At 42.6% G+C, this 144,179-nt stretch overlaps 1 protein-coding gene and 1 non-coding gene across 2 annotated transcripts; both read right to left on the reverse strand.

The window, feature by feature from the left end:
• Positions 1-7,468: 7,468 nt before the first annotated feature.
• Positions 7,469-7,612, reverse strand: LOC134343157 (U4 spliceosomal RNA). The gene has a single exon (XR_010017197.1). It is a non-coding gene; the product is annotated as a U4 spliceosomal RNA (small nuclear RNA).
• A 38,491-nt stretch (positions 7,613-46,103) lies between these two features.
• Positions 46,104-93,930, reverse strand: aldh8a1 (aldehyde dehydrogenase 8 family, member A1). Its single transcript, XM_063040427.1, has 7 exons — positions 93,689-93,930; positions 64,259-64,406; positions 58,327-58,482; positions 55,170-55,319; positions 54,460-54,716; positions 51,539-51,700; positions 46,104-47,100 (listed from the first exon to the last, which is right to left on the reverse strand). Exons 1-7 carry the CDS (start codon positions 93,833-93,835, stop codon positions 46,648-46,650), a joined length of 1,473 nt encoding a protein of 490 aa, XP_062896497.1. The 5' UTR covers positions 93,836-93,930; the 3' UTR covers positions 46,104-46,647.
• Between the last annotated feature and the right edge of the window lie 50,249 nt (positions 93,931-144,179).

Consider the following 144,179-nt stretch of genomic DNA (forward strand, 5'->3'; position numbering starts at 1 on the left):
TCTTCAGAGCAGTCAGGTTATAGTAAGCTTGTGGAATGTTGTCATCAGAAGCTCCCAATTGATCCAACTCGATCCTACCCTTGCCTTCCCTCTGCCTTCACCGTGATGGAAAACTGGCACATGGCTTTCACTCCCAGGGTAGGAACCCTCTCTCATTCTTCGTCCCTGTCCAACCCTTCAGGCGCACGTCGAGACAAAGCATCAGTATCGATGTTCCTACTTCCCAGCCAGAACTTCAGGCTGAAATTATAGGCAGACAATGTCACCAACCACCTGTGGCATCCAATTTCACTGAGGCCAGGATATAAGTTAGCGGATTGTCGTCCTCACATCAGACTTGACACCATAGAGGTAGGCACTCAACTTATCCACCACAGCCCACGGGATCAATGGTCAGGGCAATCCCACACCATCCAACAAAATCGATCCTAGACGAGCCCTATCATTGAAACATTCTGGTTCTGTCGGCTGCATAAGCCTAGGGAAGACAATATTTGGCCCTGCCAAACGCGTGAGATTGAGGTGCAAGCCCACTCTGAAACCCCCTGTCTGTGTGGATGCTGTGTGATTCATTACCCTGTTATAAGTCAGTACCACAAAATAACAAACAATACACCACATACAATTAAATGATTTAGCTTTATAATTCTTTATTTGAATAAAGGGTTAGTGAAGAAAAAAGCCAAAAAAGGAAAGGGCCCATTTTAATGAAACAGTCTGCTTTCCCTCTCTAGGATCAGAGGGCATCCACGGTGGCCAAAGTGTTATGGGAGAAGTATTTCATTTATTATGGCCTTCCCAGGCAGATACATAGTGATCAGGGACAGGATTTTGAGAGTAGGCTCATACATGAGTTGCTGAGCATGCTTGGAGTCGACAAGTTGAGGACTACACCTTACCACCCATAGGGTGATTCCCAGCCCAAGAGGTTTAATCAGACCTTGCTAGACATGCTCGGAACCTTGGAAATCAGCAAGCAGAACAACTGGAGTCGACATATTGGACATCTGGTCCACTGCTACAGCGGTACATGAAATGAAGCTACCGGGTTCTTGCCATATTATCTGATGTTTGGGCATGTGGCAAGGTTACCCATCAACCATTGATTTGGGACTGGCAAGGAAGACCTACCCCCGAAGACTTATCTGAAGTATATGTCTGATTTGAGAAGGGAGCTGAAAAAGGCTTATGAATTATCTGAGGTCACGGCTGCCAAGCAGAATCAAGAAAATAAGAGGAGGTATGATCAAAAGGTTAAGTTCTCCCAACTCCTGCCGGGAGACCAAGTCCTCATAAGGAATTTGGGGCTACCTGGGAAACACAAGTTGGCTGACCGCTGGGTGGCTACGCCCTATGTGGTGGAGAGTCAGATGCCAAATGATTGAGTTTTCTGGGTGAAACCTGAGGATAGGAATGGGCCTGTCGAGATTCTCCATCAGAACCACCTTCTGCCTCTGGAACAAGAGGTGCGGGTTGACCCAGACCCAACCTGGAGCCTACACCTAGTAAGAGGACTCTGCGGTGATGTGGAACGACTGAAGGATCAACAGCAAGAGAGATTAGACCAGCCCCCACCCCTGAATGGGATACTGATTTGGAGGATGAGGAAAAGGGGGTGTGGTATATGCTGCCTTTTGCTAACTCCCCACTGACTGAAGAAGAGATTCCCAACCCTTCTCACACTGAGTCCGCTGAAATTGGGGGGATGATCTGTGGACAGAATGGGTTTCTGCAGGACCATGAAAGGGATGAAGCCAAGTGTTGGGGGGTCTGAGTTGCAGGAGGGCACAAGTGATAGACCGAGGGAGGCCTCGCCGTGTAGACCAGAAGTATCCCAAGGAGTGTCTGAACCTGAAGAAGTAGCTGATGAGGTAAGGAGGTCTCAAAGAATCAGAAGACCACCAGATAGGCTGGCCTATGTAGCACCAGGGGAACAGAGTGTGACACCTATCATCTTGGTGAGCTATGTCACTGCCCCTTACACCTGGGTTGGACTTCATGCTTTGTATGAAGGGATGGTAAATTATCTCAATGTCATGAGGACATGACTAATTTTGGTCGGGGAGAGTGTAGCACCCTGGGAAAGGTTTCACTGATAACAACGTTTTTTCTGTAGAAGCAGTGTTTGGGTTGTGTTTAGAGATAACGGGTGCTTTGGAATGTGAGCTGTCCAATGAAAGGAGTGATTTTTCATGTTGTGTGCCTGGCACCAGTGTGAGCCGGGTCTTTTGTTCAGCAGGAGAGGAAGGGAGGAGACGCCGGAGAGAAGAGGTGGTGGGACTCAACCCAGAGCGGGGCCATGATTCGATGAAGCCCGGAGATACTGAAGGAGGATCGGTGAAGGGGAAACCGTGAGCTCTGACTTGTGCACATTAGACTGTTTTATTAAAATGGACCCTTTTCTTTTTGCTTTTTTTTTTCTAACCCTAAAGTCAAATTAAGAATTATAAAGCTCAATCATTTAGTTGCATGTGGTGTGCTGTCTGTTATTTCGTGGTACTGATTTGTAACGGGGTAACGAATCACGCAGCATCCACACAAACCGGAGATTTTAGGGTGGACTTGCACCTCAATCTCACATGTTTGGCAGGGTCAGAGATTGTCTTCCCGAGACTTACACAGTCACAGTGACCAGACTGTTTCATTTACTGCACTTCCAATTACTGTACTGGCTATGCACGGCTTTGAGCTGTTGGTAGGATGCTAAAACTACCTTGTAAATACTGTGACTGGGACTAAGGCAAGGAACAGCAATCTTAATGAAATATCTTACATTTGCCCTACCTACAAATGTCTGATCCTGGCATTAATAATTTAAAAGCATTCAGTTTTGTATCATAATTTTGAAAAAGATATGCTGGAATTTCTTCCTCAGGCATCCCCTTCTACCAATCTGTGTTAACAGAAGGCAGGCATGTCCTGTCGACTTCCAGCATTAAAGTTGTGGGATGCTGTAGATTGAATTAGACCCACTGGGCAACATCACAGTGTGCAAGTTGGGCACAATTAGAGGAGCAGATTGGCTCTATCTATTATCAATCTGCCGACAGCAGCGCTCCAAAGCTAGCTGCTTCTGTTGGAAATATATGTCTGTACTGGCTGTTATTACTCAAGACGACTGCTAAAAATGAAAAGGAGACCTTACACAATATTTCAGCATTTGCTAAAGGTTTTGTAAACGACAATGCAGCAGGAATCTGAAGGAATAAATGAACGTGTCAAGTTGATAACAGGAAATCTGCTTCAATGACTTGCCTGTAATAGCAGCTGAGCCATTTGCATTATTCTTTGCAAACGCATTGGATTTGTACAGTAGGATATCACATCACCCCCCATTCAACTTTCCAACTGCGCCTTGGTAACCAAAACATTTCTTAATTAATTCAAGATGAACAGTTTATTGTTAAAGTCCATATTTTTACAACTTTCCTCAGAACTGACCATCAGATTTTAAGCTAAACTTCAAAACACTTTGAACCTTTTGCAGGGAAATGTGATATTCATTCATCATAGTTGAATAGTACTTTCCATTCCATTAGAGCCAACTTTTCAATAGTGTGCAAGGAAGTATAGTGCTCAAGTAGATCAGGCAGATTAATCAATAATGCTTTGCAGCCAGCAATCAAAATCTGAATCAGGTTTATTATCACTGACTTACTTCATGAAATCTGTTGTTTTGTAGCAGCACAACAGTGCAATACAAAGAAAATTAGAATCAGAATCAGGTTTTACATCATTGGCATATGTTGTGAAATTTGTTTAGTGTAGCATATATTTCTATAATTAAATTTAAACAGCAGTGTAAAAACAGCAAGAAAGGAGGGGAAAAAGTGAGGTAGTGTACATGGATTTATTGCCCATTCAGAAATCTGATGGTGGAGAGGAAGAAGCTGTTTATGAAAAGTTGAATGTGTATCTTCAGGCTTCTGTACCTCCTCCTTGATGATAGCAATGAGAAGAGGACATGCCCTGGGTGATGGGGACTCTTAATGATAGATGCCACCTTTTTGAGCCATCATCTTTTGAAGGTGTCTTTGATGCTGGAGAGGCTAGTACCCATGATGCAGCTAGCTGAGTTTATACCTTCCAGCTTTTTCCGATCCTGTGCAGTGGCCCCTCCATACCAGACAGAGATGCAACCATTCAGAATGCTCTCCATGGTACATCTGTAGAAATTTGTGAGACTCTTTGGTGACATACCAAATGGTCACATTCCTAATGAAATATAGCCACTGTTGTGCCTCATTTGTAATTGCATCAATATGTTGGGCCTAGGATATTTCTTCAGAAACGTTGACACTCAGGAACTGGAAACAGTTCGCCCTTTCCACTGCTGATTCCTCAATGAGGACTGATGTGTATTCCTTTGACTTACCCTTCCTGAAGTCCACAATCACTTCCTTGGTCTTACTAACATTGCGTGCAAGGTGGTTGAAGTGACACCACTCAACCAGCTGATCTGTCTCACTCCTGTACATCTCCTCGTCACCATCTGAAATTCTGCCAAAAATAGTGTAATCAGCAGATTTACAGATGGCATTTGAGCTGTGCCTAGCCACACAGTCTTGGGTGTAGAGACAGTAGAGCAGTGGGCTAAGCACATATTCTTGAGGTGTGCCAGTGTGCATTGTCAATGAGGAGGAGATGTTACTGCTGAGACGGACTGGCTGTGGTCTCCCGGTGAATAAGTCAAGGATCCATTTACAGAGGGAGGTACCGAGGCCCAGGTTTTGAAACTTGTTGATTGGAACTGATGGTATGATGGTATTGAATGCTGAGCTGTAATCAATAAACAGCAGCCTGGATAGGCATTCCTATTGTCCAGCTGATCCAAGGCCGATGGTCTCACTGGTCCAGGTACTTGCTTGGGCAGGAGGTGATTCTGGTCAAGGCACTTCATCACAGTAGATGTGAGTGCAAACTGGGCAATAGTCTTTGAGGCAGCTCACCCTGCTTTTCTTAGTCACTTGTCACCCTTTTGAAGCAGGTGGGCACCTCTGACTGCAACAGTGAGAGAATGAAGATGTCCTTGAACACTTCCACCAGTTCCTCCAACTCCCTTGTGTGTTGCTGCAAAGACTGAGAAGAGAAGCAATTTCTTCACTCAGCGTTCGGTGAATCTTTCAAACTCTGCACCCTGAAAGGCTGCAAAGTTATAGTCATTAATTGCATTCAAAACAGATACTATAAGGTTATTAGATATTAAAGAAATAATGAGGTAACATTTCAGTCATTGTTTAACAAGAGACTGCAGATGTTGGAATCTGGAATGACAATCAAAGGAAATCCGTGGGTCAAGCAGCAGCTGTGAGGAGTAAGGAATTGCTAATGTTTCCCCTCATTTTCAGACAATCAACCTGTAGAGAAGCTGGAGAAATTTAACACAGAAATTGCAGTGTTAGGAGAATGAGTAGAAGCAAACTAGAGCCCCTGTTCTAAACGTGGTACCAGATCAAAGAATTCTAGGATATATTAGGGGGAAAAAGCATATTCTGTGGTGGCAGAGCAAGTTGAGAAAATGGTTAGCAACCGTACAAGATCCTGTACTTTATAATTAGAGGCATAAAGCAAAAGAGCAAAGAAGACACAAACCTTTATAAAATGCTGATTCAGCCAATACCAGAACATCGTGTCTAGTCGGGTTTACAGACAATGTAGAAAGTGGAGAGGAAATCTGATAGCCATATTTAGAACTACGAAGACTAAAGGCACAGAGAGAAACTATCCCTTTTGGTGGAGTGATTCAAGAATGAGGCAAGACAGGATTATGGCAATTAGCAAAAGAACCACAGGTGACACTATGAAGGATTTTTGTATGCAGTGAATATTTAGGGTCTGTATTGCACTCCCAAGGGATAGTAGCAAAGGCAAATTCAATTGTGGCAATCTAAAGGGACATGGATAAGTACTGTACATGAATGGGAAAAGGACAGGAGAAGTTGGCAGAAGAACAGAACCAGCTAGATTACAGTTGCAAAAAAATAGCACAGAATCTGTGAGCCACGTAGCCACCAATCTGCCCTAAACTATTCTATGATTCACTGACAGAAAATAATGACATAGGAGGTACTGGAAATGACAGCAGTTCCACATGTTTACTCGAGGAAATTCCAGTCACTGGCAAAGCAGCAGAAGAATCTGTCAACACAACTTGTATTAGGACCCTGTATGAAGTGCAGAGGTGGAGCATAAAATTGTTGGAATTCTCTATCATTATGCTGGGACAGAATCAGAATCAGGTTTAATATCACTGGCAGATGCTATGAAATTCGTTGTCTTTGTGGCAGCAGTACACTGCAATACACAGTAACAAAAAAAAGCATGAATTACAGTAAATGTATATATAAAATAGTTAAATTAAATAAGTACTGCAAAAACAGAAATAAAAAAGTAGTGAGGTAGTGTTCATGGGTTTAATGTCTGTTGAGAAATCAGATGGTAGAGAGGAAGAAGCTGTTCTTGAATCGCTGAGTTTGTGCCTTCAGGCTTCTGTACTTCCTTCCCGATGGTAACAATGGGATGAGGACATGTCTTGGGTGTGAGGTTTCTTAATGATGGATACTGCCTTTTTGAGACATCACTCCTTGAAGATGTTGTGGATACTACAGAGGATAGTGCGGTGATGGAGCTGACTAATTTTACAGTTCTCTGCAGCTTATTTCGATCCTGTGAAGTGGCCCCCTCCCCCCCATACCAGATGGTGTTGCAGCCAGTCAGAATGCTCTCTACGGTACACCTGTAGAAATTTGCAAGCATCTTAGGTGACATACCAGAATCATGATCGTGAAAATGAAAGCCAAAAATAAAAATGCATGTTCAAAAATATTTAAAGTATTTAAAATATTTAAAGGCATTCTAAGTGTTTGCAGGTGATTTATTTTTTGTTGTTTAAAAGTGTAATCAATGTTAACTACTGATTTATTTTTAATAGTTTTTGGAAATTCAGAAGGACTTAATATTGCCTGCACCTCTGTTATGAGATGCAGAAAACCTTAACAGCGGCTATGTCACCCAGTCCAACATCTGCCCAGCATCTGTGGAAAGAGAAACACTATTAATGTTTCAGCTCTAAAATGGAGGGTCTTTGACCCAAAATATTAACTCTGTTTATCTTTCTATAGATCCTGCTGACTTGTTGAGACTTTACAAAATTTTGCTTCAGATTTGCAGTATCTGAAGCTTTCTAATATGCATCTTCATTGTAAATTGCAGCCTCAACTCCCAGCACCTGGCATTCTGCACAAACCTGCTAACTGTATTCGGCAGGCTGACTAGATGGTATCCTTCGTGCCTTCCCCATTCATCAGATTGTGGGCAAGTCACATGACTGGCCTTTAGGCATGCTGATAATGTCAGCCAAAAAGCTACATAGCCCTCTCTCATCAAATCAACTACAATTTATTATGAAGCCTGCATGTAAGGATTATCATAGACATGTTCCAACAGCAAGTATGAGTGGGATCCATTCAAAATAATTCATTTCTTCTTTTTTTTTGCCAATGTCGACTATATTTCAAGTCATCATAGCGGGGTACTGGGAAAAGTTTTCAATAAGCAATAATCGCGCCTCGGGTAAACCTCATCGGCTACAATACTGCCACTGCGCAAAAATAATTCATATTAACTCTCTTCAAAATATATATAATAAATATATCTGAAGAAAGCACTAAATCAGCCGTACCTATTCATTTAAATATTTGTTTAAGCCATTGCTTCAACAATTAACAATGTCCTGGGGTATTTGTCATGAGAAGTGGAAAATATTTTATATTGGAAGCATGTGATCATCTTTTGGCCTATATCTCAACTTTCTCTAACTAATTTCAATTTAGAGGATAATTAATGATTCAATGAGCTATTTTGATCCAAATTTGAATATACCACTTAGAACTAACATAATCGCTTGTGTATGTGACTTGAAATTAACAACCCAACCCATAAAAACGCAAGTAAAATATGAATTTAATGCCCAGAAACTTAAATAAGCAATTTGCAACACCATTATCACTGACTTTGTCTCATTTTCTGCATTCCAATGTCCGTCCACACTGAAACGGCATTTTCCTCTCCCGAAAACGGAGCTTTTCTAAAACGCTATCCAGAGTGTGTAAATCTGAAAACACCGGTTGGGCGGCGTAGTGTGTACGGGGTAACCGGAGCTTTTTAAAAACGCTATCGTGACGTGCCAGAACAGATGGTGGCGGTAGCGCGGCATTTCATTGTTTTCTTGAACGCATATAGCGTTCCTTATAGCGGTTGAGGATGTCGTTGTATTTGGTTTGGCACGACTCCCAGTCCACATTCTGCACTGCTTTGCTGACTTTGTAGTCGTTTGTAACTCGCAGAAGCAGCTCAACTTCATTGTCTGTCCAAACAAAGAAAGTCCGGTCTGATTTTTCCAGCGGAGGTTTTCTTTGTATTTCTCGAAGACATTGTTGAAAACTTTCTTTCGTTGTTGTTGTAGGTACTGTAGTTTTTGACCAATGGAAAAAGCGCAACGCCACCACGGAAACGGAAATACAGTAGTATACCGTTTCCTCTTCGCTTCTTTTCTGTAGGTGTGTCCTGGGCATGCCCAGTAGGAGAAGATTTGCCCAAATACTCATTTTAATGTGGACGGAGGTATTTTCAAAAATGCCTGGAGTGGACGCCTATCATTTTTATATGAAACTGGCGTTTTGAAAATTATCCGGTCTAGTGTGGGCGTAGCCTCAGTCCGAAGTCCCTCAACCTAGCATTTCTGGTGCCCCAAGTACTCTTGTGAAACTTAGACTGTTGGAAGGGAACGCCTCTGTGATGTAGACAGGAGATACACCTTTCAGACGCATAGCACTGAAGCATTAAGAGACACTTCACACAGCCAAGTAGACAGCCATTGTTACAGCAGTTAAATGATCACCAATCAACTCCACCCTCCCTTCCTTACACATTAAGTACTGCTTGGGTCAGCTGATCTAAAATCTTTACTTCAGGAGTACAATTCCCAAGTGGGTGTAGTCATAGAGAGTAGTGGACATGTAGGAGTACAAACAAACAATTGTGGCATGGTGCTCGGAGAAGTCATTAAAATGTTAATGAACTCCTGTGCTTTATAAAAAAAGGGTATGGGGTAGAAAGTCAAAAAGACTGTGTTGAACTCCTGTGAAACACGAGTAAGACAGCAACTAACAGGAATTCTGCAGATGCTGGAAATTCAAGCAACACACATCAAAGTTGCTGGTGAACACAGCAGGCCAGGCAGCATCTCTAGGAAGAGGTACAGTCGACGTTTCAAGCCCAGACCCTTCGTCAGGACTAACTGAAGGAAGAGCTAGTAAGAGATTTGAAAGTGGGAGGGGGAGGGGGAGATCCAAAATGATAGGAGACGACAGGAGGGGGAGGGATGGAGCCAAGAGCAGGACAGGTGATTGGCAAAAGGCATACCAGAGGATCATGGGACAGGAGGTCCGGGAAGAAAGACAAGGGGAGGGGGAACCCAGAGGATGGGCAAGGGGTATATTCAGAGGGACAGAGGGAGAAAAAGGAGAGTGAGAGAAAGAATGTGTGTATAAAAATAAGTAACAAATGGGGTACGAGGGGGAGGAGGGGCATTAGCGGAAGTTAGAGAAGTCAGTGTTCATGCCATCAGGTTGGAGGCTACCCAGACGGAATATAAGGTGTTGTTCCTCCAACCTGAGTGTGCCTTCATCTTTACAGTAGAGGAGGCCGTGGATAGACATGTCAGAATGGGAATGGGATGTGGAATTAAAATGTGTGGCCACTGGGAGATCCTGCTTTCTCTGGTGGACAGAGCGTAGGTGTTCAGCAAAGCGGTCTCCCAGTCTGCGTCAGGTCTCGCCAATATATAAAAGGCCACATCGGGAGCACTGGACACAGTATATCACCCCAGTCGACTCACAGGTGAACTGTCGCCTCACCTGGAAGGACTGTTTGGGGCCCTGAATGGTGCTAAGGGAGGAAGTGTAAGGGCATGTGTAGCACTTATTCCGCTTACACGGGTAAGTGCCAGGAGGGAGATCAGTGGGGAGGGATAAAAACATAGAAACATAGAAAATAGGTGCAGGAGTAGGCCATTCGGCCCTTCGAGCCTGCACCGCCATTTATTATGATCATGGCTGATCATCCAACTCAGAACCCCGCCCCAGCCTTCCCTCCATACCCCCTGACCCCCGTAGCCACAAGGGCCATATCTAACTCCCTCTTAAACATAGCCAATGAACTGGCCTCAACAGTTTCCTGTGGCAGAGAATTCCACAGATTCACCACTCTCTGTGTGAAGAAGTTTTTCCTAATCTCGGTCCTAAAAGGCTTCCCCTCTATCCTCAAACTGTGGCCCCTCGTTCTGGACTTCCCCAACATCGGGAACAATCTTTCTGCATCTAGCCTGTCCAATCCCTTTAGGATCTTATACGTTTCAATCAGATCCCCCCTCAATCTTCTAAATTCCAACGAGTACAAGCCCAGTTCATCCAGTCTTTCTTCATATGAAAGTTCTGCCATCCCAGGAATCAATCTGGTGAACCTTCTTTGTACTCCCTCTATGGCAAAGATGTCTTTCCTCAGATTAGGGGACCAAAACTGCACACAATACTCCAGGTGTGGTCTCACCAAGGCCTTGTACAACTGCAGTAGTACCTCCCTGCTCCTGTACTCGAATCCTCTTGCTATAAATGCCAGCATACCATTCACCTTTTTCACCGCCTGCTGTACCTGCATGCCCACTTTCAATGACTGGTGTATAATGACACCCAGGTCTCGTTGCACCTCCCCTTTTCCTAATCGGCCACCATTCAGATAATAATCTGTTTTCCTATTTTTGCCACCAAAGTGGATAACTTCACATTTATCCACATTAAATTGCATCTGCCATGAATTTGCCCACTCACCCAACCTATCCAAGTCACCCTGCATCCTCTTAGCATCCTCCTCACTGCTAACACTGCCACCCAGCTTCGTGTCATCCGCAAACTTGGCGATGCTGCATTTAATTCCCTCATCCAAGTCATTAATATATATTGTAAACAACTGGGGTCCCAGCACTGAGCCTTGCGGTACCCCACTAGTCACCGCCTGCCATTCTGAAAAGGTCCCGTTTATTCCCACTCTTTGCTTCCTGTCTGCTAACCAATTCTCCACCCACACCAATACCTTACCCCCAATACCATGTGCTTTAAGTTTGCACACTAATCTCCTGTGTGGGACCTTGTCAAAAGCCTTTTGAAAATCCAAATATACCACATCCACTGGTTCTCCCCTATCCACTCTACTAGTTACATCCTCAAAAAATTCTATGAGATTCGTCAGACATGATTTTCCTTTCACAAATCCATGCTGACTTTGTCCGATCATTTCACCGCTTTCCAAATGTGCTGTTATCACATCCTTGATAACTGACTCCAGCAGTTTCCCCATCACCGACGTTAGGCTAACCGGTCTATAATTCCCCGGTTTCTCTCTCCCTCCTTTTTTAAAAAGTGGGGTTACATTAGCCACCCTCCAATCCTCAGGAACTAGTCCAGAATCTAACGAGTTTTGAAAAATTAACACTAATGCATCCACTATTTCTTGGGCTACTTCCTTAAGCACTCTAGGATGCAGACCATCTGGCCCTGGGGACTTATCTGCCTTCAATCCCTTCAATTTACCTAACACCACTTCCCTACTAACATGTATTTCACTCAGTTCCTCCATCTCACTGGACCCTATGTCCCTTACTATTTCTGGAAGATTATTTATGTCCTCCTTAGTGAAGACAGAACCAAAGTAATTATTCAATTGGTCTGCCATGTCCTTGCTCCCCATAATCAATTCACCTGTTTCTGTCTGCAGGGGACCTACATTTGTCTTTACCAGTCTTTTCCTTTTTACATATTTATAAAAGCTTTTACAGTCCGTTTTTATGTTCCCCGCCAGTTTTCTCTCATAATCTTTTTTCCCCTTCCTAATTAAGCCCTTTGTCCTCCTCTGCTGAACTCTGAATTTCTCCCAGTCCTCAGGTGAGCCACTTTCTCTGGCTAATTTGTATGGGGGGGACGAATGGACAAGGGAGTCGCGTAGAGAGCGATCCCTGCGGAAAGCAGAGGGGTGGGGAGGGAAAGATGTGCTTAGTGGTGGGATCCCGTTGGAGGTGGTGGAAGTTAAGGAGAATAATATGTTGGACCCGGAGGCTGGTGGGGTGGTAGGTGAGGACCAGGGGAACCCTATTCCTAGTGGGGTGGCGGGAGGATGGAGTGAGAGCAGATGTACGTGAAATGGGGGAGATGCGTTTAAGAGCAGAGTTGATAGTGGAGGAAGGGAAGCCCCTTTCTTTAAAAAAGGAGGACATCTCCCTCATCCTAGAATGAAAAGCCTCATCCTGAGAGCAGATGCGGCGGAGACGGAGGGATTGCGAGAAGGGGATGGCGTTTTTGCAAGAGACAGGGTGAGAAGAGGAATAGTCCAGATAGCTGTGAGAGTCAGTAGGCTTATAGTAGACATCAGTGGATAAGCTGTCTCCAGAGACAGAGACAGAAAGATCTAGAAAGGGGAGGGAGGTGTCGGAAATGGACCAGGTAAACTTGAGGGCAGGGTGAAAGTTGGAGGCAAAGTTAATAAAGTCAACGAGTTCTGCATGCGTGCAGGAAGCAGCGCCAATGCAGTCGTCGATGTAGCGAAGGAAAAGTGGGGGACAGATACCAGAATAGGCACAGAACATAGATTGTTCCACAAAGCCAACAAAACACCGCGCTCTGGTCTTCTGCCTGCTCTGGATCTCTTTATCACTAACTGCCGATGGGACATCAACCATCTCGACTTCACCGCACCTTGACCCCATTCCAACCTCACTCCTTCGGAACGCTCTGCTCTCCACTCCCTCTGCATTAATCCTAACCTTATTATTATACCCGCTGATAAGGGGGTGCTGTTGTAGTCTGGCGTACTGACCTCTACCTTGCCGAGGCACAGCGACAACTTGCGGATACCTCCTCTTATTTACCCCTCGATCGTGACCCCACTAAGGAGCACCAGGCCATTGTCTCCCACACCATCACCGACTTTATCCGCTCAGGGGATCTCCCATCCACTGCTACAAACTTTATAGTTCCCACACCTCGCACTTCCCGTTTCTACCTCCTACCCAAGATCCACAAACCTGCCTGTCCTGGCCGACCTATTGTCTCAGCTTGCTCCTGCCCCACCGAACTCGTTTCTGCATACCTTGACACGGTATTATCCCCCATTGTTCAATCCCTTCCTACCTATGTTCGTGACACTTTTCACGCTCTTAAACTTTTCGATGATTTTAAGTTCCCTGGCCCCCACCGCTTTATTTTCACCATGGATGTCCAGTCCTTATATACTTCCATCCCCCATCAGGAAGGTCTCAAAGCTCTACGCTTCTTTTTGGATTCCAGACCTAATCAGTTCCCCTCTACCACCACTCTGCTCCGTCTAGCGGAATTAGTCCTTACTCTTAATAATTTCTCCTTTGGCTGCTTCCACTTCCTCCAAACTAAAGGTGTAGCAATGGGCATCCATATGGGTCCTAGCTATGCCTGCCTTTTTGTTGGCTTTGTGGAACAATCTATGTTCCATGCCTATTCTGGTATCTGTCCCCCACTTTTCCTTCGCTACATCGACAACTGCATTGGCGCTGCTTCCTGCACACATGCAGAGCTCATTGACTTTATTAACTTTGCCTCCAACTTTCACCCTGCCCTCAAGTTTACCTGGTCCATTTCCGACACCTCCCTCCCCTTTCTAGATCTTTCTGTCTCTGTCTCTGGAGACAGCTTATCCACTGATGTCTACCATAAGCCTACTGACTCTCACAGCTATCTGGACTATTCCTCTTCTCACCCTGTCTCTTGCAAAAACGCCATCCCCTTCTCGCAATTCCTCCGTCTCTGCCGCATCTGCTCTCAGGATGAGGCTTTTCATTCTAGGATGAGGGAGATGTCCTCCTTTTTTAAAGAGAAGGGCTTCCCTTCCTCCACTATCAACTCTGCTCTTAAACACATCTCCCCCATTTCACATACATCTGCTCTCACTCCATCCTCCTGCCACCCCACTAGGAATAGGGTTCCCCTGGTCCTCACCTACCACCCCACCAGCCTCCGGGCCCAACATATTATTCTCCTTAACTTCCGCCACCTCCAACGGGATCCCACCACTAAGCACATCTTTCCCTCCCCCCCCCTCTGCTTTCCGCAGGGATCGCTCCCTACGCGACTCCCTTGTCCATTCGTCCCCCCCATCCCTCCCCACTGATCTCCCTCCTGGCACTTATCCTTGTAAGCAGAACAAGTGCTACACATGCCCTTACACTTCCTCCCTCACCACCATTCAGGGCCCCAAACAGTCCTTCCAGGTGAGGTGACACTTCACCTGTGAGTCGGCTGGGGTGATATACTGCGTCCGGTGCTCCTGATGTGGCCTTTTATATATTGGTGAGACCCGATGCAGACTGGGAGACCGTTTTGCTGAACGCCTACGCTCTGTCCACCAGAGAAAGCAGGATCTCCCAGTGGCCACATATTTTAATTCCACATCCCATTCCCATTCTGACATGTCTATCCACGGCCTCCTCTACTGTAAAGATGAAGCCTCACTCAGGTTGGAGGAACAACACCTTATATTCCATCTGGGTAACCTCCAACCTGATGGCATGAACATCGACTTCTCTAACTTCTGCTAATGCCCCACCTCCCCCTCGTACCCCATCTGTTACTTATTTTTATACACACATTCTTTCTCTCTCTCTCTCTCCTTTTTCTCCCTCTGTTCGTCTCACTATACCCCTTACCCCTTGCCCATCCTCTGGGTCCCCCCCCCTTTTCTTTCTTCGCAGACCTCCTGTCCCATGATCCTCTCGTATCCCTTTTGCCAATTGCCTGTCCAGCTCTTGGCTCCATCCCTCCCCCTCCTGTCCTCTCCTATCATTTTGGATCTCCCTCTCCCCCTCCCACTTTCAAATCTCTTACTAACTCTTCCTTCAGTTAGTCATGACGAAGGGTCTCGGCCTGAAACGTCGACTGTACCTCTTCCTAGAGATGCTGCCTGGCCTGCTGCGTTCACCAGCAACTTTGATGTGTGTTGCTAGGACAGCAACTAGAAGGTGTACCTCATCTTTTCTCTCTGTCTCTCTCTGCTGTGAGAGGGAAAATAGCAGCAGAAGAGTTGGGAATAGAATGGACAGATGGTGTGCAGTCAATGTGTTCAGTGTTTGAGCAATTCCATGATACTCTGTAAAAAGTGGAAGTGCCCAATGAGGAACAGGGAGAGGAGGGGATGAGAATTCATAGGGAGGAAAGAAGCAACAGAAAAGGTGGGGGAGGACAGAGAGACTGGGTAATAGATGGGAGAATGAGATTAACAGGGATTTGGTGAGAGGTAATAAAGAGATGAAATGATAAAGCTTGTCATGGTGCACGCTCAATATTATTTTTCTACTGGAAGACAAACTACGTCTCCCTATGACATCTGTCTGCCAACAATCACCGGTAGTCCATCATCTCTGTTGAAGGATGAACAGCTGTCTTGTGATATGAGCTTCAGTTATTTATTTTGCCTATCCTAATAGTGAGGAGAAATCCCAGTTCCTATATATCTACCCATCACATTTCACAGCACAGAATTTCCCCAATAGAGTTGTAGTTCCCAGCACGTGTTTCCAACTTTAGGATCAAATTGGAGATCAGGTTAATAATTATAATCCTTCACAAGAAAAATCCACTTCCTAAGGTCACTAATCTTGCTTCAATGTAACTATTATTCATAAAAACTGCATATATAATTCTGTTAAAGATATTAGGCTTGTAGCAAACTGGTGTGTTAACTACTTTATGAGCTACAAAAGATGTGGACACATCATTCATTCTGAAGTCCATCAGGAAACGGCTTGTCACTTCCACACTGACACAATATGTGTTTGCCTCCTTAACACCCTTTGAATCAGCCCTCGGCACCAGAAATGAGCAGCAATCAAGAGTCAATAAAAGGTTTCAGTAAATAAACATAAGTGCACAATAATAATTATATTTGACACTAAAGTATATTTAAAATAGTATTCTGTATAAGAAAGGGTAAGAAGCATGTATCACTTCACTGGAATTGAGGACTACTTCGAGAGATTATAAACTTAAAGAAAGAAAATGTAAATCTTGGAACAATTCTTTGAAGGTCTCCAAAGTACTGCGGAGGATTGCAAGATTAGGATGGCTATTAAGAAGTAGTTAGTTTTACAGAACACAATCAACAGTTGCAATTAACTTCCAGAAAATGCGGCTGGGACACTAGATTGGTATAAAATACAGCCAGATGGTTTGATGTGAAGATAGGGTGAAGTGTTCTCTAATCTAGAGCAGGGGTCCCCAACCTTTTTTGCACCACAGACCAGTTTAATATTGACAATATTCTTGCAGACCGGCCGACCGGTGGGGGGGGGGGGGGAGGGCGGTGTTCAAGTAGGGTTAAACTCACCTCAACATGTCTTTTACAGTTAGGGTTGCCAACTTTCTCACTCCCAAATAAGAGACAAAAGTAGCAGTCAAATCCCAGGACACTTTACCCCAGGAAAGACTACCAGGACCATGAAGCCTTGCGCAGGCACCTGTGTGCATGTGATGTGCGCATGTGCGTACGTGCCGATTTTTTTTCCCACAAATCAGTTTTGCCTTCATCTTCCCAACTATACTGTACATACATTATTTCTACTTTATATAGGCTGTGTATTTATCATATCATTCCTGCTTTTACTATATTTTAGTGTCAGTCATTTTTGGTTTTATGTGTTATTTGATATGATTTGTTAGGTTATTTTTTGGATCTGGGAACGCTCAAAAATTTATCCCATATAAATTAATGGTAATTGCTTCTTCACTTCATGCCATTTCGGCACAAAAGATATCATAGGAACGCTCTACCTTAGCGGGGGAAATATGGGACAAACCAATTTAGCCCAATACACGGGATATCCCAGCAAATACAGGACAGTTGGCAAGTTCAACAGTGTGTGACAGGGAATGAGGAAAGGTGCAGCTGACTCATATTGTTTCCTCACGGCCCAGTAGCATATGCTTTGCGGCCCGGTGGTTGGGGACCGCTGATCTAGAGGGATATTGATCCTCAGTAGTAGATGTTTGGAAAGAGGATTAAGGCTAAACAGATAATGCAGGAAGGCATCCACTCGGAGTTGGAGGGTCAGTCATGATCTTAATAAATGGTAACCTGTGATCAAAGGCCAAATAATCGGCAACTCTTATGTTCTCTAGCAATTAAAGACAAAATTTGCCAGTTTCCTTTGTAAGTGGAACTATTGTGGGTATGTGAGAGCCCATTGCTTTTAATCTGGATTTATGTAGTTAAAAACATGTATTTCACATTTTTATGAAGCTATTAAAGTAAATAATCTATCAATTGCTCTTAATCTTTGACCATAAAAGCTTTCTGATTTTTATAAGAATCTGCTGAGCATGATAAAATAAATAGGACTTAATTTGTTGCCAATGTGAATTTCTAATCTCACTAGATACCTTCTCTCTGCATTTATTAAAATGCTACTGGCAACTATCTATCTTTGCATGATTGGAACTATCTCAAAGAATTAGGGTAGCTATTTTCTTCTAATGTTAGTATCAAAAAGTTGTCATTTGGTTGATTCTTAACTAGTTCCCATTGCCTTTACTACATAAATGGTAATGGTTCATTGAGCTTATTAGTACCTTCTGACGCAAATGGGGCTTACGATGGTCACATGATTTGGCCATCCTATATCAGTGCAAGCCAGAAACAGCTGAATGCTTATTTCATTTGGCCCAGTAATTCTTCACCATCTGCACCATGCAACATTTAAAAGGAAGAACTGACCTTCTAAAGTTTTTGCTTGGACCTAAAGGGTCAATTATACAAGAAAATGATGCATAAACTAATGAAAGATTTGCATGTATACTGCAATCTACACTACTTCAGATGCGCCCAAGGCCTTTACAGCCAATTAACCTTTTTTTTAAAATGTGGTGCAGTGTAAGAAATTCTGCAGCAAATTTGCTCAAATTTATTTGATAATGACCAAATAATCTGAGTTAACGTGTTGATTGACTCATGTATACAAGCCTGGACACTGGCCTGGAACCCAAATTCCTCTTTCAAATCCCAGTACACCTTGAAATCTTAATATTCCAGAAGTCTGAAATGACGAAGCAGATTTTGGTTTAATGTTTTATCTGAAAGATGGCCCCAGTGACAACACTTCCTCACGGCTGAACCAGCAGTTTAGTTTTATGTGCTTCATTTATTGGAGTGGAAATTGAACCTAAACCTTCTGACGCAGGGCCCTGAGACGCAGCCAATACAGTAGTGTAGTAATGCTGGAGAAGTTACGTTAAAATACAAACTTGAAATCACCTTGAAATTAATGAGAACTGAGTTGAAAATTACACCTCAACTTCATTTAAAATGGTTTAGTCACAACACTGAAGTAATACAGGAAGCAGGGCGAGTGCAGATTAATCGTGTAACATCTCTTAGTATCAATTATAACATTTCAAGGCCATATTTCATTTCAAAGACAACACATGATTATTACACTGTGCCAAGAAACTTCTGTATTTATCAGCCAGACCCATAGTATCTGGGATGGCGTGGAATAGTTGGTCTGGGCCCTCTGCTCCTCATCTTAACATTTAACTGAAGATAAGTAAAGGGGAAATTTAATTTTGCCATTCATGTCATCATCATTTATTTAAGAAATTAATTTTTTGAGTGAGATGGGGTCAACTTGATTTGTTAGTCGTTGGTCATATGAGCCTTAAAATGTAAATATCAAGTAAATCAAGGCCACGTCTTTCTATCCAGGTGAATGGAAAAGATCACTGACTTATCTTCAAAGAAGGAAAAGGGATATCTAGGCTGAAAGTAATCCTTTAACCAACAACATTTTAGTAGATTTTATAACCATTTTCTCAAGCTACTTGTGTGAGATCTAGCTGGATGCAAAAACTTGTTCTTAGTTTCACATCAGTGGCTAGCTTCTTAAAATACTTATGAAAATGTGATTGCTCATTACTTCAGCCTCCACAAAGATTAACCTGCTGAGAACTCCCAAACTTTTCTTTTCTCATTCCAAATTCCTACCAGTAGTAGTAGTACTGTACTTCTAGTTCTTAACTTTGAAGTGCTATCAGCTGTCCCATGATCAAGAAAGTTCTTTCTTTCAAACTTTTGATCAGCTTGCCCTCTTTGCATTCTGTTGGCCAGCAGACACGTGGTTTGCTAAACTCTGAGCCATTGCCTGATCAGGGATGTATCACATCCCTGCTTTGCCCCTACGAGGAGGTTAACTCATGGCTCTTACCTACTCAACCAATTCCTCTTTGGCAATAGATTATGAAACAATAGTTTTAGCACTGGTCATGTAACTGGGCTGACTTTTTCCATACAGGTAGAAGAGGAGATAATTACCAATCTGCAGAACTCAATCATTTTCAAACCTGGTTTGTGTAATACACATGAGAGCACAGTGGAATGCCTCGTTTAGATTCTGAATTGAGAAAGACCTATTTGTGAGCTGACCAACGAAGTGGCTCTCCACGGAGTGCCAGGACTGTGACAGGCTCATTGATGGAAATTACTAAGGCACAGTGGAAATTTACGGCAGCTAGAGCAAAGTCCCTTTCAGAATCCATGAGGCATCATGCAATGACTGAAATGTCCATCAAAAGATAAATACTTCACAAACTCACAATCTTTCCATCTCAAGCAGTAACTCAAAGGGGTTAATTTGGAAGCAATTACAGTCTCACCTATTTGCCCTCTACTAAACTTACTATGATGCATTCCCGAAATTCCAAATGTTCAAGGGTTGCTTTCTATTTGTATGCAGAGCCTGTAGCCACTGGATACATGCAAACATGTTACTGTATCTCTCAGCATAATTTCCAAGAAGTCCCTAACACAAAATGAAGAGTCATCATTAGTCACATTTGCTCACAGACAGTAAAACTCCGTTAATCCCACATGCTCAGGTCTTTGATAGGCTGGCCTTACATTTTCCACAGCGTTAGTTATTTTCCTATCCATATCCCAACATCACTTGTTTTAAATTTATATAATAAGTTTTTTAGTGAACCTATTGAGTTTCAGGGGAGTGTTGCAAACGGGCTCCAGTGAAAAAGAATGTGAGGAATGTGGGCCCGGGAACAGGGGTAACAGGGCCCTGATTTGTTTAAGGAAAACAGACTGTTCACTTTAATCAGAGAACGGGAAATAGGGTCTTAGTTAGATTTTAAAAAGCACATAAAAGAGCCCTGTTTAGTTTAAAGGGAGCATGAGAAATAGATAGAAATTCAGAAAAATCAGACAACAGGTTATCAGAATTCTGCTGCAGCTAAAAGGAGTCAGTGAGAGAAATATGAACTGGCAATTAGCTATCAGTCCAAAAAAGTCGCTGAATTCCCATTTGTCAAAATTAAATGGATTTATTACTTTGATGTAAAATATGGTGCAGAACTGGGCATCCAGGCCACTGTTCTCTATTAGGGCGCTCAGTGGAGCCTAGCAGTGCTACCATCACACTTGATCCTCTTTTGCCAGAGTCTGGTGCTCTCAGTGACCAAGCAGAAGAAGGTGGTCTTCTGGTACAGACTGAAGGGGGTTCAGGTGTGTTCAGAGTCTGGCTGAAAAGCTCAACTGTGTCAATCACCAAATGCAATGGTTAGAAATTTGAAAATATATGACTTAGAACGAAAATATTGATGGTTTAGATAGTGTAGAAAGTTATAACAGGACATTGACAGGATGCAGAGCCAGGCTAAGAAGTGGCAGTTAAAGTTCTACCTCATTTCCATTCATTTAAATAATAACTTGTTTTATCATTCCTCTTTCCAAAGTGGAAATCCTTACATTTTAAACCCCATCTACCAACTGGCTTAACCTATTTATATATCTTTGCAGGTTTTTCATGTCCTCCTCAAAACTTGCTAATTCACCTATCCATATATTAACAAGAGAAATCCTTCAGATGCTGGAAATCCAGAGCAACATACACAAAATACTGGAGGAAATCAGCAGGTCAGGCAACATTCATGGAAGTGAACAAACAGTCAACATTTCGGGCCGAGACCCTTCTTCAGGACTGGAGAAGCAGGGGGAAAGATGCCAGAATAAAAAGGTGGGGGAGGAGCAGAAAATATCTATGAGGTGATAGGAGAACACAGGTGGGTGGGAAAGGTAAAGGGCTGGAGATGAAGGAATCTGCTAGGAGAGGAGAGTGAACAATAGGAGAAAGGGAAGGAGAAGGGGCACCAGTTCCTTTAAGACCTTAGAATGAAATCCTTCAGAACCAATGGACATGTGGCCTTTAATCCCACTGGTTTTCCTAGTATTTCTTCTCTAGGCTAGGGATCGTTTGAGGATGTCTCCTCTTTATGGCCTCTCGATTATCTATTACTATTGAATGTTTTTCAGTGTTTTCGACTGCAAAAACCGAACTAATATCATTGCACTCAGTAGCAGCATTATTAGGTACATCTCCTCAGAAATCCAAATATCTTACCTGCCGATCACGTGGCAGCAATTCAATGCATAAAAGAATGCAGACATGGTCAAGAGATTTGTTTATTATTCAGACTAAACATCAAAATGGGGAGCAATACCTTCACCACAACTACTCTAAACACTGGTGCTCCACAAGGTTGTGACTTCAGTCCCCTATTCTGCTCCATATACACTCATGCACAGTAATTATGGGAAATATTGAAGGGCAGAAAGCAAGAGGAAGGCAAGGACAAATATGATGGAAACAGCAGCCAGAGAACTGGAAATGAATACCAATGAATTGATCCATTTGACCCAAAACAGGGGTGTGTGGGCCATGGCAGTCAAAGCTCAATCTGGGCACGGCAGCTGATGATGATGATGATACACTCAAGACTGCGTGGCCAGATTCTACACTGATTCCATATACAAATTTGCAGATGATACTGTGGTAGGCTGTTTCTCAAATAATAATGAGTCAAAGTACAGGAGGGAGATAGAGAGAGCCCAGTGACATAGTAGCATGACAACAACCTTTCCCTCAATGTCAACAAAACAAAAGAGCTGGCCATTGACTTCAGGAATGGAGGCTATACACACGCTTTTGTCTACATCAGTGGTGTTGAGGTTGAAAGGGTTGAGATTTTCAAGTTGTCAGGGTGAGCATCACCAGTTGTATATCCTAGCCTAACCACGTAAACCTCCTGACCAAGAAAGCTCACTAATACCTCTACTTCCTCTGGAGGCTAAAGATATCTGGCAGGTTCCTGCCAACCCTTACGAATTCTATCAATGCACCATAGAAAACATCACATCTAGATGTATAATGGCTTGGTATGGCAAATGGCCATGAGAAACTGCAGAGAGTTCTGGACACAGCTCAGCATATAATGGAAACCATACTCCTCTCTATGGACTCTGTCTATACTTTTCGTAGTCTCAGTAAAGCATCCCGCATAATCAAAGACCCCAGCCACATCAAACATTTTCTTTTCTCCCCTCTCCCATTGGGCAGTAGATAAAAAGGCTGAAAGCATGTACTACCAGGCTCAAGGTCACCTTCTACACTGCTGTCATAATCTTAGTACAGTAACTTGACCCCACAATCTACACTCGTTATGATCTTGCACCTTTTTGTTTACCTGCACTGCACTTTCTCAGAACCTTTTACACTTTATTCTGCAAACTGTTATGGTTTTACCTTACACAACCTCAATGTACTGTGTAATGACTTGATCTGTATGAACAGTGCACAAGACAAGCTTTTGACAGCATCTCGGTACATGAGGCAGTAATAAACCAATTCCGATGGACCAGAAAGTGTAACGTTAGACAAGGTGTAGCATAGCAGCTGGTCCACAAGGTTGAGGCACATGGGATTCAATGCGAGCTGGTTAATTAGATCCAAAACTGGCTTGGTGATAGTGGGCAAAGGGTGGTGGCAGAAGAGGAATAATGCTTTTCTCTGTAAATCTGTGACTGGTGGTTTACAAAGGGATCAGTGCTTGGATGCTTGGAGTTTGTGATATCCATGAATGATACAGATGTGAATGTGAATAATAATTTTTCAGGTGACACAAAAATTGGTGAAGTTCAATGGTGAAGAAGGTTGTCTAAGGCTACAGCAAGCAATGGATCAGATGTAAAGTCGGTCTGAGAGATGGCAGATGGAATTTAATCCTAATAAAATGGTACTTAATCCTAATAAGTGCAATGCGATGGACTAAAAGCTTTTTCAAGTATATAAAGAGTAAACGACAGGTGACAGTAGATAAAGGACCGATAGAAAATGATGCTGGAGAAATTGTAATGGGAGATAAGGAGATGGCAGAGGAACTGAACGAGTATTTTGCATCAGTCTTCACTGAGGAAGACAGCAGGATACCGGATACTCAAGGGTGACAGGGAAGAGAAGTGTGCGCAGTCACAATTACGACAGAGAAAGTACTCAGGAAGCTGAATAGGCTAAAGGTAGATAAGTCTCCTGGACCAGATGGAATGCACCCTCGTGTTCTGAAGGAAGTAGCTGTGGAGGTTGCAGAGGCATTAGCGATGATCTTTCAAAAGCCGATAGATTCTGGCATGGTTCCGGAAGACTGGAAGATTGCAAATGTCACTCCGCTATTTAAGAAGGGGGCAAGGAAGCAAAAAGGAAATTATAGACCTGTTAGCTTGACATCGGTGGTTGGGAAGTTGTTGGAGTCGATAGTCGAGGATGAGGTTACAGAGTACCTGGAGGCATATGACAAGATAGGCAGAACTCAGCATGGATTCCTTAAAGGAAAATCCTGCCTGACAAACCTATTACAATTTTTTTTGAGGAAATTACCAGTAGGCTAGACAAGGAAGATGCAGTGGATGTTGTATATTTGGATTTTCAGAAGGCCTTTGACAAGGTGCCACACATGAGGCTACTTAACAAGATAAGAGCCCATGGAATTACAGGAAAGTTACATACGTGGATAGAGCGTTGGCTGATTGGCAGGAAACAGAGAGTGGGAATAAAGGGATCCTATTCTGGTTGGCTGCCAGTTACCAGTGGCGTTCCACAGGGGTCCGTCTTGGGGCCGCTTCTTTTTACATTGTACATCAACGATTTGGATTATGGAATAGATGGCTTTGTGGCTAAGTTTGCTGACGATACGAAGATAGGTGGAGGGGCCGGTAGTGCTGAGGAAATGGAGAGTCTGCAGAGAGACTTGGATAGATTGGAAGAATGGCAGAGAAGTGGCAAATGAAGTACAATGTTGGAAAGTGTATGGTTATGCACTTTGGCAGAAAAAATAAACGGGCAGACTATTACTTAAATGGGGAAAGAATTCAAAGTTCTGAGATGCAACGGGACTTGGGAGTCCTCGTACAGGATACCCTTAAAGTTAATCTCCAGGTTGAGTCAGTAGTGAAGAAGGTGAATGCAATGTTGGCATTCATTTCTAGAGGAATAGAGTATAGGAGCAGGGATGCGATGTTGAGGCTCTATAAGGCGCTGGTGAGACTTCACTTGGAGTACTGTGGGCAGTTTTGGTCTCCTTATTTAAGAAAGGATGTGCTGACATTGGAGAGGGTACAGAGAAGATTCACTAGAATGATTCTGGGAATGAGAGGGTTAACATATGAGGAACGTTTGTCCGCTCTTGGACTGTATTCCTTGGAGTTTAGAAGAATGAGGGGAGACCTCATAGAAACATTTCGAATGTTAAAAGGCATGGACAGAGTGGATGTGGCAAAGTTGTTTCCCACGATGGGGGAGTCTAGTACGAGAGGGCATGACTTAAGGATTGAAGGGCGCCCATTCAGAACAGAAATGCGAAGAAATTTTTTTAGTCAGAGGGTGGTGAATCTATGGAATTTGTTGCCACGGGCAGCAGTGGAGGCCAAGTCATTGGGTGTATTTAAGTCTGAGTAGCCAGGGCATCAAAGGTTATGGTCTGCTCCTTTGTCTTATGGTCTTATGGTCTTATGGACTTTGTAATTCAAATAGGGGTAGGACATTTACAGTAAATGGTAGGATGTAAAGAAATGGTGATGAATAGAGGGACCTAGGGGTTCGATCCCATAGTTTCCTGAAAGTGACAACATGGGTAGATGGGGTAACGAATAAGGCATTTGATATGCTTGTCTTCAGAGGTTGGAACATGTAGTACAAAGTTGGGGCACCATGTTACAACTTTTCTAAAACGCTGGTTAGACCAAATGAGTATTATGTGAAGGAATTTAGTTACGGGGCGAGACTGGAAAGGCTGGGCTGTTCTCCTTGGAGCGAAGGAAGCCAAGAAGTAAACTGATACAGAGATATAGAATTATAAGAGGCACAGTCTGGATCGATAGTCAGGTCTTTCTCCCATAGCTGAAGTAGCAAAAATGTGATAGCGGAGGTTTAGGGTAACAAGAAGAAAATTTTAAAGGGATTTGAGAGGAATGTTTTTTCACACAGAGTGGTTTATATCTGATAGTCACTGCCAGAGGAGGTAATGGATCATATCAGTCGCACTTAGACAGACACTTTATGCAGGCAAAGCATAGCAGAATATGAACTGAAGGCAAATTGGATTAGAGTAGATGGACAAGGTGGTGGCACGGATGTTGTAGGCTTTGGGGTCTGTTTTCTGTGCTGGCTGTCTATGTGCAGGGTTTTACCAAAACTGTGGGTGACTAAGTGGGTAATTGATGATCTGGGTGACCTCAGAAGGCTGAAGGGCCTGTTCCATGTTGTATCTTTCTACGTCTCTGTGACTCCACCTCATCCATATCCAGACATGCTAGTCAATAATGAAGCAATAGAGAATTCAACATCACCTTCTTTGCCCAGACTGACTTCAAATTGTAAAACTTACCAGTCAAAAATTGGTTGAAACAATTACTATAGCTACGTATGTTCAAGGCAAAGTCAGATAACTAGACAAGGAAGAAAGCAACAGAAAGAAATGTGAATATGTAAAGACAGATAGACATGTGAAGATGTTTGTGTGAAGTACAAACACCAACATGGATTTGCCAAAAGGAACAGTTTTGTTTTTGCACTGTAAATTGTTTGCAATATACAGCTTCTTGCTGCACGTCAGTTGGCCATATTTTTTCACAACTTGTGGAATAGAAGTTTTATTTGTCAGGAGTAAACATTCATTTCTATGACAGTTATATTTTAGTATTTCTCCCTTCTCGATCTAATACATAAATACGCGAAATATGGAGAACACAAAAGTAATGCCACCACTGGTTTGGAAGAAAACAATGCTACATAAATGTTAGTCCCTTGGCACAGTCGGTCTGGAGTTATAATTGTACGGTGGCTGTGGTACTGGAGCAATGTTTCCTAAGGTATGAGTTCAAAATGGATACGGTACCATTGTGGCTATGTTACTGGCCAAGTAAAAGAAATCTTCCTGCCTTCCTTTTTCTGACCAGTATAGGACTCCATACCTGTAGCAATCGGCTGTGAACTAATTCAAGGGCAATTAATGGTGTGTGATAAATACTCTGATTGGGAAGAAGTTGTGCCATCTAAGTTGCTAGTGATACACATATCATATTGAGGAGATTTTTAAAAATCTCTCTTTTAAAAAGAAATTTGTTCTTTGGATTCTCTGGACACACTTTGCAATTCAAAATATATATTTTATATATATTAGGCAACATCCACTGATTTTCTTCAGCATAAGCATGCTCTGTAGTTTAAACACCATACTTATCTCCATCCTGCAATTAACTTTATCTTTTTAAATGTTGCTGCCTCATAGAGTATCCAAACCCAGTGTTTTGGATAACACACTAAATACAGCAAGTGACATAGTTATAACTTTTAATGTCTGCTTTTCATCAATGAATTGTAAATGTCACAATGCCTCCTTTAAAATGCATACAAGCAGGAAAATGAAAAGCTGCAATCTAGCCACGCTGAATCAACAGCTCCTCCCTGTGGCCAGCCAATACTTCGCAGATACATTAGGTGTCCACTTTATTAGGTACACCTGTACACCTATTTGTTAATACAAATATACAATTAGCCAATCATATGGCAGGCACTCAGTAAAATAAAAGCATGCTGACATGGTCAAGAGGTTCAGCCATTGTTCAGACCAAATATCAGAATTGCAGAGTTGCATACTTCAATAATAAATTAACCTTTGATATCAGAATGGGGAAGAAACATGTTTGAAGTGACTTTGACCATGGAAAGGTTGTTGGTGCCAAAGGGGGTGGTTATAGTATCTCAGAAACTGCTGATCTCCTGGGATTTTCATGCACAATAGTCTCTATAGTTTTTACAGAGAATGGTGCAAGAAACAAAAACATCCAGTAAGCAGCAGTTCTGTGGGCGAAAATGCCTTGATAATGAAAGAGGTCAGAGGAGAATGGCCAGACAGGTTCAAGCTGACAGGAAGGCAACAGTAACCCAAATAACCACACATTACAACAATGGTGTGTGGAAGGGCATCTGTGAATGTACTGTAGAACATGTCATGCCTTGAAGTGGACAGGCTACAGCAGCAGAAGACTACGAACATACAGAAATACACTCAGTACCCACTTCATTATGTGCCTCCTGTACCCAGTGAAGTGGCTCCTGGGTGTATATTAATACACCACAACAGTAGGGACACTTTATTGACTCTAAACCAAGCTAAATATTTTGAAAGGGTCATTTCATAAATTCAAGTCTCTCTTTCTTTAAGGAAGAAGTACTTACTAAACATTCCCAATAAATATTTTAAAAGGCAGACCTAAGCAGTACCTGGTATGTTGTCAGCTATGGTCTATTCCAAGCTTTCTCAGTCTGTGCTACCTCCTCTATAAATCCACTCTGTAAATGGACTGGCTGGGGGGAGGTCTTACTGACACCATCAGCAACTGTTTGAAAGTGTAAACTAATGGACGGACTGCCAAGCTGTCAGCAATAAATCCAATGTCTGAACAAATTGGCTGACTTCCTAGTCAACAGCTTACACAAGAGGGGAGCATGTGGCAGACTTTGTCATCGGAAGTGGAATCCCTCATGGGAAGTACAATGGGAAGGATAGAATGCATGATAGAGGAAGATGTGGCATAGTTGACCATACAGGTTCATCAAAAATAGATTGACAAGGCCTATAAGGAAAGCTGGACAAGCAGCCTCGGCAGGAACACCACTGGAAATCTCTCTGTCTAGCCTATTCCATAGGAGCATGCTAGGTCCGTCCTCCCCAACCTTGCTATCAGCTCCATGTTTAGTCTGAATACAATTACTTCGCCAATCTACCATTATCAGGTCATCTGCGGTTACTTAGAGTTAGAATGAATATTGTTTATTTCTCTGACTCTTTCCCCAGAATGTAAGTGTAGGGTCTACAATGTCTATTTTGAATGACATTCTTCGTCTAAATATCAATTTGGTGGCAAAAACTACCGTGCGTTTCTAAACATGATGGTGGAAAATGCGGTTTCTGTTCAAATAAGATAAACCTGACTCTGCTCACCAGCAGACGAATTGCTCATCCATGTTGTCCCCTGTAGCAAATGCTAAAATGAAATACAAAGAACTCCGATAATCCACCATTGGATTGTCAGAATCTCTTGTGGCTAGGCATCTTGTTCTCAGATGCTGTTAACACGCCAGTGTCCTGGTTCCAGCGCTCTTTCTAACATCAAGTTCCTGTTCCACATTCCTTTTAGTTCAGGGGTCCCCAACCTTTTTTATGCCATGGACCAATACCATTAAGCAAGGGGTCCACGAACCCAGGTTGGGAACCCCTGCTATAGATTCATTGGAGTCCCAGTTCACACATGTAGCTCACCTGGTTCTGTTTTTCAACACACCTTGAAACTTATTAGGATCGCTAGAAAGCTTATGATGTTACTGTGTGTGAAGTGAAGTGAATGAACCGTGCATTTGGAGTATTAATTGAAATAACGCTCAATAATCCAGAAAAACTGCCAAAATATCACCATTTACCCGCGATCTGCTGGAGGGACTCGTTGGATTGAGCAGCATCCACGGGAGGCAAGCAATTGTTGGTGCTTGGAGTTAAAACTCTACATTAGCACTGACTCAGGGTTTCAGCCTAAAATGTCAATGATTGCTTTCCTTCCATAGACGTTGCTCAACCTGTGGGCTCCTCCACAGTCACACTTAGATCACAACCCTCACTCAGACTACCCCCACCCACCAATCTGCAACCAACTTCACAAGCCAGCCCCACAAAAGCACCTGCTGGTGACAGAACCCCATTATGACAGATCCATATTCCTCAAATGACAACAGCTCCATCCACCTACCATCTCACATTCCAAACTGCTAAGGATTCCACTGAATACTGATCCACATTTCCTAACTGGTAATCTCACTCCCTAGAGATACCAATCACAATCCCTGACTATCAACCACCACTTTTCCAATGACTATTTATCCCCTAACACCACCATACTCAAAAAGCCTACACTCATCTCAGCCATTCCCCATCTACTCTCCTTTCACCACCCCTGCATCTGGATCTGGGTTTATCTCACATCTTTGCACTGCCAAGTCTGACAAAGAAAATACTGTGCCTTATCTAGTAGAAGTCTGATTAAGTAGTGCCCACAGCATTGGGCCTCTTGTGTCTAAGTGCCTTAGTGACAAGTGATCCCTTGATCAGTGTGGTCAGACCCCACCACAAAGTGACTTCCTAACATGCCTTTTTCAGATGCCATCCAAATCTAAAATCTAAGCCTTGTGTTTCGGTGGTCTTCAGGGATCCTTTTATCTAAAGCAGCGAGATCGTAAGTCAGCACTGGACACAGTCTTTGAAAGATGATATAAACCATTTCATTACTAATATAACTGTTTCATACACTTCTTTGATGTAATTTTCTTCTGCTACTCTAGTTGTTCCTGTCTTTAAGAACTGCAAATATTTATTTCAGCTTAAAGGCTGCAACGTGCAGCCATGCAACACTTTGGCAACAGACCGCCATTTTATGTGGAGCAGCACACACAAAATGTTGGAGGAACTGAGCAGGTCAGGCAGCATCTATGGAAATGAATAAACTGTCGACGTTTTGTGCCAAGATGCCTCATCAGAACTGGAAAGGAAGGGGAAACAATCCAAAATAAGAAGATGGGGTTAGGGCAAGGAGTGCAAGCCAAATGGTTTTAGGCAAAGCCAGATGAGTAGGAAGGGAGGGGGAAATGAAGTAAGAAGTTGGTAGGTGAAAGGTGGAAGAGGTAAAGGGCCAAAGAAGAAGGAATCATAGGAGAGGAGAGTAGGAGAAAGAGAAGGAGGAGGGGCACCAGGGAGAGGTGATAGGCAGGTGAGGAAAAGAGTAGAGATAAAAGGGGAGCCAGACTGGGGAATGGAAGAAGAGGGAAGGGGGAGGGGAAAAGGGACATTTTATTCCACATCACTTGAGCAAAACCATGTTGATAAACTTAAATGAAATCTTGTCTCCTTGGTTTTTCATTTTGGAAGCAGACTATTTTTATAAATGTATCACAACTCACTTTTGATTTCATCAGAGTACAGTTATCCTTTGAAACCTTGCAACATCGCTTCTCCAAACATTTTGTAAGGGGTTTCTTCTTTTATGTTACTGCAAAGGCTAACAAAATGGCTTCTTTGTTATGTTATAATTAAAATAGCTTTTCTGTAATAATAACTGCGAAGTTCTCTCTCTCTCTCTCTAGCAGCTTGTTTGGGTTATAAAGAGGATTGCATTCATTTGCTAACCAATTGGGATAGATGTTATTTTTTCTTGTGTGTCTGTAAGCTATTGTTCGCGGGCTTTGAGGCAGAAGGCGCGATGGGGACAGAAAGAGGAGATGCGATGCTGTAAGCTGGCCGACGGGACGGACGCCGAGCAGGAGTCCGAGGCCCAGGGTCTTCGGCGAGGAGAGGAGACGAGGATAGACTCGTGTGGAGTGTCTGGTCGAGCACCACGGTTGGTCCCAGGCAGTCGGAGGGGATCGAATGGTGGAAAGAAGACTCCATTAATTGAGCTTCAACTGTTGTGCATGAAGTGGTTGAACTTTCATAAGTTTGGCGCCTTTTATTTTCCTTTTATATTTTATCTCTATTAATTACATAGTTCCGGTAAGATCTATAAAGTGTAATCATTTAATCGCATATGGCGTATTGGCTGTTATTTGGCGTGGTGGGGTACATCACACAGCATCCACACAGACTTGATTACCCAGTTTGGCGGGGCTGAAGGCTGCTCCCCCTAGACAAAAGTGAGCTGAGCGAGCCTGAGGCTTACCAGGGGGCACCGGGGAGAGGTGATAGGCAGGTGAGGAAAAGAGAAGAGATAAAAGGGGAGCCAGACTGCAGAATGGAAGAGAGGGAAGGGGGAGGGGAAAAGAGACATTTTATTCCACATCACTTGAGCAAAGCTACGTCGATAAACTTAAATGAAATCTTGTCTCCTTGGTTTATTTATTTTGGAAGCTGACTATTTTTATAAATATATCACAATGCACCTTTGATTTTATCAGAGTACAGTTATTCTTTGAAACAGAGTACAGTTATCCTTCTCCAAACATCTTCTATGTACGTAGTTCTTTATCATAATGCAAAGTTGCCTATCACTAATCAAATTGGATCCAATTAAGTTCAAAATTCAAAATTAACTTTATTATCAAATTATGAAAAGTGTCACCATATACTACCGAAGATTCAGTTTCTTGCAGATATTCGGAATAAATACAAATAAACTCAATAAAATCATTGAAAAACTAAACATAAACAAGGGTGATCAAACATCCAATGTGCAAAAGAAGACAAACTGTGTAAATACAAATAAAAATAATAATAATAAATAATATTGAGAACAGAAGTTGTAGGATCCTTGAAACTGAGTCCATAGGTTGTGGAAACCGTTCAGAGTTGAGGTGAGTGAAACTATCCACACTGTTTCAGGAGCCGGTTGGCTGAAGGATAATAATTGTAACACCCTTAATGCCAACCACTACAATCTCATTTCAATGAGCTACAGACAAGCATTGGTTGTGGTTAAATTTAGAAAGATCTGTTCAGCAATTACTTCTGACAGGGATCAGATGAGCATTAATTACTTAACAAGAGACTTTCGTGTTTTGTTTTAATTGATGATAACCTGAAGGATTCTGTTCAATGGTAACTTCCCGTCACTGATTATCTCCACTTTATTATCTGTCACTTCCATTTATCTAAACAAGAACCAGAATGTCCTTCACATAACTTACTTAGAAAGTTGTCTACAATAACTGATTGAATTGCTTGGTCTGCCTTAATGTGATTATACATGGACATTGATCAGCTTTATTTACATGTTTCTATGCTCATCAGCACCATTCGCACTCCTCCATCAGACGTTGCATCAGTCTACACCAGGAGAGCACTGTCCTTCCACGGCAAACAGTAATTCCATTCAGTGTGCCTCACCGTTTTAATCTAGTTTTTTTTTGTTGCAAACGATTGCCTGTTTTCAGTCTAGCAGCAATATTGTTTCAACCCATTTTACACAGAAGCTTCAGGTTAGCTCAGTACCATACGATAGGCTCCCTTCTGATTTTTGCATGAGTAAGTATTCAAGTAACACTCATAACACGCTGGAGGAACTCAGCAGGTCGGGCAGCATCCGTAGAAAACGATCAGTCTATGTTTCAGGCCAGAACCCTTCGTCAGGACTGAAGAGGGAAGGGGCAGAGGCCCTATAAAGAAGGTGGGGGGAGGGTGGGAAGGAGAAGGCTGGTTCCGCCAGAAACGTAGACTGATTGTTTCCACGGATGTTGCCCGACCTGCTGAGTTCCTCCAGCATGTTGTGAGTGTTGCTTTGACACCAGCATCTGCAGATTATTTTGTGTTTAAGTATTCAAGTATCTTTCCAAATCTTCATTTGTAGATTAAATAGTCCATTTCTCACATTAGTTCTTGCATGGTCTTCTAGAGGCTCAGCAAATCGTTGTGTAATGCCATGGTTTGCATTTTTACTGTTACGTTGTATGTATTTCATTTTGGTTGTTCAGCTTTCAGCCTGTTTGCTTTATTGTTGAAGATAAGGGATGATGTGGAATGTGTGCCATCCAATTAGCGGGAAGTTTTCTTGGTCAGGGACAATAAGGTTGATCTTGGGCTTTTGTTTGTCGGGAGATGAAGAAAGGAGATGCTGGGGAGAACCAGTCGTAACATACGATCCAGTGGGAAACCCGTTTGTTCGAGATGGATTGCAAGCTATGCTCGGAAGGTGGTGTGGGCGTTCACGTTGACCGAGGACCCAGGGCACGAGTGACAGAGAAGTTCAAGATGAGCTCTAACTTTTGCACATTTGACTGTTTAATTAGAATGGGCCCTTTTCTGTGTGTTATTCTTTACTAACCCTTTAGCTAAGTTAAGGTTCATAAATATAATTCCTTTAATGGTATGCTGTGTACTGTCTGTTATTTTGCAGCACTAATTTGTAACAGGGTAGCAAGCGACGCAGCACCAACACACCCCGGGGTTTGGGGTGGGATCGAGCTGTCTCAATCTCACGAGTTTGGTGGGGCTTGATCGTGTCTTCCCTAGATTTACGCAGCCAAGGAAACCAGAGTGTTTCAGTTGGTTAACCCAAGGAGATTTCAGGAGATTTTAACTGTGGCAATGAATGGAGGATATTAATCACATGTTTGTTACCAAATGAACTAATACCCTATTGCTTCAGACAAATAGCTTCTAGGAGAAATAATTAGAATTTGCGATGGAGCCCCTTGCAACAATTACACAGTAAATATAAGAGCAGAAAGCAAGACAGGGCATATAATACTTCCAGTGGCAAGCAGATGACTGAACTATGAAACACTTCACATGAAGGAAATACGTTACTTGACATTGTTTTCCAACTAATTAAACCTTCTCACTTCACCTGACTGCGCAGGATTGCAAAGCAAGCATCTTAGTTCCTTATAATCTCTTAAGAAACAAATACGCAGGACTAAGGGGCAAGCTTCTGATTTCCTCCACAGCAGTACATCCACCCAGCATTACACAGGTCATCCACCCAACACCTCTAATGGCACTGCATTCTGTTGACCCCCACCCCCCGCCCCCCATAACGTGCTGCTCTGCAATATTACAAGGTGTACCAAATTCTCTCAAACTACTTAAGTGCTTCTTTGCAGTTCAGGGTCAAATGTGCTTTCTAAATGCATGATTATTAATCAGTAATTATTATGCTTATACAATAAACTGGTACAACCTGGCTTCCTGCAAACCCAAGTTAACCAAGCTTGGCTTCAGATGATGTTTGAATTCTGACTCATTTGCAGTCTCCTTGCCCCAGAACCTCTTCACAGTTCTAAAGAATTCTTATTCATCTCTCCCGATCATGTTTAAAACTTTCTCCTTTGATGTTAAACTATACGATATGATGTTTAGTTAAATTAACACCTTCCACCAAGACTGTGGTAGAATGGTCACTTCACAGTTACAAAGGAATGGGAGACAGCTTGTCCACACAGCCATTACCCAAACTGTGATGTACAAAATCAATTTTAAACTGCCAAGGTCTTGGTTATTCAACGACTTTAAGTTGAAAAGTTAAAGCTGAGAATGTTCTGGCTGGAAAATAAAAGTATATGAAATAGTTCTCCATGGAATGGCTGGTGATCAGTAAGTACTGTTCAGCTCACTGTTATCAAAGCTTCAATTGAGCCTTGGTGGAACATTACACAAGGTCAGAACTGGAGCTAAAGTAAAGTAGCAGGGATTCCTAACCTTTTTTATGCCATGGAGCCTTTCCATTAATTGAGGGGTCCATGGACCCCGGGCTGGGAATCCCTGATATCAAGTGATGTGGATTGTATTTGCAGTCAGAATGGAGATGTCTAGCAGTTACGATATCTAAGCTCAGCTTTTTCTTCTTAATAGAATAGCTTATACAATAACTTTGTCAATATAATATAATATAATGATATCTGTTTCCATGTGATATAAAAGGAGGCCATTTGGCCCATTAAGTCTATGCTCTAAATTTCCGACAAACTCCTTCCCACCTCCCCCTGTTTCTACCATTCACTGACACAATAGGATCAATTTACAGAGGCCATTTATCCTACTGACACATGGGATTTTGGCATGTTGGAGAATTTTCTGTACTTGGAAGAAACCCACACAGTCACAGGGAGAAAGGGTAACCTCCAAACAGCCAGCGTCAAAGTTTGTAAATGAGCCTAGAAGGCTGGAACTGCACTTCTGTGCAGCACAGGTAGTGTATTAGATTAGAGTGAAATGCAGCTTGCATCCAGTGTAATGGGATGAAGGACAATTGGAAGCTAGAAAAATGGAACAGTCTTGGTTGCTAAGAGAATTGTGGGGTGTTTCTCCCAGAAATTGGAAAAGTTGGGGGAAGAGAAGCATTCAATCCCACCAGGTAAATGCAGGAGCTGGTGAGATGGAAGCCAAAGATAGGCAGAGGTCTTTAAAGGAAGCAGAAAGAAAGGTATTAGAGTCAAGTCAAGTCAAGTTTATTGTTATTTCAACCATAAACTGCTGGTACAGTACGCAGTAAAAACGAAACAATGTTCCTCCAGGACCCTGGTGCTACATGAAACAACACAAAACTACAATAGACTATGTGACTATGTGAGACAGCACAAGGCTATACTAGACTACATAAAACAACATAAAAACTGCACTAGACCACAGACCTGCACAAGACTACATAAAGTGCACAAAACAGTGCAGGGCAGTACAATAATTTATAAACAAGACAACAGGCACAGTAGTGGACAAATTACAATATAATAATAAATGATGTAGATGTCAGTCTAGACTCTGAGTATTGAGGAGTCCGATGTCTTGGGGGAAGAAACTGTTGCACAGTCTGGTCGTGTGATCCCGAATGTTTTGGTGCCTTTTGCCAGATGGCAGGAGGGAGAAGAGTTTGTCTGAGGGGTGCGTGGGGTCCTTCACAATACTGTTAGCTTTGCAGGTGCAGTGTGTGGTGTAAATGTCTGTAATAGCAGGAAGAGAGACCCCAGTGATCTTCTCAGATGACCTCACTATCCTCTGCAGGGTCTTGCGATCTGAGATGTGCAATTCCCAAACAAAGCAATGATGCAGCTGCTCAGGATGCTCTTGATACATCCTCTGTAGAATGTGGTGAGGATGGGGGCTGGGAGATGGAGTTTTCTCAGCCTTCACAGAAAGTAGAGACACTGCTGGGCATTCTTGGCTATGGAGCTGGTGTTGAGGGACCAGGTGAGATTCTCCGCCGGTTGAACACCAAGGTCAGGTCAGTACTGGCTGAGAGATCTCTGACTGCGGGGTAAGGAAATCTTCAGAAGGATGAAGAAGGCAACTTTTGTGAAGCTCTCATGCAGAAGTATTACCAGGACAGATGAAATGGAAAGGGAGAAAATGGAAGTCCAATCCTTTAGAACAATCTTGTTTTGGGACTCTGGTGTTGAAACCCTACATGGTTTCAAAAATCTATGATTATGCACAAATGCCTCTTTCAGCCCACAGTTCGCCAGAGAACAAACTGTTTTTATTTTTATATCATGAGGAAAATACCTTTATACTGAACTGTTTTCCTGTGACTAAGTTGTCTTTGTTAAGTGTGAATTTTACCCTTAGTTTTAATTTGTGCATGCCTCAGTTTTAGTTATTCATCTTTGCTTCACGGAAGTAAAGTGTTTATGACCACAGACAAGTTTAGATTCACTGGGGTAATTTTGACAAAATGATAGTGAGAATTGGTCAATCAGTGACTTGGAAATTGGAAGAAGTATGTACAGGTATGTAGTGAGTGGTCTATTCCTTTCAGCTTTATATTACTTGTGCTGACTTTCAGGTGCCAAGGCATGAACATTCATCACAGTGGTGGAGGTAAGGCTCCCACAAACTACTGTGAATATTTTTTTCTTAAATTGTAATATGCATCTTAAGCTGGAGATTTTAGACGTGGTACAATTTAAGCATATTATGTTTTCCTTAACTGAGTTTCAAAGCAAGTGGCAGAATTATTTTGTGTTCTTCCTACTGTCCTGGGAGAAGAGAGAAAGGTGCTAAGTAAACTGAAATGTCCTGTGTGATATTTCATAATGTCCAATTTGCATGAAAGTTTTTAAAATGCTCTTTATGTTGGAAATAAAAAACAAAACTGGAAACACTGTAGAGAGAGAAACCAAAATAACTTTTCGGGTTGAAGACTCTTTGTCAAAACTGGGAAGAGGGGAGGAAGCTTGTAAAGCTGCAGGGAGTGTGGGGAGGGAGAATGTCACTGACAGGTAAAACCCTGTAAACAAGGATCTGGTTAATGAGTGAATGGGAGTAGTTGGAGAGTGACTGACAGAGGCAGAGAAATCAAGATACTTGAAATTGTAGATTTCAACATTGAGTCCAAAGGGGCAGCATGCCCAGATCTAAGAAGAGGTATCTCAAACTATCAAGATTGATAGTTCAGAGTTAGGGGGGTGGGGTGGAGAATTAAAGTGATGGGCAATCGGAAACTCAGGGTCTCCACTGAGGACTGAACACAGATGCTGTATAAAGTAGTCAGATGATCTGGTTTCTCCAGTACAGAGGGAACCACACCAGGAACTTCAAATTCAGTACAGAAGAAATGCAAGTGATTGCTGGAAACAGTGCTTGTGTCCCTGGATGATGAGAAGGGAAGAAGCAAAAGGTCTAGTGTCACATAGTCAGTGGTTACAAGTGAAAGTGTTATTAAAACGGGGAAAACAGAGAATGTGGTGGTGGTGTTTGGTGGGATCAGAACAGTGGATCAAGGAATCACAAAGGGAATGATCCCTGCAAAACATTGAAAGGGGGTGGAGGGGGGAAGATGTGTCTGGCATTAGAATTCTTTGTAGCTGACAGAAATTGTGGAATCTCTGCTGTTGAATGTGAAGGATGCTGTGGAACATGAGGACCAGATGAATAGGTTTTGTCCTGGAGGAATGGGTTTCGAACAGAAGCTTGAGAAATGGTTGGGATGTGGTCAGGGGCTTTGTTAACGAGGGTAGAAGAGAGGCCGGAGTCAAGAAGGGAGTCTCATCATTAGATCAAATACAATGGAGATGGAGGAACTGGAAGAATGGAATAGAGTCTGTATTGGAGGCAGAGTGGGAAAAAAAGAGTACTTGAGATATCCTAGGAGTCAATAGACTTATCATCCATGTCAGTGGCTAGCTTATCTCCTGACATGGAAACAGGAGTGATCCAGAAAGAGAAGAGAAAGGTCAGAGATTAACCATGTGAAGGTGAGAGCAGGGTGGAAATGGTAGCTAAAGTAATGAACATTGAGCTCTGCATGAGTACAGGTGCTGCCTGAGGCTTCGATTCCCTCAAACATTAATCTCAGTTGTGAGGCTGGAATCGGAAAATTTATCCAAACAATTCTCATAGAAATGAGTTAAAAAATAAAGAAGCAACGTGCTTCTCTTGCTAGGTTTCCAATAATGTCCACACTGCAAATTTGTATCAGATAAAAGCAGTGAAAACTGAAAAGTGTGCAGCTTTTCTTGCTCCATTGTTTGTAGCTCAGTGGGCACAACATCTGCACAAGACACATTCCTTACATAGTTCATCTGCTTCAACTCCACTACAGAAAACACAGCCAGTATCATCTCTGAAGTTAAAAATATAATTCAATTTGATATGAAATAGGCATCTCTGCTAACTCACCTTTCACCCTTCAATGGTAACATACAGTTATACAGCACAGAAACAAGCCCTTCAGCCCACAGTCCATACTAACCATTAAGCACCCATTTACACTTATCTTATTTAGCCTATTTTATTCTCCCAACATTCCCATCGGCTCCTCCAGACTCTTGCACTCAGCTACACACCAGTGACTATTCTTAGTGGCCAATAAGGTACAATTGGTCTGCATGTGCTTGGGATGGGGGCAGAACCAAGATGTCCCAGAGGAGATCCCCACAGTCATAGGGAGGACAGAGATGGTGAAAGGGGATTAAGGAAGGTCAATCACTTGCTTGGTTGCTAAAAGGGGAAGATTTCGGGGCCTTATCTATTTCTTTGGTTAACTTCTTCCTGTTGTTGCATTTTATTGCTACAATTAATAGCATTACTGCCAATCATTTGGTTGAATGCTTTAGGTAAGTTGAAGATAAGAGGCTACTGAGAAGAGCAGTGAAATAGGCAAACCTGGAAATAATAAAGGCAATGGTGAGGTTTAGCTGGGCAGGAGCGGGTGTGGTTAATATGTAGAGCATGAAATGTGGGCAAAACTCTCTTACATGTCAACAAAATCTAAAGGTTGTGAACAGCCAGGATCAGCTTCCAACCATGGGAAAACTGACCAGAAAATTGGCCTTCTAGAAAGACCAAAAAGAGTCAACTAGAAGTTTGGAAACCTGCAAAAACGTACAGTCAGTGTTCACATTATTAGGTACTTCTTGTACTTAATAAAGTGCCCATGAGTATATGTTCATGGTCTTCTGCTGCTGTAGCCCGTCTGCTTCAAGGTTCAATGTGCTGTGTGTTCAGAGATGCTCTTCTGCACCCTACTGTTGTAATGTGTGGTTATTTGAGCTACTGGAGCCTTCCTGTCAGCTTGAACCAGTCTGACCATTCTATTTTGACCTCTCTCATTAACAAGATGTTTTCACTCACAGAACTGCCACTAACAGGGTTTTTTTTTGTTTTATGCACCATTCTCTGTAAACTCCAAACTTCTTTGCATGAAAGCCCCAGGAAATCAGCAATTTATGAGATACTCAAAACACCCTGCCAGGCACCAACAATCATTCCATGATCAAAGTCACTTAGATCACATTTTTACCCCATTCTGAAGTTTGGTCTGGACACAACAGTATTTCTTGACCATGTCTATATGCTATTATGCATTGAGTTGCTGCCACATGATTGGCTGATTACATATTTGTATTAACGTGCAGGTGTACCTAATAAAATGGCAACTGAGTGTATGTGAAATTGGTATTTTGGGAGGGAGAGTCACGCAAATTTGTCCTGACTTTGCTGGTGCAGGAAGCACCAGATTCCCTTATGTGAGCATATGAGCATGGTGTACCTGGCCAACATTAGTCAGCCATCTCGGAGGTCCACCCCCACTGGGTGATATCTCTTTCTTGCTGCTTTCCAGGTTCTGCATTGTTCCCCCCAGAGTCTCAGTGTCAGATCCAGGCCTCCTGGTGGCTATCTCTGACACGGGTTGCTACCTTACCTGTGAAGTTTGCGTTGCACACACCAAAGATCTCTTTGTATTTGAATGGTATGTACCACAGAGAATGGGAGCTCACACTGACATATGATTATTTTCTCCACAGCTCGGGTACTTCAGTGGCTCTTGCTGTCTCTTTGTTGGCTTGAAGAGCAGCAGAGGCTGATGGGAGATCTGATAGGCAATTATTAGATTACGAGAGGCACAGAGTGGGTAGGCAATATCTTTTTTTCAAGGATTGAAATGTCTAATACCAGAGGGCATGTATTTAAGGTAAGAGGGGGTAATTTCAAAGGAGATATGAGGTGCAAGTTCTTTTACACAGAGAGTAGTGCATGTATGGAATGTGCTGCTTGGGGTGGTGATAGAGTTAGAAGCATTAGAAACTTTTAAGAGACATTTACATGGGCACATGAATGTGAAGAAAATGGAAGGATACTGACATGGTGTAGGCAGAGGAGATTAGTTCAGTTACTCATTTGATTGGCTGTGCACACCATTATGGGCTGAAGGGCCTGTCCAGGTGCTGTACTGTTGTATGTTCTATTGGTGAGGGACATGGTAGGCGCCATTTCCATTGTCTACTCAATGTGCATTCTTGAATAGCTTCTGTGGCAGCAATGATGTTAAGGAACTTATGACATGATATGGAGCAGCCACTCAAATTCTGTCATGGTTGTGAAAATTTTCTTGTATTTTCTTGTAAAAGTTATGTATAATTTATCTTTTTTCTTGTTAAGGATGCTTATCTGATGCTATGTGCCTATGATGCCACTGCAGTGAAGTTTTTCATGACACCTGTCCATACACCATATTACTGCATGTGACAATAAACTTGACTCTGACAAGATTAATGGTGAACAAACCCCATGAGATACATCTCAGTCTATGCACAATAACCTGGAGAGTGTACACTCATTGTGATTCAGTCATTGTCTGACCAAGTCTGTCAGATGGTTGTTGTTGAATAGCTGAGCCAATGAGACAATTTGTACCAAAGGTTTGCTATTTCTTTGGTTACTTTATATAAAAAAGCTGTTTTCAGTGGAAATCTTGACCAGCCTTCTGCACTGTGCATGTGCAGAGCCAGTTTAGGTGCAGAAGAACCTTGGCATGATCCTTCCATGGATTTTAGATCTGGAATACATTGTACCAATACAGAAGAAGCACACACAATGTGTTGCATTCATGAAAAGTTCGACCATAGACTACTATAGCTTTCATCCAGGGATATGCTGACACCAAAGGCCTAAAGAATAATGATATCCTATCTCTACATTCTACTCAGAGCCAGACTTAAACCAGTTCATCCCCGTTTATGTCATAAGCCTTTGAAGCAACCTTCACGAGGTTCAGAATGGATTTGGTTCCTTGGGACAACATTGGGAAGGGTAATAAACACAAGAACATAAGAAATAGGAGCAGGAGTAGGCCATCCGGCCCATCCAGCCTGCCCCGCCATTCAATAAGATCATGGCTGATCTGTCCGTAAACTCAGCTCCATCTACCTGCCTTTTCCCTATAACCCTTAACTCCCTTACTATGTAAAAACCTATCTAACTGTATCTTAAATATATTTAGTGAGGAAGCCTCAACTGCTTCCCTGGGCAGAGAATTCCACAGATTCACCACTCTCTGGGAAAAACAGTTTCTCCTCCTCTCCGTCCTAAATCTTCTCCCCTGAATCTTGAGGCAATGTCCCCTAGTTCTAGTCTCATCTAGGAATGGAAACAGCTTTCCTACTTCTATCTTATCTAACCCTTTCAAAATTTTGCGTTTCCCTCTCATTCTTCTGAACTCCAGAGAGTATAGTCCCAGGTGACTCAATCTCTCCTCACAGGTTAACCCCTTCATTTCTGTAATCAACCTAGTGAACCTCCTCTGCACTGCCTCTAAAGCCAGTATATTCTTCCTCAAGTATGGAGACCAGAACTGCACACAGTACTCCAGGTGCAGCCTCACCAGTACCCTGTATAGTTGCAGCATGACCTCCCTGCTCTTGAATTCAATCCCTCTAGCAATGAAGGCCAACATTCTGTTTGCCTTAATAACCTGTTGTACCTGCAAGCCAACTTTTTATGATACATGAACAAGCACTCCCAAGTCCCTCTGCACAACAGCATGCTGCAATCTTTCACCATTTAAATAATAATCTGCTCTTCTATTACTCCTTCCAAAGTGGATGATCTCTCATTTACCAACGTTGTATTCCATCTGCCAGACCTTGGCCCACTCACTTAACCTATCTATATCCCTCTGCAGACTCTCCACATCCTCTACAATCTGCTTTTCCACTCAGTTTAGTGTCATCAGCAAATTTTGCTATGCTACACTCAGTCCCCTCTTCCAAATCATCAATGTAATTATAAACAGCTGCGGGCCCAGCACCGACCCCTGCGGCACCCCACTCACCACTGACTGCCAACCGGAGAAACACCCATTTATACCAACTCTCTGCCTGCTATCAGTTAACCAATCCACTATCCATGCGAATACACTTCCTCCGACTCCATGCACTCTTATCTTATTTATAAGCCTCTTGTGCGGGGATTTTAACCTCCACATAGATTGGGTGAATCAGGTTGTGTTTGTTGTGTTTATTTTATAATTAAAAGATTAATAATAAAATAAAACGACAGCCTCAAATCTCACAGCTCAGCTCCTGAACAAAACTGTAATGGTACTTATAAAGTGTGTGATCGACAAAACCATTTAACCATACTTGGTTGATGTATTTGCTAAGAGTCTCGTCAAGAGGTTCCCACAGCTGCACCACAAAATATCACCAGTCACCCACAGAGCTCCACACTTAAAGCCCAGACTTCCGCCAAATCTTACACGTAGGCACCGACATAGGTTCCTGCTTACCACAGCATAAACTAAACACAAATAACAAGTCAGAAATTCACCAGCTTACTCAATTAATATAACTCCTCCACACAAAATGAATATCAAAAAGATTCTTTATGCAGATTATTTCACATTTAGGTTAATTTTTCACTCCAGTGCACAATTTCTAACTGCCTTGACTCAACTGAATTGTTCACATTAAATATGGCTTTCTCCATATTCCCAGCTCCAAGATGCTACCCATCACCTGTTCTGTGAAATCACTTTCTCTCATCACAGCACTCAACACCATAGAAATGCTGGAGACAAGCTGGTGCGGTGGAAATTGTCCCAGCTTAATCATCAAACTGTCAAAGACAACAAACAGCATTTGATAAAATTAAGAACACTTCAGAAGTCCTGAAGAAAATTTATAACGTAAGTTATAGATATACATCCCTTCAACAGAAGTCCTTCAAGTACCTGATTAATGAGGAAGATATATCCAGTACAAGCTGAAACTGTGAGGAGTAAACTTCTAAGAGAGTAGACAGAATAATCTGCCAGAGGAGGTGGTGAAGGAACAAGATTTCAGAAACTTCTGGACAGGTACTTGAATGCACAAGGAATAGAATGGTATGGAATTAATGTGGGCAAGTTATTATAGGCATCTGTTAGTCTTGTGAAACCATGGATTTGCACCTTGGAAGGTTTCCAAGGCACAGGCCTGGGTAAGGTTGTATGGAAGACCAGCAGTTGCCTATGCTGCAAGTCTTCCCTCTCCACGCCACTCATGTTGTCCAAGGGAAGGGCACTAGGGCCAATACAGCTTGGCACCGGTGTCGTCGCAGAGCAATGTGTGGTTAAGTGCCTTGCTCAAGGACACAACACGTCGCTTCAGCTGAGGCTTGAACTAGCGACCTTCAGATCACTAGACCGACGCCTTAACCACTTGGCCACGCGCCAACACAGTAGGATTAGTGTCAGTAAGCATAATGGCTGGCGCAGATACAGTGGGCCGAAGGGCCTGTTGCTATGGTGTACAACTCTATAGCTCTGTAAATAGTTCTTATAAAGTTCATAATTTACAGTTCAGAAGGAGCCTATTCTACACTGACAGGGTGAGAGAAGGTTAGGAATGCAGTGTGTTGGTGGAAATGTTTGTTTGCTTTGCACTGACTGGCTGCTGGTGTTTGTGGTGGCTAGATGTTAACAGAGAGTCTGAGGCCTAGTGCCTGGGGCCTGAATGTCTACCATTCCCTGCCCAATGTAACACCAAATTCTGAACTGGGTTTTTCACCCACGAGGATAAAAATTGTTTTGCAGCAGATGGCAACAGGAGCAATTCAAAAGCAAACTACTGGATCTCTGGAAATTTGGAATGAAAACAGAGATGCAAGAAATGCTCAGCAGTTTAGATAGCAAACATGGAAAAGGACTTGACCTTTTTCTGCCTTTATCGATTTTGTTTTTATTTTAGGAATTGAAGACGTTTGTTTATCTCCTCAGTCCTGTGAAATCATGGTGAGCATGTGACCCAACTCCAACTGAACTCTTTGATATCACTTATCTCCTTTGATCAAGAATAATCCACCTATCTCAGATTTGGACAATTGACATCAATTGTCATCTGCAAACTGTTATGCCCCTGCACCAAGAAATATTCCCTAACTCCTGGACGGCCTCCTGTCAATTATAGGTCAAGCTTTCTAATCATGGACTCCCCCAGCATGGAATGTTTTCCACCATTTTTGTCTGCTTAGCCTTTAGTAAACCTGCCAGGTTCCCCCTCAGCCTCCTCTGTTCCAGGGAAGAGAAACCCAGCCTATGCAGTCTCTCCTTATATCTGTAATGCACCAAACCAGGTAACATCCTGGTGAATCTCTGCATTCTATCCAATGCCACCACAGTCTTCCTCATGGCAACCAGAACTGCAGACGGTACTCCAGGTGCAGCCTAACTGAAGTTTATTAATTTAGAGACACAGGCTCTTCCAGCCCAATGAGTTGCAAGGCCCAGCAACCCACCTACTTAACCCTAGCCCAATCACAGGACAATTTACAAAGACCAATTAGGCTACCAACCAATACCAACCAGTCTTTGAACTGTGGGTGGAACCCAGAACAAGTAGAGGAAATCCATGCGATCACAGGGAGAATGTACAAACTTCGTACAAATGACATCAGAATTGAACTCTGAACTCCAACGCCCAAGCTGTAATACTTGCACAATGCCAGGCTTCAGGTTAGTGTACCAGTCCATCTGTTGGCATCCAGAAACTCAGGATGACGGCACAGGCTAAAGAACAGCAGGATGCAATTGCTCATAATCAAGCCCTCATGTAAATAGAATGAGATCTTTGCAACGTGAACAATCTGCTTCAAAAGTAACAAACTCCTCTGGGAGTTTAGGAAATACTGAACAATCAATGGCATTGATGCTTTTAAGAATTTGTTTTCTAACTTCATACACATGGGAGCAATGTTGCACAGCATTCACAGTTGTTCTGACCTTCCCACTATATACAGCCTTCAATCTGCCATGGAAACCTATCCACATCAGCAAGAGTGTATTTCATAGGAGATATCCATCGGCCAATGAAATTGATCTGTACTGAATTTGATGCGGGCTAACCTTTCTGAAAACCCCCCTTTACCTGACATGTGGTGCAGCTGGGAAGCATTTACTAAAAGTAATTACTACAACTGCTTAGAGACTCTGGGCGTCTCCTTCCTCTGCGCCTATACCGTTGGAACATAAGCCGGCAGAATAGCACAGCATCATAGATCGCAATCTTTTGATGCAATTTCTGCTGAAGGGAAAATAGAGCACCGTGGACTTCAATGACATCGTCACCGTGTGAGTGACAAAATGCTGGAATAACTGCACTCAGAGGTATGTCAATCCAGATTCTTGAAGAGGGGGACTTCATCAGAAAATGGACACCAAGATTTCAAAACATGTGCAGAACAAATTCAGTGCACAGCAGACATAAAGAAATAAGTACAAATAGTCTAATTTGTTGATGTAGAGTTTAACAATCTCAATTCTCATTGGATAAAGGAAGGGGCTGCTTGCTGACCCACTGCTGCATGATAGTCTTTTCACAGATAACCAAAATAAATTAAACTGAAATACTATAATTCATAATTCACTTTATTTTTCAAAATTACTCTTAACATTTTCAACTTATTTTGATACTAGTAGGTTCAGCTGATAAAGTATATAACATACTGTATGGTTAAGGCTTTTCTCTCATATAATTGTATGATGCAGTACCATACTGCTACATCATGTGTAAGGCTATACTTGCTTTTGAAGAATTACTGAACAACACTCCAACAAAACAATACTACTGATTACAAATTATTGTTTAAAAACAACTCTGCTGCTGATCCTTGTCATTTGCTCTGTCAGGATGGCCACAACAAGAAAGAATCATCTTATCCTCTGATAAAGAATAACACATGCAAGTGAATGAGCCTCAGCAGTTACCACCGGCTGAGGACTGCTTTCATACCTCATATTCCCAGGTGAGGTACTCCTTCGCTTCCAAGCATCACAAATGAAGCTCCATTACAAACAATTACAAGTGATGGATAACATTTTGAATTATTTCTACAATGGTTTTTCACTTTTGATTTAATTACTGCAGGTTAACAAATCACTCATTGAGGGGAGGAGTCAATGTTTTATAGTAATAGTTTTAACCTCTGTGAAAAACTCAAATGAGTCTTTGGCCCCTTCTCTGCCAACTCCAGAGGCCTTCATGCCACCAAATGGCAAATTCAGATCGCGAATGAGCCAGCAATTGGTCCATACCATACCAGTATGAAGCTTCTTGGCAACCCGATGTATCCGGCCGACATCTCGTGACCATACAGTGGCAGCCAACCCATACTTCACATTGTTTGCACGCTGGATAACCTCTTCCTCACTTTCAAAAGGTACAACACAGGTCACTGGGCCAAAGATCTCCTCTTGCATACAGCGTGAGCTATCCATTACTTCTGTGATCACTGTTGGCAACAGAAAGTAGCCAGTTTTGTTCTTATCAGGAACATCCAAGGAATCAATTCCTTCACCACAAAGAATCTTAGCTCCTTCATTTTTGGCTAGATCAATATAACTCTTTACCTGTTTGGGAAACAAAGATAATGCTGTTAGCAAGAAGACTGATTCCATTACTCACACAAAACAAGCAATCAAGCCTACTGCTGATTAATGTTATCAAGTAATATACTAACATTTGTAAATTCAAAATAATTTACAAACATTTTACAAAATCGGATACTGGGTAATAATTAAGGATACAGTGTCATGACAAAGAACAAAGATATTTCACAGGCTTTCTGAAGGTTGGCAGAAATAGCAATGTGGAAGGGTAAAGACAAGTAAAGCAGTATGTAAGGGCAAAACAACTTATGGCTATATTGTGCAGATGAAGGACTGAAGAGACAGAAGTAAGAATAACACTGACAGAGCCCGAACAGACATGGTGCCGAAAAGGTAAGGCATTTGTAAAAAAAGTCTGCATATTATGGATTTCAAAAGTAGGCAATAGAGCTAGTAATTATTGAATGGATAGGAGGAAAGAGACTTCATGCATGTGAAAATGTGAATGGTGGAATTCTGGATCAGGTAACAGTATACATTCATAAGGTCATAGAACAATACAGCACAGATACAGGCCCTTCAGCCCAAATGATCCAAGCTGACCATAATGCCCACCCACCTAGCTCCAATTTCCTGCATTTGGCCTATGTCTCTCTAAGCACATCCCTCCACGCACCTGTCCAGGTGCTTCTTAAATGATATTGTTCTACCTGCCACAACCACTTCTTCTGGAAGCTCATTCCATATACTCATCACCCCCTATATGTCCTCAGGTTCCTTTTAAATCCTTCCCTTCTCACCCTAAATCTAAACCCACACTTTTGGACTCCCCTAGCTCGGGGAAAAGACTGTTATCTATGCCTCTTATAATTTTGAATATTTTTATAAATAAAGGCCTAGCTTGGCCAACCTCTCCCTATAACTCAGACACTGAAGTCCTGCCAAAATCCTCACTTTTTTTCTGCACTCTTTTCAGTTTAACCACATTTTCCCTTTAAGAGAGAGAGAGTCCAATATTTTACATCATACTCCAAACGTGGTCTCACCAATGACTTACACAACTGCAACATATTCTCCCAACTCCTACAGTGCATTGCCATGACTGACGAAGGCTACCATGCTAAACCCCTTTATTCACCACCCTGTCTACTGCTATGAAGGAACTAAGCACTTGTATGTCTAAATCCCTCTATTCCATTACACTCCCTGATGCTCTATCATTCATAGTACAAGTCCTATACTGGTTTGACTTTCCAACATGCATCACCTCACATTTGACTGTATTGAAAATCATTTGCCACTCCAGGGACCAGTTCCTTAAATGATCAGCATCCCTGTGTAATCTACAACAACACCTCCTAACTTTGTCACCTGCAAGCTTATGACCAAGCCTTGTACATTCACATCCAACCTATTTATATGCAAAATGAATAACAAGGGTCTCAACACCAATTATTGTGGCACACCACTAGTCATCAGTCTCCATTCTGAGAAATGACCTTCAACCACCACCCTCTGCTTCCTACCTCTGAGCCAATTTTGAAGCCACCTAACTTGCTTTCCCTGGATTCCATGGGACCTAACTTTCCAGACCAGCCTACCACATGGGACCTTGTCAAAGGCCTCGCTAAAGTCCAAATAAACTACATCTACTGCCCTGCTCTCATCTACCTTTTTAGTTACCTCTTCAAAAATTCTAAATTTTTTGTCAAAAATGACTTTACATGCACAAAACCATTTGACTGCTCCTAATCAGACTCTGTCTATCTCAATGCTGGTAGATCCTGTCCCTCGGAATTCTCTCCAGCAACCTCACCACAAATGATGTCAGGTTGACTGGCCTGTAGTTCCCTGGCTTGTCCTTGCTACACTTGTAAAATAATGGAACAATAGTAACCACCTTCACGTCTTCACGAGCTTCACCAGTGGCTGACGATGAAGCAACTTTCTTTGTTAAGGCCTCTGCAATTTCTCCTCTACTCTCCCAAAGTCTGAGGATGCTCAGTTTGCTCTGGGATTCATCCACCTTAATGTCCTGTAAGGCTGCAAATACCTCCTCCCTAGTAATAGAAATATTCTCCAAAATACACCCACTTATGTCTTGAAGAACCATGATTTTCTCTTCAGTAAACACCAAATTAAATACCTCTCTTACTCCCTGTGGCTCAAGACAATCTCTAGGGGAACATACTTTATTCTTAACCACTCTCCTACTCATAATGCTATAAAATCTCTCAGAGTTTTCCCTATCTTACCTGTCAGCTCCATTTCAAACCTTCTCTTTGCACTCCTAATTTCCTTTTAAAGATCATCTATTTATAGTCATCAAGGGATTTGCTTAATCCCAACCTCCAAAAATGAATATATCTTTCCATCTTTTTGTTGAACTGAGCCTCAATATCTCTCATTAGTCAATATTCCCTAGACTTGCCAGGTTTACCCTTCATATTAACAGGGTGCTCCTGATCTCCTGTTATCACACTCTTAAAATTCTCCCACTTACTGTTCATTGTTTTTCTTTCAAACAGGCTCATTTCATCGACCTCTGCTAGATCCTGCCTAATTCCTCCAAAGTTAGCCCTGCCGTAGTGTAGTACCCTTATCTGTGAACCTGCCCATTCTTTTCTATCGCTTATCTTAAAACTAGTAGAACTGTGGTCAGTAGAGCAATGTTTCACTCTGACTGCCACATCAATTAACACACACAAAATGAGGGAGGAACTCAGCAGGTCAAGCTGCATCTATGGAGTGAAATAGATAGTCAACATTTCGAGCTGAGACCCTTCATCAGGACTAGAAAGAAAGATGTCAGAAGTCAGAATAAAGGGGTTGGGGGAGGAGCACAAGATATCAGCTGATAGGTTAATCCAGGTGAGGCGGGGAGGACAGGTCACTGTCGGATCAATGTACTTAGCAGGAATTAAAATATAAGATTTGCATGACCCCCATATTTACATATAAATATAGGTAGAAGGGCAACCTGGAGAACTTTGAAACAGTCAAGTTGCGAGACAACAGACATAAGTGTTTCAACATGGTTGAGGTTGGCACAAGTTAAGTGAAGTTAGGAGGAATTGGCTGATGTAATGCAGGTGTAAATAGGGAATTTTAGTTGATGACATGATTATATGGTACAAGGGTCATCCGTAATTTAGAATTGTCAATAATCTAATTAAATCTCATCAAATTGTTTCCAATCAATTTCACATGTGTACACTTTCCAGCGTGAGCTAATTGGCAACAGATACCAGAACTGAAATTTTCCTCATCCCCAACCTACACACGAGACAGCTTACTTCCTACCGCATGAGGTTAGACCTATGAGCACAGAGAAGGGACCAATCTAAAGCTCTGCTGTTCTCGGCTCAGTTTCTCAAAAACCGTATTAACTGTCTCTAGGTGCCCTCATCAGCCAAGGCATTAAAAAGACAAGTTGGGATGACATGTTTCAGATGTGGTGAGACAATGCTTAGAGTATTGTGCGGATCTGGTCACCACACTACTAGAATGATGTGATTAAGCTAGAGAGTGTGGAATAGGCTTACAAGGATGTTGCCTGATGGCAGGGCTTGAGTTATCAGGAAGATTGGATGGACTGGATCTGTTTTTCCCAAAAGGAGGCTAAGAGGTGAGACATAGATAGGGTAGATAGCCAGTGTCTGTTTCACATAGAAAGGGTTGTCTAGAACTAGAGAGGAGAGGTTTGTGAGAGGAAAGAGGTTTAAAAGTTCTGAGGAGTAAATTTTTCACAGCAAGAGTAGGTGGTATTTTGAATGTGTGGTCAGAGGATGTGATAGAGGTAGGAGCAGTAACAAGGTATAAGAGGCACCTGGTCAGCAGTAGACCATCAAAATGGTAGGCCAAATGGGCCTGTTTCTATGCTGTACAATTCTATTCATCTCTTGTTATCAAGATATGAGGCTTCTCAGACTCATTTACCCAATGAAGAAGCCTCCTTCTCACTGAGATTCACATAATATGCAAGTAAGTAGCTCCATTTAACATTTTATTTCAGAATCTAGGCCATTTCCCTGTAGATAACTAATGTGTTTTGTTCACTGGTCCTATCGACCTTCATCTTGCTAAATGCCACAGACATGCAGGCAATGAGAACTCCTAGTGTAAGGAATGCCCTCTGTTTCCTCCACTAGTGGAGCAGTCACGTTTGGGCCAGATACAGGTTTCACCCTCGAAACGGCAAAGCTGAGCTTTCTGAACAAAAGCTCAGGATCCAGGTACTGGACAATTTCAAGATGCTCACCAGTGGATCAGAAGGCACACACAAATTTAGGACATGCAAGTTATAGACAAAAGCATTCATTTACATTCATTTTTTTAAAAAGCACAATATTTTAATTAATGCTTTCAAAAAAAGCCTGAAATGAAAATTTAAAGTGTATTTTTGTTTTATAAATTGCACTTCTATTTGAAACGCCAGCATGCGAGGATGGATACAAACCTTTTCCATATGCTCTCTACTGATGAGGGCTCCCATATTGGCAGTTGGGTCTGAAGGAATGCCAACCTTCCACTTTCTGGCACCCTCCACAAACTTCTCCAAAAATTCACGGTAAATATTCTTTTGCACAAAAATTCTGCTTGTGCACAGACAGACTTCACCCTGGAAAAAGAGAAAAGGAGTTCCTGAACTGAAGTCTGTTTTAAGTAATAGAAGTTTCGCTGAGGGGGGTGGTGGATAAGGAGATGGAGGGAGGAAGAAAGAGAAAGAAAGACACTCAACACACACAAAATGCTAGAGGAACTCAGCAGATCAGGCAGCACCTATGGAGGCAAATGGACACTTGATGTTTTGGACTGAGACACTTCAGCAGGAGTTACTTTAATGGTCTGAAAATGTAACGTTAAATTCAGCTTTGCTTTAATTACAGCCATTTCAAAAAGCCCTCACAAAACCCTGCTCTCTCATAGAATCTCAAGTTGATCCTTAATATCTAATGAGGATATTCTTTTCTAATGGGCATCAAAATTCAACCCCTTATTTCTTAATCTTTAAGGCTTTGCTTGGAGCCAACAAGTTTACTCTAACCCTTTCAGAAACCCATGATTTATTTGGCACAGTAGCTGTGGGTCCTGCAATATCTGTCATCATGGAGCCCCATCACCCCAGCCATGCCCCTTGCTCTCTCCTCATTGTTGCCTTCAGGAAGGAAGTACAGGAGCCCAAAAATTCAGACATCAAGATTCAACCATAGCTTCATCATCACTGCCTTCAGGTTCTGAAACTGACTCAAAAAGCCATAATTTCCCTCAACCTGCACTAATGTTGTTATGATATTTTTGTTTATTTTGTCATGTAAGATGTGTACTTTTATGTTAATTTAAGTTTATATAATTCATGATTGTCATATTTGTAATACACTATGCTGCTAACTTTCATGGCCTCTATATCCCAGGTTTATATGCCCACGACAATAAACTTAATCTTGCACACATAAATTGGCCACTTCCCTTCTGGCAGCCAAGTTCCCAATGAGAACTTACTGTGCAGTAGAAATAATAGGTGAGTTTACATTTCCCACCCACCTGGCTTCACCTGTCCCCTTCCAGCTAGTTTTCTTTCCCTTCCCCCTGTCGTTTTTATTCTGGCATCTTCTCCCTTCCTTTCCAGACATGAAGAAGGGTCTGGACCTGAAATATCAACTTTTTATTTATTTCCGCAGACGCTGTCTGACCTGCTGCACTCTCCAATTAGTCTACCTATAACTACCAACTACTCTACCTTCTTTAGATCAGTTTTTTTAAAGCAACCTCATTGAGCAGGATTTTTTTTTAATCTTTCCTGGTATCTCCTAATGCGGCTTGAAGTCAACTTTGGTCTGATATCACTCTGTTGAAGGGCTTTGGAATATTTATACGGTTAAAGTTGCCACATAAATGCTAATTATTGTTATTACCCAGGCATCTTGTTTCAACTACCTAGTATATTATACAATTGCTGCTTTATCTCACTATCATGTTGTTCTTGTGACTTTCTCCCCAGTTCTCATACAGGGCCATTGACGATTTTAACTTGCTATGCCTATTGAATATTTTCTCTACTAGGATGCTATAAGGTTTATGTTCAAATTTAATAGGGATGCTTGAATACATTTTTTTTACTTTCATCACCTGTTGTCTCAGATGGAGAGAAAGAAGCAGTTTATTTAACAGGTAGCCAGTCCAACATCACACACTTTACACAATTATACAAAGCTAAGACTATTCTCAAATGTCTTCAATTAATTTGGAACTTCCAAACTGTAGCAATATGCTCCATTGATTCTGGTGCCAATTACCTTTCAAAAAGTCAAATGAGAGTTACATTTGACTAGAGAATTCAGTGGAAATTGAGCAAGGAATTTTGAATGACTTTCTGAAACAGCGTCAGATAAATTCTGCTAGATGTGGAAAAGTTTTGTGGGGATCTCCTTCCTTGCCATCATAGTTCAAAAAACATCAAAACTATTGTGTTATCTTACTTCAGGCGAAATCTGATTTTGTATTTGTATGTCTGTCAATATAGAACTGTGAACAGTGTGTGTTTTTTTAACATCCTCTGAAAGCAGCAAATAACAGCAACTCACCCAGTCCTCATCTTGTATCTACTGGCTATAATACTCTGGTTTCTAGGGATTATTTCCAATATAAACCAGTCATATCCAGCCTTCTTGCCTCCCCTGATCACTGATCCCTGGCAGTCATGGTAGAACCCTGAAGACACTGATTATTTTGTTGGGAATTGCCTGTGTTTTTTTTTGAGGAGGGATTTGTTTTCTTATTACTGTAGTTTCTGCACTGAGTACCTTTATCACTCACCATGCGGAAGTTACAACTGAACTCCTATTTGTAATACCTTGGTATGATCTGATCATTAAGAGTTACCATCAAAAAAAAAATTGTTTTAAGAATCTAAATTAACCATTAACGTTGTGCAGGTAAGGCAAGACATTTATTATCAACAATTCCTTTCAAGTTCACTTTTCCTTTCTATATTATCAAGCACTGCACTGATTTGCTGCTGCAAAGGTAACAAATTTCCCAACATCTCACGGTGATATTAAACATGATTCTGATTTCTCCCACAGACTCCGATCGTCCAAAAGACTGTTGCAACACATTCATCCTATCTGAATTGTAAATGAGTTCTGTCTGGGGATGACATATCAATGCCCTTTAAATGTCTCACACAAGACACTCTGGTGTCAGGATAAGCAATAAATTTTGTAATAACACATCCTAAGTAGTATGTAAAATGATACAATAAAAATGGACATTTCCTTTAATAGAGGGGAATTATAAGCTTATTCAAAACTAGGATGGTTCATATGTTTTATTCTTTAATCCTTAACAGGGAGAGTCAGTGTCTGGTTAATGTCCTACCTGGTTAGTAAAGCTGGATCGTACAGTGGTTGGGATGCATTCATCAAGGTCTGCATCATCAAAGATAAGGGCTGGGTTCTTCCCCCCTAACTCCAGGGAGAGTTTCTTGCAGTATGGAGCACTCTTCTCTCTAATGTGCTGCGCAGTGAGTGTGCTCCCAGTGAAGGAGATCAGTGGCACATCGGGATGAGAAACAATTGCCTCCCCAGCTTTTGGGCCAGACCCAAATACTATGTTCACTACACCAGGTGGAATGCCTAAGACAAGAAAGAAAATTATGGTCAAATAGCAAAGAGGAATAGGATACCGTAAGTATTTGACATTGGATGTGATGCAGTAGAAGTTCAAGTCACATTGACCTTTCCATGAAAGCAAACCTATGAATTAGCTTCAGCGAAACATTGACTCCCAAAAACATATTAGCCCCAATTCAAAACAATACAACAAGCTCTTTACAGTAGGATCAATGATTCCGACCACAACAAAGAGTGTCATAGAAAAATAAAATTTGCAGATGCTGGAAAGCTAAAATAAATGCAGGAAAATCTGGAAATAGTCAATTAGTCATGCAGCATCTGTGGTGAAAGAAACAAATGTAAAATTCCTGGTCAATCACTTTTCATCAGAATTGGGCCGATAATGAGGGATCTCTGCTGTGGTAGCAGGAAACAACAGAGATATTCGGTATCTGTTAGTTACCATCACTCTACCTGCTTCATCCAAGAGCTTGCACATCATCCAAGCAGTAACTGACGTCATTTCACTAGGTTTCGCAACAACAGTGTTGCCAGTGGCAATGGCTGGAGCTATCTTCCAAGTCAAGAGGTAAAGTGGTAAATTCCAGGGGCTAATAAGGCCCGCTGAAGAAACAGAGAAGGAATTAGGATTAGCTACATAGCAACGTGTGTAATTATAACCATTAATAATACAAAAGGTCCAGCCGATAACTGATTTACTGACAAAATATTTTCAACGTTAACCGCTTTGCGCTGATACTTTCAGACCAGCAGAAAATAAGCCAAGTAATTTCCTTGCAATCCAAGGACACCCCTCATTTCAGGCTTTGTTTGAATTACTGAGGCATTGGCACCAAACAATATTAGCGATTTTTGGTGTCAATTTAGGACATGGCACATTCTGAGAGTGAATGTGGATGGATATAGAAAGTGGATATAGGTTCAGGGCAGAAAGGTGTGTGTGTGAAAGTGAGAGTGAGAAAGAAAGACAATGATGTCTCCAAAATGTTAAGAATTCATATGTGACAAGGTCTAGCAGATATGACAAAAATTTCTATAGGAGTTTTATTTCAAATTTAGTTTTAATTAACTGCTGAGACCAAGTTTTTCAGACTACAGCAGCTTAAATGTTATGAGAAAGATTTCCAAAAAAGTCCTCTACAGAACTGCTCATGAGTTAGGAGTAACTGCACTGCAATCTTCCCAATTTACCAAGTCTTTCTGCCCATGCTGCACTCTCCTTCGGTGTATCTAAGTCACACATCCTCTCTCTTCATCCCCTAACTCCTGCCACTCCCAGGCACGTTAGTGATCTAATCCCCATTTGCTATACAGTACAATGAACATCTGTCAAACTAGGCAATTGATGGACAGAGTACCTCCACTTCTAATAAACTCTTCAGGGATGAAGATGGTAGAGTTTGTCATTGAAACATCAGTTAAAATCAATACCTGTGCTCAAATGGAAGTCTGAGAAGAGTTAAGTCATCATACACACTGGGAAAACCCAAGACCCTTCTTCACTCCACTTCTACTTTCGAATGTTCCATTCACATTTCCCCTCATCTACCCTTCACCCCCACATCCATCTATTAACACCAGTATAATTAATGGAGCAGAATTAGAGATCCAGTTCCTCCCTGACTCCATGTAGAAAGCCTGCATATGCTGTTAATAGCACCACCTGCCATCAGCTCTCTCAGGAATTGAATTGAATTGACTTTACTTCTTACATCCTTCACATACATGAGGAGTAAAAATCTTTACGTTATGTCTCCGTCTAAATGTGCAATGTGCAATCATAACAATTATCTATTTATTATAATAATTTATAATAAATAGAACAGTCAATGTAACATAGAAATACACTCAAATCAGCGTGAGTTAATCAGTCTGATTGCCTGGTGGAAGAAGCTGTCCCGGAGCCTGTTGGTCCTGATTTTTATGCTGCAGTACCATTTCCAGGATGGTAGCAACTGAAATAGATTGTGGTTGGGGTGACTCGGGTCCCCAATGATCCTTCAGGCCCTTTTTTCACACCTGTCTTTGTAACTGTCCTGAATCATGGGAAGTTCACAACTACAGATGCGCTGGGCTGTCCACACCACTCTCTGCACAGCCCTGCAATTAAGGGAGAGACAGTTCCCATACCAGGCAGTGATGCAACCAGTCAGGATGCTCTCAATTGTGCCCCTGTAGAAAGTTCCTTAGGGTTTGGGGGCCCATACCAAACTTCCTCAACTGTCTGAGGTGAAAGAGGCGCTGCTGTGCCTTTTACACCACACAGCTGGTGTGTACGGACCACGTGAGATCCTTGGTGATGTGGATGCCGATTGAGGGTACAGAAAAATTTATTTTTTTTGGAATGGAAAACCAGATTATGTAACTGGGTTTCACAAAGAGGGATAATCAATACAAACTGAGATGTTAAAAGATAAAAGCATTGGTTGGTCATGGTTAAAGCATTGCATGAAGTTCAGGGAAGCCTGTCATAGGAAGGATTTCAGTGCAACACCAAGGCTTCATTAATACCAGGAACAAGATGTTATGATAATACAGGGAGCCTGAAAAATTGGGCTTGTCACTTTAGAACAGAGGGCATTAAAGGCGGACTTAATTAAGTTTTTCCACAGTTATCAAATGTTTTAGAAATAAGTGAAAAAGGTTTGTTTCTACTGATTAACTAGATGACAATACAGAGTTATGTACTCAAGATTATTTTAAAATTGAGGGGCGAAAAGGTAGGGCTGAGCTTTGCTTCCATGACTGGACACTGAGCATCCATCTGCCAGCAACAATTGGATTCAGGTTACTTTCAGTTCTCCAGCAGCCTAAAGGTACTGAAAACTATCAGTTGTTTTGTCTTCAGTCAGTATCAGCTTAGACTAGGAATCATAATTGCAAAACAACGTGCCAAAACATAATCAGTTGGAAATCCACATGGTTACTACAAATGTCCTCTAACTACAGTCAGCTCAAGAAAACACCATCATGTGACCATTTTCCCCAAATTGATCATGGCGAGACCATTCTACATGTAATCTGATCAATTCATAAACTGGCTGGAGAAGCAATTTTTTTTTTTACAAAAACAGCATAGGTTACAATAGCAGATCTTGCAATATCTATGGGGACAAATCAAGCTATCTTCTGGTGAATATTTCTCTCACCATAGATACTGCCTGTTCTGCTGAATATTTCCACTTTCCTTTTTTTTGGTTCTGAGCTTTAAGAGGGTTTTGTATTTGTGTAATTTTTTAACCCCTGTTCCCAAATAATAGTAACACAATACGGATAAATGTGAAAAACTGTAAATATGATGAGCAAGGATTAGTTCTGGTAACACTGAGTGATGAACTGCCCTAGACAGAGTAGTTCATTCCTCCTGCTGAATTTGCAGGCTAGTCTTTCTTCTAATAGCTTTTATAATTTGGGCTGTGGGATAAAGGAGTCTTCTCTCCAGGACCTCAAATTCTACAAAAATACTATTGGCTCGGTTTTATTACAGGTGAAAGCTTGGTGACCTCAACAAAACATGCAAATAGATATTCACACAAAAGAATTAAAAATTTACATGTACTAGTTAAGAATATTAGTTTAGAGGTTATCTGTTTATTCTCTACTACCTCACCTACTCCCACTGGTGTCCGTGTGGTGAAGAGAGTACAGCCCATATGATCCATCTCTGAACAGTCAGTGGTGTTGTGGAGGATCGTTGAGGCAAAGAAACGGAAATTATAAACTGCACGAGGTATTTCCATGTTTCTTGCTGCAGTAACAGTTTTCCCTAAAATTTGCAAAGGGAAAAATTAATATTTATGAAATGAAATAATTGGCTGATTTCATGAAATTATGCTGCCAGTGTGGAGTTTTGGTATGAGAACACACACTCGACAGAGAACCCACTTGAGAACAATGAAGACATTATTAAAGTAAATGAAGTGTTTTGACATTTTTTTTGAAAGATGTGAATTGACAAAATTTAAATACAAGTTCCTTTTTTAATATACATCCTTAACAGGCTGTACATAAGCAAGCTAATAAAATTAGTGCATCTCCACCTGGTGGAACCATTTGTAGAGTAAAGTCAGATTTTTTTTGGGGGGACCTCATTATCTCCCAAACCTGGCTATGAAAAATTGGACCAGAATAATTTACCCAGCAGACTTGCTTTAATCTGATGTCTGAATATTTGCAGTAGTTTCAACTGACTTGCTAATCTAGTTCTTTTATGCAAAGGTCTTCAAACTGTAATCCTTTACCAAGCCAGGAAGCCAGGTCATCAGATTTCAATCCTGCTGACATCAGATTTTGAAAAAATCACTGTGCTAGTTAAGTGGCTGGCATATTAGTATCATTGTGCTTTGGTGAAGGAAGCTTTATACCAAGACATTACAATCAACACAGATTTTATCAAGAAGCTAGAGAACTTCCAAGAGAATATTTCAGCATGTGCATAGATCAGGTGTCCCCAAACTTGTTTGCACCGCGGACCTGTTTAATATTGACAATATTTTTGCGGACCGGGCAACGGGGGCGGGGCGGGGGGGGGGTGTTCAAGTAGGGTTAAACTCACCTCAACATGTCTTTTACAGTTAGGGTTGCCAACTTTCTCACTCTTTAATAAGGGACAAAAGTAGCAATCAATTACAGGACAGTGTTTACCCCAAGAAAGACTACCATGACCATGAAGCCTTGCGCGGGCACCTGTGTGCGCATGTGTGACGTGCGCATGCGCGTATGTGCCAATTTTTTTCCACAGATCGGTTTTGACTTAATCTTCCTGACTACACTGTACAGACATTATTTCTACTTTATATAGGCTGTGCATTTATCATATTATTCCTGCTTTTACTATATGTTAATGTTATTTTAGGTTTTATGTGTTATTTGGAATGATTTGGTAGGTTATCTTCTGGGTCTAGGAACGCTCAAAAATTTTTCCCATATAAATTAATGGTATTTGCTTCTTTGCTTTACGCCATTTCGGCACAAAAGGTTTCATAGGAATGCTCTATCTTAGTGGGGGAAATATGGGACAAGAGCAGTCCCATATGGGACAAACCAATTTAGCCCAATATACAGGACGTCCCGGCAAATACGGGACAGTTGGCAACCCTATGTTCAAGTTCAACAGTGCGTGACAGGGAATGAGGAAAGGTGCAGCTGACTCATATCGTTTCCTCGCGGCCCGGTAGCACATGCTTTGCGGCCCAGTACCAGTCTGCGGCCCGGTGGTTGGGGACCACTGGCATAGATCATAAGACCATAACATATAGGAGCAGAATTAGGCCATTTGGCCCATCAAGTCTACTCCACCATTTCATCATTGCTGGTCTATTCCCCTCTCAGCCCCAATCTCCCGCCCTCTCCCCATATCCCTTCATACCCTGACTAATCTAGAATCTATCAACGTCTGCCTTAAATACAGGTGTCCCCCGCTTTTCGAACATTCGCTTTACGAAACCTCACTGTTACGAAAGACCTACATTAGTACCCTGTTTTCACTTTCAGAAGGTGTTTTCACTGTTACGGAAAAAAAGCAGCGTGCCATAAAAAATCAGCGCAGGAAGAAATCAGCGCGCGATAGAAGGCAGTGTGCACCTCGAGCAGCCGCTCTCCCCGGATTCGGAATGGTATTCTAGCCAGCATTGCTTAAACACATGCCTGTAAGCAGGCGTTTGCAAGATAAGTTCTATGGTATCGGAAAAGCCTAAAAGAGCTCATAAGGGTGTTACACTTAGCGTGAAACTAGACATAATTAAGCGTTTCGATCATGGTGAACGAAGTAAGGACTAAGTGAGTTTGGCTTGTGGAAGCTGACGAACATGATGTTGAAGAGGTTTTGGCATCCCATGACCAAGATCTGATAGATGAAGAGTTGATGCAATTGGAAGAGGAAAGGATAACAATCGAAACCGAATGCAGTAGCGAACTGAACGTGAAGCAACTGTGTGAGACTTTCACTGCAATGATAAGTACGACTTTAATTTTGAGAGGGTACATAGGTCTAGGGGATATTTGCAAGATGGTTTGAGTCCTTACAAAGAACTGTGTAATAGAAAAATGCACGAGGCTCAGCAGTCAAGCAAGCCTTCCACATCAGCCTCAGCAGATGACGAACCTCGACCTTCAACATCCAGACCGGCAGAGATAGAAGATGACCTGCCTACCCTAATGGAAACAGACGATGACAAAATGACACCCCAGTGTCTCACCACCCCAACCCCCAGGCCACGGACAGATACCGATTCACGGAGAGTGCAGCGGTACCCGGGAGGCACAGAGCACATCTTTAAGAAAAAATCCGAATTAAACATGCTAATTAATTAGATGCCGCCCGACACGTAATTGTCGGCCGAGATCAGAGCCGACGCAATTGTAAATTGGCACTGATCTGAGCCGACAATTACATGCTGGGCGGCACCTAATTAATTAGCATGTTTGTTTCGGCTTTTTTCTTAAAGATGTGCTGTGTGCCTCCCAGCTACCGCTGCACCCCTGCATGCTTCGCGGATCGGTATCGGTTGGTAGCCAGGAGGGTGGGGGCCACTGCACCAGCCAACCTGCAGCGACTCAGCCTAACACACCATCATCAGTGTGCTCGGCAAGCTGTCTTCCTGATTCCCGTAAGTGATACTACATTGTATATACATTATTTCTACTTTATATAAGCTGTGTATTTTTACGTGTTATTTGGTATGATTTGGCAGCTTCATAGCTTAAAGGTTACTGGAGAGCACTTGCACCGTGTTTTTGCCGACAGTGCTAGCATGAGATTTTCTGCCGACGGCGCTTGCGTGAGATTTTCGCTATGGAGATCAGTGCAGTAATGATTGTGGAAAAGTATTTCTATTTTATATAGGCTGTGTATTTATCATATCATTCCTGCTTTTACTATATGTTACTGTTATTTTAGGTTTTATGTGTTATTTGGCATGATTTGGTAGGTTATTTTTGGGTCTGTGAACGCTCACAAATTTTCCCATATAAATAAACGGTAATTGTTTCTTCGCTTTACGACATCTCGGCTTATGAACCGTTTCATAGGAACGTTCTACCTTCGGATGGTGGGGGAAACCTGTATATCCAATGACTTGGCCTCCACAGCTGCCTGTGGCAACAAATTCCATAGACTCACAAATCTCTGGCTAAAGAAATTCCTACTCATCTTCATTCTAAATGGATGTCCCTCTATTCTGAGGCTCTGTCCTCTGGTCTTAGACTCCCCACCCTAGGAAATGATGGTGTTCCTATGACTGAGATGAGATTTCTTGGTGAAGGAAGTTATTTACCTTAGTCGCACCGGTTCTCTGTGTTGTAGCACAATCTGCCTGCAACATGTGGGAAATAATTTTAGTCCAGGAATGTCCTAAGGGTGAAATTTTAATTATTGATTGCTGCATCATTGAAAATTTTTTATGAGCCAAAGTGCCTTAACTCAAGGGAAGAAGAAACACAAGTTAAATCATTCGGGTAACGATGAGACTATGTTCAATTTTCTCCTCAGGTTACAATACCAAATGGCTGAGGGCTTTGAGTCTATGTTTGTTTATATTATGAGATGAAAGTAAAATCAAGAGGAAGAACTGTTGCAATGACCTTCAATAGGGTTGTCATGAAGAAAAATAGACACATTCAAAACCTGGAACACGTCTCTCAGCTCTTGACACAAGGTAAAGTTCTGCACCCGGCTTGTCTTCTGTCAAAGGCAATGAAGAGGTTGGTAGGGGCAGGGTCTCCACCTGAGCCATACTCATCACTGTGTTCTTGCTATGGCTTACCAACCATATCTAAGGTCAAGAGGGTGAGGCCCTCCGTACCTGGCCCAGTAAATGCAAAGGAAATACATTGGGCTTCGACTTCCCGAGCGGACTCACAGAGATTCACACACTCAGCTCTGGCCAACAGGCCTCAACTTCCGGACATCCAATTCAACCTCGGGCCTCAACCCACAGCAATGATCATTGATATTAGGCCTCAAACTCTGGACTCGCCAATGATGGGACTCCAAACACTAGGCCTTGAATTCCAGTCTCACTGATTCACGAACCCAGAGGTTTGTCGGAACTCGTTCCTCCTGCCTGCATGGAACTCACCAACTCCAGAACCTGCCAATATCTTGTGGAGACTGCACACTGGTCCTCCGTGTCAACATCTAACATCTGACCATGTCCACATCCATATCCACACACTGGTCCTCCGTGTCAACATCTAACATCTGACCATGGGCCTTCCATATCCACATCCATGTCCACACACAGGTCCTCCGTGTCAACATCTAACATCTGACCATGTCCACATCCATGTCCACACACTGGTCCTCCATGTCAACATCTAACATCTGACCATGGGCCTTCCATGTCCACATCCACAAGTAGAAATCACATCTGTCCTGAGCTTTGTGCCAGGTTTGATCTTGGTCCTTGGTCATGCTGGTGTACTGCCAGTGATGGTGATTTTCACCATTAGTATCGGCTTCTTTTATTATGTGTGACGTGACATGGAACTCCATCTTCAGAAAAATGGGAAGAATATTAACTTAAATTTTTGACTGAGACTTTTGTTAGTCGGGAGTATTATGGTTCACAACACCAAGGCGAGTAGGTGAAGGTACAAGTTAATCATGATTGATTGAATGAAGTTACAAGTTTGTGGGGTTGAATGGTCCACAGCTGTTCCCAAATTCCAATCAACTTTTGGCCCCTGTGGGCTGCTGTAGTTGTAGGAACCTAGACCATTTAATTATCAGTGCAATCTTGTTGCAACAGTCTTCTTCATTATGATGGAATCTGAGGTACAAAGTTCTTGAACTCAACATTTGTGGCTGAGCTGCTAACAACAAGTGAGTATTTCAGCGTTCAACCCAATCCCGCACAACCCCCCCCCACTCCATTCACGTTCTATCCTAACTACCGCATATTCTTAGGTTGATTAATAAAGTGACTTGAGGGTAAGTGGAGGACATTAGGGAGTGAAGTGGGGAGAAAACCTCTCCTACAAGAGGATTGCAATTACTTAGAATTCTTTAACCTACCAGCTGATCATATGTAGTTATAGAGTACATTCGAGCATAATGATGAATGATTCCTGGCCATTCAGGGAAGTCAGGGATATCAGAATCAAAAGATGCAGAAGTTGAAAATCTGAAATTATGTTCTCCGACCTGAAACAGATACTGTTTATTTTTCCAGAGAAGCAATGTGGCTTGAGTGTTTTTGATTTTATTTCAACGAATTTGGGAAAGCGGATGAGATACAAGAGCAGCCATGAAGCTACTGAATGATGAAGGAGTTCGAAGATAGACATGATGCATTCCCCCCTCTTACACTGTTCATACATTTACAGAAACACAAGAGATTCTGTTGATCTGTAGAAATCCAGAGCAACACACACACAAAATGCAAAATGCTGGAGGAATTCAGAGGTCAGGCAGCATCGAGAAAGGAAATAAATAGTTGCCATTTCAGCCTAAGACCCTTCATCAAGACATTTACAGATAATAGCAAGCAACATTATAGCCCAGCGCTCCAACTCTCATGTGTCAGAAGTGATCAGGTTACCTTGGTCCTTTGATTCTGCTTGAGCAAACTCCTCCAGGTGAGCCTCGATCAGATCCGCCAGTTTGTGAAGTATCTGGGAACGCTGTAAAGGGCTCCTCGCTGACCACCCAGGGAAAGCTGCTTTGGCAGCAGTTACTGCTGCATCCACCTTTAACAAAAGTTTAAAGCAATAAACAACATCACAAGAAATCAAATACACTTCACTTTTTCAGAGTTTTTTTTAACCTTATCAATCTTCAATTCGCCAACTAATTTAATTTGCTTGACTTTGATCGTTATTCTAAAGAGAGGTTTGTATATTTTGACTGAGATATCAAGAACTACACACTTGGCAGCTCCATAATTATCCCCATTTCACATTATAAGGGTATGGGTTTCTTAAATTCCTCCATCTTAACCTGATATGTTTTTTTAAAGTATTCAGACAGGACATTCCTTGTAGATCGGGCAACCCCGACTAGAAACTAGACTCAAGTTCTGTCATGTTCCCTATTATTCTCTGAATAACATTCCACCAACTGTGGGAAGGATCTCCTAGACTACGGATGGATGTTTATAATTCAATGCCTTGAAACTGGCAATTGGGTGATTTGCATTACTTCCAACGGATTAACATTACTTCACAGGTACATGCACGTCTTCTTGATACTTAGAAACCAGAGTGAAATCAATAACTGCAGATGCTGTAAATCTGAAATAAGGGGCTTTGACCATAGGAAAAATCAATTCAGACAGCAGTAACAAGTTTGTGATAATAAAAACCACAGTTAAAATGTTTAAAAATATCTCAATTTAGAAAATATTGAAACCTGTATTGCTATGTTTTTCTGTTTTTGCTACGGGATTCTGCATTGCCCTGGTATTGCCATTTTCTACTCCTTGGGCATGTATCAAGCTTTCCTCTGGTGATCTCCTTTATCCTTCTCCTGGGAAAGAGGATGGGTCAGGACACTCAAGCAGTCTACATTTTACTCCATATTTGCATGCATTTGTCCACAGATCCAAGAAGGGTCTTGAAGCGCAGACAGAGTTCCACCACGTACCATTACCAGACTCACAAGATAGCTCCACGTGCAGGCAAGAGACTGCCAGCGATCGGAAAAGTCATAAATATATTTGCTTTAGTGTATCAAAACAGATTCAAATTGACAGATACCTACTGCAAATACAAGACGAGTGCAGATCTAGGAATATTTGCTTCTTTGAACTAACTAGTTCAACTCTTTTCTGATGAACAAGTCAAAAGTAGCTCAGGGGAACTGTGCGGTTTACAGTGGATAGACTTTCTGTGGTGGCTCCAGTTGACATGACACTTACCTCTTTATTTCTGTCTATACAGAATGGATTTAAAAATCCTCTCCCACAAAATAAACCAAGCTCTGGTTTATGTTAGTTCACGTCATTGGACTGCACATTCTTGTGTTTATGTACGGGGGAACAGTGGCATCTGCATGCACAAGTTCTAATATATTATAGATATTATAATAAGTTAGCATTTAATTCAGTGTTCCAAGGAAGACATTACACTTGAAACACAGGAGATTAGTGTGCAAACTTAAAGCACACGGTATTGGGGGTAAGGTATTGATGTGGATAGAGAATTGGTTGGCAGACAGGAAGCAATGAGTGGGAATAAACGGGACCTTTTCAGAATGGCAGGCAGTGACTAGTGGGGTACCACAAGGCTCAGTGCTGGGACCCCAGTTGTTTACAATATATATTAATGACTTGGATGAGGGAATTAAAATGCAGCATCTCCAAGTTTGCGGATGACACAAAGCTGGGTGGCAGTGTTAGCTCTGAGGAGGATGCTAAGAGGATGCAGGGTAACTTGGATAGGTTAGGTGAGTGGGCAAATTCATGGCAGATGCAATTTAATGTGGATAAATGTGAAGTTATCCACTTTGGTGGCAAAAACAGGAAAACAGATTATTATCTGAATGGTGGCCGATTAGGAAAAGGGGAGGTGCAACGAGACCTGGGTGTCATTATACACCAGTCATTGAAAGTGGGCATGCAGTTACAGCAGGCGGTGAAAAAGGCGAATGGTATGCTGGCATTTATAGCAAGAGGATTCGAGTACAGGAGCAGGGAGGTACTACTGCAGTTGTACAAGGCCTTGGTGAGACCACACCTGGAGTATTGTGTGCAGTTTTGGTCCCCTAATCTGAGGAAAGACATCCTTGCCATAGAGAGAGTACAAAGAAGGTTCACCAGATTGATTCCTGGGATGGCAGGACCTTCATATGATGAAAGACTGGATGAACTAGGCTTATACTTGTTGGAATTTAGAAGATTGAGGGGGGATCTGATTGAAACGTATAAAATCCTAAAGGGATTGGACAGGCTAGATGCAGGAAGATTGTTCCCGATGTTGGGGAAGTCCAGAACGAGGGGTCACAGTTTGAGGATAAAGGGGAAGCCTTTTAGGACCAAGATTAGGAAAAACTTCTTCAGACAGAGAGTGGTGAATCTGTGGAATTCTCTGCCACAGGAAACAGTTGAGGCCAGTTCATTGGCTATATTTAAGAGGGAGTTAGATATGGCCCTTGTGGCTAAAGGGATCAGGGGGTATGGGGGGAAGGCTGGTGCAGGGTTCTGAATTGGATGATCAGCCATGATCATACTGAATGGTGGTGCAGACTCAAAGGGCCGACTGGCCTACTCCTGCACCTATTTTCTATGTTTCTATGTTTCTAAACGTAAATCTTTCCTTCCTGAGTAGACGCTATCTGATTTGTTATGCATCTACCTCCAGAAGTATTTTAGTCTCATGTTATTTAAACTTGTTTCATTCGATTTATTTTCTAGTGGGTTCAAACGTCAATAGGCTAAGTATTTCCCATGGATACTGAGGAACAAAGTGCTTTGTGAGATGCAGGTGTCCCCCGCTTTTTGAACATTCGCTTTACGAAACCTCACTGTTACGAAACACCTACATTAGTTACCTGTTTTCGCTAACAGAAGGTGTTTTCACTGTTATGAAAAAAGGCAGCGCGCGAAAAAAAGCAGCCGCTCCTCCCCCGGATTTAGAACTGCATTCTAGCCAGCATTGCTTAAAGAAGTGCCTGTGAGCATCCGTTTGCAAGATGAATTCTAAGGTATCAGAAAAGCCTAAAAGAGCTGATAAGGGTGTTACACTTAGTGTAAAACTAGACATAATTAAGCATTTCAATTGTGAATGAAGCAAGGACAAAGTGAGTTTGGCTTGTGGAAGTTGACGAAGATGATGTTGAAGAGGTTTTGGCATCCTATGACCAAGAACTGACAGATGAAGAGCTGATGCAATTGGAAGAGGAAAGGATAACAATTGAAACCAAATGCAGTAGCGAACGGACCAAAAGTGAAGTCGTCCAGGAACTGAACGTGAAGCAACTGCGTGAGATTTTCACTGCAATGATAAAGTATGACTTTAATTTTGAAAGGGTACGTCGGTTTAGGGCATATTTGCAAGATGGTTTGAGTGCGTACAGAGAACTGTATGATAGAAAAATGTGTGAGGCTAGCAGTCAAGCATACTGTCGTTTTTCAAGCCTTCCACATCAGCCACTGCAGACGACGCACCTCAACCTTCGACATCGAGGCAGGCAGACATAGAAGAAGATGACCTGCCTGCCCTGATGGAAACAGATGGTGATGAGATGACACCTCAGTGTCCCACCACCCCAGTGGTCCCAACCTCCGGGCCACGGACAGATACTGATTCGCAGAGAATGTGGCGGTACCCGGGAGGCACCCAGCACATCTTTAAGAAAAAAAGCTGAAATAAACAAGCTATTTAATTAGGTGCCGCCCGGCACATAAACGTCGGCCCAGATCAGAGGCAATTGCCGATTGCATTGCCTCTGATCTGGGCCAACATTTATGTGCCAGGCAGCACCTAATTAATTAGCTTGTTTATTTCGGCTTTTTTCTTAAGGATGTGCTGGGTGCGTCCCGGCCACCACTGTACCCCTGCGTGCTTCGCGGATCAGTATCACTTCGCTGCCTGGAGGGTGGGGGCCACTGCACCACTCTAATCTCCAATGACTCAGCCTAACAAACCATCATGGTATCATGGATTCTTGATTACCTGACTGGCAGACCACAGTACCTGTGCTTGCAACACTGTGTGTCTGACAGAGTGATCAGCAGCACTGGGGCTCCACAGGGGACTGTCTTGTCTCCCTTTCTCTTCACCATTTACACCTCGGACTTCAACTACTGCACAGAGTCTTATCATCTTCAGAAGTTTTCTGATGCCTCTGGCATAGTTGGATGCATCAGCAAGGGAGATGAGGCTGAGTACAGGACTACAGTAGGAAACTTTGTCACATGGTGTGAGCAGAATTATCTGCAGCTTAATGTGAAAAAGACTAAGGAGCTGGTGGTAGACCTGAGGAGAGCTAAGGTACCGGCGACCCCTGTTTCCATCCAGGGGGTCAGTGTGGACATGGTGGAAGATTACAAATACTTGGGGATACGAATTGCCAATAAACTGGACTGGTCAAAGAACACTGAGGCTGTCTACAAGAAGGGTCAGAGCCATCTCTATTTCCTGAGAAGACTGAGGTCCTTTAACATCTTCCGGACAATGCTGAGGATGTTCTACGAGTCTGTGGTGGCCAGTGCGATCATGATTGCTGTTGTGTGCTGGGGCAGCAGGCTGAGGGTAGCAGACACCAACAGAATCAACAAACTCATTCATAAGGCCAGTGATGTTGTGGGGATGGAACTGGACTCTCTGACGGTGGTGTCTGAAAACAGGATGCTGTCCAAGTTGCATGCCATCTTGGACAATGTCTCCCATCCACTACATAATGTACTGGTTGGGCACAAGAGTACTGTACATTCAGCCAGAGACTCATTCTTCCACCGAGATGCAACACAGAGCGTCATAGGAAGTCATTCCTGCCTGTGACCATCAAACTTTACAACTCCTCCCTTGGAGGGTCAGACACCCTGAGCCAACAGGCTGGTCCTGGACTTATTTCCTGGCATAATTTACATATTACTATTTAACTATTTATGGTTTTATTACTATTTAATTATTTTTGGTGCAACTGTAACGAAAACCAATTTCCCCCAGGATCAATAAAATATGACTATGACTACTATCAGTATGCTCGACCCTGTCTTCCCGATTCCAGTAAGTGATACTACACTGTACATACATTATTTCTACTTTATATAGGCTGTGTATTTTTATGTGTTATTTGGTATGATTTGGCAGCTTCATAGCTTAAAGGTTACTGGAGAGAGTGTTTTTGCCAAAAGCGCTTGTGCCGTGTTTCTGCCGAGAGTGCTTGCGTGAGATTTTCGCTACGGAGAACAGTGCGGTAATGATTGTAGAGAAGTATTTCTACTTTATATAGGCTGTGTATTTATATCATTCCTGCTTTTACTATATGTTACTGTTATTTTAGGTTTTATGTGTTATTTGGTATGATGTAGTAGGTTATTTTTTGGGTCTGCAAACGCTCACAAATTTTTCCCATATAAATAAATAGTAATTGCTTCTTCACTTTACGACATTTGGCTTACGAACCGTTTCATAGCAACGCTCCACCTTCGGATGTCGGGGGAAACCTGTATATTATTGCCCATACCGATCAAGGTAATAGATTTTGCTTGTTGATGCGCAGTTGATTAACTGTAATAGAACCAATGCTTCCTTCACATATTCCTCATTTGTATGCAGGTTTAAACCCATGCCACAACCAAGCTTGTGATATCATACTGCCACCTGCTGGCACAATAGTATGTTTCCTATTTCATTACAAAGAACATACATACTTTGATATCTGTGTAAGTAAAATGAATGCCTATGCATTAAACTAATCTATGTACAAGGTTGATAATGCTGAACAAAACACTGCATATGCCCAATGTGAAAGAAAGGTGGCCTGGGGAGGTGGGAGGTTAAAACACACTTCTGTAATCCATCTTTCACTCAACCCCCATCTCTGGTGTCCCCTCTCCTCATGATTCCCATCTCTCCAAACCCTCCTTGCGTTCACCTACCCCCTCCACCATCTCCACTCTCTTGCTCTCAGCCACCTTCTATATAACCCCCATCTCGATAAAGTTTCTCTCCACAAAAACCACACCACCCCTACCCGACCCACACAAACACACACACTTAATTTGTGGCCTTTATCACACCTGCACTCCAGTACATACAACCTCATTCTGACAACCATTCCTCGCAACACTCACAACACACTGGAGGAACTTAGCAGGTCGGGCAGCATCCGTGGAAAAGATCGGTCGATGTTTCGGGCCGGAACCCTTCGTCAGGACTGTAGAGGGAAGGGGCAGAGGCCCTATAAAGAAGGTGGGGGGAGGGTGGGAAGGAGAAGGCTGGTAGGTTCCAGGTGAAAAATCGGTAAGGGGAAAGATAAAGGGGTGGGGGAGGGGAAGCAGGGAGGGGATAGGGAGGAAAGGTGAAGAAGGAATAGGGGAAAACACAATGGGTAGTAGAAGGAGGCGGAACCATGAGGGAGGTGATAGGCAGCTGGGGGAGGGGGCAGAGTGACATAGGGATAGAGGAAGGGAGGGGGAGGGAATTACCAGAAGTTGGAGAATTCTATGTTCATACCAAGGGGCTGGAGACTACCTAGACAGTATATGAGGTGTTGGTCCTCCAACCTGAGTTTAGCCTCATCATGGCAGTAGAGGAGGCCATGTATGGACATATCTGAATGGGAGTGGGAAGCAGAGTTGAAGTGGGTGGCTACTGGGAGATCCTGTCTGTTGTGGCGGACAGAGCGGAGGTGCTTGACGAAGCAGTCCCCCAATCTGCGTCGGGTTTCACCGATGTAGAGGAGGCCGCACCGGGAGCACCGGATGCAATAGATGACCCCAACAGACTCACAAGTGAAGTGTTGCCTCACTTGGAAGGACTATTTGGGGCCCTGAATGGTGGCAAGAGAGGAAGTGTAGGGACAGGTGTAGCACTTGCGCTTACAGGGATAAGTGCCAGGTGGGAGATCCGTGGGGAGGGATGTGTGGACCAGGCAGTCACGGAGGGATCGATCCCTGCGGAAAGCGGAGAGAGCTGGAGAGGGAAAGATGTGCTTAGTGGTCGGGTCCTGTTGAAGGTGGTGGAAGTTGCGGAGGATAATGTGCTGGATCCGGAGGCTGGTTCGGTGGTAGGTGTTGCTTTGACCCCAGCATCTGCAGATTATTTTGTGTGTGACAACCATTCCTGGCTGCTTTCTTGTTTGACAGCAAGCTGCTTATCAAACAGGATGATTATCTGGCAGTGATCTTCAAAAAAAATACTTTAAAAGACCTCCCATTTTTAATTTCTATGCAACATTTGAAGACTTTACATCTTTTTTTTCCAAGGAGGCATAAAACTGTATACATCTGGCCCATTGCTGCTCAGAGCTCTACCCCATGACATAACTGCACACACACAGGGGTTAAATGATCTTTGGTCATCTGACATGCTGATAGAATATCTATTAGCAAGAAGAACTGAGCCTGAGGCTTCTATCTCACCAGAGCTCTAACAGTAAATGTGATATAAAACCAAAGCAAACAGCTGTGATAGTAATAGGTATGCTTAGATTCCGGAGGATTGGAGGGTTGCGGATGTTGTTCCCTTTATTCAAGAAAGGGAGTAGAGATAGCCCAGGAAATTACAGACCAGTGAGTCTTACTTCAGTGGTTGGTAAGTTGGAGAAGATCTTGAGAGGCAGGATTTATGTACATTTGGAGAGGTATAATATGATTAGGAATAGTCAGCATGGCTTTATCAAGGGCAGGTCGTGCCTTACGAGCCTGATTGAACTTTTTGAGGACGTGACTAAACACATTGATGAAGGAAGAACAGTAGATGTAGTGTATATGGATTTCAGCAAGGTATTTGATAAGGTACCCTATGCAAGGTTTATTGAGAAAGTAAGGAGGCATGGGATCCAAGGGGACATTGCTTTGTGGATCCAGAACTGGCTTGCCCACAGAAGGCAAAGAGTGGTTGTAGACGGGTCATATTCTGCATGGAGGTCAGTGACCAGTGGTGTGCCTCAGGGATCTGTTCTGGGACCCTTACTCTTTGTGATTTTGACAAAAATAACCTGGATGAGGAAGTGGAGGGATGGGTTAGTAAGTTTGCTGATGCCACAAAAGTTGGGGGTGTTGTGGATAGTGTGGAGGGCTGTCAGAGGTTACAGTGGGACATTGACAGGATGCAAAACTGGGCTGAGAAGTGGCAGATAGAGTTCAACCCAGATAAGTTTGAAGTGGTTTATTCTGGTAGAATATAGTATTAATGGTAAGACTCTTGGCAGTGTGGTGGATCAGAGGGATCTTGGGGTCCGAGTCCATAGGACACTCAAAGATGCTACGCAAGTTGACTCTGTGTTTAAGAAGGCATATGGTGTACTGGCCTTCATCAATCATGGAATTGAATTTAGGAGCCAAGAGGTAATGTTGCAGCTATATAGGACCCTGGTCAGACCCCACTTGGAGTACTGTGCTCAGTTCTGGTTGCCCCAGTACAGGAAGGACGTGGAAACCACAGAAAGGGCGCAGAGGAGATTTACAAGGATGTTGCCTGGATTGGGGAGCATGCCTTATGAAAGCAGGTTGAGTGAACTCGGTCTTTTCTCCTTGGAGCGACAGAGGATGAGAGGTGACCTGATAGAGTTGTATAAGATGATGAAAGGCATTGATCGTGCGGCTAGTCAGAGGCTTTTTCCCAGGGCTGAAATGGCTGCCACAAGAGGGCACAAGTTTAAGATGCTTGGGAGTAGGTACAGAGGAGATGTCAGGGGTAAGTTTTTTTTACGCAGAGAGTGGTGAGTGTGTGGAATGGGCATGGGTGGAGGTGGATATGACATTAATAGACTTTTGGATACATACATGGAGCTTAGAAAAATAGAGGACTATGGGTAACCCTAGTAACTTCTAAGGTAGGGACATGTACGGCACAACTTTATGGGCCGAAGGGCCTGTATTGTGCTGTAGGTTTTCTATGCTTACTGAAATTCCTGGGTCACCTCTGGGCCAACACAAAACCACAAACTTCAAGTTACCAACAACATAGGGAACTAGGCACCCAAGTTAATCACATGCCTATTTCTCAGTCTTCAGACACTGCTCTCACTTTCCAAAATTTCAACTGCAATATACTCCCATGTTCAACAGTTACAAGCCTTTCCTTTTGATCGTAAAATTTTGGGCCAGATTGCATTTGCTAAAATAATATTCATGTCATATCCCTCTTTTTTTTCCAAGATGATACCAGTGCTCAGCTGCTGATGCCAGAAAGCCCAGTGATCACAAATTGTGATTGGGAAACAGTTTCATGGACAGAGGCTTATGTTGAACCTGTAGGCCACAGGTGCATCTAAATCTGCTCACCATACAGGAAGGTTACGAAAATCTGGCATTTGTCAAAAGGATTCACTAGATTTAAAGCAATGGGTGAAGGATACAAGGTGCTCGTCTACACTTCCCACTGCCTTGAAAAGCAGCTAAAATAATCAAGGATCCTTCCCACCCCACGTGTTCTTTCTTCTTACTCTTCCCATCTTCAGAAGATGCAAAAGCCCGTAAGCAGATCTTTCTAGACTGAAGGAGAACTTCTTTCAGACTCTTGAATGGATCTCTCAGATGCTAAAAGGTGAACGCTTGATCTCCCAATCCATCTCATTGTGGCACGGGCTCTTAGTCCACCTGAACAGCAACAAAGCATTCTATAATTGATTTCCTTTTCACTGCCTCAATATAATTACATTTTGGCTGGATCTGTCTGGACAATGCATTTCACTGTATCTCAGTACATACGATAATAATTAACAAAATGATCAAGTGATAAATGAAATACAAAGAACAGAGAAGAGGGAGCAGATCCTAAGGAGAAGTTTGGAAATATGCAAACCTATGAAAATGAAAGAATGTGGGGTCAGGTAGAAAATGGAGAAATAAAAGGAAGGGGTTAAATTAGATAAAAGAGGCAACATTACATAGTAATGAAGGGAGGCACTTTGGGAGAGAAGCTGTAGATCAGTTTAGATGAAGAAAACCTGTATTTATTGAGCAGCTAGAGGTCAGTATTCCATAATTCAAACAAGGCTCTGGAATTAAAATGGCTGAGGCATCAAGTCAACATGATGATAAAATAAAGTTGCTGGTGAACGCAGCAGGCCAGGCAGCATCTCTAGGAAGAGGTACAGTCGATGTTTCGGGCCGAGACCCATTACTATGTAATGTCGTCAGGACTGACTGAAGGAAGAGCTAGTAAGAGATTTGCAAGTGGGGGGGGGAGGGGAGATCCAAAATGATAGGAGAAGACAGGAGAGGGAGGGATGGAGCCAAGAGCTGGACAGCTGATTGGCAAAAGGGATATGAGAGGATCATGGGACAGGTGGCCCAGGGAGAAGGAAAAGGGGGAGGGGGGAAAACCCAGAGGATGGGCAAGGGGTACAGTCAGAGGGACAGAGGGAGAAAAAGGAGAGTGAGAGAAAGAATGTGTGTATATAAATAAATAACGGATGGGGAGGGGGAGGTGGGGCATTAGCGGAAGTTAGAGAAGGGTTTACATGCCAATACCCCAGTGTAAGACGCTTGCCACTGATCAGAAGTGAGACGTCGCTTTCTGTATGCTACATCGTCTCTTCTAAAGTGGTTTGTCAGCTTCTCCTGAGAGATAGATATGCAGACAATGCATTTTCACTTTGCAATCAGACTGAACATTATGAGCAGGAACAAAATCAATGGTATAAACAAAAAGTTCTCACATTTGTCACCACAACAATCACTGCCACCCTAAATTAACATGTGGGCAGTTCAAAACCTTCTTAGTTTGAGAAAAGCTATTCTATGTTGGTAGAATTGATGACAGTTTTACATAATAGTAAAGGCATGCAAATAGGAATTATTTACCACTTGCCTGGAACTTTAGATAAATTAGCAAAAGCAAATAAGCTTTCTAAATTGAAATACTTCTGTTACTTTGAAATAAAATTCACATCACAATTTCCTTTAATTATTTTCTCAGAAGCCAAATTTAAGCAGCACCAAATGAGATGCACAACCTCGAGGCAGTAACTCTTTTTACTAATTTACTACTTCGACAATTTTATTTTTAAAAGATTAGTAAAAGCAAATGTATCAGTGTTACTGAAACAAACAAAAGAGAGGCCCTTTGTACCCAGTCAATACTTTGTAATTAATCATTAGCTTGGGTGCACAGTTAAACATACATGGTCAGTTTGGAGTTCAAGTGCTATTTGATAAAGAAGCAACAGGGCCTTGAGATTCTTACATTGCATTTAAACTTTCTACCAATTGGCTGAATGATATAGATTAATTACACAACAATTTCTGATAACTAGAGCAAATAATAAAACCTTTTTATTTTACTTTTCAATAAAATTTATTGAGCACTATACCAAGTTTAAAATGCATATTTGAAACTACCACGTACCCGGATCTCAAAGATTATGAGAATTAGTGTAGATGGGCAGTAAGGCTGGCAGGGACAAATGGCCCAAAGACGCTGGAGAGAGGTAACTTAGTAATAGCAGGACTTCAGAACCAGAGTGATATCAGGGTGGCGTACCCTGCTTCATCGTACTTCATAGAGACATGGCTCAAACCCAGCACTCTAGTCTAATGGCTTCATGGACCAGACAACAGTGTAGGTAATGGCAGAGGTGGTGGCATTTGCTTCATGACTTATTCATTGTGGAGCACAGACGTGGTCCTTCTATCTCAGTCCTGCTTCCTCCAACCTGGAAAGTCTGGCAGTCAAGTGTGGTCCATTTTATCTGCTGAGGGAATTTTCTGTCGCCATGCTGGTTGCAGTGTACATTCTACATCTGGCCAATGTCAAGCTGGCACTGAAGCAGCTGAGCACTTCGGTCATGACACAGTGCACTACGAGGCTCCCTGATCTTTGCGAGGATTTCAACCAGGCCAGCTTGAAGAAATCTCTAATCAACGACCACGAACATGTCACCAGCAGAACCAAAGGAACCAACACTCTCAATCACTCATACACCACCATCAGGAACACTTACTATGCCATCCCACACCCAAACCTTGGCAAGTCTGGTCACCTGGCTACACTTCTACGCCAAGTGTATAGGCAGAGGTTGAGGACCACGGCACCACTGGTGAGGACTGCAAAGGTATGGTCAAGGGAGCTGGAGGAGTGTTTACAGGACTGCTTTGAGTCAATAGACTGGGTAACATTCAAGGATTCATCTTTCAATTTGCATGAATATGCTATGGTTGTCACTGACTTCATCAAGACCTGCATGGATGCCTCCAAAAATATACCAGACAGACCCAAACCAGAAGCCCTGGATGAACCAGGTGATTTGTTGGGGAGATCTGTGGTGTTTAAGACTGGTGATCCAGAGCTCTCCAGAAGTCCAGGTGTGACCTACAGTGGGCCACTGTGAGAGCAAGAAAAGTAACTTCATGTGATGTGAGCAACACAGATGGACAGCTGGGGCAGGGCTTTCAGGCCATTACTTCCTACGTGACGAAACCTAATGGCATAAATAGCAGTGGTCCTTCACTACCCAATGAGCTCAATCCATTTTATGCACATTTTGAAAAGGAGAATAAAACTACAGTTGTGTGAATCCACACAGCATCTGGCAACCCTGTGATCAGTGTCTCCAAGGCTGATGCTAAAACATCCTAGGGGAGGGTGAACCCTAAAAGGCATCAAATCCTGATGGTGTACCTGACAGGTACTCAAAACCTGAGCCTAGCAACCAACTGAAGTGTTCAAAGACACCTTCAATCTCTTTCTACTGCAGTCGGAGTTTTCCACCTGCTTCAAAGGGCATTAATCATGCTGGTGTTCAAGAGCAGGGTGAGCTGCCTCGGTGACTATCGACCAGCAGCACTCACATCTACTGTGATGAAGTGCTTTGAGATGTCCTTTTTATAGCTAGAATTAACTCCTGCCTGAGCAAGGACCTATGTTTTACCTACCAGATCAACAGGTCTACAGCGGGTGCAATCTCACTGGCCCTCCGCTCTGCTATGGAGAAGCTAACGAATAACAAAACCTCTGTTAGATTATTGTTTATCAATTGCAGTTCAACACACCTGGGCATCTGTACTTCCCTTTGCAATTGGAACCTGACTTCCTCATCAGTGTGATCTCCTCCTCACTGAAAAGCAACACCGGTGCACCTTAAAGCTGCATGCTTAGCCCATTGCTCTACTCTCTCTACGGTCATAACTATGTAGCTAATCACAGCTCAAATGCTATTTATAAATTCACAGATGACACCACTATCATGGAATTGATTGTGGACTTCAAGAAGAGGAAGTTGGGAGAACCTACACCAGTCCTCATGAAGGGTCAGCAATGGAAAGGTGAGCAGCTTTAAGTACCTCAATGCCAACATCTATGGGGATCACTCCTGGACACAACACATTGATGAAATTATGAAAAAGGCACAGCAGTGATTCTACTTTGGTGGGAATTTGAGGAGATTTGGTAGGTCACCAACGACTCTTCTAAAAATTTCTACAGGTGTACAATGGAGAGCATTCTAATTGGTTGCATTACAGCCTGGGGTGGAGACTCCAATACTGTGGATCACAAGAGGCTGTAGACGGTTGTAGACTCAGTTAGTTCCACGACCCACCCTACCATTGCAGACATCTCTAATGTCTATGCCTCAGAAAGGACCCTGACCATCCGGGACACGCCCACTTTTCATTACTACCATCTGGGAGGAGGTATAGAAGTGGAAAACCATATTCAATGTTTCAAGAACAACTTCATCCCCTCCATCATCGGATTTTGGAATGGTCTGTGAACCCATGAACACTACCTCATCATTTTGTTCTTCTCCACTATTTACTTATAGTGATTTTATGTCTTTGCACAGTACCACTGCCACAAAACAACACATTTCACATCATATAAAACAGCGAGAACAAAGCTCTGTATTGTACAATAAAGCCAAGTTCTGTATTGTACAACTCTATCATTCTATTGCTTTGAGATCACACAGAAAAAAACTACAACCCCTTGAATTCCTTTCTTTGAAAATGAACATTGTCAAGTCAAAGCAGAGTTTCTAGAAAGTATTGGGACCTAGAGGCAAAAGAAAATAAGATTTAAAAGTAACAGCAAGAATCCACTGATGGATGGGATGGAACCCACTGCTTGAGTGCTCCTTCTGCCTGGAACATTGGGAGGACCCGGCAACATCACAGCAGCAGTCCGGGAGCAGCGTTGGAATCTGCGGTAAGATGTTGAACTTTAAATAACTTGAGACTGTTTCGTGGAAAAGAGCACTGCTGTCACTGCGTTTTGGGTTAGCGCTAGCTTCACCACACGAGGATCATCGCACGCAGTCGCTTCTGGGAAATGGCGCGAGATTTAAGAAGAGCTCGAAAACCTTCGGGAGGGGTCGCCCAGTTTGAAAACAAAACGGTCTATTAAGAAGCGGAGAGTGTGCAGTTGGAATCTATCTACAAAGTCCGGAGAGGTAGCCAGTTTTTTCAACTAATGACTAGTGACATGACTAATGACTAGTATCTAGTAACTAGTGATTAATGTCTAATGATTGATGGAACTAATGGAACTATCAAACTGCCGCACTTGCCAAAAATAAAAGGAGGAAAAAGGAAAAGTTGTTGGTCATTGAGTGGAATCTAGTTAAAAAACCTTCGGGTAGACGCATTCAATCTCTTTCAAGTGGGGAAGCTGCACATATTCAAAGAAGAAAAAGAAATCCAACTTGACAGTGAAAAGACTGGTTGACCGGGAAACTGGAGGACCAGGAAATAGAAATCTGGGAGCTTTGAGCTGGAACAGCAGGAGCAATAACCTGGAATCCAGAAAAAGGAAGAAAATCAAGTTAAGATAAAACAACATCAAAGCATCATTAAAAAGTTGTACTTACCTTCTCACCTGAGAACAGCCTGCAGAGGAAACCAAACGTGGCTGATCAAGCTATTGGGAAATCAGTTGAGCCACTCAAAGTAGAGCGAACAACAGCAAAAAGAGTATTTTCTCCTCTGGTCAACAGAATTACCAGAGCATGACTTAAGGATTGAAGGGCGCCCTTTCAGAACAGGAATGCGAAGAAATTTTTTTAGTCAGAGAGTGGTGAATCTATGGAATTTGTTGCCACGGGCAACAGTGGAGGCCAAGTCATTGGGTGTACTTAAGGCAGAGATTGATAGGTATCTGAGTAGTCAGGGCATCAAAGGTTATGGTGAGAAGGCGGAGGAGTGGGACTAAATGGGAGAATGGATCAGCTCATGATAAAATAGTGGAGCAGACTCGATGGGCCGAATGGCCTACTTCTGCTCCTTTGTCTTATGGTGTTATGGACCCATGAAGACATGTCTGAAGAGGAGCTCAGAGTCAGTTTCAATAAACTCACAACAGAAGCCGAGAAAGTCATGGAAGCCAGTGATGATGTGGAGGCCGGATTCATTGCAGAACTGGAAGTGGAGCTGAACACACAGGAAGTAGCTGTGTTAACTGAACAGCAAAAAGCCAACCTGGCAAAGACGGCAAATGAGTGTGAGTTGAAACTAAAGGAGGTCAGAAGCCTAATCCAGGAGACTCTTTGGACCAACTTTGGAAATGTTAAATTGTTCACAGCGCTACAAGCAGCAGAGGATGAATGTAAAAACCCGATGGCAACCAGGAGGCATATGACTTCATGCTTAACCGCCTGCAAGGACTGGTAAAGACAGCGAAGGAGGTGAACGGTCAGTGGATCCTGCCAGGGGATCAGAAGGACCTTCAGAGTCACCTAAAGGGACTCGAACTCCACATCCCCAAGTTGATTTCCAAGAAGGCCCACTTCATACAGGCAAGGAGAAAGGAGGATGCTGAAAGACTAACACCGACGGTGTTGGGCTTTTCCTCCAATTTTCCCACGACAGCCATCAGATTGAAACTGACGGCCCTTAACTGGCAGCAAACGTGATTTTCATAGGTGGAGAAAGGACTGGGAAGCACTCCAGAGGCAGGGAGAGCCGACCGGTTCAAGAAAGCTGAAAAAGTTTCAACTACTGGACAGTCTTGATGACAAAATCAGAACAGACCTTTGCCTCACTACTTATAAGACTGCAGTTCATAGCAAGAGGATTCGAGTACAGTAGCAGGGAGGTACTACTGCAGTTGTACAAGGCCTTGGTGAGACCACACCTGGAGTATTGTGTGCAGTTTTGGTCCCCTAATCTGAGGAAAGACATTTTTGCCATAGAGGGAGTACAAAGAAGGTTCACCAGATTGATTCCTGGGATGGCAGGACTTTCATATGATGAAAGACTGGATCGACTAGGCTTATACTCTCTGGAATTTAGAAGATTGAGGGGGGATCTGATTGAAACATATAAAATTCTAAAGGGATTGAACAGGCTAGATGCAGGAAGATTATTCCTGATGTTGGGGAAGTCCAGAACGAGGGGTCACAGTTTGAGGATAAAGGGGAAGCCTTTTAGGACCGAGATGAGGAAATACTACTTCACACAGAGAGTAGCGAATCTGTGGAATTCTCTGCCACAGGAAACAGTTGAGGCCAGTTCATTGGCTATATTTAAGAGGGAGTTAGATATGGCCCTTGTGGCTAACGGGATTGAGGGTATGGAGAGAAGGCAGGTACAGGGTTCTGAGTTGGATGATCAGCCATGATCGTACTGAATGGCGGTGCAGGCTCGAAGGGCTGAATGGCCTACTCCTGCACCTATTTTCTATGTTTCTATGACATCTTCCGTGTTCTAGAAAACCACTATGGAAATCAAACGTGCATTGCTATTGACATAGTGGAAGAGTTACAGAAAATGCCAGCTGTCAGAAATCATCTGTCACAGAAAATAGTGGAATTAATTCAAGCTGTGGAGTAGGCACTTCAAGACTTGAGTGACCTTGGAGACACAGGTGCTATCAAAAATCCGCTGGTGACAAAATCAATTGAAAGTAAACTTCCAGAAACTCTCAAAAAGGAATGGCTGGTCTATGTCGCTGACAGGAAAAATGCTGTTGCACCAGCTAATCAGTTTGACAGTCTCTTAGAATTCCTCAAAGGGCAAGTGAGCATATATGAGCAGCTCGAGCAACTGAGGGATGAAGAGCCAAGTAGAAGAGAAAATAGGGCTGAGCCAAGACGTGCCAGAACCAAGTCTACCAAGTCAGGCGACGATCATGCAGGGTGTGTAGTCTGCGGTGATGGAAAGCACGAAAGGAAGCTCTACTTTTGCAAACAGTTTCGCGTGCTAAAGCTACCAGAGAAAAAGGCTGCAGTAAAAAAGTTGGGGACATGCAAGAAGTGTCTTGAGGTTCATGATGACAGTTCATACTGCAAACCTGCCTGTCTGTGTAAAAACCAAGACTGCAAGGATGGGCATACTCCTGAGTATCATTACTATCTGTGCCCCAATGCTGAAATAAAGAAAAACAGTGCAGGTCAGAAAAAGAGCAGATTTGGTCCAGAGGAAGATAAAGGCAGGAAGAAATATACAGAGGATCAAGAGGAGTTAGTTCTTCGGCAAACTTTCACCAGAATTGGCCAAACAATGTCGCGATGTATTTTCAAGCACTGCATCCAGAGCCTTTAGCACTGTGAAAGATAAACCAGGCCTTCTGGTGGAAAGTGGATTGCAAGAGCTGCCAGTGATTATGATGCTTCGAGGTCACAGCTAATGTTGGACCAAAAAAAAATTAAATTAAAAAAAAAAAAATCGGCATGTTAATTGACTTGGCTTCAGACTCCGATTATATAACCCATAAGGCTGCAAGCAGACCAAACCTCAGAAGTGAGGAAATCACTCTCGTCGTCCATAGAGTTGGGGGCGGAATGAAGGTTCAGGTGGAGACAAAGTGGTACTTTCTAAAAATCAGAGTAAACACTCCCAAGGGCACTCTCAAATCACACTAATAGGTTTGTTATAGACTAGACAGCATTGCAAATGTCCACAAATATTTGACACCAAAGCATCTGCAGAAATTCTTCCCAGACATACCGCTTGATGAACTTGTGAGACCCAGAGAAATAAATTAACTCATAAGCCATAGAGTAGGTCAGCTAGTGCCTCAGAGAACCAGAACTGTTGGAGACCTCGTGCTGTGGGACGGACCACTGGGGAAGACGGTCGGAGGAGCACACCCTGATCTCTTTGAGGAGCTGTCTGTGTCGGCCCACGTGTCCAAGACACATTTTGCAAGGTCAATGAGAGCGGCTGTTGCAAAGTATGAGGAGCTCACCAGCAGAGTCCCAGAGCAACTTCCACCAAACAAACAGGATGGCATCAAGCCCCAGGAGTCAGGTACTTCAAGCACCAACCAGGACTTCCTAGAGTGGTGGAAGTGGGATAGTATTGGCGTAGCATGCGAGCCAAGATGCGGGGGTTGCCTCTGCGGAAACTGCCAGCCAGGCGGCAAAGGAATGACTCTTGCTGAGGAGAGGGAACTTGAAGTTGTAAGAAGATGCCTCACCTATGTCACAGGTGACCGCCACAGCAAGGAACCACATTGGCACGCCAGATATCCTCGGTTAGAAAATCCAGCTTCCTTGCCAAACAATAAAAGAACAGTCGAGGCTACATTTCTCAGGATGGAAAAGCAACAAGCCAAAGAACCCGAGTGGAAAGCTGCCTACACTGCTCAAGGTGCATGACATGGTCGAGCGAAGGGCTGCAATGAAATTGTCCAAATGCACGGTCATCAACTGGAACGGGCCAATCTAGTACATGAGTCACCTTATTGCTCCGAACCCACACTCTGTCACGACCCCAGTGAGACTCGTCTGGAGCAGCAGCCAAAAGTTCAGAAGGGTGAGCTTGAACAACCTGCTAATGAAAGGTCCAGATGCCCTCAACCAGATTTGCACTATCCTACTCAGATTCAGGGGTGGAGTATACGCTGCTCTGGGTGACATAAAAAAGATGTACAATTCAGTTTGGTTGGAAGACCGAGAAGTGCACCTGCATAGATTCCTCTGGCGAGACTCCGAGGACGAGGAGCTGGGGGAATATGCAATCACAAGAGTGAACATCGGAGATAAACCAGCAGGGTGCATTGTGCAGCTAGCAATGCACAAAACTGCTAACCTTCCTCCTTTCACCCAGCTCAAAGAGGAGCGGCAGGTGCTCCAACACGACAGCTACGTTGATGACATTCTCATATCCCACAACAACCTTGACCAGCTGAAATCCATCACAGCAAATGTGGAGCAGATCCTGTAGGCCAGAGGTTTTGAGCTCAAGCCTTGGATCTTTTCTAGGCAAAGTGGGAGGAAGGAGTGCAATGACAAGCTGGAGAAGTCCAAGGCAGAAACCATGGTCTTGCCAAACCAAATGCGCGATGATGACAAGGCACTTGGCCTGGGCTACATAGTAGAAGAGGACAAGCTCCACGTCATGATTGCAATCAATTTCTTGAAGAGAAAGAAAAAAATGAGACTTGGCCAAGACCTTCTACAAGAGCAAATCAGAGACCAGACACCAAACTCCTTGACACGAAGAGAACTGCTCAGCCAGGTATCAGGGCTGTATCAGGTGCAGTTGGCCTGGTAACTCCTGCTAAGCAGAAGGGAGCTACTCTGGTATGAAGGGCGTTCCAAGAGGCAAAGGGTGAAAGGTGCTCAGTCAAAAACACATGGGACATAGCACTCTCAGCTGGTCTCAGGGAGGATGCAATTAAGCTCTTTCAGGAGTACGTTCAACTTGGCAAGGTAAAGTTCACCAGGGCACTGATTCCCCCATGCTTCACTGAGGAACCCTGAGCAATCACATTCTCTGATGGAAGTGAGCACGCCCATAGAGCAGTGATGTACCCAAGGTGGAACTCGGACCAGGGCTCAGTCGTCAAGCTGGTGGAATCTAAAGCCAAATTAACTTCCTTGGATCACAAAGGTGACACTGTCAAAGCAGAGATGTGTGGAGCAGTGTTTGCCTCACGCCTGAGAAAGTACTTTGAGCTGTATAGTCGAATCCAAGTTGGGAGGTGGTACCATTTCGTCGATAGCCAAACAGTCCTTGGTGCAGTACAGCGAGAAAGCTATGGCTATCAAACATTCTTTGCAAATAGGATCGGAGAGATTAAAAAAAGGACACGGATCAAGAACTCGCGATGGATTCCTGGTCCGCAAAATATTGCGGATGTAATCACCAGAGGAGCCAGCCCTCAAGACCTGGATGAAGACTCAGAGTGGCAAAACGGGCCAAAGTTTTTGAGTTTGCCATTGAATGAGTGGCCGATGAAATCATCCAAAGAACAGCCACTGCCAGGGAAAGCACAAACAAGTTGCAAAAGAAGGCATTTGTTGCTGTTTTGACATATGCCAAGGCAAAGAAACAAGAACCAGCACAAAAACAGTACCAGGTCAAAACAGAACGATGGAAACTGCCTGCAGCCTCAGCCATCCGAAGCCTTGTGCACATCAAGTGGTTCAGTGTTCTAACTCGTCTAGTCAAAACAGTTGCATGGATCTGGACAGCAGCAAAAAGTTCATTGGACAACATCAAGCCGTGGGCAGTCCAAAGTGGGAGGCAGGTTCTTTGGCAGGAGTCATCTCAGTAATGGAACGAGAAGATTCTCTAAGAGGCAGTACAAGAGGGCACAACCTTCCCAAGCACCACTACAGACAAGCTGGTAGTCTACAAAAACCAAGACTGTGGGTTGTTGGTTTGCAGTGGCCAAGTGAAAATCTTCAAAGAAGATCAAGTTGGTGTCCCCATCTTGCCCTATGATGCCTGGGTGTCCACACTGTTAACTCGGGAGGCCCACAATGAGAGTCATGACGGAGTGGCCGGAACCTTGCTCAAGATGAGAAGAAAGGCATGGGTCATAAGGGGAAGGAAAATTGCCCAAAAAGTTGTCGATGGCTGCATGCTCTGCAGGAAGGCAAAAGCAAGGAAATGTCAACAAGTAATGCGTGACTTACCGCCAGAAAGAACTGAACCTGCTGCACCGTTCCAGTTCACAATGGTGGACCTCTTCGGACCCTACCAAATAAAAGATGATGTCAAGAAAAGAGTAACACTGGAAGTCTGGGGAGTGGTCTTTTGCTGCATGGCCAGCAGAGCCGTCCACACAGAGTTGGTAAACACCCTATCAACTGAAGGATTCCTGATGGCCTATCAAAGTTTCACAGCAATCAGGGGACATCCAGGAAAGATCTGGTCAGATCCATGCACCAATTTCATTGGAGCAAAACCAGTCTTGGAGGAGCTGTACAGATTCTTAGACGGCCTGAACGAAGCAGCCCTACAGGAGACCACGGCAAAATATGGAATGGATGTGGAAAATCCATCCGCCTGATTCTCCACACAGGAACGGTGCTGCAGAAGCCGCTGTACGCATTGTAAAGAGTGCACTCCAGAGTCTTGGGAAGGAGTCTGGGCTCAGTTACAGCGAGTTCCAGACAACTCTTCATATAGCAGCCAACCTTGCCAATGAGCACCTAATTGACGCCAGAGTACAGAGCCGGGAAGACTGTTTTCAGTATGTCACACCCAATACTCTTCTACTCGGTCGAGCATCTCAAAGCGGGGATTTGAAAACTTTTGACTTTTCCAGCTACCCGTACAAAAGACTCCGAGCAATGCAGTCGGAGGTGACCAAGTTCTGGAGGTGCTGGAGCCAACTCGCTAGTCCTAATTTGTTTGTCAGGAGCAAGTGGCATACTGCACAGAGAAACGTCACTGTTGGGGACATCGTCTGGTTAAGCAACCTAAATGCACTGAGAGGACATTTCAAGCCTGGCAGAGTCGTCAATACTAATCCAGACAGCAAAGGCATCGTGAGGGACGTCAACGTCAGGATCTTCCCAAGCTACAGTGTTCCTGTGACAAAAGCTCTGAAAGTAACAAGGCATCCAATCTCTGATGGGAAAAAGACAGGATCCATACCACCATCCTTCACAGGGATGTCAGGAAGCTGGTTGTCTTACTGCCTGCTGAGGAACAGATGGAAAGTCAAGTCAACAATACATTGTAAGAACACCAAACTGGGACCACCACGTTTGCCTTTGAAGCTGGCGATATCCCCAGTGTTTCCATGGGAAGATCGAGTGGGAGGTGTCAAGTCAAACTAGAGTTTCTAGAAAGTATTGGGACCTAGAGGCGAAAGAAAATAAAATTTAAAAAAATAGAAATAATCCACTGATAGACTGGATGGAACCCACTGCCTGAGTGCTGTTTTTGCCCAGAACATTGGGGGGACCGGGCAGCATCACAGTGGCAGTCCAGGAGCAGCGTTGGAATCTGCGGTAAGATGCTGAACTTTAAATAACTTGACAGACTGTTTCATGGAAAAGAGAACTGCGTTTTGGGTTAGTACTAGCTTCACGGCACGGGGATCATCGCGCACAGGCGCTTCTGAGAAATGGCGCGAGGTTTAGGAAGAGCTCGGGAACCTTCGGGAGGGGTCACCCAGTTTGAAAACATAATGGTCTATTAGGGAATGGAGAGTGTGCAGGTCGGAATCTGTCCACAAAGTCCGGAGAGGTAGCCAGTTTTTTCAACTAGTGTCTAATGTCTAATGGAACTAATGGAATTATCAAACTGCCGCACTTGTGAAAAACAAAAGGAGGAAAAGGGAAAAGTTGTTTGGTCATTGAGTGGAATCTACGTTAAAAAACCTTCGGGTAGATGCATTCAATCTCTTTCAAGTGGGGAAGCTGCACATGTTCAAAGAAGAAAAAGAAATCCAACTTGACAAACATTTCCATAAATTCCTCTTCCCTCCATAAAATCCTGGAAACCCCTTTGTAACAGAACTGTAGACTGCAAGATGTGTTACCACCATCCTCTTAAAGTCAATTAGGAATGAGCAAGAATGGTGGTCTTGTCAGCCACATCGATATTCCCTGTATTTTAGAATTATGTAGAGGGAATGCAAGACTATAAAATAAAACAATTCCAAAGGATTTTATCAGTAGAAAGGAGACCTTCTCTGATCTCATTCTCTCTATGAGATATTCCCTGCTTCCTATAACCTACTTAACGACCAGGCATTTTTCCATAGGCCATCATTGTCTTCCTTCCATCTATCCTCTACTGAGCATCCTGGATCTTCCACTCAGCCCAGGAACCATATCCTTGTTGCAATACAAACCCAAATATAAATCTGGATTTGGGGCGGAGACCCCATAATAATTTCATGCTACAGCTTTAAAGTTTGTCAATTAGCATCAGTCACTCTTACACAAAGTTCCATGCAAAGGTCAAGCAGTTAAACTCCATCTTTCCTGTCACTCACTCTGCCCACTGGTTAAATACCCATCTGACAATGGTTTGGGCTTCTGTATCGTTCTGCAGGAAACTCCTTATGTTCAAAGTTCAAAGTTAATTGATTATCAGAGTACATATCTGTCACCATATACAACCCTGAGGTTCATTTTCTTCTGGATATTCACAGTAAATACACGAAACACAATAGAATCGATGAAAGTCCGCACCCAAGAGGATGGGCAAATGACGGATGTGCAAAAGAAAACAAACTGTACAAATACAAAGGGAAAGAAACAATAAATATCGAGAACATGAAATGAAGAGTCCTTGAAAGTGAAGAGTCCTTAAAGATCAACACTGACCAATTCTTTGGCTCATTCCAAATATTCCCTTGATTGTCTCATTGCTTAAGCCAAAGGCACTATAAAACATAGATCATTGTAAATGATAAAGTATCTACATTCAGGCTCCATATTCAAGGGGAGTCAGCATCAAATTGCTAACTCATCCCACTTCACTGTCATTAGTAAGAAAACACTGCACATGTACAACATTATGTATATTGGCTGTTAACTTTCCAATCACAAAGTAGAGCAATGAAACAATCATTTGACAACAAAAATCAATTCTGGATTTGTGGACCACTGGCTTATTGCATGTTTTAATTACTGTTGTGTAGTATCTTACACAAAGCTTAAACACTTAAAATTTACCCTTGTTCTGGTACACTTCCTCAGCCCATTTCTGCTCTGCCACTAGTCTCTTACTGCTTTAAGCTCATGGAGATTCCAAGGTGAGTAGAGAAAAGTCTTGTGAGCTCTGGCCAGAAGTAGGGCCATTCTCCAAGACTCCAGCAGGAATGCCTCTAGCAAATTCTCCACTGGTTTCAAGAGATAAGAAATCTGACAAAAAAAAAATCAGCAAAGTTGCATAAAGTTTTATTTGAGCATGTACATAAATCTGTATTTAAACGGAATAATGTGATAGTCACCTCAGTTATAGATTAAAGAGCTTTAATTTAGATAAGTAACAGATCACTCCGTTAATAGTTACCGAAAATTATCCTTGATTAAAACCCTGATATTTTTTAACGTCTTTCAGTCTTCTCATGAGATAACTCACAGAATGTTGATATGCATTCATAATCACACAAAAACTATGGCCTTGGCTGGATGTAGACATAGAAATATATAAATATAGGAATAGGATTAGGTCATTTGGCCTTTGAGAATGTACCAGCATTTAATACAATTATGGCTGATCCTCTATTTCAATACCATATCCTTCTCTCTCCATACATCACGATGCCCTGGATCTAGCAATCTTCCTATTTCCTTTGGAATATATTCTGCACTTCGACCTCCCAAGCTTTTTTATAGTAGATAATTCCACAGGTCATCCCCTACCAAGTGAAGAAATTCCTCCGTACCTCAGTGCTATGCTACTACCATCGATTCTCAAATGGGTTCCAAAATCAACACTTTCTCCCATGTCTTGAGCCAGGGGAAACTGTGCTTTGCACACAGTCTGTTAAGCCCCATTATAATTTTGTGTGTTTTTCATACTAAATTCTAATGAATATTGTTGTATTCAACACAATCCTCCTCACAAGACATCCTACAATTCCTGGTTCAGTCTAGTGAACCTGCTGTGTTCCCTCAATGACAACTACATTCCTGCTTAGGTACTGAAATATCCTTGCCTAGGTGTGGATACCACAAATGCACACTGTACTCCAGATGCTGAATCACCAGAACCCCGTTTAATGTTGTAGCTATACTCAAAACCTCTTGCAATGAAGACCTGCTTTCATCCGCAGGTTTGCCTTCACCTAATGTGGTAACATACCGGCTGAGTGGTGAAAAAGGCACAACATCCCCTCTTTCACCTCAGACAGTTGAAGAAGTTTGGTATGGCCCCCAAGTTCTAAGAACTTTCTAAGGGGCACAATTGAGAGCATCCTGACTGGCTGCATCACTGCCTGGTATGGGAACTGTACTTCCCTCAATCGCAGGACTCTGCAGAGAGTGATGCGGACAGCCCAGCCCATCTGTAGATGTGAACTTCCCACTATTCAGGACATTTACAAATTTAGGTGTGTAAAAAGGGCCTGAAGGATCATTGGAGACCCGAGTCACCCCAACCACAAACTGTTCCAGCTGCTACCATTTGGGAAATGTTACCGCAGCATAAAAGCCAGGACCAACAGGCTCCGGGACAGCTTCTTCCACCAGACCATCAGACTGATTAATTCATGCTGACACAACTGTATTTCTATGTTATATTGACTATCCTGTTGTATATAATATTTATTATAAATTACTAAAATTGCACATTTAGATGGAGACGTAATGTAAAGATTTTTTACTCCTCATGTAGATGAAGTAATAAAGTTAATTCAATTCAATTCAGCTTTAACCAATCTGACTGTCCACCTTTTCTCCCTGTGGCCATGGATCTTTCACGTCCAGAACTTCACACAAGTCCTGTTTGGCAAACGAAGATAATTCATGGACTTTGGGCAGTTTCTGTAAACTTTTATCATGAATTTCCTGCTATATTTACTTAACAATGCAAAGCATAGTTTCAATAAACACCATTTCATCAATGGATTGTTTTTAAAGTTATCTCTCTCTCTGACTATAATCCTTTGAAATCATAGCCCAGCACAAAATAGAAGCCAGTCAATTTAGTTCAAACCATGTGATGTCCAGACAACGCAAACACAAGGAAATCCGCACACGCTGGAAATTCAAGCAACACACACAAAATGCTGGTGGAACGCAGCAGGCCAGGCAGCATCTACAGGAAGAGGTACAGCTGATCACGGGACGGGAGGAAAAGACCACCAGAGGAAGATGGAGAGCAGGCAAGGAGTTATAGTGAGAGGGACAGAGGGAGAAAAAAAAAAGAGAGAGAGAGAGAAAGTCCCATGATCCTCTCCCTTCTCCAGCCTTGTATCCCTTTTGCCAATCACCTGTCCAGCTCTTGGCTCCATCCCTCCCCCTCCTGTCTTCTCCTATCATTTCGGATCTCCCCCTCCCCCTCCCACTTTCAAATCTCTTACTATCTCTTCTTTCAGTTAGTCCCTACAAAGGGTCTCAGCCCGAAACGTCGACTGTACCTCTTCCTATAGATGCTGCCTGGCCTGCTGCGTTCACCAGCATTTTGTGTGTGTCGCTTGAAATTCCGGACGAGTCTGAGATCTGGATACAGCAAGGGCTGTGGTGCTAGGCAACCTTTCAGCTGCACTCCACAGCAACCTGTGCATATAATCTTGCTGTTCTAGTATAGTCATTTCACTGGCATCTGCCCGGCAATGAAAAACATATTGCTCAAGTTGCCCACAAAAAGCAGAAAAAAAATCAAATCTGGCGGATTACTGCCAATGAGTCAGTTCTCAATCATCAGCAAAATCGTAATAAATGTGGTCAACAGTGTTATCACAGGGCATGTGCTCAGCAGTATTCCTCTCACTGAGGCCCACCAGACCACTCAGCTTATCAAAAACATGGAGTGAAGAGCTGAATACCAGTGGCGAGGTGAGGTAAGAGTGGCAACCATACAGCATTTGAATGATTATGGTATCAAGAGACCTTGGTATAAGCAGACCACAGCCTTGTCGTGGTTTGGAGGCTTGCATGTCTCAATGGCCCAGAGAGCTCTGTTGGATGGAGTCAGGGCATTATGGTTTGGCTCATGGTAGAGTCACCCATGCCAAATGGGTCAAGGGGTAGAGGACAAAGAGTGGTCCACCGGTCTTCCAGGTTCAGGGGTTCAGCTCAGGGCTAACAACCCTGACTGGTAAAACAAAATTATGACAGAAACAACAATGAAAATCCTTCTACATCTGAATGCAATGGTACTCCTCAGTCTCCACCTGGGACTTGCATGACTAACAGTAGTAAAAACTGAGAGGGAACTACTGACATGATGAAGGAAGCCCTGAACACCTCCAGAGGTGAAGAAGCTTCATTGCTGCTCTAAACTCCAGCAGCTTAATAGGCAGTAAGTCAGTGGTATAAGTAGAATCTGTGGGCATCAGGGAGAAAACATTCAAATAGTTGGAGTTCTGGCTTGCACAGATATTTGTGGTTTTTGGAGGTTAATCATACTAGCACTAGAATATCACTGCAGGACAGTTGTCCTAGGCTTGGCTACTTCATCACTGGTTTTTCTTTCCTCACAAGGACAGAAGTGAGGGTGCTTGACCTGCACAACATTCAGGCATAGGTAAATAATATTTGACTCACAGAACTGCCAGGTAATAACCATCGTCAAGAGAGCCTAACCATGGAATTCAAAGACGTGAACGTCGCTAAGACCCCACCATCAACATTCTAAGAGTCATCATTGACCAGAAACTCATCTGAGCCAGCCGCATCAGTACCATGGAGTACAAGAGCAGCTGAAGGAAGGGAATCCTATGTTGAGAGGTTTATCTCTTAACCACCCCAAGGTTTTCCCTTCAAAGTTGCACACTACCCTAACTTGAATATTTCATTTCTCTTTCATCACTGGTGGGTCCAAATCTTGGAACTCAGTACCCAAAAGCACTGTATGAGTGGCTTCACAAGATGGACTGCAGAGGTCTAAGCATTCCAGTATCAGCAGACTTTCTCTTGTTAGACATCTAAGAAGGTAGTTCACCACCACATTCTAAACAATGATAACAGGAGGGCAGTAAGCTCTGGCCTTGCCCAGATGCCCTTTCCTCCATTTACAAGGCACAATTCAGAGGTACAATGGGTGGATCATTCCTTGGATGAGTGCAGTTCTGAGAAGAAAGAAGATCAACAGCCATGTAAGACAAAGCAGTTTGCATAATTGGTACCCTATCTACCACCCCAAACATTCATTCCCCCTATCAGTGGTACACAGTAGTAGTATCGACACAATCTACTTAAGATACTCATTCAGGCTACTGACAGCATCTGTCAAACATGCAAAGATAGATGAGCAAGAAGGACAAGGACTATCCCCTGCTCCTTCCCTTCCAAGCTGACTAGGAAATGTACAATTGCTCTTTCATCGCTCTGGGGTCCAAATCTTGGTAAACACTACCCCCAACAGCATGGAATGAGCCTTTTGAGAAGAAGGACTGCAGTGGTCTAATAAGGTGGCTCACCACAACCTTCTGAACAATGAGTGGAGAAGGGCAATAAATTCCGTTCTCACCCATAGGGCACACATCTCTTCAGCCAAATGAAAAAGTGGAAAGCTTTTTTTTAGAAGCAGTGATGAATACTGGGAGTATTTTCTAACCCATGAAGATACGTCAGATTTCAAATTGTCCTCAATATCAGAACTCACCATTGATGAAAACTTCTGCTCTAAACTGTTTGCATTGTTTGTTAAATTACAGGAAATGATACCTTCTATTATATCATTACCACTGCCACTCATGACCACACCAACCTGTCACCCTTTCCCCCTGCTTGGGATTTTCTCTTAGGTTTGGTTGCAAGATGCTTTACCTCTGTCACTCCACATCACAACCAGCATTCTAACCAAGGCATGCAGACATGCCCAAAGCTGAGTCTCGGTATTAGGCCTTCAGTCAACAGTCTTCATCTGCATCATCCCTGGTCACAGCGCAGCTGCTGGGCAATGGGCCCAGCTATCTTCAGTGCTGTTCCATGACAATATCCCAGGACAGCAGGTATGAGTGAATGTGAGAGAAAGCAGTTTTCTTTCACCCCTCTCTCTCAGATGATGCCTCTGAAGTCCGCAAGCTTCCAGTAAAATGACAGCAGATCCAGAACAAAATTTCAGACCTCATCTTACCCTCAGTGCAAAAAAAAAGTCAACTTGCAATTACTTTGGTAATCATCCTCCCTGAATTGTAATAGCTTTTCAAGCTCTACAAACTTTGCATTCAGCCTGCCTATACACCAGTCATTGTTTTCACGTATTTCAAACAGATGGACAATGTATGGGGCAGTTAGCTTTAAAGAAACCTGTATAAGAGATGTTTTAGGCCACAAACTCGGTACCAAATAAAGCACTATAGTTAAGTTTGTATTCAAAGTCCAATTATAATAAATTAAATACATGACATTAGAATAGACTGAAAATACAACGTTTAGAACAGCAAAATAAAAATCAATAATCGGCTAAATTTTTATGCTTCTACAAACATTTGCAACCATTTTATCATCAAATCCAGTAAATTATTTTAAACCCGATATAACTTCCACAATGAAATAATTTTCGAGTAGCTGACAGACATATTGTACGGTCACTTTGCTATAGTCTCACCTCCTCCTTCCCACTGTCTGGCACTCTGCAATACACATCTCCGGTCGAAGGGTCATAGGAATCAATATGTCTGGAGCATGGTACAAATTTTCCTCCAATATAATTTTCCAGCACTAAGTGTGTTCTCTGGTGAGCCATTTTGGGCATGATCTTTTCCGGTTTCTCACCAGCTCAGCTACGCAAAGCGACCCAACATTGACAGATTCAGCGACAGCCCCCTTTGAACCGCTCGGCGCTGTTCAGTCCCGCAGAGCTGTTGAATGACTACCGCAGCAGCCAGTCACCAGCGCCCTGACATCACACACGGACGTCAATCAGCGACGCCCTCTTCCAATGGGCAGCCGAAGGTGCCGCCTATTCGTGACTCTCCTGAGCAACTGCAGTTTAGACCGGTGGGAATCTTGGAAAGAGACGGCGCAATAACAGATCCTTCGGCCCACTACGGCAGCACCAACCAGCAAGTAGTTACTTTGACATTAACCCGAATCTAATCCATTTTATTCACCTCATATTACCTTCAAGCCCTCCAGATTCCCCCCAGGCCAGGCTGGAAGGCTAGGGGGTGGTGTGGTAAGAAATAGAATTACATCTTTAGAAAGAGGCGGTATAGGTTCCGAGAATGTCGAATCTTTGTGGGTGGAGTTAAGAAATTGCAAGGGTTAAAAAACAACTTTATAAGAATCATATATAGGCCTCCAAATACTATTGGTTACTAGTATTTGGAGGCCTATATATGATTCTTATAAAGTTGTTTTTGGGACTGAGACTGGTATCTGGGACTGAGATTGCAAGGGGAGCTGGAAAGGGCATGTAATAAGGATAGTGTCACAATTGTAATAGGGGACTTCAATATGCAAGGGGATTGGGAAAATCAGGTTGGATCGCACGAGGGAATTTGTTGAATGCAATTGAGATGGCTTTTTAGAGCAGCTTGTGCTCAAGCCTACTGGGGGAAAGGCTACCTTAGATTGGTGTTGTGTAATAACCCAGATTTTATTAGCTTAACGTAAAGAACCCCTGCAGGCAGTGATCAAAATATGATTGAATTCATACTGCAATTTGAAAGGAAGAAGCATAAGTCACATGTATCAGTATCGCAATGGAACAAAGGGAATTACTGGGACATGAGAGAGGAGCTGAAGAGATAACTTTATGATCTTTCAAGAATGATTTGATTCTGGCATGGTCCCGGAGAACTGAAAAATTGCAAATGTCACTCCACTCTTTAAGAAGGGAGGTAGACAAAATAAAGGAAATTATAGGCCAGTTTGGCAAACCTCAGTGGTTGGGAAAGTGTTGGAGTATTAAGGACAAAGTTTCTGGGTACTTGGAGACTAATGATAAAGTCAAGTGAGGCTGCTTAACAAGATAAATTTCTATGGTGTTACAGGAAAGACACTAGCATGGACAGAGGAATGATTGACAGGCAGGAGGCAGTGAGTGGGAATAAAGGGGGCCTTTTCTGGTTGGCTGCCAGTGACTAGAGGTGTTCCTCAGAGGTCAGTATTGGACCCCGTACTTTTCACATTGTTTGTCAATGATTTAGATAATGGAATTGATAGCTTTGTGGCAAAGTTTGTGGATGATACAAAAATAGGTTGGGCGGGGGGGATAGGAAGTTCTGAGGAAGCAATGCGATTGCAGCAGGACTTAGACAAATTGGAAGAATGGGCAAAAAAGTGGCAGATGGAATACAGTATTGGGAAATGTATGGTAATGCATTTTGGTAAAAGGATTATTAACTAAACGGGGAGAATGTTCAAACATCAGAAGTGCAGAGGGACTTAGGAGTCATGTGCCGGACTCCCAGAAGGTTAATTCAAAGGTTGAGTCTGTAAAGAAGGCAAATGCAATGTTGGCATTTATTTCAAGGGGAATAGAATATCAAGGAGATAATACTGAGGCTTTATAAGACACTAGTCAGGCTGCACTTGGTGTATTGTCAACAGTTTTGGGCTCCATTAGTCAGAAAGGATGTGTTGTAATTGGAGAGAGTCCAGAGGAGATTCACGAGGATGATTCCGGGAATGAAGGGGTTAACATATGAGGAGCCTTTGGCAGCTTTAGGCCTGTACTCACTGGAATTTAGAAGAATGCGGGCGGGGGGGGTGGGATCTCATTGAAACCTACAGAATGTTGAAAGGACTAGATCGGGTGGATGTGGAGAGGATGTTCCCTGTGGTGGGGGAATCCAGAACTAGAGGGCACAGCCTCAAAATTGAGGGGTGACCTTTTAGAACAGAAGTAAGGATGATTTCTTTTAGCCAAAGAATGGTGAATCTGTGGAATGCTCTACCACAGATTGCAGTGGAGGCCAAGTCCGTGGGTATATTCAAAGTGGAATTTGATAGATTCCTGATTGGTGGGGGCTTCAAGGGATATGGTGAGAAGGCAGGTGTATGAGGTTGAAGGGGATCTGAGATCAGCCATGATGAAATGATGGTGCAGACTTGATGGATTGAATGGCCTATGTCTTATGGTCTAATCCAGTACACATCTGCACACTAGGGGAAATTTATAATGGCCAATAAAATAGGATGAAGGAGGAAATTGAACACCCTGAGGAATCCCATGCAGTCACAGGGGAAAACTACAATGTCCACACAAATATTTCCAGAGTTTAGGATCCAAACAGCGTTGTTAGAGAATTCTAGTTGTTCCACCATGTCCTTTCCATTGATTCTTATAGTTAATAAATATGGCACAGTGAACTGGCTCAGAGACAGTCACCCAGCAGGTTCGGTGGAACACTCTGAACCCCAGCAAAACATATTAAACCCTGATTAATCTAGGGGAAGTAAAACAATGTTAATGTAGACTTTTAATGGATTTGTTTCTAAGGTTCAATAAACAGTTGAATACAAGACTTTCTGGCAAGAATTATGATCCAGGGTACTGATAGATTATGTTGTTGTCCAAACAAGAGAACACAAGGATGATTGCAACTCTTTGCAATGACAGCTATCAATAACTTGAAAAATAAAAAACCTACATATGCTTCAAATCGGAAATACAGATAGAAAATATTTGAAATGTTAATCAGATCAGGCAGCATTTGCAGAGAAAGTAACAAAGTTAACAGGCTAGGTTGTAACTTTCCATCAGTTACAGTGAAAGGTTTCCCACAGATATGGCCTGACTCATGACTACCTTCTGTTTCATTACATGCTTTTACTGACAGAACTGAGCCACATGGAAGCTGCAAATGGGCAACATAAAAGGAGTTTATCCAACACAGCAGATCTCCTGGAAAGAATTTAATCCTCCTCTTCTCACACAATGTTTTATACGTGTTAAATACAAACACAACAGTAAATTATCTGCCCTCAAAAAGAAGCTTTCTGTCCAGAACATCTGAAGTGTCCTTTTTCAGGCAGAGTTGCTTCCTTTCTGCTATGGTTGATGGAGCCTGATCTCACATCTGCTCTGTTTCTTGTACTTTAGCTCTCACCTCACTTCTTCCTAGGCCCTTAGCTCACAGTGGAGCAGAAGCCATTGAGGACCTTCCAACTCCATTGTCCAAAGTCGATGGTGTGGTTGGAGTTTGTCAAAGTTTCTGTAATCCATTGCATCCACTACACAGGTACAGGTCAGAACAGAGATAGAGTTCCCTAGTCCTTGCCTTTTGTCGCATGAGCCTCTAGTTCCAACATACAATCCCTCATAATTCCCATCAACTGCAATGTGATCCCTCAACCGGCCACATTTCCCCCTTCTGCAGAACCCAGTTCCTGCACAACTTCAAATTTCAAAGTACATTTATTATCAAAGTATATATGTTACTATATACTACCCTAAGATTCATTTTCTTGTGGGCATTCAAAGTAGAACAAAGAAATACAATAGAATCAACAAAAAGCTACACTGACAAAAAGTGACAAATAACAAAGTTACAAAAGAAGATAACCTGGGCAATTGCAAAAGAAGCAAAGAATAGATAAACAAATAAATTAATAAATAGATAAACAGATAAATAAATAAATAGATGAATGGATAACTAAATAAATGGATGAATGAATGAATAAATAAGTAATCGAATAAATAAATGAATAGATCTGCCAACATGAATTATAGAATCCTTGAAAGTGAGTCCACAGAGTGTGGAGGGATGAATGGACTCCCTGATCCACTCATCTCTGCACACTCATCCCTATCTTACCCCAGACAATATCTCCTGCCCTTGCAGTAGATAAAATATTTGTCCATAAGACCATAAGACATAGGAGCAGAGTTAGGCCACTTAGCCCATCAATTCTGCCATGCAAATCATTAACATATAATGTGAAAAGAAGTGGTCCCAATACCTACCCTGCAGAACTGCTGGCCAGAATAGGCCCCCTTTATTCTGATTCTTTGCTTCCTGCCAATCAGCCAATCTTCTATCCATGCTGGAGTCTTTCCTGTAATACCATGGGCTCTTCAAAGATTTAAAGGTTCATTTTATTATCAAATTATGTATGCCAAATACATCTCTGAGATTTGCTGTCTCCAGATAGCCATAAAATACAGAAAACCATATAAGTAGTTGAAAGAAAGGCATCAACTCCCCCCACCGCCTGCACGCAAAGAAAAAGAAACAAGAACTCACAAACCCCAACCCTCCCTCACACATAAACTAACAGATCACCCACATAGACAAACAATAAAAACATCAAAACCCCAAACCCCCAGCCGGCCAATTGGCAACAAGAAAGAATGGGCGAGAACACAAGAAGAAAGAAACAGAAAACTGAAAGGGACCAATATTAACTACAGTCCGATCCATAAATGTCAGAATTTCAATTCTCTGAGAGCGTCGGGACCCAGCTCAACTCAAACCAGCAGACCCTCTGAGGGTAGGAACTCGAACCAGCGGCCCCTCCGACAGTAGCAACACCAACCAGTGGCCCTTTGAGGGTAGCAACTGCAAGAACCGCTCACTCTCCTCTGCATTTGCCTCAATGTTTCAATCTTCCTCAACACTTTAATTGATGAGAAATGTAGTCGATCATGGCCCCTCATCTTGTCTCTGAGCTTCTTCTACTTGTGGTAGCTCATACTCCCATTTCTCTCCTGGAGTTTTCTTGGGGACAGCAGAGTGCTAGCTCACTCGATCAGTCTCTGGGTTGTAAGACACAGGCTCCAACAGTTTCAAAAACAAAATTATGATAAAAAGAATAAGTAGAAGATGTAGAAAACTGAAATGACTAACTATCTGGAAGATGTCACCGGAAGAATCGTTATTCACTGTGCCGTCTTGACCATAAAAATCAGGTTATCTTGTTAAGCAGCCTCAGATGCGGCACCTTGTCAATGGCCTTCTGTAAGTCCAAGTAAACAACATCTACTGTCTCTCTTTCATCTATCCTGGTTGGTATTTCCTTAAATAATTCCAACAGATTTCTCAGGTAAGATTTTACCTTAAAAAAACCTTTAAAATACGGGAGGAGAAGATGGCGATGCGACGCAGCTCGCGGCAGCCACTCAGGTGAATGATATCTGTTATCTGTCAAGTAGGGTGCCATGCACAATCCTGATTTGATGGAGACAGATGTGAGAGCATGGAGGAACATCTGGTGAAACTTCTGAAATGCCTGTTTCGCTGCCGCTGCTACTGTGTGATCCAGAATCTCCGGAGGGGAAGGCCCGGAGTCCTCGGCTTTGCTTGTTGCTCAGCAGCTGGGGCAAGGTCGAAGTGCTCGGTGCTTGGTGTCGGAGGGCTGGGCGGAGGCTGGAAGTTTTCGGATGGACTCAGAGTCGGCTGCAGTCGGGTGCTTCCAATGCATCAGCAAGTTTGCGGCGCTTGGGGGTTCATGGCAGGGAGAGTTTCTCCCTTCTACCGTCTGCGTGAGATGATGGGGCTATCAGGACTTGAGACTTTTTTTCCCATGCCCATGCTCTGCTCTTTATCAAATTATGGTATTGCTTTGCACTATTATAACTATATGTTATGATTATTTGGTTTTGTCAGTTTTAGTCTTGGTTTGTCCTGTGTTTCTGTGATATCTTTTTGGAGGAACATTGTATCATTTTTTAATGCACACATGTCTAAATGACAATAAACGAGGACTGAATGTCCTCATAATCTAAAAAAAATCTAATCTAAAAAAAACTTTATTATGCACCTCCAAGTACCCTGAAACCTCATCCTTAATAAAGGACTCAAACATCTTCCCAACCACTGAAGTCATGTTAACTGGCTTATAATTTCCTTTCTCCTGCCTTTCCTTCCCTTCTTAAAGAGTGAAGTGATATTTGCAATTTTCCAGTCCTCTATAACTATTCCAAAATCTAAGGAGTCTTGAAAGATCATTACTAATGCCTCCACAATCTTTTCAGCTACCTGTTTCAGAATCCTCGCGCATAATACATCTGGTCCAGGTGACTTAGCTACATTCCGACCTTTCAGCTTCCCAAGCACCTTCTCCTTAGTAACAGCAGCTACGCTCACTTCTGCCCACTGACACTCAAATTTCTGGTAGAGAGCTAATGTCTTTGACAGTGAAGTCTGATGCAAAATACATATTAAATTTGCCTGCCATTTCTTTGTCTCCCATTACTACCTTTCCAGTGTCATTTTCCAACGGTCTGATATCCACTCTCACCTCTCCTTTACTTTTTATGTATCGGGAAAACACTTTTGATATCCTCCTTGATACTTTTGGATAACTTGCTTTCATATTTCATCTTTGTTCTCCTTATGCATTTTTTAGTTGCCTTCTGTTGGTTTTTAGGTTTCCCATTCCACTGACCTCCCACTAATTATTGCAATATTACATGCCCTTTCTTTTGCTTTTATGCTGTCTTTGACTTCCCTTGTCACCCATGGATGCCTCATCCTCCCTTTAGAATACTTCTTCACTTCAGAATGTATCTATCCTACGCCTTCCGAATCTTGCCCAGAAACTCCAGCCATTGCTGTTCTACAGTCATCCCTGCTAGTATCTCTCTTCAATCAACTTTGGCCAGCTTTTCTCTTGTGGCTGTGTAATTTCTTTTAACGTAAGCCCATAAGACATAGGAGCAGAATTCGGCCTTTCAGCCCATCGAGTCTGTTGCACTATTCCATCATGGCTGATTCCAGATCCCATTCAACCCCATACACCTGCCTTCTCGCCATAACCTTTGATGCTCTGACTGATGAGGAAATGATCAATTTTCACTTTAAATATACCCACGGTCTTGGCCTCTACACCTGTCTATGGCACAGCATTTCACAGATTCACTACTCTCTGGCAAAAAAAAATCCTCCTTACCTCTGTTCTAAAGGGTTGCCCCTCAATTTTGGGGCTCTTCCCTCTAGTTCTGGACACATCCACCCTAGAAAACATCCTCTCCACATCCACTGTATCTAGTTCTTTAGACATTCGATGGGTTTCAATGAGATCTGCCCACATTCTTCTAAATTCCAGTGAGTACAGGCCCAAGGATGCCAAATGCTCCTCATATATTAACCCCTCCATTCCCGGAATCATTCTCATGAATCTCCTCTGGACTCTCTCCAATGATAACACATCCTTTCTGAGATATGAGGCCCAAAATTGTTAACAGTACTCTTAAGTGTGGGCTGACTAGTGTCTTATAAAGGCTCAGCATTATCTCCTTGCTTTTATATTCTATTCCCCTTGAAATAAACACTAACATTGCATTTGCCTTCTTTACCACAGACTCAACCTGTAAATTAACCTACCAGGACTCTTGTACGAGAACTCCTAAGTCCCTCTGCACCGCTGGTCTTTGGATTTCTTCCCCTTTTAGATAGTAGTCTGCACTTCTGTTCCTTTTACCAAAATGCATTATCATACATTTCCCAACACTGTTTTCCATCTGTCACTTGTCTTGCCCATTCCTCCAATTTGTCTAAGTCCTGCTGCAATCGCATTACTTCCTCAGCACTACCCACCCCTCCACCTATCTTCGTAGTATTTGCAAACTTTGCCAAAAGCTGTCAATTCCATTATTCAAATCATTAACAAACAATATAAACACTAGCGGTCACAATACTGACCCCTGAGGAACACCACTCTTCACTGGCAGCCGGCCAGGTAAGTCCCCTTTTATTCCCACTTGCTGCCTCCTGCCTGTCAGCCATTCCCCTGTCCATGCCACTATCTTTCCTGTAACACCATAGGATCTTATCTTGTTAAGCAGCCTCATGTGTGACGCATTATCAAACACCTTCTGAAAATCCAAGTAAATGACATCCACTGCCTCTGCTTTGTCTACCCTGCTTGTTACTTCCTCAAAGAACTCTGACAGATTTGTCAGGCAAGATTTCCCTTTACAGAAACCATGCTGACTTGGACATATTTTATCATTAGTCTCCAATTACCCCAAAACCTCATCCCTTAATAACGGATTGTGACAGTTTCCTAACCACTGACTTTAGGCTCGGTGGCCTATAATTTCCTTCATTTTATCTTCGTCCCTTCTTAAAGAGTCAAGTGACATTTACAATTTTCTAGTCATCCATGACCATGCCAGAATCAAGTGATTCCTGAAAGATCATGTCCAATGTATCTGTTATCTCTTCAGCAACCTCTTTCAAAACTCTAGGATCTAGTCCTTCTGGTTCAGGTAACTTATCCACCTTAAGACTTTTCAGTTTGCCTAGCACTTCTTCCTTTGTAATGGCAATGGCACTCAATCCTGCTCCCTGATACTGACAGCCCTCTGGCACACTGTCTTCCACAGTGAAGGCTGATGCAAAGTCCCCATTCTGTTCATCCACCATTTCCTTATCCCCCATTACTACCTGACCAGCATTATTTTCCAGTGGCCCATTATCAATTCTCACCTCCCTTTGACTCTTTAGATAACTGAAAAACCATTAGCCTCCTGCTGTAGTATCCTTTTAGTACTCCACTGTAATACTGATACACCCGACTTTGCCCTATCCCTCTCAAACTTGAGGATGAATTCGATCATATTATGATCAATGCCTCCTATGGGTTCCTTGATCTTAAGCTTCATAATCAAATCTGGTTCTTCACACAGAACTCAATTCAATATTGCCTTTCCTCTTGTGCTGAACCATACACCGCTCTGAAAAGTCACCTCGTAGGCATTCTACAAATTCTCTTTCTTGGGATGCAGTCTCAACCTGATCTTCCCAATCTATATGCACATTGAAATCCCCATGACTCTCATAACGTTGCCCTTATCACATGCCTTTTCTATTTCCCGTTGAGATTTATAACCCAAATCCTGGCTACTGTTTGGAGGCCTATATGTAACTCCCATCAGAATTTTGTTTTATCTCTGCAGTTTCTTAACTCTACCCACAAAGATTCTACATCTTCTGATCCTACATCACCTACCTCTAAAGATTTGATTTAAATTTTTACCTACAGAGCCACCCACCCCCTCTGCCTACCAGCCTGTCCTTTTGATACAATGTGTTTCCTTGGATGTTAAGCTCCCAATTATGATCTTCTTTCAGTCACGCCTCGGTGATGCCCACACCGTCATACCTGCCAACCACTAACTACACTACAAAATCGTGTGGATAGTCAGAGGCTTTTTCCCAGGGCTGAAATGATTGCCACAAGAGGACACAGGTTTAAGGTGCTGGGGAGTAGGTACAGAGAAGATGTCAAGGATAAGTTTTTTTATGCAGAGTGGCGAGTGCGTGGAATGGGCTGCCAGCAATGGTGGTGGAGGTGGATACGATAGGGTCTTTTAAGAGACTTTTGGATAGGTACATGGAGCTTAGAAAAATAGAGGGCTATGGGTAACCCTAGTAATTTCTAAGGTAGGGACATGTTTGGCACAACTTTGTGGGCCGAAGGGCCTGTATTGTGCTGTAGGTTTTCTATGTTTATTCCGTATATCGTATGCGTGCATTTAAATATAACACCGTCAGTCATGTATTCATCACCCTTTTCAGTTTTTTCCCCAAGTTACACTTCAACTCATCCCACTAACTGCAATATTGCCCTATCATCTGCCTGTCCATCCTCACAGTCTCACTACACACGGCTTGTCCTCATGTCAGCACCATCTAGAGACTTAAGTCACCCTTCAAGGTGAGGCAAAGGCTCCGCTGCATCTCTTCCAACCCTGTCTTCTGCATTGAGTACTCGTGATGTGGCCTCCTCAACATCAGCAAGACCAAGCGTAGCCTCGGCAACAGTTTTGCAGAGTCTGCAATGGCTCCCGGTTACAGATAATTTCAACTCCACTTCCCAGTTCCACACAGGCTGTCTATCCTTGGCCTTCTCTACTGCCAGGATGCGGTCCACGGCAAACTGGAAGAGTAATACTTCATATTCTGTTTGGGTATTCTGCAATCCGATGGCATGAATATTGAGCTTTTCAATTTTAGGGAAAACTTTCCCTTTTTTCCCTCTTTTCCACTCCCTTTCCTCCCCAGCTCGCCAATTTCTACTACTGATCCGCTGGTCCTCCCGTCTTTGTCCTCCTTCCCCCTCCAGGCTGTAGCTTCCATCCACTTTACACGTTGGTTCCCAACTCTCTCCAATCCATCCGTATCTTGTTCTAACTTCCTTCATCTCTCCCTTCTCTACTAATGAGTCATGGTTTTAGAAAAGTACAGGCCCCTTGGCCTATCTAGTCCATACTGAACTATTTAAACTGCTTGCTCCCATCGACCAGCACCAGGATCATAGATCTACATACCTATCCAAACTTCCCTTAAATGTTGAAATTGCGCTTGCATGCAAGTTCAATTCCAACTAATACAGCTCTGGTAGTACTTTGTGTTCCTGCTTATCTCCCTCCAGCAATTGTTTCCCATCTTCACACTCTCCTCCCCACCTTGCTCCATCTGTTGTTTTCTTTTCTCTCTCCCTCTGCCTCCATCCATCATTCACCAACCAGTCTCCCAGCTCCACCCACACTCACCTCCCCCACATGGCACTTCCTGCCTGTCATCTTAGAGGCCATCTCAGTCCATTGATCACCTCATAATTCTTTCTCACCAGTCCTCTTCTCTTCCCTGTGCTGGCCATCCCACCTTTCCACTCTCAGTCCAAATGCAAGGTTTCAACCCAGAACATCGACAAATCTTTTCCTCCCACCGATGCTGCTTGACACACTGAGTTTGTCCTGCAGATAGTGTCTTCCTCCAGATTCCAGAATCTGCAGTCCATTGTGCCTCTAATAAATGCTAAACCACAGTTTCAATATCTGTAATTACCTATTTAACATTAACAGTTTTAATGTAGACAGGTAACTTTGCAAAATTACCTTTTTACAATGTAAATACGTCCTAACTAGCAGAACCGTTTTGAATATTCAAATAGTGATGCCTGGTGAGAAAGCTTTGAGCACAAATCCAGCCACTTTTTTTGTTACTGTGTTGAGGGATGGCTGCATGAACACACAACCAGCTAGAATATCTAGTGTTAAAACAGACCTGCTCTGAACTGCAAGTTAAGTGGCAAAGACTAGCCTTCAACAATTTTTTACCCTGACTGAAGAGACTAGCATATTCCAAAGTTTGGATCCAGGCCTATCAGTGATGATGAAGAAACACAAAAAGAACTGGAGGAATTCAATGGGTCAGGCAGCATCTAATGGACAGCTGATGATTTGGATCGAGAACTTTAATGGGTCCAGGTGAAGGGCATTAACCCAAAACATCAGCTGTCCATTTCCCTCCAGAGATTCTGCCTGACCACTGAGAACTGCCAGCATTTGGTGAGCTTCTCCAAATTCCAGTATCTGAGCTCTTGTATCTCCTTTCAGTGATGAAGCTAGCTTGCCAAGTAAATTGCTGGTAGATCAATATGCTAATATTAAACCTGTGATTGATGGATTTTGTTCACCAAAAATAATAAGGGACAAACTGGCCACATGGAGTTAGATCCACCATAATCTCACTGAATGGCAAAACAGGTTCAAAGAAGCAAATTATCCATTCTTATTGCAATAACCACACTCCCTTCCCTGTATGAAATAAATCAGAATGTTCTGCAATTAAAGTGATTAATGGATTTCTTTTATCTCCAAAAACTTACAGAAAATAAGCTTCCTCAGATCACAATTAATTGCAATACTTTAGGAGGTCATCCACTGCATTACTCATAGTGAGTCAGACCTTGCAGTAAAATTCTACTGCTTTACCGGATTTTTTTTGAAAAGTTTACAGATCAAGTGATTAAGATGAGGCAGGAGATATCCACCTGATTTCCAGGAAGAGACTTAACACTCGCATGCAACTCTGACTGATTCACTTGATACATCCCCAGGGGACTTAACGGCAAAATATTAGATTGCACAAAGTCATGGTAGAAACACAGATTACCAAGAATACTGGGCAGGGAGGCACAATGGAAACTAATTACCCATCACACTTTTGATGTCGAAGTCAGCACAATATTGTGAACAACTTGTAGTCATTGTTAGTCAAAAACAAGTCAGGGTGCACTGGACAATGATATTATTTGCTCTGTAGTAATCAAGAATCAACAAGAAGAAACATAAAGGCATACTAACCATAAGACACAGGAGCAGAATTGGGCCATTCAGCCCATCAAGTCTACTGGCTGATTTATTCTCAATCCCATTCTCCTGACTTCACCCCGGAACCTGACGAATCAAGAATCTATCAAGCTCCACTTTAAGTATACCCATTGACTTGGCCTCCACAGCTGCCCGTGGCAATGAATTCCACAGATTCATACCTCCTGGCTAAAGAAGTTCCCCCTAATCTCTGTTCTTAAGGGACATCCCTCTATTTTGAGTCTGCGCCGTCTGATCCACAGGTAGAAGAGGGAAGAATATAGAATAAATATTAAATTGCAACATGCCCAAGGTACTCAAGCAGGAAGGGAGAAGTCCACCCAGACGGAAAGACTGGATATAACCAACAGGAAGTGGGTGAGAAGTGGAGAACAGAATTAACGTTTCAGTGCCTAGCTTCATAGCAGGACAAAACTGAGATGTGTCAGGAAGAGGAATGGAATGGACAGGGGGGTTGAGTGGGGAGGTGTGTGACAGGGTGAATGGTAGGACTGGATAAATAGCAAATGAGATGAAGTTCCAGCCAGTGCTAGAAGGGGAGGGGGATGAATAAAGAAACTAAAGGTGAGGAGATGCAAACAGGAAAAACAGCATTATTACTGAATGAAAAACATGCGAGCAAACTCAGTAGCTGTGGAATCCATGTTTTTTCATCAAAGCATGACATCTTTGAAATTCAGTCAGGTGGTGCAACATTTCTGTGAGGTAGTTGGTGGAACTTCATTAGGCTTGTTGTCGAGGGTGCTTCATGGCATCCGAAAATGTCCAATATTCTGCTGGGTGCAGTTTCTCCAGAATTCATTCAGGATGATAAAGCAGTATGTATAAGGCTATCAAATGGGTACAATTTTGTAAAGGCAGACGCTCACACAAAACATGCAATAACCTACTACATAGCACACATTTAATGGATTTCCCCCTGAGTCATGGGGTTTCTCGACCAGGTTGATATTATCAGAAAAATATCACTTTGGTGGAAGTACAATTATCATTGGAGACATTTTAGCAGATAATGAAAGAAACAAGACAAATACAGTGATGGTTAGCTGAGGTTGTGGCATTCTTCAAAAAGGTGATGCTAGAGTATGCTAGAGTTGCTGTTGGATATCTCAATCTGCTGCCTCTGATGCAGTCTCTCTCTGTATATATTTAGTATAAATCTTATATCCAGCAACCTGAGGAAACATTGTCCATCAGAGGAAAGTGGAGACTGCCAGAGAATTCCAGATGAATGGAGAATTTTCATCCAGAAACACTTCTAGTTCAGGAATGAAGTACTTACTTCTAAATCTAAATTCTCCATTCTTATGGAGCCTTGTAAAGCAGCCTTTATTTCATCTCTTGTTGATTAAGCAGTGGGAACAGAAAACCATAACCAGAATGAATGTCCATTAGAAAAGAAATTAGTATTGGATATGCCTGAAGTATTGGCCACACATTGTGACACCACCCCCCCCCACCACCATGAATCAGACAAAGATACAGCAGTAAAACAATCCACCAAACCCATGCCAATATAAAGAAAAGATAGTTTACTTGAAAGGCAGTACTCTCCGTCTATGTACAGGATGACTCTTTAAGTTCTTGCTGCACTCTAGATTTCCATTCAACATGATGTTGTAACAAAGCACGAGTCTCCTACCCAGCAGAATCACAGTATAGATACATAGCATCGATATGTCCATGCACGTAGATATGATACACCGTTCCCCTTTACTTGTCTACACTCCTTTTACAATTTAGATTAGATTAGATTCAACTTTATTGTCACTGTGCCAAGTACAGATACAAAGCCAATGAAATGCAGTTAGCATCTGACCAGAAATGCAAAGAATAGTGTTATTTACAAAATAACTGTGAATAAAAAGTAACTGTTACAGCACACAAATATAAAAGTACTGAGACAGTACAATATGGGTGCAATAATGCTTAGCGCTGTGAAATGAGGTTCAGCAGGGTCACAGCCACAGGGAAGAAGCTCTTCCTGTGCCTGCTGGTACAGGAGCAGAGGCTCCTGTAGCACCTACTGAATGGGAGGAGAGTAAAAAGTCCATAGTTAGGGTGAGATGCATCCTTGATAATGCTTTTCGCCCTGCCCAGGTAGTGTTTATGGTAGATGTTCTCAATGGTGGGCAATTGGGTGCCAATAACCCGCTGGGCAGTTTTCACCACATGCTGGAGTGCTTTGCAGTCCGATACGGGACAATTGCCATACCACACTGAGATGCAGTTGGTGAGTATGCTCTCAATGGTATAGCGGTAAAATTCCGTCAGTATCCTGGGACAGAGGTGAGCTTTCTTGATGCTCTGCAGGAAATAAAGGCGCTGTTGTGGCTTTTTGATCAGGATGGAGGAGTTCAGGGACCAGGTGAGATCCTCAGAAATGTGGGCACCAAGGAATTTGAAGCTCGATACACACTCCACTACAGCTCCGTTGATGTCAATTGGGATGTGAGTGTGGCTCCTGGCATGCCTGAATCCACAATGATCTCCTTGGTCTTCTGGGTTTTAAGGGCCAGGTTGTTGTCGGCACACCACGTGGCCAGGTGCTGCACCTCGTCTCTGTAGGCCATCTCATCATCCCCTCTGATCAAGCCAACCACCATGGTGTCGTCTGCAAACTTGATTATGGAGATAGAACCACGTACAGGAATGCAGTCATAGGTGAAAAGGGAATACAGAAGAGGGCTCAGCACACAGCCTTGAGGCACACCGGTGTTCAGGGTGAGAGTGGAGGAGGAGAGGTTGTCTAACTTAACTGATTGGGGTCTGTTAGTCAGCAAAGTCCAAGGTCCAATTGCAGAGGGATGAGCTGATACCAAGCTGGCGAAGTTTGGCGATCAGCTTAGAGGGGATCACAGTATTGAATGCCAAACTAGAGTCAATGAACAGCATTCTGATGTAAGAGTTGGGGCTGTCCGAGTGGGTCAGGGCAGAGTGAAGTGCTGTGGAGATAGCGTCCTCTGTTGACCTGTTGGTGCGATAGACAAATTGATGGGGGTCCAGGGTAGTGGGCAGACAGGATTTCAGATGTGATAGAACCAGTCTCTCAAAGCACTTTGCAATGATGGGGGTGAGTGCAACTGGACAGAAGTCATTCAGGCCCGTGGCAGTGGAATGCTTCCGCACTGGCACAATGGTGGCGAATAAGGATCAAGAAAATTTAGCACATTTCATACAATCATAACCAGCGTTCTCTTTTAAATGAACAAAAACTATACATTTAGGGTAGTTACTGATTCTCAGAGTCTTTCTCATCATTTGATAGGTTTTATTGTTGAATTCCCCTTTGTATTGTTTGATTACAGAGTTGAATTCAAAGAAGGTTCTGTTCTCTGATGGGTTGGTCTCCACTTCCTGAATTCTGCACTGGATTCAATTCAGACATAACTTCATGACCAAATCATTCATCTTTGTTCAGCTCGAGCAGATCTACTGCAACACTGGATATTGACACCATCTTAAATCAGATAGCTCTTGATTCAGCAAACCTTCACTCTGGTTCCCACCTGCTCATAAGGCTAAGGAAATAGACACACTTGCTTCGCTTGTGACTGCATACTTTTGGATCAGAAAACTCAAGAAACCAGTTCTGTTGAACCGAGACAAAGCCTGTTCTCAACACTCTCACCATCATGAGTCCCCTATGTGTTTGCTTGTTAAGTGATCTGCATTTTAATTGATGAGAGGATGGTGTATTCTGAGTTTTGACTATTTCTGCAATACTCAACACTTGAAAGCTTCTTTAACTATTCAAACTGATCTCTCAGCTGCCCAACTGCAGAATGATATGAAGTATTGAGGATATGCCTGGTACTGTTCTGAAGGTTGCAGTCACAGTAGAATAAAACAAGGGATCCATGTCAAATGAACTGTTTGGCTAAGACCTGATACATGATGCAGTTGATGATATCAGCTCATCAGTGTTATGTTCATTAGTAATACACGAACACGTGTTTCATTTCAATCTGTGCAGAATGACAGCCAATCTCAGGGATCTGCTCTTCCCTTTTTCAGACCTCCACCTGTACTCTCTGAAAAGCTGTAGGTGGCTATGACCATGAGTGCCAAGCAGAAGTTGGCAGCTTGTTACTGCAACTTTAGCAAATATTATATTTGCTTATCAATAATTCAAGGTCACGGCCCAAATACAGTTGGTAAACAAAGCTTCCCGTGATCACTTTCAATCTGTTATTGTGTGACCAGTGTAAAGTTTCATTAAAAGTTTCGATCTAAAAGTGGCTGGTATTTGTGACCCTACCCGATTCACCTCTGTCTACAACTTCCATGGAATGGTTTCAATTCCTTTTCAGTACACAGGCCAAACTCCATCCATTCCATTTGCTATTCGTATATCTTTTTGGGTCTTGTCTGTGATGTCAAATGAATACAATTCTTCTTCTGCACTAGAAGTAATTGACTGATCACCCTGGTTACACAAGCGGCAACTCATTGCTTGAGCAGTTGGAGTCCATCTGACCATTACCACACATGTAATACACCTGCCCCGGAGAAAAATTAGGCCTCACCAGCTTCTTATATAACTTTAACATAACATCCCAACTCCTGTACTCAGTACTTTGATTTATGAAGACCAAAATGCCTAAAGCTTTCCTTATGAACCTACCTACCTGAGACACGAGGAATTCTGCAGATGTTGGAAATTCAAGCAACACACATCAAAGTTGCTGGTGAACGCAGCAGGCCAGGCAGCATCTCTAGGAAGAGGTACAGTCGACGTTTCTGGCTGAGACCCTTCGTCAGGACTAACTGAAAGAAGAGCTAGTAAGAGATTTGAAAGTGTCTCTTTCAAGTGAAGTGAAGTGAAATGTCTTTCAAATCTCTTACTAGCTCTTCTTTCAGTTAGTCCTGACGAAGACTCTCGGCCGGAAACATCGACTGTTCTTCTTCCTAGAGATGCTGCCTGGCCTGCTGTGTTCACCAGCGACTTTGATGTGTATTGCTACCTACCTAAGACATCACTTACAAGGAATTATGGATCAACATTCCCAAATCCCTCTATTCTACCTCATTCTAAATGTCGTACTGCCCACCTTGTAGGTCCTACCCTGGTTTGTCCTCCCAAACTGCATCACCTCATACTCATCTGCATTAAATTCCATCTGCCACTTTTCAGCTCATTTTCCAGCTGGTCCAGATCTCACTGCAAGCCATTATAGACTTCATCACTATCTACTATGCCCCCAGTCTTGGTGTCATCTGCAAATCTGCTGATCCAGTTAACCACATTATCGTCCAGATCATTGATATAGATGACAAACAGCAACGGACCCAGCATCGATCCCTGCGACACACCAGCCTCCAGTCACGCTATGTAATACTATGAAATCTTTTGATGATCTTAACAGATAGGCGGGGTTTGGTTTCACCTCAAATGATAACACTTCTGTTTATGTAGCATTGATGTAATCACATATTAAAGCATTAGGTTAAGTTCTGTGCTCAAGACTTTGGAGAAATCATGGAGAGACCGAAGAGAATGGTTGTCTTCGGCAGCCACAGCTAAACCTGCCTAAGGAGCAGCCGCTCATCCTGCTGTACGCATTCATTCCTATTAAATTACATGGGACTAGAGGTTAGCAGAGGCCAATATGCACACAAGTTTGATACTAGCCATAGTGAAATGACTTCTCCCACTGTGGTTGTCAGAGAGTCACAGAATCCTACAGCACAGGAACAGTTTTTCTGGAGGCCCAATCGAATTGAAAGCGAGAGAGAAGGCAACTCACAGGTCCATGAGTGAGATTTGAAAAAGAAGCATTCATGGGCTTTCAGCATTTTCGGGTGGCTCAATTAAATGGCAATTTATTAGCAAGGGGAAATAAAAATAATGGAAGGACAAGAGGAGTGGCCTTTGTGTGAGTGGACCAGTATTAGAGTGGGGAGGCTTTGGCTCATCAGGCTTCGGCTAGAACAGGATTGGGCGACATGCGTATCTGGTAAGTTTCTTCTTCATTCTTCATCTGTTAGTGCAGAGAGGGTGACTCTAGGAGCTGTGTTGTGTTCTTTGCACAAGTTGTGGGAAATCTGGGAGATCTCCAGTCTCCTCGATAACCATATCTGCAACAAGTGCACTGAGTTGCAGCTCCTCAACGAAAGTGTTAAGGCACTGAAGCTGCAGCCCAATGAATTCCAGCTCATATGGGAAACTGAAGAGGTGACAGATAGGAGCTACAAGGAGGTAGCCATCCCTAAGTTACAGGAGGCAGGTACCTGAGTGACTGTCAAGACAAGGAAAAGATATGGACAGCCAGTGCAGAGTAACACTATGGTCATTTCCTTCAATAATACGTATACCACTACTGTTGGGGGGGGGGGGGCAACAGGGGGATGGAAATGAATGGCCCAACATGGGAAGCCACAGTGACTGGGTCTCTTGCATTGAGTCTGGCAGTGTAGTTCAGAAGGAAAGAGGGGAAGAAGAAGACTGCAGCAATGACATGGGATTCCATAGTTAGGGGAGTAGAGAAAGAGATTCTGTGGACATGATAGAGACACTCGGATGGTATGCTGCCTCCCAGGTACCAGGGTCAGGTACATATCAGACCTGATATTCTAAAGGAGCAGCCAGAAGTCTTGGTAGATATTGGCACCAATGACATAGGTAAGAAAAGGGAAGAGATCCTGAAGAAAGAATTTAAGGAGCCAGGTAGAAAGCTGAAAAGCAGGACCTCCAGTATAGCCATCTCTGGATTGCTGCCTGTGCCATGTGCCAGTGAGGGTAAGACATGGAAGATGAATATGTGGCTGAGAAACTGGTGCATGGGACAGGGTTTCAGATATCGGGATCATTGGGATTTCTTCTGGGCAAGATATAACCTGCACAAAAGGGACAGGTTACTCCTGAACCCGAGGGGAACAAGTGTCCTTGCGGGCAGGTTTGCTTGAGCATTAGGACGGATTTAAATTAATTTGGCAGGGGAATGTGAACCAGAGTGATAGGGCTAAGGATGGAGCAGTTGGTTTACAAGCAGAGTCAGTGTGCAATGAGACTGTCAGGAAGGACAGGCTGGTGATTGGGTAAAACTGCAGTCAATGGGATGAGTTGCAGAGTAACGGGGGGGGGGCAAAATTGAAAAGGGTGACAAATACAGGACTAAAGGTGTTATATTTGAATGCAGGCAGTATGTGGAATAAGGTAAATGATCTTATAAAGCAGTTAGAGATTGGCAGGTATGAAACTGTGGGCATCACTGAGGTATGGCTGAAAGATTATAGTTGGGAGCTTAACATCCAAGGATACACATTGTATCGAAAGAACAGGCAGGTTGACAGAGTAGGTGGTGTGGTTCTGTTGGTACAAATTGAAATCAAATCCTTAGAAAGAGGTGACATAGGATCAGAAGATGTAGAATTGTTGTGGATAGAGTTAAGAAACTGCAAGGGTAAAAAGACCCTGATGGGAGTTATATTCAGGCCTCAGAACAGTAGCCAGATGTGGGCTACAAATTACAGCGGGAAATAGAAAATGTATGTCAAGAGAGCAGTATTATGACAATAATGAGGTCTTTCAATATAGATAGACTTTATTGATCCCAAATGAAATTACAGTGTCACAGTAGCATTACAAATGCACAGATATAAATATTAGAAGAGAAGTAGAAAGAATAAAAAATAAGTTACCACAAACAGTCTAACAGGAGTTTATCACTTCCCTGGCTATAGGTTGACTCATTATTGAGCCTAATAGCCATAAGTAAGAATGACCTCATACAGCGCTCTTTGAAGCAATGCAGTTGTCTTAGCCTATTGCTAAAAATGCTCCTCTATTCAGCCAAGGTGGCATGCAGAGGGTGAGAAGCATTGTTCAGATAAGCAGGTAGATTGGGAAAATTAGGTTGGTGCTGATTTTGGTTCCCAAGAGAGAAAATTTGTAAAATGCATATGAGATGGCTTTTTAGAGCAGTTTGTGGTCAAGCCCAAGAGGGGATCTGCTATTCTCGATTGGGTGTTGTGTACTGAACTGGATTTGATTAGGGAGCTTAAGGTAAAGGAACATAGGAGAAAGTGATCATAATATGATAGAATTCACTATGTAATTTGAGAGGGAGAATCTAAAGTTAAATATATCAGTATTACAGTGGAGTAAAGGGAATTACAGAGGCATGAGAGAAGAGCTGGCCAAAGTTGATTGGAAGGGGAGACTAGCAGAGATGATGTAAAACAACAATGGCTGATATTTCTGGGGGAAATTTGGAAGATGCGGGATAGATACATCCCACAGAAGAAGTATTCTAAAGGCAGGGTGACACAATTGTGGCTGACAAGTGAAGTCAAAACCAACATAAAAGCAAAAGTGAGGGCATATAATAGAGCAAAAATCAATGGGAAGTTAAAGGATAGGGAAGCCTTTAGAAAAATTACAGAATGCAACTAAGAAGCCATAAGGAGGGAAAAGATGAAATGTAAAGGTAAACTAGCTAATAATGTCAAAGAGGATAGCAAAAGTTTTTTTAGATATATAAACAGTAGAAGAGAGGCAAGAGTAGACGTTGGACAGCTGAAAAATGATGGTGGAGAGGAAGTATTGGGGGACAAGGAAATGGCTGATGAACTGAGAAAGTATTTTTCATCAGTCTTCACTGTGAAAGACTCTAGCAGTATGCCTAAAGTTCGAAAGTGTCAGGGGGTGGAAGTGAGTGTAGTTGCTATTACTGGAGATAAGGTGCATGAGAAGACGGAAGGTCTGAAGATAAGTCACATGGACCAGATGGACTACACCTTGTCAAAGGCCTGCTGCAAATCTAAGTACACAACATCCACCAATTCTCCTTAGTCTATCCAGCTTGTTATTTCATCAACAAATTCCAACAGGTTTGTCAGTCAAGATTTTCCCATAAGGAAACCATGCTGAATATGGTCCATTTTATCATGTGCCTCCAAGTACCCTGAAACTACATCCTTAACAATCGATTCCAACATCTTTCCAACTTTATCTGAGAAAGGATGTGCTGACATTGGAGGGGGTTCAAAGCAGATTCATGAAAAAAAATTCCAGGATTGAAAGGCCTGTCATATGAGTAGTGTTTGATGGCTCAGGGCCTGTACTGACTGGAATTTAGAAGAATGAGGGGGAAATCTCATTGAATTTTTAAAGGTCTAGATAGAGTGAATGTGGAGCGATGTTTCCTATGGTGGGAGTGCCTAGGACCAGAGGGCACAACCTCAGAATAGAAGGACATCCATTTTGAACATAGATGAGGAGAAATTTCTTTAGGCAGATGGTAGTGAATCTGTGGAGTTCGTTGTCTAAAGCAGCTGTGGAGGCCAGGTCATTGGGTGTATTTAAGGTGGAGGTTAACAGACTCTTGTAAGTCAGGATATGCAAGGTTACGGGGAGAGCAAGGGAGTAGAATTGAGTGGGAAATGGATCAGCCATGATCAAATGGCGGAGCAGACTTAATGGCCTAATTCTGCTCCTATGGTGGATAATGGTGGGGATGATGGCAGACAGCAGAGATGGCTTAAGTTTCTGGAAAGAGTTCACAAAGTACAGGATAGATATGTCCCACAGAAGCAGTTCTCAAGTGGCAGGGCTAGGCAACTGTGACTGGCAAGTTGAGGAAGTTAAGGAGTGAACGAAAGCCAAAGAAAGGGCATATAGGGTACAAAAGAGAGTGAGAAGTCAGATGATTGGTAAGTTTTAAAATCCAACAAAAGGCAAAGACAAAGCTATAAAAAGGGAAAAGAGGAAATATGAGGGCAAAGTGGTCAATAACACAAAGCAGGATACTAAAAATTTTATCAAATATATAGGAGGGGTGATTGATAAGTTCGTGGCCTAAGGTAGAAGGAGATGAGTTATTAACTTCAAACTTTCTGCATAATCATTCAAAGAGTTGAACTGCACGTGCATGTAACGAGAGCTGTATAACTCATCTCCTTCTACCTTAGACCACAAACTTATCAATCACCCATGCTGTGGACCACTTTCTGGAGGTCCACGATCCATATGCTCTACAACCGCTGGACTAAGTGTGTAAATGTAGGAGGGGACTATGTTGAAAAATAGATGTGCCAGCTTATCTAAAATTGACTCCTTCTACCTTAGGCCACGAACTTATCAATCACCCCTCGTATATAGTAAAAGGAAAGTGAGAGTTGATATTGGACCACTGGAAAATGATGCTGGCGAGGTCAAACAAATGGCAGATGAACTTACTGGGTATTTTGCATTTGTCTTCACTGTGGAAGACACTAGCAGTGTGCTAGAGGTCTGTCAGTATCAGAGAGCAGGAGTGAGTGACATTGCTGTTGCAAAGGAAAAAGTGCGAGACAAACTGGAAGGTCTTAAGGTGGATAAGTCACCTGGACCAGATGGACTTCATCCCAGAGTCCTGAGAGAGGTTGCTGAAGAGATAATGGAAGCATTGGTCATGATCTTTCAAGAATCACTTGATTCTGGCATAGTCCTGGAGGACTGAAAAATTGCCAATGTCACTTCACTCTTTAAGGAGGGAGGAAGGCAAAAGAAAAGAAATTATACACCAGTTAACCTAACCTCAGTGGTTGGGAAAGTGTTGGAGTCTATTATTAAGGATAAGGTTTTGGAGTACTTGGAGATTAATGATAAAATAAGTCAAAGTCAGCATGATTTCTGTACAGGGAAATCTTGCCCGACAAATCTGTTAGAGTTCTTCAAGGAAGTAACAAGCAGGGAGAGGCAGTGGATGTCATTTTCAGGAGGCATTTGATAAAGTGCCTTGCATGAGGCTGCTTAACAAGATAAAATCCCATTACGTTATAGGAAAGATACTGGCATGGCTGACAGGCAGGAGGCAGTGAGTGGGAATAAACGGGGCCTTATCTGGTTGGCTGCCAGTGACTACTGGTGTTCCTCAGGGGGTCAGTGTTGGAACCACTAATTTTAACATTGCTTATCAGTGATTTGGACAATGGAATTGATGGCTTTGTGGCAAAGTTTGCGGATGATACGAAGATACCTGGAGAGGTAGGTAGTGCTGAGGAAGCAATGCGATTGCAGCAGGACTTAGACAAATCGGAAGAATGGGCAAAAATGTGGTAGATGGAATAGTGTTGGGGAATGTATGATAATGCATTTTGGTAAAAGGAGCAGTAGTGCAGACGATTATCTAAATGGGGAGAACAGTCAAACTTCAGCAGTACAAAGGGACTTAGGAGTCCTCATGCAAGACAAGTAGGTTAATTTACAGGTTGAGTCTGTGGTAAAGAAGGTAAATGCAATGTTGGCATTTATTTCATGGGGAACAGAATATAAAAGCAAGGGAATAATGCTGAGGCTTTATAAGACAAAAGTTTTGGACCCCATATCTCAGAAAGGATGTGTTATCATTGGAGACAGTACAGAAGAGGTGCACAAGGATGATTCTGGGAATGAAGGGGTTATCATATGAAGAGCGTTTGGCAGCTTTGGACCTGTACTCACTGGAATTTAAAATAATGTGGGGGGATCTCATTGAGTGCATCTACATGTTGAATGGACTAGATAAGTTGATGTGAAGATGATGTTTCCCATGTGAGGGTATCCAGAACTGGAGGGCACAGCCTCAAATTTGAGGGGTGATCTCTTCGAATGGAGGTAGGGAGGAATTTTTTTTAGCCAGAGAATCTGTGGAATGCTCTGCCACAGACTGCGGTGGAGGCCAAGTCCGTGGGTATAGTTAAGGCGGAAGTTGACAATTTTCTGATTGGTCAGGGCATCAAAGGATATAGTGAGAAGGCAGGTGTATGGGGTTGAGTATGATCCAGGATCAGCCATGATGGAATGGTAGAGCAAACTCAGTTGGGAATTAGACTGAATTGCCTAATGCTGCCCCTATGTCTTAAGGGCCTGTGAATCTATTAGAGTTTGCAAAGATTTAGCATGACATTTAAATCTCTTAACAACTTCTGCATGTGCATTGGCCTCTATACTGTATATCCCTTAACATGAATTCATCCCAATTTATGTAACCTGACTCTCTCAGAAGTGTTTACCACCTTGCACCCTAGAGGGTTCATTATAATAATGCTCTAATCAACTGGGAACCAAGGAAAGATCATTCTAAGACTTGATTCCCTATTTTAAATACTATTATGCTTTGCCTCAATGTTTAATTGAAGCAGGGTGCTAAGCACAAAAGGCTATGTGCCTGCTCTACTCGCTTTACACCTATCACTGTGTGGCTAAACATTTGCCGATGAGGCAACTGCCATAGGCTGAATCAACAGTGGTGACAAATCATAATTAACGAGAGGGAATAAAAATCTGGCTTAGTGGTACCTCAACAACAACCTCTTGCTTAATGTCAGCAAGACCAAGAAGCTGATTATTGGATTCAGTAAAAGGAAACCAGAGGTACATGAGCTAGTTCTCATTAGAAGATCAGAGATAGAGAGGATCAGTAACTTTAAATTCCTCAATGTTATCATTTCAGAGGACCTGTCCTGGGCCCAGCATACAAGTGCAATTACAAAGAAAGCACAGCAGCACCTTTTACTTCCTTAGGAATTTGCAAAGATTCAACATAATATCTAAAACTTTGACAAATTTCTATAAACGTGTGGTGGAGAGTATATTGACTGGTTGCATCACAACCTGTTTGGAAACACCAATACAGTTGAATGGAAAATCCTACAAAAAGTAGTGGATACAGCCTAGTCCATTGGGGTAAAGCCCTCCCCACCATTGAGTGCATCTACATGGAGTGTTGTCGCAGGAAAGCAGCATCCATCATCAGGGACCCTCACCACCCACTCCATGCTCTCTCCTCACTGCTGCGATCAGAAAGAAGGTACAGGAGCCTCAGGACCCACACAACCAGTTTCAGGAACAGTTATTACCCCTCAACCATAAGGCTTTTAAACCAAAGGGGATAAATTCACTCAATGTCACTTGCCCCATTACTGAAATATTCCCACAACCTATGGACTCACTCGCAAGAACTCTTCATCTCATGGTCTTGATATTTATTGTTTGTTTGTTTACTTATTATTTCTTTCCTTTTGAATTTGCATATTTGTTGTCCTTTACATGCCGGTTGTGTGTCTAGTTGGTGTAGTCTTTCATTGATTTTGCTATGGCTATTGGACTTAAGAGTATGCCCACAAGAAAGTGAATCTCAGCTTTGTATGTGATGACTTATATGTACTTTGATAATAAATTTTCTTTGAACTCGCTTTCAAGAACCCTCCATTTCATATTCTCAATATTTATTGTTTATTTATTTATTTATTACTATTATTTCCCTTTTTTCTTTTGGACAAACGTACTTGCACAGTTTGTTGACTTGTGCACATTGGTTGTCCACCTGTTGGAAGCGGTCTTTCATTGATTCATTTACGGTTTTTGTAATTATTGAGAATGCCGGCAAGAAAAAGTATCTCAGGGTTGTATATGGTGACATATATGTACTTTGATAATAAGTTTACTTTGAACTTATAATTTTAACCTGCCTCTACCTCCTCTTCTGGCAGATTGTTCCATATACCCACCATCTTTTCTGTGATAAAACTTACCACTCAACTCTCTGTTAAAACTTTTCCTCACTCACCTTAAACCTATGCCCTTTGGACAAAGATTGTGACTATCTACCCTATCAATGCCCCATATAATGTCATAATCCTCTAAGGTCACCTCAACCTCTTGCACTCCAGTGAGAACAATGCTGGACTGTATAATTTCTTCTTGTAGCTAAAGCCCTCTGTTTCAGTTATCATCCTGGTGAATTCCTTTTCCACTTTTTCTTGCACTATGGCATATTTTCTAGTGTAGTGACCAGAACTGCATACAATGTTCCAAGTGTGGCCTAACCAATGTCTTGTACATCTACAACGTGATGTCTCAACTCCTGTAGATCATGGCCTATTACTATATATCTTCTGTCTGAGGAAGGAGACTGCAATGGCTGAAAAACTACATTTGAAAGAAGACCAGCCTTGGGCTTTGCCTCATTTTAGGATTAATTCAACAAGGAGAGAATTGTTTCACACTAAGTGATATCATGTTGCTATCATATAATCAATAAAGATAAGCAGCTAAAATCATACTTCCATTCAGTAATTTACATAAAACCTTGTGTTTTAAGTTTTAATCCGTTTTATCTGATAAGACCTAAAAACTAACAAAGTTTATATATATAGGCATTAATTGGTGGTTAGTTACCTATTTGATCTTTGTCCTACATTCCTCCTGTGATGGCATTTTTGTAGAGAAGGAGATAACTTTACTTGCAGATGCACCGCTCACCATCACAGTACAGTTTGCTTCCAAGTAGAGTAACTTTATTACCATCATAAAACAGTGCGTTTCTTAGGAAAGCATTAAGGATGCAAGCAGGTGTTCTTTTTATCTCCAAAGGGTGGTAACAAGGATCCAGATATCATGCTACTTCCTTCTTACAGCTGTCATTCTAATAAAATCTTACATTTATGCACAATTCATTGAATAGAAGGAGGTTATAGAGCCCATCATTGCCATGATGGCCCAAAGTGGGCTATTTATGCCACTTCCCATTTCCTGTACCAAAGCCTTGTAAGGCACATCTGTTGAAGTGTTCTCAGCCCAGACTGCCGCCTGCATGAAACTTTTTCCACCTTCAACTCTCCTTTAAATCTATGATTACTTCACCTGCTGGATAAACTCCAGGGAAACATCAAATGGGCACGAATGGAGATCAAATCCAGTAAGTCTCACAGTATCTCAATTGTCAAAGGCTGGCTCACCGACATAAGGTTTTGTATCAACGCTGAGCCAATACCAACTGTCCTGGAGAAGCCCATCAAAAGCCTCGGACGTTGGTACAACACAGAGCTCAGAGACACAGAGCAGATGGAACAACTAATGCAGGATACAATCAGTGGCCTCAAGCTAATCAACAGTACGGCTCTCCCATGGAGATTGAAGTTTGGACTGTTGCCCCGATTTATGTGGCCAATTACCATCTATGAGGTCACTATGTCTCATGCAACTCGGCTGGAGAGGCTGGTGAACTCACCTGTGAGGAAGTGGCTTGGGCTACCAAGATGCCTTAGCAGCGTAGGACTTTATGGAACGGAGCCCTATCTCTACCAATTTTCAGCCTGATGGAGGGATACAGATGTGCCAAAGCAAGGCTGGAAATAACACTCAAAAAATCTCAGGACCCAATCGTAAGAGGGAAGAAATGGACCCCAGCCGCAGCAGTAGTGGACGCAGAAGTCGCCCTCCGACACTGGGACATAGTGGGCTATGTCCAACAGGGCAGAGGAGGCTTTGGCCTTGGAGTGATGAAACCTACCTGGCAAAAGGCTACTACAACTGAACGCCGGCACCTGGTGGTGGAGGAGGTGTGCCACCAAGAAGCAGCAGCCAGATGTGCCAAAGCAATATCCCAAGCCAAGCAAGGCTGCTGGATGAGGTGGGGGGGGGGTGGTGTTGAGAGGAGGAAAATCACATGGAGTGAGCTGTGGAGCATGGAGTCAAACAGACTGAGCTTCATCATCAGAGCAACATATGATGTCCTGCCCTCTCCTACAAACCTAAATCTTTGGCTGGGAGAGGATCCAGCCTGTCCTCTGTGCGCAGTTCCGGCATCCCTCAAGCACATCTTGGTTAGTTGCAAGACCAGCCTAATACAAGGCGGATACACCTGGTGATACAACCAAGTGCTGAGGTGTTTGGCAGCTGAACTTGAGTATAAGAGAGTAACCACCAACACCAGGCCTCTCAATGCCCAGACAATGGTCCTACAACTACCATCCTTCATCCGGGAAGGAGAGAAACCAGGGGCTAACCCCTTGCCTCACGACTCATGCCCACTGAGTGCAGCCAGGGACTGGAAAATGTGTGTTGATATAGGCCAGAAACTTACCTTCCCATCTGAAATTGCAACGACCAACCTGCGGCCTGACCTGGCCCTTTGGTCCAACTCCTGTCTTTATCATTGAGCTGTTGGTCCCCTGGGAGGATGCTGTGGATGAGGCTTACGAACGGAAAAGGCTGCGATATGCCAACCTTGCAGCTGAAGCAGAGGAGCGAGGCTGGAACGTAGAAGTGCGCCCAGTTGAGGTGGGGTGCAGGGGCTTTGTAGCCAGTTCCACCGTAAGGCTGCCGAGGGAAGTAGGAGTCAGAGGGCAGGCCCATAGGAAGGCAATCAAAGCACTTGCTAACGCCACCGAAATTAGCAGTCACTGGCTGTGGCTGAAAAGAAGGGATGCTGTCTGGGCTGCCAAGTGACTAACCATGTGACACACACCCAGGTCTGATCAGTCTGTGTGGGCCTGCCTCGGCTGAGGGTGTCTTGTGATAAAAGGCCGAAACACCCAGTGATGTCAAGGTACACAACCGACGATGTTGTAATGGTAGTAACATCATCTAGTGGTCATCTTTAAGAACTATTTCCACTAAAGTCAAGTGCAGTGCAGAAACTTTAGGGATTGTAACATCCAGTCCTATTAATCAAACCTTATTCCAGTTAGCTACCTTTCTGCCAAGACAATCAGGTCCTCAAGAACATTCTCCTTGGGTCTCTGTAAGGTTTAGGCACCTCATTGAAACCTTGCCTCTGTGGTTTTGAAAACAATTGGAATCGTCAGTCCCTCCTCACAATGACAATTCTTCACTCCTGGCAACATACTATAAATCTCCTCTGGACCTTCTCTGGTACTGTAGGATCCTTCCTGCAGTGTGGTGACCAGAACCGCATATCGTTCTCTTGCTGTGCTCAATGGAGTCCACTAAGACCTCAGTGATGTAGATGTTGGTCTGGGAGAGGACACATTTCCTTTAAATGAATTTGAAGAACTTTATAGAGACAGTTATTATTATCCTTGCAGCCTCTTGAGATGCCTGTTGTAGATAGTCCAGTTTTCAGAAGCAGCTTGGAAGAAAGGGATCACTGCATCCTCTGCCAGGACTAAGACCTTCATCTTCAAGTAGAATTGGTAATAGCATGGGAAATGGTTTATCGTTGCTATGTGTACCGAGGTACTGTGAAAAGCTTGAGGTGATATAGGATCGGAAGGTGCAGAATCTTTATGGGTTGAGCTAAGGAATAGCAGGGGTAAAAGGACCCTGATGGCAGTTATTTATAGGCCTCCAAACAGCTGCAGGGATGTGGACTACAAATTACAACTGGAAATAGAAAAGGCTTGTCAGAAGGGCAGTGTTATGATAATTGTGGGGGATTTTAACATGCGAGTAGATTGGAAAAATCAGGTCGGCACTGGATCTCAAGAGAGAGAATTTGTAGAATGTCTGCGAGATGGCTTTTTAGAACAGCTTGTTGTTGAGTCCACTAGGGGATCAGCTGTACTGGATTGGGTATTGTGTAATGAACCAGAGGTGATTGGAGAGATTGAGGTGAAGGAACCCTTAGGAGGCAGTGATCATAACATGATTGAGTTCACTGTGAAATTAGAAAAAGAGAAGCCAAAATCTGATGTGTCAGTGTTTCAGTGGAGTAAAGGAAACTACAGTGGCATGAGAGAGGAACTGGCCAAAGTTGACTGGAAAGAGACACTAGCGGGAAAGACAACAGAGCAGCAGTGGCTGGAGTTTATGCGAGAAATGAGGAATGTGCAAGACAGGTATATTCCAAAAAAGAAGAAATTTTCAAGTGGAAAAAGGATGCAACCGTGGTTGACAAGAGAAGTCAAAGCCAAAGTTAAAGCTAAGGAGAGGGCATACAAGGAAGCAAAAATTAGTGGGAAGACAGAGGATTGGGAAGTCTTTAAAACCTTACAAAAGGAAACCAAGAAGGTCATTAAGAGAGAAAAGATTAACTATGAAAGGAAACTAGCAAATAATATCGAAGAGGATACTAAAAGCTTTTTCAAGTATATAAAGAGTAAAAGACAGGTGAGAGTAGATATAGGACCGATAGAAAATGATACTGGAGAAATTGTAATGGGAGATGAGGAGATGGCAGAGGAACTGAACAAGTATTTTGCCTCAGTCTTCACTGAGGAAGACAGCAGGATACCGGACACTCAAGAGTGGCAGGGAAGAGAAGTGTGCGCAGTCACAATTACGACAGAGAAAGTACTCAGGAAGCTGAATAGGCTAAAGGTCGATAAATCTCCTGGACCAGATGGAATGCACCCTCGTGTTCTGAAGGAAGTAGCTGTGGAGATTGCGGAGGCATTAGCGATGATCTTTCAAAAGTCGATAGATTCTGGCATGTTCCGGAGGACTGGAAGATTGCAAATGTCACTCCGCTATTTAAGAAGGGGGCAAGGAAGCAAAAAGGAAATTATAGACCTGTTAGCTTGATGTCGGTGGTTGGGAGTTGTTGGAGTCGATTGTCAAGGATGAGGTTACAGAGTACCTGGAGGCATATGACAAGATAGGCAGAACTCAGCATGGATTCCTTAAAGGAAAATCCTGCCTGACAAACCTATTACAATTTTTTGAGGAAATTACCAGTAGGCTAGACAAGGGAGATGCAGTGGATGTTGTATATTTGGATTTTCAGAAGGCCTTTGACAAGGTGCCACACATGAGGCTGCTTAACAAGATAAGAGCCCATGTAATTACAGGAAAGTTACATACGTGGATAGAGCGTTGGCTGATTGGCAGGAAACAGAGAGTGGGAATAAAGGGATCCTATTCTGGTTGGCTGCCGGTTACCAGTGGTGTTCCGCAGGGATCAGTGTTGGGGCCGCTTCTTTTTACATTGTACATCAATGATCTGGATTATGGAATAGAGGGCTTTGTGGCTAAGTTTGCTGATGATACGAAGATAGGTGGAGGGGCCGGTAGTGCTGAGGAAACGGAGAGTCTGCAGAGAGACTTGGATAGATTGGAAGAATGGGCAGAGAAGTGGCAAATGAAGTACAATGTTGGAAAGTGTATGGTTATGTACTTTGGCAGAAAAAATAAACGGGCAGACTATTATTTAAATGGGGAAAGAATTCAAAGTTCTGAGATGCAACGGGACTTGGGAGTCCTCGTACAGGATACCCTCCAGGTTAACCTCCAGGTTGAGTCAGTAGTGAAGAAGGCGAATGCAATGTTGGCATTCATTTCTAGAGGAATAGAGTATAGGAGCAGGGATGTGATGTTGAGGCTCTATAAGGCGCTGGTGAGACCTCACTTGGAGTACTATGGGCAGTTTTGGTCTCCTTATTTAAGAAAGGATGTGCTGACGTTGGAGAGGGTACAGAGAAGATTCACTAGAATGATTCCGGGAATGAGAGGGTTAACATATGAGGAACGTTTGTCCGCTCTTGGACTGTATTCCTTGGAGTTTAGAAGAATGAGGGGAGACCTCATAGAAACATTCCGAATGTTAAAAGGCATGGACAGAATGGATGTGGCAAAGTTGTTTCCCATGATGGGGGAGTCTAGTACGAGAGGTCATGACTTCAGGATTGAAGGGCGCCCTTTCAGAACAGAAATGCGAAAAAATTTTTTTAGTCAGAGGGTGGTGAATCTATGGAATTTGTTGCCATGGGCAGCAGTGGAGGCCAAGTCATTGGGTGTATTTAAGGCAGAGATTGATAGGTATCTGAGTAGCCAGGGCATCAAAGGTTATGGTGAGAAGGTGGGGCAGTGAGACTAAATAGGATAAAATGGATCAGCTCATGATAAAATGGTGGAGCAGACTCGATGGGCCGAATGGCCTACTTCTGCTCCTTTGTCTTATGGTCTATGGTCTTATGGTCTTGTGTACAGTTCATGTACAGTAGATCAATTCATTATGCAGGGCATCAAGGTACAATAAATTACTGCTGAAATTAATGTAAGGTATCTTGTGCTCTTGTTCATGAAATGCCATGACATTGATGGAACATTGTGTTAATTTTCCTGTTTGTTTCAATATTTACAAGTTAATGTTTTAATATTGAACTTCATAAGAAACATATCAAGCAGTAGTAAATCAAGGCAACTGGACTTGCTGTCCTTTCGGTGTAGGTATACAGCCGAGTCTTGACCTGAGGTGTTAGCCCTCCTATGTTGGGCCATCTGTTTGTGAAGTGGTTGTTTCATTTCTCCAATATACAGATCTGGGCAGTTCTCATTGTACAGTATTGAATTCCATGTACAATTTTGCTCTGTTTATGCTTGGGTGTAGGATCCTTGGGATGGACAAGTTTCTGTCTGAGTGTGTCTATAGGTTTGAAAACCACAGAGATGTGGTGTTTGTTGAAAATCCTTCTGAGTTTCTCTGAAGCTCCAAGTACATATGGGATGTAGTCCTCTCTCCACCGTCCTTCATGTGATTGCTATATCTTTAAACAGCTCACAGAGTTTATAAGCTGGAAAACGGCCCACCATGGATCAGATCTGAAGAAGCCTTTCGGATAAGTGGTGAAACATCTTCTAGACAACACAGCAAGTCCAGTTGCCTTGATTTACTACTGCTTGTTATACAACAACCTGGATGACTGAGAACTTTCATAGACATATTCATAAGAGACAATACCTCAGTAAATGTGGAGATGATGTTTTTAATGTAATCCTTGTGTCACACGAAACAAATTTGTGCGGGTGTTTACAAGTGAAAAAGATGTGGCCCATTCTTTGGGTAAAAACGTTGCTGCTTCATTTTTAGAATCAGAGCCATACGGCACAAACCCAGGCTCTTTCTGATAACCTCACGGCTTTGTACTTGAGTGATGAAAGTGAATCAGTGCATTGGTTAGCAGATCAGAGGCTGACAGTGCACTCTAATGAAGTGGTTACAGCAGAGTTTTGGTGGCAGTGCCGGAGATCATTGGTGAGCTGTTAGGTGAAGTAGATGGATGTGGGTATGAGGCTGTTCTCTTCATCCTGTTAAGGTACTAATCTTAGCCACATCTTTACAGAAAGGACTCAATGAAGGTCACGCCTCTCTACATTACACAGAATTGCGGTGCATAAGTAGGTCATTAAGTCTAGCTGATTTCTGCTGGAATCCATGCTCCAAACTAACATCCCTCCATTCTAACTATTTCCCCAATGTGTTTACGTCCATTCTGTAATCTGGAGATCAGATCTCTGCAGTGTTCCAGGTGAATCCAACAGGTATTTTCTCATTTTCAGTTTTAATTTGCTAATTAAACATACTTGCTGCAACTGGAGCTACAGCTTAGGTCTAACTAGATCCTCTGATTGATACAAGAAATTCTGTAGATGCTGGAAATCATGAGCACGCACACAACATGCCAGAGGAACTCAGCAGATCAGGTGATATCTATGGAGGGAAATAAACAGTTGACATTTCAGGCTGAGATCATGTATAAGGACTGGAAAGAAAGGGGGTTGGGGGGCAGATTTGACATTGTCTGCCACTCTCTACCTAAAAACTTGTGTAAATCATAGTGGTCCCAGTCCTATCCTGAAATTCTCTTACTTATTTGTATGACAATAGACCATTTTACATTTTCTTTTCCTCAGTTATTTAATTTCATACTTACTCTTTGCTTTGTCTTCAACTCTCTTTCTGATTAATGTTTTCTTGTCTCTGTGCTCTCACAGGCACCACAGTAGCATAGCGGTTAATGCGACACTATTACAGCTCGGGGCATTGGAGTTTGGAGTTCAATTCCAATGTCATATGTAAATAGTCTGTATGTACTCCCAGTGAAATGTGTGGGTTTTCTCCAGGTGTTCTGGTTTCCTCCCACAGTCCAAAGATGTACTGGTTAGTAGGTTAACTTGTCATCATAAATTATCCAGTGATTAGGCTAGGGTTAATTAAAAGGCAATAATTAAATTAAAATCAGATTTTACATCCCTGCAGCCGTGAGCATCGCTGAGGTTTAATTGGCATAATAGGATGCATCATTAAACTACAACTCACGCAGGCCTGCTGCTTTTTCTGATTCCACTAATTACTCTGCCTGTGTCCTTTCATGATCCTTTTGTACAGCGCTTTAGCTTCACATAACAACATAGGCATATTATTGCCAAAGTTAACTTGACCATTTATAAGAAGGTGCAAGGTGACTGGATGCCACAATGTGAAAGAGTGTGGCCAGAGAAGGGAGGTGTGAGCACCAGGGATTTTGGATGCTGTACTGTGCAGAAATGATACTGAAGTAGTCCTCTATCTGGAGGAGAGGTGAAATGCATCCAAAGGGGCTCAATGCAAGGAATATAGCTCAACAATCTGGATGTTGTGCAGGGAGGTGAGTGATGATCCCACAAGAATTATTAAGAGCACTTAGAACCCCAACACTTACCTACTAACCATCTCTATCAATCAGAACATATCTAATATTGAAATATCCACCACACACACACACATGCAATTTGCAATAATGAAGGATCTCAAACCCAGAATTCAAAGTCTATGTCTTCTGGTAGTCACCCAGCCTTGACCACCATGTCACCCAAACATTTCACATCACTCACGTACTCCCTTCTTTCCTTTTTTGAGGAGGTAACAGCTAAAGGAAGTAATTTGAACTAACAAGAGGGGGTATGCATGCATTGTTAATATCTATGGAGGGGATAGCACTGGTCATTACATTGAAAAGTTTGTAGCCATTCTCCATTAAGGGCAAGAAAATCTATCCCCCAATATCTCCATTTCACTTTCCATCTCCCCATTCCCCAGTCAGATCAATCTACAGGCTGTAGGTACGCCAACCATGTTCTAACCTTCCCCTCACTACAAGCCAACTCCGGACCAGAAATGCACCTCAGCACATCTAGAACACCTCTTGCAAATGAGCCCTTGACTCAGACACTGGCACAGACTTAATGTCCAACATAACAGTGAGACATCAGCTACAGGTGCACTTAGCTCAGAGCAGGGGAGGAATGTCTACCGGTAGGCAAGGTCACACACTAGTTATGGTGCTCACAGCCCAAATTAGATTTTCATTGTGTCAAGTTGCAAAAGGAAACTCCCAACATTGGACTCCGATTCAGGTTCATTATCACTGATGTACGTGAGTTCAGAAGCATTGAGGAGTCCAGTAGGATTCATGTTTTCCAATGTTGAATTGATGGACAACTTCATGAAGCTGCATTTGGAATGAGCTGTACTGCAGACTGTCAAAATGATGCCTCACTGCAGCTGTAGCATCTCAAGTCTACTGTCATCAGACCTTTCAAAAATATTTGTGCCAGGACGTTCTGTCAACCGAATAAGACAACCTTCAGGTCCTCCTCTCCCTCTGAGACTATGGCTTCCAGTTGACAAACCTTCTCCTCCTGGAAGCTTATCCTACTTTATGAGGGCTCCAGTTATTTCTGAATGCTCAGTGGATGCCTGACTAGCCAATCCATGTCTGGGTGCGATTGTTTATTTTGTTCAAGCCTTTAAATCACTTAAAACAAATAAATTAAAAATTATACATAGAAGTCTTTAAATCACTATTAATAGGAGAGCTAGGGGCCAGGTTCTGGTTCAGGGACAATGATGTGGGGAGTTACAGATCAGATTAGGGTTCAGGGACAAAGATGTGGGGAGTTACAGATCAGATTAGGGTTCAGGGACAAAGATGTGGGGAGTTACAGATCAGATTAGGGTTTAGGGACAAAGATGTGGGGAGTTACAGATCAGATTAGGGTTTAGGGACAAAGATGTGGGGAGTTACAGATCAGATTAGGGTTCAGGGACAATGATGTGGGGAGTTACAGATCAGATTAGGGTTTAGGACCAGTATATGGAGGAGTTAGAGATCAGGCCTCCACTCTGCACTCAAAGTTGAGTGACATGAATGGGTTATGAAGAACATCTGGAGTATATAACTCTACTCCACACTTGAAGGCCAGTGATGTGGGCAGGTGATGAAGGGTATCCGTGGATGTCAGTCTGTCCCATGTCATTGGGTCCCAGGATTTTATGTCAGTGCGAGGAGGAGGTAGAAGGAGGCACGAGGGCCGGTGAGTTAGCCCACCCAGAGTTCAAGCCGGAGTCAGTATCAGCAGCTAGTCCGGGGGTTGATACTGAAGCTGAATCAGAAGTCTGGAGGTAGAAGCCCAATGAAGTGTGTGTGTACCCGTGTGTGTGTGTGTGTGTGTGTGTGTGTGTGTGTTAGTGTTAGTTAGGTAGGAAAGTAGCTCGTTTTCCTATTGCTGTTTTGTTGCTTGCAGTGTTCTACCAAGTATTGTGGACATGCTCTGTTGCTGCCCGAAAGTGCGGCAACGGTTGCGGACTGCCCCAGTATATCCTTGACTGCGTTGTCTGTTAACATCGATGATGCATTTCTCTGTTTCAATGTACATGTGATAAATAAATCTGAATCTGAATCAAAATGGTAATGCTGATGTCAAGTCAGGCTGCTGTCAAATTTTCCTAAACTGTTGAATGCTGATCTCCTTTCAGCTCGTATTCACTGAACTTTCCCTTGAGTGTGCATACTGTATATGTCATTTTGGTAGCATTAGACAACTAAGTATCCAAATTCAGGAGGCTGTTTCAGTGGGATTGCTTCATAAACTCAGAAGATATAAAGACTACGCAAAATCCAATCAAGCACTTCATCATTCATCCACCAGGTGGTGCAGCAGACCAAATGAACAGGACATCAAAGTCAACAACCCACACAACCAACTGAACCCACTTGTACAAAAAAGACACAAGAGATTCTGCACATGCAGGTAATCTGGAGCAACACACACAAAATGCTGGAGGAACTCAGTAGGTCAGACAGCATCTATGGAGGGAAATAATGTTTTAGGCCAAGACCCTTCATCAGGACTGGAAAGAGGGCAGAAGCCAGAATAAAAGGGGAAGGGGGAGCAGGAACTGGCAGATGATAGGAGGGAGGGAGGGAGGAAGGCAGGAAGATGGAACCTATTTCTTCCTTCCCTTTCCTCCATGGTCTACTGTCCTCTATCAGAGCCCTTTTTCTTCAGCCCTTTCCCTTACCCACATCACCTCCCAGCTTCTGACATCATTCCCATTCAAACCCTGCCCCACTCTCACTTGGATTCACCTCTCCTACCAGCTCATGTTCTCCCTCCCTCTATCCTTTTATTCTGGCTTCTGCCCTCTTCCATTCCAGTCCCGATGAAAGGGTCCCGGACTGAAAAGTCATTTCCCGTCATAGATGCTGCCTGACCTGGTGAGTTCCTCCCACAATTTGTAAGTGCTAATACAGTTAAAAACAGACAAAGGCAAAGACAGGTATTTTTCTGGTCTGAAAGATAGCAATGAAACATACATTTTCCAATGTCTATCCAGTAATTTTCCATGAATGGGACTAACATTCTGTTTCATTCCAGATTTATTTACTGGAGTTGGTGTGATTCAGACTTGTGTCTCTGGATTAGTGGTCCTGAACTCTAGCTGCTCAGTCCATAGGTTGACCTTCCATGATAACCAACACCTACAAATACAACAAAGGTTTAGCAACAATTACATCCCAGGTGCAACATTAGTTAATTTTGCCTATCTTTGGATCTCCTGATATTCCCTTGGAAGAAACAAAACTGGCAATTGAATAAAAAAGATTTAGTGACCAAAACATCAGCAGTATACCGGACACTCAAGGAAGGGTGGCAGGGAAGAGAAGTGTGCGCAGTCACAATTACGACAGAGAAAGTACTCAGGAAGCTGAATAGTCTAAAGGTAGATAAATCTCCCAGACCAGATGGAATGCACCCTCGTGTTCTGAAGGAAGTAGCTGTGGAGATTGCGGAGGCATTAGCGATGATCTTACAAAAGTCGATAGATTCTGGCATGGTTCCGGAGGACTGGAAGATTGCAAATGTCACTCCGCTATTTAAGAAGGGGGCAAGGAGGCAAAAAGGAAATTATAGATCTGTTAGCTTGACATCGGTGGCTGGGAAGTCGTTGGAGTCCATTGTCAAGGATGAGGTTACAGAGTACCTGGAGGCATATGACAAGATAGGCAGAACTCAGCATGGATTCCTTAAAGGAAAATCCTGCCTGACAAACCTATTACAAATTTTTTGAGGAAATTACAAGTAGGCTAGACAAGGGAGATGCAGTGGATGTTGTATATTTGGATTTTCAGAAGGCCTTTGACAAGGTGCCACACATGAGGCTACTTAACAAGATAAGAGCCCATGGAATTACGGGAAAGTTACATACGTGGATAGAGCATTGGCTGATTGGCAGGAAACAGAGAGTGGGAATAAAGGGATCCTATTCTGGTTGGCTGCCAGTTACCAGTGGTGTTCCACAGGGGTCCGTGTTGGGGCCGCTTCTTTTTACATTGTACATCGACAATTTGGATTATGGAATAGATGGCTTTGTGACTAAATTTGCTGATCATACGAAGATAGGTGGAGGGGCCGGTAGCGCTGAGGAAACAGACAGTCTGCAGAGAGACTTGGATAGATTGGAAGAATGGGCAGAGAAGTGGCAAATGAAGTACAATGTTGGAAAGTGTATGGTTATGTACTTTGGCAGAAAAAATAAACGGGCAGACTATTATTTAAATGGGGAAAGAATTCAAAGTTCAGAGATGCAACGGGACTTGGGAGTCCTCGTACAGGATACCCTCCAGGTTAACCTCCAGGTTGAGTCAGTAGTGAAGAAGGCGAATGCAATGTTGGCATTCATTTCTAGAGGAATAGAGTATAGGAGCAGGGATGTGATGTTGAGGCTCTATAAGGCGCTGGTGAGACCTCACTTGCAGTATTGTGGGCAGTTTTGGTCTCCTTATTTAAGAAAGGATGTGCTGACGTTGAAGGGGGTACAGAGAAGATTCACTAGAATGATTCTGGGAATGAGAGGGTTAACATATGAGGAACATTTGATCACTCTTGGACTGTACTCCTTGAAGTTTAGAAGAATGAGGGGGGACCTCATAGAAACATTTTGAATGTTGAAAGGCATGGACAGAGTGGATGTGGCAAAGTTGTTTCCCATGATGAGGGAGTCTAGTACGAGAGGGCATGACTTAAGGATTGAAGGGCGCCCAATCAGAACAGAAATGCAAAGAAATTTTTTTAGCCAGAGGGTGGTGAATCTATCTAATTTGTTGCCACGGGCAACGGTGGAGGCCAAGTCATTGGGTGTATTTAAGGCAGAGATTGATAGGTATCTGAGTAGCCAGGGCATCAAAGGTTATGGTGAGAAGGCGGGGGAGTGGGACTAAATGGGAGAATGGATCAGCTCATGATAAAATGGCGGAGCAGACTCAATGGGCCGAATGGTCGACTTCTGCTCCTTTGTCTTATGGTCTTATGGTCTAAAACATGAATAAAATCCACATTAAGATTTATTTCAAGGAGCCACACCTACAGAAAATAGCTGCAGGCGTTTTACATAAACTAATATTGATGCTAAATTAACTGGGTAGGTTCTGGTTAATGTGATTTTACATTATGTGAAATAAAAATAGTAATTTACAATGAAGCAGTCCAAAATCAGACAAAGCATTATGCTTATAATGAATGAAATAGGAATTCATTATAAGCACAATGAGTTTTTATATTTAAGTATAAAAATTGGGTCCAGGTTACTCAGGAGTCATACTTTCCACTGTCCTCTGAGGATGGGTTGAGCAAGCTAAGGCTCTGCTCTTTGAGCGAAGGAGGATGAGAGGTAGCTTGATAGAGGTGTACAAGATGATAAAATGCATAGATTGTGTGGATAGCCAGAGACTTTTCCAAAGTTGGAAATGGCTAATACAAGGGGCACGATTTTAAAGTAACTGGACGAAATTATGGGAGGGTGGGGATGTCAGAATGTGTGTGTTTCTTTTTTAAACAGAGTATAAGGTGCATGGAATGAACTGTAAGGAGCATTGGTAGTGGCAGATACATTAGGAGCATTTAAGGAACTCTTAGATGATAGAAAAATGAAGAGCTAAGTAGGAGGGAAGGGTTAGATTGATCTGAGAGTTGGTTAAAAGGTTGGTGTGACATTGTGGGCTGAAGGGCCTGTATGATACTATGTTGTGTTCTAATTCATCTTTATGCAAAACAGGGATGAAACTATAAATTCTCTAATTGTAGTAATATTTTTATAAAAAATAATACTCCCCTACAAAGCCAGAATGTTTTAGGCACCACTGTTTTTGTCAACATTCATGCTATCAAGGAGTTTTCAACCAGCAGCAGGAAGATCCGAAGCATGCAAAAAAAATAAAAACAACTCCTGTTATTAAATATACATTTCCATGTGCTGAACCATTGGTAAATATGGCAAACAATTGGGAACATTGTCCTGCCTATGCCAAAAGCAATAGGAAGGTGTACTTGGCTGGCTTCCACAAAGGCAAAGCAAGAATGATCAAGGTTCCTAGCCAAATCAAGAAAGGATGCTGAAAAAAATTACAGCAAGTCATAAACACAAGAGATTCTGCAGATGTCACAAATCCAGAGAACACACACAAAATGCTGGATGAACTCAACATCAGGCAGCATCAATGAACAGGAATGAAGAGTTGATGTTTTGGGCTGAGACTCTTCATCAGGGCTAGAAAGGAAGGGGGGAAGCAAGAAGGCAGTGGGGGAGGGGATGGAGTACATGTTGGAGGTGATAGGTGAAGCTAGGTGAGGGGGAGGTGTGTGGTTGGGGAGGAGGGGGGGATGAAGTGAGAATCTGGGAGATGATAAGTGGAAAAGGAAAAGCGATGAAGGAGGAATCTGGTAGGAGAGAAGAGTGAACCATGGGAGAAAGGGAAAGAGCAGAGACACCAGAGAGAGGTCTTAGGCAGATGTGGAGAGAGAAGGAGAGCCCAAATGGTAAATGGAAAAGGAGAAAAGTTGGAGCATGGCACAATTACTGGAAATTGGAGAAATCAGTTTGTAGGCTACCCAGACAGAATATATTTTACCTCCTCTTCATATAAAACTGGGACTTATAAAAAGTTTTTTGAAAGCGATGAACAAGGAAGGTAAAGGATTTTGATATGAGATAGATGTTTCCCAGAATAACTGTTGGTCTACAAATCAAACAGGTCATCAATGACAGGCAATTCGAAGAACTTCTAGTGGGACTGGAGAAAATCGTATGGAAGGCATTCAAGGATGTTGTTGAAAATTTTCTTGGCAACTACAGAGCACCAAAGTACATGCAGCTGGTTGACAACATGCTTCAAGCATACAAAACCATGAAGTGCAACTTGTCACTAAAGATTCATTTTCTGCATGACCATTTATATATTTTCTCTGCAAATCTTAGCACTGTCAGTGACAAGCATGGTGAAACGTTTCACCAGGACATTGTGGTCATGGAGTAATGTATCAGGGCAACTGGAATCAATCAATGCTTGCTGATTATTGTTGGACGCTTAACTGAGAAGCCTCAGACACAAAGTACTAATGAAAATCATCAAAATATTTTAGCTTAGTTGAACCATTGCAAAGCTTTAGCATTGTTATGTAATTAAATGCATTATATTTTTTTAAAAAGTTAATTTTTTGTTTCTTCAAATTCCTACCCAATACAAGTAGTCTTAAATTATATTTGTGTTCAGTTTCAAGAGGTCTATCATAACTACCAAAAGTTTCTGAGAAAGCACCATTTTCAAAAAAAAAATTGCTGCCCAATGTAATGAGAGAGGTCACAGGAGAATGGTCAAACTGGTTCAAGCTGCCAGGAAGGTGACAGTAACTCAAATAACCACATTTTATAACAATTGTGTGCAGAACAGATTTTCTGAATGCACATGGCAAACCTTGAAGTGGATGGTCTACAGCAGCAAAAAGTACCTAATAAAGTGGCCACTGAATGAATTTTATCTGATCAAGCTGATTGATGTGAACAATGGAAAATAGCAATTTTACAAAGCTTCTTTGGAAATATGATCCCTTCAGCAGATCAGATTTACAATAAAAAAAAATCTCTTTTGGTGAGCTTAGTTCTTATTTTCAAGTCTCCAGAAACCTGTCACTATGATGATTGAAATTGCAAAATCACTAAGTCACCATGTGTACTAAAGCAGTAGTGAGATTCAACATTCTGTGTGGAAGATGCATCACAGGTGACCCTCACTAGATAACACCAGCCCAGAAAAAAAATCATTTGACTAGTGAAAACTGCATTATTCATTAGTCACTCCACAACTTGACAAACATTTAGAGTTAATTCATATCAGAACCATGCTATTCAGTATAGCTTTATATTTATCTTGTTAGTAGATGCACACATATCAATGGCTATGAAAACCTATAGATATTAGTCATAGATCCCATGTGAAATATACAATTGGCAAAATCACTGTATCAAAAGTTTGACATCACAGTTAAAGACCACGTACACAACGTAGAAAACCTGAACCCGTTTCCCTTGCAGGCTGTTGACCTGAATTTTACCTCCACAGATGCTGCTTAACCCATTGGGTTCTTCCAAAGTACCATTTTATTTTTGTTGAAGTGGAAAGCCATTCATGAAGATCACAGCTGATTCCATGGCTTGAGTTCTCCCTGCTGATGAATCCCCAGATCTCTTGGTTCTTTTAGTTTTCAAAAATCGATTGAGCTCAGCCTCAATGACTGTGCATCCACTATCTTCTTGGGAGATTGAAGGAAATCCCCAACCTTTTGCATAATGAGCATCAAATTATCTTCACTAGGAACTCAGGGAGTTGAGCAGTGTCTGTGGGAAGTCAAGTCAAGTCACTTTTTATTGTCATTTCAACCATAACTGCTGGTACAGTACACAGTAAAAATGAGAATGTTTTTCAGGACCATGGTGCTACATGAAACAATACAATAACTACACTGAACTACGTAAAACACCACAAAAACTACACCAGACTACAGACCTACCCAGGACTGCGTAAAGTGCACGAAACAGTGCAGGCATTACAATAAATAATAAGACAATAGGCACAGTAGAGTGCAGTAGGTTGGTGTCAGTCTAGGTTCTGGGTATTGAGGAGTCTGATGGCTTGGGGGAAGTAACTGTTACATAGTCTGGTCATGAGGAATTGTTGACTATTTCAGGTCCAAACTCAGCATCAATCCTGGTGGGCTGAGTTCCTCCAGAAGACTTTTGTTGCTCCAGATTCCAGTATCTACAGTCTCTTGTATTCCCTTTTCATGAAGAGGTCCTTCCTCATCTCCTCTCTTTAACATAAAGCCAGAATACTTCTAGTATAGATTTGTTCTTGGGGCATCACTTCTATCAAGTATGTTTTATTATGCTATTACTTTCAATTTTCAAGTTTACTTGTCCCATGTACATTGAAACATAAACATAGTGAAATGCATTGTTTGCATTAACAGCAAACACACCTGAGGGTGTGCTGGGGACAGTCCACAAATGTCGCCGCACATTCTGGTGCAAACACAGTCTGTGAACAATGCTTGACACAAGCAACAAACAGCAGAATCAAGCCCCATTCTTCTCTCCCACTCAAGTACATACATAGTTTTTAAGCTCCAGGACAGGCCTCCAGCTCCAGCAGATACAGATTTGGGCATGCAGGATTTCGACCACCGCAGCAGTCTCAGAGATTCGCAGACTCTGCTCCAGACAACTGACTTCAACTTTTGAGCTTCAGATTTGTTGTCAGGCCTTGATTCTCAGCATTAATCCCAGGGCACGCTAATCACCGAACACCAGGCCTCAAAATCCCGAAATATCAATGGCAGGAACCCAAGTGCTAGCCTTAGAACTCCTTGCACATTCTTGCAGGCTGTGGCAAGTTAGTATTTTCCAAATTGGTACAGTTTTATGAATGATACTTGTAGTTATCATTTCACCCATCTGATTCATAGGCAGCTAATCTCCATCTTCAGCAATGCCTAAACCCATTCTGCCTACAAAGGTCTACCTTCACATTTTTGCCTTATATTACACCATACAGCTAACAAGCACTGTGATAAAGAGACCCCGGGAGAATAAATAATTCTGCAATTCTGTAACTGGGAGCTGGTCTCGCTACTTCTCTGTCTCTAGAGGAAAATTGTCACCGAGGGGCCAAAGTCAGAACCAAACTGGTTCAGTCACTCTGCAGAAACCAGAAACATTTTTCAAAGGACTATTCTTGCAGATGCCGTTCTCAAACCATCCAAACCCACTGATTTTGAGCAAACATCTCCTGTAGTTAAACACTGGGAACACTAAAGACACCGTCTTCCATTCCTTGCCACTGAATCTTGCTTTTATTGCATCTTCCACCCCTGAACATGACACCTCACCTGACTAATGTGAGCTATCAGTCCTACATCCTCTCAACAGTCAAATTCCAGTACACACCACTTCATACCTACTCCTACTTTAGCTCTTCAGTTGCTGAAACACTCCTCCTTGCCTGTAGTCACCCCAAATTCCACTTTCTAAATGCCTTGCTCTATTGTCTTTCCATCTTCCACTCTCTTCCAAGCTTAAGTCTATTCAGAGATTTACGTTGCATCATCTCTTGTACCACTCACCCATATTGCCAATTTGCTTCTGCTTACACTCTCATACCACCATTTCAAATTGCACTGCTGTTATTTTCAAATTAGTCTAGGGTTCCTAAGCCTCCTTCAGTCCAAGGACATCTGGAAATCCACTTCCAACCTCTTGTACGTTATCAGCTGTCATTCCAAGCTACTTCAACTGTAGACATACTGGAATTCCCTCCTTAAATCTCTGCTCAGCATTTTCTTTAACTGTTTGTTATGAAGCATTCTTTTCCTCTTTAATTTTTTAAATGAAGCTTGCTGTAACTTAGTTTCTAAATGTCCAGTAAACTTTTATTAAATGACTCTGGGCTGTAAGTAATTTCAGTTTTTTTTGCACAGATAAAGGGAATAACCTCTCCAAGCTCAATCTTATTTCCCCATTGTGGAGGTCTGCGTTTAATATGATTAGTCTACTGTGCCTCAGTTGAGAGCACTCAGACCTCATTAGTCTTAATGAAAACAGATAAATACTGCAATATTCATCATGACAGACCTCATCTGTGGGAACAGTCATCATTTCAGATTGACACCCTTCATCAGAGCTGGAAAAAGAGATATTGTCTGTCCTGAAACATAGTTTGTTTCCCTTCCCACAGTTGTGGCCTGATCTGCTTCCAGCTTGTTCTTATTGGTCTAACATTTTCTTGATGTTTAACCATGACAAAATTTTTCCTTCGACACTAACTCTGAAAAGTAGCCTCAGAAATCATGTCATCACTAAATTGCATGTACTGTATCAAATTGGCTTTTGTTTAAAATTGGAATCATTTTATGTTCAAGTTTTATAAGCTGCCAAAATTAATCCAAAGCCATTTAGCTGTAGCCCAATGATTGCTCTTTTATTTCAACTGTTTGACATGAATCCCCATTTGCTGTGTAACATTTTGCCATGATTTTGTGGTGACAATTGACAAATAAATTCGCTACATTGCAACATGGATTTAAAAGTAAATGAAAAAAGGTTGGAGAATATACTTTTCACAGGCAAAACATTTAACTGGAATACACCAAAATTCAGTTAGAGTAAAGCTTATTCAAATACTCTCTTCCAAAAAAGATGCTGAAATTTCTGTTTTAAGGATTGTGGTATGAACCTGAAACTGGCTGCACATTTGCAGGGGGACTGCCAGTCAGAAACTGCTTCCTGCACTGAACTGAAATATATATTTTGCGTTGAAAATGTACACCTAAATGAAGCCAATCAAAGCACCTAATTTGCCTGTGCTTGGTCTGACTGGATGTGTCTTATCTCACGCATGATCCTCTGATATCAGATGTATAATTTTGTTTTTTTTGTAGATGATAATGAACACTAGTGCTCAATATTTTGCTACTCGAGATTGACAAAAATCAAACTGAGTAGTGATAATTCTGTAATAAATTTAGCTGATATACAAAACATTTTCAACAGCTGATAAATTCCACTAATACAATGAAAGCTCACTGATTTTTTAAGTAGCTAAGCAAAAGACTGTTTAAAATCAACTGCTATAAGCAAATAATATTTCCAGTGATGGTCGTATATTTCTAAATTAGAGAACCTGCTATTGATGGATGTACCTTCTTGTTTGCTGTCAATTCTGAACTGATGAAAAATAACCTTCAGAAGAGATCACTTGCTATGAACATTTCTGGATATTTGTAAATGCGACGTCAGGAATATAGTGGAAAACAAGATGACAAAGTACGGTTCCAAAACACTGAATATAGTTTATTACAAGAGATTGTTATTTAAAAATGTAGCCAAAAAGTCCTGTTAATTATCTCCCCTCCTTCAGCTGTTGAATTAATCCTTATCAGTATTGACAGAAGAACAGAATAACAAGGACAATGAATATACTGTGAGGGTTCCCAAAGTTCACTGAAAGTAGCAGAGCTCTGGTACAAAGGGAAAGTAGAAAACAAAAGCAGAAAATGAAGAGAGAATGTGTGGGTGGGAAGGGTCCTTTATGTTGGCTGCTTTCCCAAAGGCAGCAGGAAATGTAGACAGAGTTAATGGAGGGGAAAATGGTTCATGTATTGGACTGAGCTGTTTTCAGAACTCATAATTTCTTGTGGTCTTGGAACAGAGCAGAGAAATTAAGGAAATATAAGAAAGGTACTGCAAACCTATCAGTTCCTAAAATTAAACAAAGTCTAGTGGTTGAGGAAGAAGTATGGAGGGAAATATAAAATGGCTGTGCAAGGTCAAAGACATGGAATACAGCATGCAAAGGTCCGAGGCCAAAAATACAGAAATATAATGTCCTTTAAATAATAAGAGATTGAAAGGTGTTGATGCTAAGAGACTCGAGTGTTTTTATATGGTAGATTATAGGTCCACCAAGCAATTTGGAAGAAATATATTGCAAAAGGATTTGAATAAAAGAGCAGGGTTTGTTAAAAGTGATTAAGCAGTCTAGGTCTATACTCCTGAGTTCATAAGAATTTTAGACACTCATTGAAATGTACAAAATTCAACATAGAAGCCAATAATTCCTTTAGCAGGGATGTCTAAATCCACTAATTGCAGTCTTAATACAAATGAGGATGGCTTGACAGAATAAATGTCTTTCAATAGAAGGCCATGAACTTTTCAATTTCACAATCAAAAGAGAGTATACTGAGGGAAATAAGCAACTCTCATTCTTACACTACATTTAGATCTGAATCACTTCGACAAGAATACATAGGTCAGAATACTATTGATTCATTACAGCTAAGCCTTCAACGCTATTATTCCAAATAAGCTTTTCTCCAAACTCTTGGACTTAGCCTTCAAGTCCCTCTCTGCAACCAGCTTCTAAACTTTGACTGGCAGATGTCAATCGATTAGAATTGGCCGTAACATTTCAGTCACCCTGATGCTCCCAGCTTTGTTTACTCGATCTCAGTCTATTGTGTGGCTGGATAAAGCATCAACTCTATGTTTAAGTCAGCCAGCTGGCTGTGCAGTGGCATCTGCACTGGACTTTGAGTAAAGTGGTCCAGGGTTCAAATCTGGCCAGCTCCTTGCATACATTCCATCTGTGCTGGGTTGAGCGTTGAGCTAGCAACTTGGCCTTGTTAAAAAAGACAAAAAGTGCTAAAGAAACAACAATGTTGCCATGTGATGCAGAAAGGAACAACTCTTTAAGTCACTAATAATACCAATGTTATAGACCAGCAGAACAACAAGACTGAGTACAGAAAAAAGATCGCAAATCTTGTGCCGTGGTCTCAGAACAACAATCTAGCCCTTCATGTAATCAAGACAATAGAGCTGGTTATTGACCCACAAATGCAGGGAGGTGAACACTACAGAGCTGCTGTGGAGGTAGTCAACAGCTTCAAGTTTCTAGGGATCCATATCATCAGCAAAGTTACTTTATCCCTCCATACTGATGTGATGGTGAAGTGCAACAGTGTGTGTACTATCTTAGTGAAAATGGATCTAGTGCTTTCCCTGCGTATATGACAAATAAATTCTTCTTGGGCTTCCAGCCAGGTACAGGTATTGATTATAACCAACATTTTGATGACAAACTCTGCCATCTTCTTCAGGGATATTATCATACTAAGGAACCATTCAATAGTCTCATAACAGCAGGGTAGAAGCTGACCTTGGCCAGGTAGTGGTACGTCTTGAGGATTTTTTATCTTCTATCCATCACATGTAAAGCCCTCCCCAACACTGAGCACATTCACATGGAGTACTGTCACAGGAGAGTAGCATCCATCATCATGGACTACCTACCATCCAGGCCATACTTTCTTCTCGCCATTGCCATCAAGTACAAGGTACAGGAGCCTCAGGGGCCACACCACCAGGTTCAGGAACAGTTATTACTCCTCAATCATCAGGCTCTTGAACCACAGGGGGTAACTTCACCAAGCTGCTCCCACAACCTATGGATTCACTTTCAAAGACTTCTTCATCTCATGTTCTTGATATTCATTGCTTATTTATTTATTATTCCTTTTTTTCTTTCTTTTTGTATTTACACAGTTTGTTGTCTTTTGTAAATTTTTTGTTTGTCCATCCTGTTGGGTGCAGACTTTCATTGCGTTTCTTGTACTTACTGTTAATGCCCACAAGAAAATGGATCTCAGGGTTGTATATGGTGACATACTGTATATGCACTTTGACAATAAATTTATTTTGAGCTTTGATGAAGTAGGAGCATAAGTGAGCTTTCTTAGCCATGGCATCTATGTGGCTGTACCAGGACAGGCTATTGATGTTCACCCCCTAGAACTTGAAGTTCTCAACCCTGTCAACCTCTACACCACTGATATAGACAGGAGCACAAGCACTGCCACCTTTCCTGAAGACAATAACCAACTCTTTTGTCTTGCTGACATTGAGGAGAAAGATGTTGTGTATGTCATCATGCTAGTATGTTCTCCATCTCCTTCTGTACTCCGACTCATCGTAATTTGAGACACGGCCCACTACAGTGGTATCACCTGCAAACTTGTAGAGAGTGTTAAAGGAGCATCTGGCCACACAGTCAGGAGTGTATAGTTAGAAGAGTAGGGGGCTGAGGATGCAACTTTGTGGAGCTGCAGTGTTTAGAATAATCAAGGCTGAGATATTGCTGCCTATCCTTACTGATTGCGATTTTTTGGTCACGAAGTCGAGGATCCAGTTGCAGAGGGAGTTATTGAGTCCTAGGCCTCAGAGTTGGTGATGAGTTTGCCTGGAATTATAAGGCTGAAGGTGGAGCTGTAATCAATAAGCAATAGTCCAGCTTGACTATAAGGATTCTCTCAGAACTTCTACAGATATACTGTGTACATGACAACTGAATATGGGTCTGTGCAGGAATGGCACTAAGGTAAAAGGCTGCAGCAGACACAATGGCCAAACTGATTTTCATGCTTCAGTTTCAGAAGTTCTGGTGTATCACTGAACAAGCTGGATGAGTTCTATAGAACACTGCTTTGAGAAATGCTTACAGCATGTAGTAAGAAAACCAATAAGAGGCTTAACCTTGAAAATGAAAAATAAAAAGCTATTAAGTCCAAAATTTAAAAAATGCTAAGTGTTGGGAACATTCAGCAAGTCAGGTGGCAGGGATGGACAAACAGAGCTAATGCCTCAAGTAGACTCTATTCAGAAGTTGAAAATATTAGAAATCAAACATATTTTGAAGAGGAGGGGTAGAGGTGGAGAAAACTATTTGATAGGGTAGAGGTAGAGATTAAATGACATAAATATTGCTGGCTGAGGGAGGTGGTGAAGGCTTGTTAATTACAGATGATCTGTCAATAGGAGTTGCAAATAAATGAACAAAGAGATCAAATAAAGCTGGTTTTTCTGCCTTCACTGTTCCCATTCATAAAAAGTAGAAAAATACAGCACAGGATTAGAGCCTACAGCCCATGATATCTGCACCAAACTTGATGACAAATTACCCTAAATCTCTTCTGTCTGCATCAGATCCATAACCCTCCATTCCCTGCATATACATGTATCTGTTGAAAACCTCTTACATGTTGCTATCAGATCTGCCTCCATCGCTACCCCGGCATGTGTAAATTCATCTCCTGTTGGCAGATTATCTGCCATTAACAAGCATTCACGTGCTCTCACAGCTGGCAACACTACCAGGGTGGGTGGTAGTCCTCTCCTACTTTGTAGCCTATAAACTACTAAGTACTGTAAGCTTTTCTCTGAAGCAACACACATCAAAGTTGCTGGTAAACGCAGCAGGCCAGGCAGCATCTCTAGGAAGAGGTACAGTCAACGTTTCAGGCCGAGAGGTTGCTTGAATTTCCAGCATCTGCAGAATTCCTGTTGTAAGCTTTTCTCTGATTTCAGATTTTTAGAAACTACAG

This window comes from Mobula hypostoma, chromosome 2, assembly GCF_963921235.1.
Source record: "Mobula hypostoma chromosome 2, sMobHyp1.1, whole genome shotgun sequence".
Taxonomy (NCBI): domain Eukaryota; kingdom Metazoa; phylum Chordata; class Chondrichthyes; order Myliobatiformes; family Myliobatidae; genus Mobula; species Mobula hypostoma.

Coding starts and splice junctions, on each gene's coding strand:
- aldh8a1 (XM_063040427.1), bottom strand. CDS start 93,835: ATGCCCAAAATGGCTCACCAGAGAACACACTTAGTGCTGGAAAATTAT. Junction 51,701..54,459: donor GATCCAGCTTTACTAACCAG/GTAGGACATTAA, acceptor CTCTTTTTCCAG/GGTGAAGTCTGTCTGTGCAC. Junction 47,101..51,538: donor GTAGAGAGCATATGGAAAAG/GTTTGTATCCAT, acceptor TTTCCCAAACAG/GTAAAGAGTTATATTGATCT.